Source organism: Schistocerca serialis, chromosome 9 (assembly GCF_023864345.2).
Source record: "Schistocerca serialis cubense isolate TAMUIC-IGC-003099 chromosome 9, iqSchSeri2.2, whole genome shotgun sequence".
Taxonomy (NCBI): domain Eukaryota; kingdom Metazoa; phylum Arthropoda; class Insecta; order Orthoptera; family Acrididae; genus Schistocerca; species Schistocerca serialis.
In genome coordinates, this window is record NC_064646.1 from 424289108 (window position 1) to 424433286 (window position 144179).

Genomic DNA, 144179 nt, shown 5'->3' on the forward strand with positions numbered 1-144179 from the left:
GGCACTGTTAAGCGGGGCGCTCCCCAAGGGTCGGTGCTGGGGCCACTGCTGTTTCTTATTTGTATAAATGATATGCCTTCTAGTATTACAGGTGATTCAAAAATACTTCTGTTTGCTGATGACACCAGCTTGGTAGTGAAGGATCTTGTGTGTAATATTAAACATTATCAAATAATGTAGTTCATGAAATAAGTTCGTGGCTTGTGGAAAATAATTTGGTGCTAAATCACAGTAAGACTAAGTTTTTATAGTTTCTAACTCACAATTCAACAAGAACTGATCTTTTAATCAGACAGAATGGGCATATTATTAGCGAGACGCAGCAGTTCAAGTTCCCAGACGTTCGGATAGATGGTAAGCTGTTGTGGAAAGCCCATGTTCAGGATCTTGTTCAGAAATTAAATCCTGCTTTATTTACCATTAGAACAGTGACTTAGCGCAAAGTAACTAGTCTACTTCGCATATTTTCATACTCTTATGTCATATCGTATTATTTTTTGGGGTAATTCTTCTGATTCAAAAAGGGTATTTTTGGCTCAAAAACGGGCTGTTCGAGCAATATGTGGTGTAAGTTCGAGAACCTCTTGTCGACCCCTATTCAATAGTCTGGGAATTCTGGCATTGCCCAGACAGTATATATTTTCTTTAATGTCGTTTGTTGTAAGCAATATTAGCTTATTCCCAAGAGTAGGCAGCTTTCACTCAGTTAAAACTAGGCAGATATCAAATCTGCATGTGGAATGCACTTCCTTGACTCTTGTGCAGAAAGGAGTGCACTATTCTGCTGCATCCATTTTCAATAAGCTACCACAAGAACTCAAAAATCTTAGTAGTAGCCCAAACGCTTTTAAGTCTAAATTGAAGAGTTTCCTCATGGCTCATTCCTTCTATTCTGTCGATGAGCTCCTGGAAGAGCTGAAAAATTAAGCAAATTCCAGTGTTACATTGTTGGTTTTCTTTATTTAAACTTACGAATTATCGCCTTAATACGCTTCTTGTATTTCATTTTATCTGTTTCTATTATCGTGTTATAATTTCATGTATTTACTCGTTCCATGACCATGGAGACTTCTCCTTAATTTGGTCCCACGGAACAATAAATAAATAAAAATAAAAAAATAAATTTATTTACTGGCTATCAGTCTCACAACTAAGTCCTAAGTCAAATAGGGGAAATGAGTTCACTGTGACCAATTTCGAGGAACAAGCACATAAATTACCGGCAGTAGATTGGGTGAAATGCTAAGCATAGTGTGCGTATCTGTGTGCCATAAAATCGAAAAAACTTATTTACTGGCTCGCCTACGTTGGAAAAATCAGTCTCACACTTACGACGCGCGGATTGCAATCGTGCACTTGCCGTCTTCTTTGCATTACATTCCAATGACACTGATGTAACAATCGTCATAGTACTTCTAATAATAATATGTCAGGCCTCCATTTTCCCGGGCCTAGGGATAGCGTCTTAGATTATTAATTAAAAAGTTTTCGGTCCCAGATTCAAAACATGCCTTTGATTAACAGTCTGCATTTGCGGCCAAAGACTTTCGGCATTGAAGTCAACGTCGTTCTGCTCACGGCCTTGTCAAAGAGGACGGAGAAGCGGACAGAGGTTTAGGGCACTCTCTTCTCCTTGGGGTGGGTAACTACCCCTACAGGCTGAGATAGTAGCAATCATCAACGGCATGAGAATGCAGAAGGCAACTGAAATCACTGCATTAAAAAAAAATACATAACGTTTATCCATTGTACAATTGGCCTGTAATTAAAAACGTGTCATGGTGGTCTCTCGACTGGCAAAAGATTCCGCAATTGTACCCCACGCGGATCACAGGAGTGGACTGCCAATGGGGAGGTAACCATGAGAAAGAGATTGAATAATCAACGAAAGGATATCGTTCTACGAGTCGTGGGGTGGTGGAGGGGGGGGGGGTGGAATGTCAGAAGCTTGAACGTCGTACGGAAGCTATAAAATATGAAAACGGAAATGCAAAGGCTCACTGTGGATGTAGCAGGGGTCAGTGAAGTGAAATGGAAAGAAGACAAGGATCTGTCGTCTGATGAGTGTAGGGTAATAGCAACAGCAGCAGGAACTGGGATAACGAGAGAAGGATTCGTTATGAATAAGAAGGTAGGGCAGAGAGTGTGTTACCGTGAAGAGTTCAGATTTTCCTTATCAGAATCGACAGCAACCCAACACCGACAAAGATAGTTCTGGTATATATACCGACGTCGCAAGCTGAAGATGAAGAGACAGAGAAAGTATATGAGGACATTAAAAGAGAAAACAGTACGTAACGGGAACAGAAAATCTAATAGTCATGGGGGGAGGGGGGACTGAAATGCAGTTGTAGGAGATTATGGGCTTGAGACAAGGAACGAGAGAGGAGAAAGTTCAGTTGAGTACTGTAATAGATTTTAGCTCGTAACAGCGAATACTCTGTTCAGGAGTCACAAGAGGAGGAGGTGTACTTGGAAAAGGCCAGGTGTTACAGGAAGATTTCAGTTAGATTCTAAAATCAGCTACTCAATTTTAAGGCGTACCTAGGTGAAGATGTAGACTCGGATCACCATACAGTAGTGGTGAAGAGTAGGCTGAAGTTTAAGAGATTAGACAGGAAGAATCAATATGCAAAGAAGTGGTATACGGAAGTACTAAGGGACAACGAGACACGGTTAAAGTTCTATAAATCTATAGATACAGCAAGAGGGAGTAGCTCAGTGTGCAGTAAAATTGAATAGGGGTGGACACCGCTAAAAAGGTCAATCACGGAAGTTGGAAAGGAAAACATAGGTACGAAGAAGCCAACTGCGGAGAAGCCATCGGTAACAGAAGAAATACTTCAGTTGATCGATGAAAGAAGGAAGTACAAAAATGTTCAGAGAAATTCTGGAATACAGAACTATATGTTGCTGAGGAATAAAATGAATAGGTGCACGAAAAATGTGAAGAAATCGAAAAAGAAATGATTGTCGGAAGGAGTGACTTAGCACAAGGGAACCTTCGGTGAAATTAAAACGCAAGGGTGAGAACATTAAGCGTGTACCGGTAATTCCAGTGTTAAATGCAGTACATTGAAGCTCTCTATGAGGCGGAAGATTTGTCTGATGTGGTAGAAGAAACAGAAGGCAATTTAGAAGAGATAGGGGATCCAATAATAGAATTTGCTGCCTCTGAATAGCGGAGTCCCGGGTTCTGTTGCAGACTGGGTCTGGGATTTTCTCCGCCAGGGGACTGGCGGAGCAAGATATTGTTCAAGAACTGTCCTTTCGATTGTGTTCCACAAATGTTCTATGGGTTTCGTGTCGGGCTAACTGGTGCCAAATCATTCGCTCCAGTTGTCGACAATCTTCTTCAAAACAACTACAAACAATTGTCGTCTGGTGACATGGTGCACTGTCTTCCATGAACATTCCATTGTTGAGAACAAGAAGTACATGAATGGTTTCCACGTAAGCGGACATAACAGACAACCCAGTCCATTCCATGTAAATGCAGCGCAAAACATTATGGATTCACCACTAGCTTGTACATGCTTTGTTGACAACTTGGATCCAAGGCTTCGTGGGGCCTCCGTCACACTCAAAACGTGCCACCAGCTATTACCAACTGAAATCTGGACTCAACTATCAAGGCGTCCAATCGCGTCCAGTTTCTAGGGTCACAAACACAGGATGGGCACTGGCGTCTGCCGTCTGCCAAATTTCGCAGCACTGTCCTAGCGGATACGTTCGTCGTGCGTCCCAAACTGATTTCCGCGGTCATTTCACTCAGTGTGCCTTGTCTGTTACCACTGACATATCTACGCAAACGCCGTTGGTCTCGGTCTTAAAGTGAAGGCCGTCGGCCACTGTGTTGTCCGCAGTGAGAGGTAATGCCTCACATGTGGTACATTGTTGGCACTGTAGATCTCGGAATATTGAATTCCCAAACGATTTTCGTAATGGAATGGTCCGCACCTCTAGCTCCAACTACCATTCCGCGTTTGAAGTCTGTTGCTTCCCGTCTGGCGGCCAGAATCTTGTCGGAAACTTTATCACACGTATCGGCTGAGTATAAATGACAACTGCCCAATTACAAATTGTGTACATGGTACTACAATCCTCTGTATAAATGTATATCGCTGTTCCAAGACTTCTGTCATAAAATTTGCCCTCTAGAAGGAGCACCTGGTCTTAACAAGACCTTAATCCCAGAGCCGGCGTGGGCAAGCGCATGACCTACACAACTGAGTCCCTCACGTTGTAAGGCCCAGAAGTTGGTCGTACACCACTGCTGTAATGCCCTCGTATATAATTGTACGCACGAAATAATTTAGGGAGGTAAGCAAATTACTAATATATGAACAATTATGGAATTAAAGAATCCCACATGATTTTCAGCAAGCACAGGAATCGCCTGCAGGGTAAAGCGACCATTAAGAATTAAAATATACAGACGGAAATAGTCGCAACACCAATTTAGGAGTTGTACGGTGTAACATCACAAAAGGCGTCGTTACATGATTAAAAAAGTGAGTGATGTAACTAATTAATCTCAGCCCCAACAACCGCATGCCTGTTGAAGCAGTATGGATCTACACTTTTCTTTTTTTTCAATCTTATGTGCACGTCCTGCGTCATGATTTCCATTTTTCACCCTTCCTGAAACTGTGTGGTCAAGTGTGAATGATTTGAATGCAGTAGCAGACGAACCAGAGAAGTGGTGGGTTTCTTAATCTTCTACAAACCTAAACGGTGTCGTTGGAAGGCAGAGAGCAGGAACAGGAGGGCTTGGCCAAAGACGAGTAAAGCAAAACGTTTTCCAAGCAGAGGTTGGTCATGGGCCTCCCCCACCACCACGGGCGGTTCGGAGAGAGTTGCGCACGACGGTTACATGGGGAGTTGTTCTGAAGACAGGTAAGCGACCAGACGTTCTCTCAGGACATCTGTGTAGAACAAGGGACGAAAGGAACAGTTTGTTAATCTCAACAATTTCTTCTCCTAGCCATTTTTTGAATTACCATTTAGAATCTGGTTACAATTTTTGGTTCAGTTAATCAGTGTCATAATAGTGTGATGTCCGTTAGGGGGGACCACGCGGTCTATAGATTCAAAGCGCAGCCCAAGCCTTAAAAGTTATTGTCTGCATTATTATTTTATTTGTGCGGGAAATTTTAAATTATCAATAAAACTGTACCGAACGTATATTCGGCAAGATTAATCAATCTTTTTCCAAGCGCTTCACGCAAAGATATACAGCCACCAAAATCCTGCTCGATGCCAACCACGAGGTGCATACAATTCTTCCCACTAGTAAATGCTGTCGACATTTTGTTTGCCGTGTGAATTACTGCATTTGAATGTCTGTGTTACAAACTTAAGCGGTGACCACGTGCTCCCAGATCTTCCCACCCCACAGGACTCTACACATCAAGGCCAACGTGGCTTGTTGTTCTCGTATGACAAAGCCATAGGATTGTATAAAAATGTACCAGGTGTGTTTTGTCCAACTAGTAAATACAAAAAAGATTACTGTTAACATGCGAAGTATTAGTCAAAAGAAATATTTTATCATTTGAAGCTATTTCCGTGTGCGTTAATTTATTTTCAATACATCTGAAAATAGTGTCACATTTGTAGCACTGATGATTATGCTTCTAAAAATCCAAAGGGCTTGGCTCAAGTTTAGCTAACAGCACGTAGCATCCTCTGACTGCCCCATAGAATACCATAGCGTTATCCGTTGCAACCTTAATAAATTCAATCAGTGAAGGAATTGTTCCTAAAATTTAGATGGACCTAAATCTATTCAGAGAAGGTTACGTCGCCAAAGAAAAATAAGAGCGAATGTGGACAGGATATGCCATCATAGCAGGCTGCAACAAAAGAAATAATAATAATAATCAAAAGAAGCTCCTGCTAGTGAAAGTGAGTAATGCTCCGTAGACTGCCACTCAGTGAATAGTAAGAAAACCCGTGGTGAGTTACAACGAGATAAATGAAGGTTCGTAGGCGTGTTTCTACATCTGAGAGATGACGTCTGTTCATATTTCACGATAGTAGCATAAGAGCGGCACTAGTAGTGCTACTATGCGGAAGAAAATCAGGTTTGCTTTGAATACGTGCTGAAACCGTCATGAGCATTAGCTACCTTCGAGACTGGACGCAGTGAGCTGATGTCAGTCAAAATAACGAAGAAGACGCCATTATCAGCAGCTCAGTGAGTTTGAACAAGGTCATGCAATGGCGCTACGAGAAGCTGGATGACCCTTCCGTGACACTGCAGAAAGACTTGGCAATGTAGCCATTGTACAGGATTGCTAGCTGAGGTGGCCACGAGAAAGCATAGTCACAAGAAGATCGCGTCGCTGACGGCCACGTGGCACCACCGAGCGAGAGGCCTGTAGTGTGGTTCCCCTGACACCAAACCACCCCCATTTGCTACTTCTGTTGTATGAAGGGAGAGCTCATTGGAGGGCGGATTGTAAGTCTGTTTTGTTTTCTGATGAAAGCTGGTTCTGCCTCGGTGCCACTGATACCCGTGTGTTATTTAGAATGAGACCATGTGAACGCTTGCAACCATCCTGTCTGCGGCCTACTTCAGGAGGAGCACTCTCGTGGCTATCCCATGTGCCCTGACTGTAAAGCTGGTCGTGCTTTCATGAACAGTGGGCCAGGGGATGCTTTCCAGCAGGACAACTATGATCCATATATCGCTGTTGTAACACAACATGCTCTGCAGTGTGCCGACATGATGCCTTACCTTGCTCGATCATCAGGTCTCCAACCGAGGATGTATGAGACGTTAGCGACGGACACCTCCAGTGACATCGACACCCAGCGGTAACTGTCCAAGTATTTACCGACTCGGTGCAACATGCGTGAAACTCTGCTCCACAAACTGACAACAGACACCCGTACGACATCATGCGTATCGAGATTTTCACTCGACAGCGGAGTGTGCGCTGATATGAAACTTCCTGGCAAATTAAAACTGTGTGCCGGACCGAGACTCGAAATCTGGATCTTTGCCTTTCGTGGGCAAGTCCTCTACCATCTGAACTTCCCAAGCACGACTCACGTCCCATCCTCACAGCTTTCCTTCTGCCAGTATCTCGTCTCCTACCTTCTGCAAGGTTCGCAGGAGAACTTCTGTAAAGTTTGGAAGGTAGGAGACGACGTACTGGCAGAAGTAAAGCTGTGAGGACGGGGCGTGAGTCGTGCTTGGGTAGCTCAGTTGGTAGACCACTTGCCCGTGAAAAGCAAAGGTTCCGAGTTCGAGTCTTGGTCCGGCACACATTTTTAATCTGCCAGGAAGTTTCATATCACCGCGAAAGGCAAAGGCCCCGAGTTCGAGTCTCGGTCCGTCACACAGTTTTAATCTGCCAGGGAGATTCATCATGCGTATATGTTCGCATGCTTGTATTCTACATTCTGCCGGTTATACCGGGTACACAGGCCTGCGGCATAAAAATTGTTTCAAATTTATTAAGTGACTTTTATACTGTTTTCAATGATCATTTCGGGAAAAAAGTGAAAAAATTCCATCCCTTACAGTTATTTCACAAACTGCTTGTCTAGTTTTACCTTTTTCATATTTCAGCACTCTAGTCAGTTTGAATTTTGGTTTTTAGGATCTCCATAAATTGTTTTTACACTACATAGACGTAAAATAAAGAGCAATTAGGAGAAACCAGCAGTATTTTCCTGTCAGTGCCTGTCTGCCGCGCTGCCCCTTCCCCCACCATCACCAAGCAGTGAGCTACTGCTATTGTCCTTCAGTTCACAGTACCTCGTCACCCTGTGCTGTTCACGTATTGTTGTTACTGGCGCTTTAAAGTAGTGACTGTTTTCTTGCGTTCTGAAGTTGTTTTATGGACAATTGACAATGGCTATCAGAGGATGTATAAACTTGTCAGATTGCTTCTGCTACATCAGTGGTAACTATACCGTTAAAAATCAACAAAGAAACATTTTCAATTTCGTTGAAAATATACGCCACTCGCCATTAAAATTGCTACATCAAGAAGAAATGCAGATGATAAACGGGTATTCATTGGATAAATATATTGTACTAGAACTGACATGTGATTACATTTTCACGCAATTTGGGTGCATAGATCCTGAGAAATCAGTACCCAGAACAACCACCTCTGGCCGTAATAACGGCCTATACATTGAGTCAAACAGAGCTTGGATGGTGTGTGCAGCTACAGCTGCCCTTGCAGCTTCAACACGATACCACAGTTCATCAAGAGTAGCGACTGGCGTATTGTGACGAGCCAGTTGCTCAGCCACCATTGAACAGACGTTTTCAGTTGGTGAGAGATCTGGAGAATGTGTTGGCCAGGGCAGCAGTCGAACATTTTCTGTATCCAGAAAGGCCCATACAGGACCTGCAACATGCGGTCGTGCATTATCCTGCTGAAATGTAGGCTTTCGCAGGGATCTAATGAAGCATAGAGCCACGAGTCGTAACACATCTGAAATGTAACGTCCACTGTTCAAAGTGCCGTCAATGCGAACAAGAGGTGACCGAGACGTGTAACCAATGGCACCCCATACCATCACTCTTGGTGATACGCCAGCATGGCGATGACGGATACTCGCTTCTAATGTGCGCTCACTGCGATGTCGCCAAACACGGATGCGACCATCATGATGCTGTAAACAGAACGTGGATTCATCCGAAAAAATGACGTTTTCCCATACGTGCACCCAGGTTCGTCGTTGAGTACACCATCGCAGGCGCTCCTGTCTGTGATGCAGCGTCAATGGCAATTGCAGCCATGGACTCCGAACTGATAGTCCATGCTGCTGCAAACGTTGTCGAACTGTTCGTGCAGATGGGTTGTTGTCTTGCAAAGGTCCCCATCTGTTGGCTCAGGGATCGAGACGTGGCGGCACGATCCGTTACAGCCATGCGGATAAGATGCCTGTCATCTCGACTGCTAGTGATACGAGGCCGTTGGGATCCAGCACGGCTTTCCGTATTATCCTCCTGAACCCATCGATTCCATATTCTGCTAACAGTCATTGGATCTCGACCAACGCGAGCAGCAATGTCGCGATACGATAAATCGCAATCGCGATAGGCTACAATCCGACCTTTATCAAAGTCGGAAACGTGATGGTACGCGTTTCTCCTCCTTACACGAGGCATCACAACAACGTCTCATCTGGTAACGCCGGTCAACTGCTGTTTGTGTATGAGAAATTGGTTGGAAACTTTCCTCATGTCAGCAAGTTGTAGGTGTCGCCACCGGCGCCAACCTTGTGTGAATGCTCTGAAAAGCTAATCATCTGCATTTCACAGAATCTTCTTCCTGTCGGTTAAATTTCGCGTCTGTACCACGTCATCTCCGTGGTGTAGCAATTTTAATGGCCAGTAGTGTATTTCGCCTAGACTGGTATAAATTTAGGCAATCAATATAAGCCTTGGGCCTCACACAAAGTTTATTCAGTGTGTGTCAAAGAACTGAGGCACTGGTTTCAACGTAAAAAGCAGTCCTTACGTTTTGGAATACGAATGGTTTGGAGGGAGTCCAAAAATCATAGTGATGACTGCTATTTTTGTTATTGCAACGTACGAGGTTTCAATTTGAAAAACAAAAAGGATATTTCTTACCCTAACATTCGATCAGCCATTCGCCCTGTTCCTCATGGACCTGAAGTTCCTGTAATCTCTCCTCCAGATTCTCTGGATGATGCAGATGATCACAAGCCATTGGCTCAGCCAGGCCATAGTGAAGAAGACAGACATTGTTACGATCCTGTCACAACCGATGCCATTCCATTCTCACAATCTGAACTGAACTATTTAGTTAGAGACCTAGACCTTTCTAAGGAATCGGCATAGGTTTTAGGAACTAGATTGAAAGTTAAACGTATGTTGGATCCTGGTACATCCTCTTCTTGGTATCGATCGAGGGAAAGGAGTTTGTATCTTTCTTCTCTCAAGAAGGTGACTTGGTGTTTTGCAGTGATGTTCCTGGATTCATGGCACGTTTCAAAATAGAATATGCTCCTGATGAGTGAGATTTTTATTGATTCTTCAAAAAGAAGCCTTAAAGCAGTACGCTTCTATACCAGTTGGACACTCGGTTCACGAAAACCTTGAACTGGTTTTAAGCAAACTCTGCTATTCAGACCACAAATACACACTATGTCGTGATTTAAAAGTGATTAAAATGCTGCTTGGTCAAAAAAGTTGCTATACAAAGTTCTCTTGCTTTCTCCGTGAATGGGACAGTAGAAATAGAAAGCAACACTACATAAAAAAAAAGCTTGGCCCTTGAGAAAAACCTTACAGGTAGGGGTTAAAAATGTTGAGGCTAATGAAACAATTTGTTAAGGCATTGCCTAAAAAGGGGAGTGTTTCAGATATGTTTGTGGACAGTTTCCTGGTTTATCCGAGGCAATGCTAAAGGAAGGGATCTTTGTCGGACCAGACATTAGAAAACTAATGACAGATCCCAACTTTGTGGCCAGAATGGAAACAAAAGAGAAGGCAGCATGGACATCTTTTAAATGAGTTGTTACCGGTTTCCTTGGAAACAAAAGAGATCCAAAATACAAGACAATCGTGACAGACATGCTCGACAATTTTAAGAAGCTGGGCTGTAACATGAGCATTAAAGTTCATTTTCTCCACTCACATGTCGACTACTTCCCAGCAGACCTTGGTGATGTAAGTTAAGAGCAGGGAGAAAGATTCCACCAAAACATCAAATAAATGGAACGAAGATATCAAGGAAGATGGAACGCCCACATTATAGTGGATTACTGCTGGATGATAAAAAGAAATGATCCTCAACGTGTCCACAGCCGGTAAAGCAGTGAAATAAGCTTCCACAGAAAGCGAAAGCGTTATTATAAGTATTTATGAGCTTAAAGGGAAATGGAATTGTACTGGAAATGTAGTTTAGAACATGATTTATAAATAAAATAAAATTGACCTGTGATCTTGCAGCGTCAATCACTTATATATGTTACCGAAACAAATGTATTCCCGAAATTTCATAACTCTGCATTGCCTGGAGTTCAACATTACACGGAAGTAAAACATGAGCTATGGGAAAACGTCTAAGAAAGAGCATAAAAGTGTTTGATTGTGATGTGACAGGATAATGCTGAAAACTAGGTGAATTGATATGATGAGACTCTCACAACTGGCGATGAAAGGGACATGTGGAAAATAGGGAACGGGATAGGGTGCAACGTAACGCCACCCTTGTGTCACTGCTGCTCTTGGCGATGGATTTAATGATAATTAAAACCATGTATCTCTTAGGGACGTTCAGTAAGTAATGCAGGACACTTTCTTTCTGAAAGTAGGTTCGCTTTGTTCAGAAATCTAATACACGTTATTGTTCCCCACTCTTTCGGCTATAAAACACTATTTTTCAACATAATCTCCTTTCAGTGTGACGGCCTTACGCTAACTTATTGGCAGGGCTGTATACCCACATGGTACCACTCTACTGGTGGACATCGGAGATTCCATCAGTAACCTCCTTATCATCTACGTACTGCTTGCTACTCGTGAAGTGCATCGTTTGCTGGACCATACAGATGGAAGTCAGGAGGTTCGAGATCCGGGCTGTAGGAGAGATGAAAAAAAACAGTCCAACGAAGTTTTGTGTGCTCGTCTCATGTGCGCAGATTTTGGGAGCCTTGCGTTGTCATGGAGAAGGGGAAGTTCGTTTGTATTTTGTGGCGACAAACAAATTTCTTCTGTTTCCTGAGCGTAGCAAAGCACACTTCCGAGTTGATCGTTTCACCGGGAGGGAGGACATCAAACAGAATAACCCCTTCGGAGACCCAGAAGACCGTCACCATGACTTTATCAGCTGAGGGTGCTGTTTTTGACTCTTTCCTCGAAGAAAAGGAGGTGTGGCACCACTCAATGAATAGCCGGTTCGTTTCCAGTTCGAAGTGAAGAACCCATGTTTCATCGTCTGTGACGATGTTCGACAAACAGCTGACACAATCAGCTTCTAAACGCGCAGACATTTCCCCACAGATGATCCTTCGTTGCTCCTTATAGTTTTCTGTTAGGCGGCGGGAAACCGAGCAGGATACATCTTTGAATACTTCGACAGGTGAACGAGCAAATCAACAGTACAAACAGACGCGTTCAGTTGAGCAGCTGGGTGTTTGAGTACGATCCGTCCATGACCTCGTCTGAGAGTCTCAACATGTGCCAACACTGCAAGGGCACAGCTGTGTGCGGCCGACCGGCACTTGGTAAATCGGAGAGATTTGAGCCATCTTGTTGCGATGATAACAGGCGTCTCGTCCAGCGACTCACCGTGCTTTTGCTGACTGCCAGGTCTCTGCAAGCGCCTCTGGTTTCCGCGAAAAGAAAGCTCTCTGCCTGGAACACGTAAGAGCCATTCTGAAGGCTACGTATACCCCTGCCACCTGCGGGAACTTGATCAAACTACAGGGACTGAAGTGGGAATATTCAAAGACGTCCTATAACAAATTCCGTATCTTTTCATCCGTAATCGCCCGAAAGAAGTGTTGCATTACGTACTGAACGCCCTTCGTATAATACATATAGGCTGCAGAACAAATTTTCTATTGTCAGGCTTGATGAACACTGCCCACTGCCAGACTGAGTCTCTGTGAATACATTGCGGTCACTTTGTAGGTAATGAGGAATAGAGACCGCAAATGAGGCACTCCATTTACATAAGCGGCTTTGACGAAGGCCAGAATATTATTTTAATGGACACGGAATATGAAATTGTGCGTCAAGCCTTTTCGGATGAATCACAATTCTTTTTACACCAGGTGTGGGGTGTGACCGGATACGCCGTCATCCAGACTTACTAAGTTATACGGGACATTCACTTGAGCTATCAATGCACCTGTGATAACAGCAAAGACGTCGTGACTACTGAGGCCTACGTTCCCAGCGGATTATGGAAGGATGGGAAAGGAAGTCGGCCATCGCAGAATTTGCCAGAAGTGATTTAGTAAATCACGGAAAACGTAAATAAGGATGGCCACACCAGTGTGCTAACCACTGCACCACCTCGCTCGGTGATTACGTTACTGCTTGCTTCGTGCTTAATACGTTCCCCAATGGCATTTCCCAGCGGACTATATCCGTGTCACAAGGCAAGAATAGTTCTAAAGTGGTTTGAGGAGCATGATAGCGAATTCATGTTGATGTTTTGGCCACCCTAAGCCCGATGGAACACAACCCGGGCCCTATCGGGCCCCTGCTTCGCGCCCACAAATCACCACCTGAGAAATGTTTAATCTGTGTAGACATCTGGAACCACATTCCGCAGGAAACGTAACAAATTCTTGCAATTTATGTTTCCAGTTAACATTTTTGCTACTATCGAATTGCAGACGCCGAATCACACTCTCGTCTTCTTTAACGCTTTCTTTCTTTTTAACGCTTTCTTTCTTTTAATATTTTTTAATGTCATAGTTCTGCCACTTTGGCTATCATATTTTCTTTATATTCTGTCTACTTCAGTACTAGCCATTTGCAAGCCTCAGGAATACATACCATATGCTAAATAAAAAATCGTTAAAATATGTAACAAACGTTGCAAGATACCAGACTCCAATCAAATGATGTGCTGCAGCGATTGAGGCACTGGACTCGCATTCGGTGGAAGGATGGTTCAGATCTGCGTCCGGTAAGCCTGAATTATACTGGGGTTGGAACTTAAATAGTGGCAACTATTTATTCACAAACGACGCAAAAGATTTACATGTTTGCACCTGTTACTGACCTTCAAAATAGTCACCAGCGTCGTGTAGAACCAGTTGCCAGCGATGTGGAAGGCATAGTTAGCAGAGTCTGTTCTGTTTATGGTGCGAATGGAGTGAAGTTATGGTGATTCTCGTGTACGACTGCGATGGTGTTATCCTAACGCATTACGTTCCTACACGGCATATCGTCAGTGCACAGTATTACTGTCCGTATTTGGAGCATCACCTGCGACGAGCTTTGCGAAAGAAGTGGTGACATTTTCTTCGCAACCCGCCCATCAATTTGCACGACAATCCGCGGGCGCATACAGCGCAAGCTGTGGCTACTCTGTTCGGTCAATGGGAATGGGAAGTACTGTACCATCCACCATACTCCCCGGACTTAAGTCCTTGTGACTTTGATTGGATTCCGAAGATGAGGGAACCACTTCGTGGCATTCGCTTCAGAACTGTTCCAGACATTCGACAGGCAGTAGACCGCTCCATTCGCACCATCAACAGAACAGGCTCTGCTCATGGTATACTACGCCTTCCACATTGCTGGCAACGTGTTCTACACAAAGCTGGTGACTACACTGAAGGACAGTAACTGGGGCAAACATGTAACTCTGTTGTAACGGTTGTGAATAAATAGTTGCCACTATTTAAGTTCCGACTTTCGCATTTGTTACATGAAATGTATTCGCTGTTGCGAATATGGACAGACATTAGCTGTTTAATGGAATGACGACAGTGAAAATCTGTGCCCGACTGGGCCTCGAACCAAAATTTCCCGTTTATCGCTAGCGGTCGCCTTACAATTAGGCTGTTCCAGTGCGACTCACGACCGAGCTCTAGCTTCCATATGCCGTCAACCATGTATTTACAACCTGCCCTCGAACATCCGTTATGTATATTCCCGTACAAGTGGGACATTTTACTTGAAAATACAAGTGAACATTGCATCGTAATCTGGAATAGTAAAGACACTGCACTAACGTATGTTTGTTTACGTTTACCCTTCAATGACTTAAGATGAATACCGGTATGATACCTTTTAAATGTCTGCAGAGATCTCGTCACCAAAAGGGTGTTTGACATTTGTTTTACCGTCGTTTCTGTTTGCGTAAGTTGCACAGCACAGTCGTGGAATGGTTTCGTCAAATTCGCCCGGATGCAGTCAGCTAGCTGCGCGGCGGCGTTGGGAGTGTTGCATAGCAACGCAGGGACAGGATACCTGTTTTGCATGTCGGTTTCGTTCATGTGACAGCCGACGTAGAGTCAAGGTGATTAGATCTTGTTGGATGTTCATGTGAAAGCCGACCCAGAGTCAAGATGATTGGATCCTGGTGGACAAGGAAATCGTCATTCGCTCTGCAAGGACAGGTAAAGTGGTGACGTTAAGGTATTAATTATGAGGCTATGTCCCAATTCCTGGGTTGAATGAAAACTTCCCCACAAGTATAACGGCTTGCCAAAACTTTTCTAATTCGACCAGTAACATTGTATGGGGGAAGACATTTCCCGTTAGTTGCTGCTGATCATTAGCTGCAAAAGTCTTCCTCCTTGGCTGTAGTACTTCTTCTTCTTCGAGTAGCCTTTTTTCTTAAAAGCCGACTGTGAAGATTTTGGCATAAATTTCATGTCCACTATAAAAATAGAAGAATTCCTTAGATGTATAGAAGACATACATCTTTCATTGACAACAGACAATGCGTATAAAATTCCGTGGAGTCGTAGCTGAGCCTATATTTCAACACTGGTTTCGACCAACAGTTAAGGCCGTAGTTACGCAAAGTGCTGAAAAATGTTGAGACTGAAATAAATAACCGCCATAATAATTAAAATAAAAATGAAGAGGGAGTCTAATTATAGAAAATATGGATGCCACCGACTTTGCAAAAAGAAGAATTCTAAGAATCGATTACTTGTAACCAAGAAAGATGTCACTTATCACCCAGAAACCTAAGCATTTGGTATCATTTCACGGTTGTAGCGCTTCCTACACAGGTCATAATGACCTTATAAAGTAAGGCTCCCGTAAGTTTCCCACTCAGTTGTTCCTGTTTCATTTCTGAAGATGTTCCGTTAACGATGACGAAACGTTGGTGGGTAGTTTTGTTTTGATCAGGCTCTCAATTAGGTAGTCTTAACTCAACAAAAAACAATAGTTAATATCTGGACCATGAGACAGTCAAAACTGCTTAAAAATAATGATTTAACGTTCTACGTTGAAACTAAACGCATTATTTGATCCAACTTTGCTGCAACAAGAGGCTTACTGTGTCCATTTGTACGGAAAATTTAGATCATCCACTCTTCAGATCATTCCTTATTTGTGTCTTCATGAAACTCGAAGATTTCTTTGACGGGAAACGTTTTGGAAGCGACGCCGGGGAGGAGAGTGTAGCGAACAACTGACTTAGTGGCATGGCAGCTGCAGAATATGACTCAGGAGTTCTAAAGATGTTGGGCATAAATAAAAAATGCTTCAGTAACGGAGGTGATTACAAAAAGAAATATCGTCAGTTTGAAGTACATGAGATGTAATTTTTGTTAATAAAACGATTTCTACACTTTGTTAAAGCCAAAAGGGCCTGTTGTACGACACTTGAGGGGTTTTGTAAGAGAAGTAATTTCTTAACTTCATTGCATTATTGGCTCCGTGTATACTATTTTGCTTGTACGGATTGGGCTTAATGTCACTACCCATCTTAACCCATTGTGGACATGTAATCTTGTTTGTCTGTGATAGTTATAGATACGAATACTAGAGTCCACTCACGTCTTTCTAGATAATTATTAATATAAACACGAGAGAGCACTCCTATTAAATCAGAGATCTCTGAAATCGTTCATTGTTGATTCTAACCTGATACGGAGATGTTTTCAACGGAGAAAGAGTTTTTGCTTTAGGTTGGTTGGTTGGTTGGTTGGGGAAAAAGACCAGACAGCGTGGTCATCGGTCTCATCGAATTAGGGGAGGATTGGGAAGGAAGTCGGCCGTGCCCTTTCAGAGGAACCATCCCGGCATTTGCCTGGAGCGATTTAAGGAAATCACGGAAAACCTAAATCAGGATGGCCGGACGCGGGATTGAACCGTCGTCCTCCCGAATGCGAGTCCAGTGTCTAACCACTGCGCCACCTCGCTCGGTTTTTGCTTTAGAAACGTGGTACAAACGTGACTATAATTTAATAATAAATGAGTGGAATCATAATTTCAACGCTTTCCACCTACAAGGAAAGACATCTACAATTTGCGGAAATACAACGGGAAAAGTTGATCTGCTGCGAGTAACCACAGGTCGAGCAGGCTATCAGTAAGTGATGAAACTAAGCTCAGTTTTACAAGCTGTTATCCAGAATCCTAAAAAATTCGGAATTGAATGTTATAATTAATAATCTTGAAGTGTCGATAAAGTGTTCAGTTCTTTCAGCATTTCTGTTGTTTTGTATTCAATGGTTACGATGTGCAGTGACTTTTGGCCCACTCTGTATATTCAGTGATGAAATACTCTTGAAGTAGTGAGACTGGTTTGCCTTTGTAGACAGCGGGAACAGATATTCATAAGACCACAGAAGGTATATTTTCGGAGGTTTAATTTTAAGATGGCTGCTGATTGGTCAATATTTGCGGAATTGCTGGACATTGCAGTATCTTGGGCAGCGTGGAGGGTAAAAATCGTAGAGGGAGACCAAGAGATGAATACACTAAGCAGATTCAGAAGGATGTAGGTTGCAGTAGGTACTGGGAGACGAAGAAGCTTGCACAGGATAGAGTAACATGGAGAGCTGCATCAAACCAGTCTCAGGACTGAAGACCACAACAACAACAACATATAGAACTAATACCCTAAAGCTATGACACCTTCACGGCAATTGTAAAGAGATGTTCGAGAATGTCTACTCCTCGCGGCTGTCGAACATTTTATATCCCCGGGCTTACTTCAGACCAAGCCACCCTACAAGCGGAATACAGCTACTTATTTTAAGGAAACCATTTCAGTGAAGCAACTGTGTAAACAGGGACAAGCTTATTTCCTCTATAAGGAAAACAAAAAGGGATAAGTGGATAAAAGCTTTAGAAAACTTGGATCTCAAAGGAGACAGCCATAAAGTTTGGAGGCTTCTGAGACGCTTAAACAATGATCTGACTAAGATCATTACACATCATATCACTGCCAGTCAAATAGCACATCAGTTACTGATGAACGGGAAGCCAACACATAAATCACAAAAACCGAAATTGCAAAGAGAAGAGCAAGAGGAGAGTAATGGCCTTACATCATCATTCAGCATGGAAGAACTACAGAAGGCTATCAAACAAAGAAAAAATGGCAAATCAGCTGGCTTGGATGATATACGAACCTAGCAAATCAAACACTTCACCTTAAATACAAAGAAATGGATTCCTCAAGTTTTCGATAACTGTGTAAGCAGAAACTAAATTCCAAAGATGTGGTAGGAGAGTCGAGTGTTTGCTTTGCTGACTCCTGGCAAGGAAGGAAATGATCCAAAGAATTTTAGACCATTTGCACTACTTTGTCATTATTACAAATGGCTGGAAAGACTAATTTTGTATCGCCTGTCACCTGCAATTGACTCCTCATTTATACCTCAGCAATCTGGATTTAGTCCAGGTAAAAGCTGTACTGGACAATTGATAAATTTCACACAGCTTATAGAAAATCGATTTGAAGCTCGTAAGGTGACAGGAGTCGCATTTGTCGACTTATCTGCGGCGTAAGATACGATCAGTCACCAGCTTCTACTAGTCAAAGTCTACAATCTGATCAAAGATTTAGGTCTCACCAGACTCATCACCTCCCTTCTGCAGAACAGCAGGTTCTTCGTCGACTTTAAAGGACAGCCTAGTCTATGGAGACTACAGAAGAATGGCCTCCCGCAAGGAAGTGTTTTGGTTCCAATTCTGTTTAATATGTACACGAATGACCAACCTATAGTCCCAAACTCCTGGAGCTTCTTATATGCTGACAACCTCGCTCTAGCCACACAGAGCAGAGATTTTGAATCAGTGGGTAAGAACCTCACGAATGCCCTTGAAGATCTACAACACAAACCAACTTAAACCAAACCCTTTAAAGACCCAAGTGTGTGCTTTTCATTTGAGAACCAAGGAAGCCACTCGCAAGTCGAAAATGGTATGGTCGGGGGTTGAACTGGAACACTATGAGACTCCAAAATACCTAGGAGTGACACTTGAGAGATCTCTCATTTTCAAAAAGCACTGCGTGAAATGCAAGTCGGAAGTCTCCACCAGGAACAATGTCCTACGGAAACTGGCCGGATCACAGTGGGGTAGTCAACCTGAAACAATCCGAACATCTACAATGACACTATTCTATTCTACGGCAGAGTACACCTGTTCTGTTCGGTGTAATTAAACTCATGAACAGTGGATGTAGCTCTCAACGAAACCTGCAGAATTATAACAGGTTGCCTGAAACCCACTCTAGTCGAATGGCCTTACCACCTGGCAGGAATAGCACCACCACCTGTTTGAAGAGGAGAGCTGCGAACAAGGATAGAAAGGCAGTGGAACAGCAAATTACTCATCCTCTTTATGGGCATGAACCGCATCCGCAACGACTGAAGTCAAGGAAGTGTTTCCTTAGGACATCAAAGGAAATTAGAACCACTGCTGAAAAAACTAGGATGCAACTATGGAGGTCTAAGACCTACCTTCCCCATGGTTGTAAAAGAGTTGTAGAAGCCTTACCTACAGGTCATGACAGGGAATGGACAACTTGGAAGTCCCTGAATAGACTGAGGTCCGGCGTTGGAAGACAAAAAGTTAGCCTGGCAAAATGGGAATACACTGATTCAAGCAATATTCGGTGTGACTGTGGAGAACAGACAGTCCGGCACATGCTTCGGTGTCGATTGTGTCCAGCCTCCTGCACAGAAGATGACCTTCAACAAGCAAGAGAAAATGCACTGGAAGTGGCCAAGTTTTGGTCAAAAGTAATTTAATCATAACTGTGTAAAATGTATGTACATGTACCTGTATGTTTGTGGCACGAGAATAATAATAATGCGATAATTCACGGGTATTTTATTAACCACACCTTACATCTACGAAAATATAGGGGATAGGTCATAAAGGTTTTTCTTTCAAGCCCATCTGGAAATTAGATTGTTAGGTTATATACAGTCTCTTGAAGATATTCACATAGTGACTGGGATGAAAAAGATCGAAAGCATGTTATAGCATTATTGGTTGAGAAATCACTATGGATAACTTAGTCGTGTAGTTTTATAACTTATTCTGTTTGCGTGCAAGGGAGTTTTTCCGTTTTTAAGTTTGAGATTTGTGATTTAAGTGTATCTGTTCAGGGAAGGTGACTTTTAATAAGTGCGAATAAAGGGAATGTTCTTTTTCTGTTTGTGATGGGAGCAGTGCGAGGACAAAACTCGGTGCTCGAACAGAACATACTCCTGTCCAGTAGTACCCAGGGAGCTGTCGAGTTCAACATCTCCATTTCATGGATCACCATCAACATGTCATACCGCCTCATTGCTTGAGACATTGCGCAGAGGTTCGGATATTGGCAAAATGTCTGGTGGTCATATCCCATCTGCACTTACCAGTAAATTTTAGCTGTGAACATTTCCTCATTAGTAGTATTCGAAACGGCTACCTCCAAATTGAATACCATCGCACAGAAGTTAGCGATGTTGGCTACGAATGCTGGGAGAGACCGGCATTTGTCATTCCAACGCAGTCTGAAACGCGACACTCACTCCACCTCCCATAAAATTTTTGTGGTTTTCGCTTATCAAGCTCGGCAGAGTATCTTTTCTCTGCCGGAATTTGCTACTATTTTTCGTTCTCATATTTTCCGAGCCAGGCAGGAATATATGCGTCTTTATTCTCGCCTTAATTACAATTCACAGCCAGTACAATATGTACCTTCTACAATGTGTCCAAAACATGAATGATCGCCACATTCACGCGGCTGCGCGTCTCTAGGCGTGGACGCGCGTGACTGAGCGTTTCGTATCAGGGCGTTGCGACGCCGTCTGCAGAATTTCAGCCGTTTAACGGGATGGAAAATTTCACGCCGAGGGAAACGAGCGTTTCCTCTTCTGTCTGCTGATTGGAGGAAACGCTTGCTCTTTCAAAAAAAGCAGCAGTTTGGTGATTAGTAATTATACCCACACCAGATTTTAGTGCTCTCAGTATGCAGGTGCGAGAAAGTTTAAATTTTAAAGAGAAATCACCGGGTGGACGAGAGCAGCCGCGGCAAGCAGTCGCTGCCTCCAAATCAAGTAAGAAATAATTTTTTTGGTGGAAACTGGGTCGATTTCGAATCAGTATTCTCCGTAACTAAGCAGCTCCATCGTTAGGAGCAGTGCGGAATCCTTACGGGTGACGATCTTAAATTCGTTTTTACAAATTCAGATGGAACCGAATTCGGCGCTTAGTTACGAAACAATTCACGCAACGTTTTTCCAGTTAACTGCCATGGTTTTTTGGCTCTGAGTCAAGAGCAGGCTTTGATGGTTCAATTAGTAATCCAAAGACCTGAACTTTGCATTCGAATCTTTGTGTGTGATTAACTGAGCGCCTGTTTTGTACTCTCTTTTCCCACTCGTTCTTTTCTGATAAACGATCGGTACTGTAGTATTGTTTACACGTATGGGACAGTAGTTTCAGTATTTTTATGTACGACTCATGTAAATGTGCTCTCAGTAGTACGCTCCATTTGCGAAATAAATATTAATAATGCAGCTAACTACTTCGTTGTACTCATTCTCGAAGTGCACTCCAGCACATGTCCCCATAACATGTAATGTTTAGCCCACTGTACCCTGTGAGAGAAAATTACTTAGTAATGTAGCAAAGTGTGATTCGTCACAGGCGTTCTGGAGTTCAATAATCAGAATTCCGTGGCGCAGTTTTCTCTTCGTGGTAGAGAGTAGGGCTGGTAATCGATTAAAATTTCATGCAACGTCCGGCGGCTTTGCACTTAGTGCTGAATAAAAAGTGTTTATTGCAGTATTTGTTCATAGTTAGTACTCAGCTACCCACACCCCATATTATAAGGCGAAGTCAACAACCACTTTCATCAAAAGTGTTGACCACTTTTAAGTTGTAGCATCGTATCTATATTTGTCGCCAGCGTACAAATAGCCACAAAAATAAGCCCAAAGGTGTTCATTTTCGGTAAAATAGGTAAGACTTCCCCGTTGATTGGTGGGATATCTTAAATAATGAACATATAGAGGAAATGTGACTCAAGTGATCTGTCGATCAAACTCTTAAGACAAAAATGGATGTAGTAGAATAATTAAAGGTGGTAGAGGTAATACATTGTAGATAAAAGCTTTCTTTAAAAAAGAAAAGAAAAACATAGGTTATCCCCCGACAAACCATGAATATTGCTGATGGCTTGGGTTTTGTTGGTCAGAGAGGCAGGTAGCCGTAGCTACTATCTCTTGAGAGGCTACACTAACGTATTCCTTAAGACGAGCAGGTCTTTTCAGAAGTTGCAGAGACAACAGTCTGGAAAATTGACTATTCCAGCCTTTTAACGTTAATCAAATGTTTCAAACGGCTCTGAGCACTATGCGACTTAACTTCTGAGGTCATCATCCCCCTAGAACTTAGAACTAATTAAACCTAACTAACCTAAGGACATTACACACATCCATGCCCGAAGCAGGATTCGAACCTGCGACCGTAGCGGTCACGCGGTTCCAGACTGAAGCGCCTAGAACCGCACGGCCACACCGGACGGCCTAACGTTAATCAAAATGGACATGCTTTGTTGGTATTGCGAACAGCTGAAATCAAGAGGAAACTGCAGCTGCTATATTTCCCGAGGGCATGCAGCTATACTTTATAATGATGATAACATTCTGTTGGGTACAGTATTCCGTAGGTGAAATATTCCCCCGTTCGGATCTCTTGCACAGAGACTACTCAAGTGAATGCTATCATCAGGAAAAACAAATCTGATGTTGTTTGGTTGCGACTTCTAGGCAGAACATGACAGCTTTATGAACATAAAATCAAATACGAGTAATTCAGTCGCAAATCTAATAATCAGAATGAAGGTGAGCTACTATTAACTTCATGATGAATGCAAGATCGCAGCCGAGGTAGACACAACGCCATCTCCCAGTACACTCGCATAAGTTTAAATGCTTACTAACTCCTCAAAAAATGAAAATTGGGAATGTGTAATTAAATAAAAAAATCAAATTGTTAAGAGAGAGACGAGGATTTAATTATGATGGGAGGCTGCAAATTGATAGCAGGAAAAATAATCGAAGAACATGGACAGGAGGAGAAGAATAAAAGGGCAAGCCAACTGGTAAAAATTTGCGAATGTTACAATTTAATCGTTGGCAGCACATGATTTAAGAAACGTGGAAAGAGGATACATACGTAGAACAGACCTGGAGACACTGGAATCTTTAAGGTATATTATAAAATGGAAATACAGATTCAGAAACCATATTTTAAACTGAAAAACAATTACAGGAGCAAATATAGACGAGCACTATATTTTATTGGTTGTGAAAAGGGGATGAAAACGAAGAAATTACAAAAAAGAAATTTAAGGAGTTGGGACACAGGTAAATTGAAAGAACCAGTGGGTGTTGAGAGTTTCAAAGGAAGCCTTAGTGAAAGATTGATGAAACAGGGGAAAGGAAAATTAAAAAAATGTTTAAATGTGTGTGAAATCTTATGGGACTTAACTGCTAAGGTCATCAGTCAATAACCTTACATACTACTTAACGTAAATTATCTTTAGGACAAACACACACCCATACCATAGGGAGGACTCGAACCTCCGCCGGAACCAGCCGCATATTCCATGACTGCAGCACCCTACAGCGCTCGGCTAATCCCGCACTGCGAAAGGAACAGAATAAAGACGAATGGGAACTTTGAGAGATGACACAGTGAAGAAAACAGAACATGAAACATTCTACATATGAGACACAATAGAAAACATTGGATAACACGTATGAAACTGAATTTGATAGCTGGAAGGGGAAAATGTAAAAATGTAACAGATAAATTAAGCAAACGGGAATGAAGAAGTCTAAAAGTGAACCTCGCAGGAAGTTCAAAATGGTGAAGCAGAAATGGTTACCAGACAAATGCGAAGCCGTAGAACTATGCATTCCCATGGGAAACAAATATGTTACCAACGGGAAAATCAGGAAAACCTTTGGAGAAAAGAAGCCTAGGTTCATCAATTTTAGGAACTCAGATAGCAATCCAATACAAAACAGATTGATAAAAATAAATATGAAGTCAGATAGCAAGAGGCGCGAGAGGGGAGTGGTGGAAAGTTGTGAGGCTATGTTACCAAGATGGTGGCCGTTTTGGAAATCATCAACTTGAATGCAACTCATGATATTCAAATATTAAAACAATATTCAAATATTAAAACAGATAGAGCATACACGGAATAAACAATGGCTCTTTTCTCACAAGAAGAGTAATTCTCGAGTTACGGCTGATGTTTGCTCTGTACAGGTGGCTTGAAAGTTGATGGCGTTAACACAAGCCGACGCATTGAGACCTTCTCGATAACTGGAGAGAACATCAGCCATATCATCGCAGAAAATTTCAACCAATGTAATCTATGCAGGCCATTCGTTACCCACAATACGGAACTACTCGCGAAATTTTATGCAAATGCTCTGTCACAGGTAATTTGAAACCTAGACCTCCAAAACGCCTACAGATTAAGCAACATCAGCCGCTGGTGTGGCATCGTTCAGTAATGCAGTGCTCGTCGTGTGTCGCAAGGCTCTATGATCAGCCTTATACCAGTGATGACAATTTAGGCAACATATGAACGACACACTCAAAAATGCAAAAGTTACTGACAAAATCGTCCTGGACTGAAGAAAAGTGCAATGAAAAATTATTGAGAGAAGGGGACAACAATGGGAATTTGAATTGAGGAGGGAGGCGTGCTAGGATAGTCCGTGCAGTTGTGCAAAGCCACTGAGCCAGGGTGCATCTGCTTGGTGAGCAACTGTACAGGTTTCAAATCCCGGCTCTGGTGAAAATTTTCATTCGTCGCTTCTGTCTGCATGTATACTAAAAGAAGCTACAGAGCAAAGGGCATTGTTGGATATGACACAGAGAAGCCAAACTACGGCACTGGACATATCTCGAAAGAAAAAATGCAGAGGATAAAAAACAGAAGCATTCCCAGAATGTCCCTATTATGAAGCGTTACCCGTGGAATTAACTGCAGCAACTACGACATGGTGAATACGATGAGGGACAGAGAAGAAGGGCGCTGCCTTTAGTGTCTGATGTCGGAAGCGGCGAGCCACGCACCTTTGGCGGAGCCCGGCAGCTGAGACGGACGGACGGAAGGCAGGCAGGCAGGCGGCCGCGGTGCCCGTTCTCCGCACACTGCTGCTCCCTCGCTGAGCCGCCGCTACGGAACGACAAGAGAAGACCCACAGGTGGCGGCGGTACAGTTGCGTAGGCGAATTTACTCAGCAGCGCCCGCTCACTTCTCCTTCGGCCGCAACCGTTCGATGTATTGCTGTCTGTTGCGGCGTGTATTGAACACGTTCGAACATGTTCGAGTATAATGACTTTTCTGGAGACTAGAAATCTACTCTGTAGGAATCAGCATGGGTTTCGAAAAAGACGATCGTGTAAGACCCAGCTCGCGCTATTCGTCCACGAGAAATGGCTCTGAGCACTATGGGACTTAACTTCTAAGGTCATCAGTCCCCTAGAACTTAGAACTACATAAACCTAACTAACCTAAGGACACCACACACATCCATGCCCAAGGCAGGATTCGAACCAGCGGCCGTAGCGGTCGCACGGTTCCAGACTGTAGCGCATAGAACCGCTCGGCCATCCCGGCCGGCCGTCCACGAAAATCAGAGGGCCATAGACACGGGTTCCCAGGTAGATTCCGTGTTTCTTGAGTGCCGCAAGGCGTTCGATACAGCTCCCCACAGTCGCTTAATGAACAAAGTAAGAGCATATGGACTATCAGGCCAATTGTGTGATTGGATGGAACCCATATAACAGAACGCAGCATGTCATTCTCAATGGAGAGAAGTCTTCCGAAGTAAGAGTGATTTCAGGAGTGCTGCAGGGGAGGGTCGTAGCACCGTTGCTATTTGCAATATACATAAATGACCTTGTGGATGACATCAGAAGTTCACTGAAGCTTTTTGCGGATGATGCTGTGGTACATCGAGAGGTTGTAACAATGGAAAATTATACTGAAATGCAGGAGGATCTGCAACGAATTGACGCATGGTACAGGGAATGGCAATTGTATCTCAATGTAGTCAAGTGTAATGTGCTGCGAATACATAGAAAAATCCTTTATCATTTAGCTACAATATACCACGTCAGGAACTGGAAGCAGTTAATTCCATTATTTGGGAGTAGGCATTAGGAGTGATTTAAAATGGAATGACCATATAAGGTTGATCGTCGGTAAAGCAGATGCCAGAATCCTAAGGAAATGCAATCCGAAAACAAAGTAGGTTACAGTACACTTGTTCGCCCACTGCTTGAATGTTGCTCACCAGCGTAGGATCCGTACCAGATAGGGTTGATAGAAGAGATAGAGAAAATCCAACGGAGAGCACAGCGCTTCGTTACAGGATCATTTAGTAATCGCGAAAGCGTTACGGAGATGATAGATAAACTCCAGTGGAAGACTCTGCAGGAGAGACGCTCAGTAGCTCGGTACGGGCTTTTGTTGAAGTTTCCAGAACATGCCTTCACCGAGGAGTCAAGCAGTATATTGCTCCCTCCTACGTATATCTCGCGAAGAGACCATGAGGGTAAAATCAGATAGATTAGAGCCCACACAGAGGCATATCGACAAACTTTCTTTCCACGATCAATACGAGACTGGAATAGATGGGAGAACCGACAGAGGTACTCAAAGTACCCTCCGCCACTCACAGTCAGGTGGCTTGCGGAGTACGGATGTAGATGTAGGTGTGTGTCGTCGACACTCGGCGTCTTTGCGCAACGGAATCAAGCATCTCATCAGTGATGTGGTACAACGGGTTCTTTACAAAAGTCGTCATTGATTCCGCAAACAGAAATCTTCCGAAATTTAGTTCGCTTTACTCATCAGCGAGATCCACAGCGCCTCGTGTAACGTTATGCGTATTTAGTAGATCTAATCGTCCACCCAGTATTGGTACGAGGTAATATGAGTTCGTTCTAAGGGTCAACGGTAATGGGCCCACGTCTTAGGGTGCGCCGCGGCAGTTCCAGCTTCCAGCTACATGACCTTTACAGTCGAATCCAGATACAAAGACTGCTTAGCACCGTCACCAGAAACGGATAAATCCCATCGCTGGGAATTCAGACTACGCGTTGGTCGCTTAAGAGGACCAGCTGTGCTAGCAGCAACGGCGGGCTTTGAGATTAGACGATAAGTCACATCAAATATTAATGCAAATCCGAAAATATTTGCGATATCATAAAAGTGAGACACATTCAATGACACAACAATATTTCCATATGTTTAAAACTATAGAAGTCAATATTTCATAGCGAATAAACTCTGAACTATCAACTTTTAATCGCTTCATGCGATTTCAGCATACGATATATCAGTTGATAGCATTGCACTATATCCATCATCCCTGAAAACTACTTATATGTAATTTAGTTATTGATTCACAACGTCTTTTTGTCCGTTTCCTTATGCAAATATTTGTCAGAACTTCGTATTCTCCACATTTACACAGAAAATGAACACAGCGTGAATACCACACATTCTGTCATACTTGTGTAATTATTGAATGAGCAGTTTGCTACTTTTCCAGTAACTTCATCTAAATATTGATTGTAAGTGTTATTAAATAAATGTGTTAATTTAGAAATTGCCGATCGCATATTTTAGCGGACATCACAATTGAACAGAAAATCAAACGACGCTTATGTTGAGAAGGCATAAATAATTGCTTAAACAACATTAACGAAAATCAGTTGACATTTATCGTGAGCACATTTGCGGATGAATTCTGGCTTGTTTATTTATGAACTATTACTTACATTTATCGTAATTGATCTGGGAGTGACACAATATTTATAACATTTTCTTCTTTAAATATTGTTATAGTATATTAGTTTAGTCCCGGAAGTGGTCAACTTGAATCAAATCATGGAAAACGGTAGGATCTTATGGGACCAGACTGCTGAGGTCATAGGTCCCTAAGCTTACGCACTATTTAATGTAACTTAAACTAACTTGACAACACACACACCCATGCTCGAGAGAGGACTCGAACCTCCGACGGGGGTAGCCACTCGGAGCGTGACAAGGCCCCTAGACTGCGCGGCTACCCCGAGCGGTATCAAATCATGTCTGTAGAGCTTAAGGAAGATATATTTTTGTTGATCTTCAGCCAATAGGAAAGCAGGTAGTAGCGGAACACTACGGAAATCAAATGGAGACTCGGACTTCTCGAGTTAAGGGAACGATTCCGAGCACTTCATGTCGAGTAACCTTTGTGATGCGATCGTGGAGATCTTTTGGAGGTGAACGTGCGCTATCATACTTCTGAAGGTACTTGGTGTTTCGAGAGGTCTCAATTTTCTCCCAGTGTAGAACTTCTTCCACTCGTATCATGGAATCGAAGATAGAAAGAGTATGAGTTACAGTTCATTGTATCGCCTGAGTTGTGAATCATCATGTTGAACTCTGAGCTGTTTTGAGTTGATGATTATTTCTTGTACTGTGATTACGAAATGAACTTCGTTTTTATGCATCTTTTATAACTGTTTCATTGTGAATTTTGCTGTCATTCTCGTAAAGCTCCCAACGTAACTTAACTGCACTAGATAATGGTATTTCTGTCTGTATTATACTTGATTGTCGTAGGACCACTCCTCGTTTACCTGGGATGTCCTTTCATCAATAACCATTATTCAGTATAATTCTTTGTCGTTTACATCAATTACAAATTTCAGTAAGTCATTCATTTATTTTTTATATTTCTCTCTATTGTATTACCTCGCAATTCTAGCGAGTACATAGAGTGTTTGACTCCACGATCACAGCGACACGTTTTAATTGCAGTGAATCAGCTGTGGGGCGTGAAAGCAGACTTGCGCACCTCGATCCTATGACTGTATCAGCTATTCTTTTCAAACAGAGCCATGCATAGCCTCAGTATCTAAATTACAAGTAACCGCAGATAAAGACGCAGATAGTTTACTAGTGAAAACGCTGTTTAGCAGACCAGCTGCACAGCAGTAACCGTTAGATACCGTCACACACATACAACGACGCTGAGGTAGATGAGTGGGACAAGTAAAAGTGGCCCGGGAATAGAGCTCCAGGGTACAAAGAAGCACAGTAGAGGAAACTAAATATAATACTAACCTTACTATAGCAGATGTTTTCTGGTGAACTACAGCCACATTTTTTGATGTGCGGGCACATTTCGGAATATTTGTTTGGCTTGTTCAAAACAGATTGACACCATTTTCTGTTTAACCGTTGCATGGCACTCTTCACTGGCAACTTGACACCGTTTAACGTCTCAGCAAAAAATTGACAACATCGTTTCTACGACTTCGTTGTCACGTAACTCTCCATAACGAACACCCGCTGCTCCGATGTGAGTCCCATCGTTCCCTTTGCACTGCTCTACTCACGCTGACAGCCCGCACTATGCTCCGAACCGGTGTGGATCACATGGCGGTCGTACACGTGGTGTGCAGGTCACGGCTATGTGCATACTGTCACGTCCAGTCATATCCATTTGTTATGTGCCCTATCCTGTACATCTACATCTACATGATTGCTCCGCAATTCGCAAACTAAATGCTTGGCAGAGGTTTGATCGAACCACATTCAATTTCTCTACCGATCCACTCTCGAACAGCACGCGGAAAAATCTTACTTCTTCCCGTGAGACGTCTGTTTCTCTTATTTTATTATGATAATCATCTTTCCCTATCTACGAGGCCATCAACAAAGTATGTTCGCACTCGGAGGAGACAGTTGGGGATGAAAATTTCATGACAAGATCCTGCTTCAATGAAAAAAATACTTTGTCTTCAAATTTGCTACCCCAATTCGTGTATCATATCCAAGGCACTCTTTCCATATTTCGCGATAATACAAAATGAGCTGCCCGTCTTTGAACTTTTTCAATGTCCTCCGCAAATACTATCTGGTAAGGATCCTACAAAGCCCAGAAATGCTGTAGCAAAGGACGATCAAGCGTAGTGTAGGCAGTGTCTTCATTTCCTATGTGTTCTGCCAGTAAATCACAATCCTTAGCTCTCATCCGCACAACATTATCTTTGTGGTCGTTCCAGTTTATATTATTCGTAATTCTAATGAAATGGTTCAAATGGCTCTGAGCACTATGGGACATAACATCTGAGGTCATAAGTCCCCTAGAACTTAGAACTACTTAAACCTACCTAACCTAAAGACATCACACACATCCATGCGCGAGGCAGGATTCAAACCTGCGACCGTAGCAGCTGCGCGGTTCCAGACTGAAGCGCCTAGAACCGCTCGGCCACACTGGCCTGCCGTAATTCTAACTCCTATGTATTTGGTTGAATTCACAACCTTTACATTTGTATGATTCATCGTGTAAGTGAAATTTAGCGAATTCTTTTTGGTACTCATCTTGATGGCTTTTCGTTATTTATAGCCAGTTGCCACTATTCGCATCATACAGATATCTTGCATAAATCATTTTACAATTGGTTAGGATCATTCGATGATACGACCATCTATAAACTATCTTTTCAGGCTGTTCAGATTGTCTCCAAAATCGTTTACGTAGATCAGGAACAGCAAAGAGCGTGTAACACTTCCTTGACGAACTCCAAATACTACTTCTGCCTTACTCGATGACTGTGTCAACTGCTATAAACTGTGACCTTTCTCACAGAAAACCACGAATCGAGTCGCACAAATGAGACGATGCTCCATAAGCACACGATTTTATTAGAAGTCAATTGTCAGGAACGGTGTCCAAAGCCTTCTGGGAATCCAAAAATGTGGAATCAATTTGAGGTCCTCTGTCGATGACACTCAATACTACGTGAGAATAAAGAGCTACATCTGTTTCGCAACAACGATATTTTCAGAATCCGTGTTAGCTGTTTGTCAATATATTGTTTTATTCGAGGAAATTAATACTGTTCGAAGACAGTGTATGTTCAAAAATCTTACTCCAAATTTATGTTACTGATATGGGTCTGTAATATAGCGTAATACTCCGATTATCTTTCTTGAGTATTAATGTGACTCGTGTCTCTTTCCGGTCTCTAGGCACGGCTCTTTCAACGAACGAGCTTTTGGATTGATTGGTCAGTGAGGGGCTATTGTATCAGCAGATTCTGAAAGGAATCTAACTGGTATACTATCTGCACCGGAGGCTTTCGCTTCATAAGGAGATGTAAGCTGCTTCGCTACACCTAGGATACGTACTTCGCAGTTGCTCTTTCTTCGAGCTCTGGAATAGCTACTACGTCTTCTTTTGTAAAGGAATTTCGGAAAGCCGTGTTTAGTAACTCTGCTTTAGTGGTACTATCATCAATAACACCACCATTTTTAGTGGACAATGAAGGTATTGACGGCGTCGTGCCGCTGGTGTACTTTACATACGATCTGAATCTCTGCGTTTTCTGCCAGGATTAGAGACTGAGTTGCGTTCTGGAAACTATCGAAAGCATGTCGAACTTGTGTAAAACTTCGACAGCCTTGGGGACTTCGCTTTCTTTATATTTAGCATGCTTTTCGCGCTGCGTCCATAACACTGTTCTGATCTGTTTTGTGTATTACGAGGGTTCAATACCGTCTACCATCAGTTTATTAGGTCTAATTCTCGCAAATTCTGTCGTTACTATTTCCTTTAATTCAGACCACGTTTGGACTATTCTACATAGATTAGGAGTGGAGACTGTCACTTTGGAAGATGTCAGATGTATTTTTACCATTTGTGAAGAAAATATATCTAATTTTTCGTGGGTTTGGATTTACGCTATTCAATCTTGCTACAAAGCCCTTGTGCTCATTCATCCTGTATCCGACATGGTGGTCCCTATTTGCTACAGATTACTTGTTGCTGAGATGGCAAGTATATTTTCACTAACATAAATACTTCGTTTTATGCCTACCACCGACTTTCAAGATGTATTTTCGCTATCATATCGAGGTCAGATCGTTGTTCCTCGACTACAGGAAGTGATTCGGTACAGCCCAGCACTGTCCATTGCAGATAACATACGAGCTTACCGAGTCGGACTAGATTTGAACTGGACTCACGACTTATTTGCGTATAGAATTATAAACCGGAGAAAATCGACAGTTTTGAAAGTAGTTTCAGGTGTACCCGAAGGAACTGAGAAAGGCCCATTGATGTTTACGAGTACTCGCCAGTATCAAAAGAGACGGAGAGTATTGTCAATAGAGAAGCACCAACAGTGGAACGGGTCGGTGAGGACCCCTTAGTGACTTCGAACGTATACAAGTCAATACGAGGGCGTGCTGCAAAGTAACGTCTCCGACAGGAAGGAGCGACACACAGCAGTCAGTCACAATCCCATTAGTTTTTACTACTCTTGCATTTCTATATTTCGGCTACAAATAGCCATATTCAGTGTGACTTAGTAGGCTTCCCCGGGGAAGTAAGTCTTGAAAGTCTCTTCGGACTTGCTGCCAGATCCTAAATTCAACTCGATTCGATATTTCGGCCATCCAACTGGTTACCATCATCAGGAGAATGCTGCTTCTGCTGATGAGTCCACCTGAGAACACCAAAAACCGTAGTGATGAATGTATGGTGTGGGATTCTGGAGAACAGAATTACGGGCCCCTATTCCATCGAAGGAAATCTTACTTGTAGGAAGTACACCACACTCCAACAAGAAACATTAGGTGTGTTTAGGAACAAGGAACAGAATGTGATATCAACACGAAGGGTGTGCGGCACATTTTTCGCTGGTAGCTAGAAATGAGATGCAGAGGCAATTCCCAAATCGTTGGATTGGACACGGACGAGATGTGTCTTGGCCGGCTCGATCGCCAGGCTTGACGCCTCCGGATTTCTTCTTGTGGGAATTCGTAAAAGACATTTCTTATAAAGACGTTCCAACTACACCTGAAGATATGCGAGAGGGAATTGTCAGAGCATGTGCTCGGATATGTGCCGATGATAAGAAAAAGTTGACCTTAATATCTGTGAAGCGACCCCACCTAGCAAGAAAAAACCATATTATGCCCCTCGTTGTCTCATGGAACTTTTGACCCACAAACTTTCCAGTTCCTATCATACTTTCGGAGTTATTCTTGGTGGCAATAAAAATAGTGATTCACCCTGTAGAATGCTAATAAACTCTTGTTTTACATTAAAAACAATAAGAGTTTTCACATAAAAATACGGAGACCACTTTTCAGCACGCCCTATAGATGCCACATGCCAAACAAATCCGTCATGGACGTTTCGACCCCTCTAAGGCTATTCACTCGATTGGTGGCGACATGATTATGAAGTAGTAACGCAAAGGAACAGCCACAATTAAACCAAGATCAAGTAGTTATCACTTACTTATGGACAGGGACCGTCGAGCATTGTGTAGGTTGTTGTAAAGAACCGTGCGAAATCAGCGGAATGAACCACTCTTGAGTTCCAATCCAGCTAGCACAGTACTGTCAGTAGAAAGTTAAACAGAGGAGGTACAGTGGCTGAGCAGCTCTTCATAAGCCACACATAGCGACGCTTCGCATGGTGTACAATGCTACGACATTGGGCGGTGGATGGCTGACAAACACTTATTTGGAATGACGAAGCACGCTATACATTGAGGTAGTCCGATGGAGGGGTTTGGATTTCATGAGAGCTGCCATCATGTGTAGTGCCAACTGTAAAGTACAGAGTAAATGGAGTCACTGTATATGGGTGTTTTTCGTGGTTATTAAGAAAACGCTAGATTCGTAAGTATATACATTTTACACCATTGTGTACAGTAGTGAACAATTTGGAGACACAACAATGCACTGCATCATAAGGCATCATCTGTGAAGCAATAGCTTGTGGACAAAAACATTCCTGAAATGGACTGAATTGCTCACTGTCCCTATCCGAGCCCACAGGAACACTGTGGATATGAGTTAGAGCGTCGCCGTCGCCCGAGACTCCACCATCCGACATTACTATCCCCTCTGGTTTCAGTTCTTGAGGGAGAATGGGTTGTTATCCTTCCACACCGATTCATAAACCTTTCTGAAATTGATCGAAGAGTTCATGGGTGACTGCCGGTTCATAGTGCCCTACGGTCACAATATTTCGGCGATCAGACATGTCGCCATGATCAGGTGCGCTGACGAACTGAGCTCCAGAGGGCAGGCTACCACATTATATACCCTCCCCCCACGGACCCGTTCCCTCTGGAAGCCCAGATCATGGAGGGAATGGGCCCGTGGGCGTATATAAGGTGGTCGCCCGACCTTGGAATGCCAATGGCATCCACCATCAAAAGCGTGCGCTAGACACTTTCCTAGATGACAATGGGGTGGATGTTGCACTTTGTACGTGAGACACATCTCAAACGTCATCATAAATTTCATGTAAGGAATTACTGTAGCTATAGACTAGATAGTCTAGACCATCCTGGGGGTGGGACACTAGTATTAGTTAAGACTAGGCTAGACATAGACAAGAAAGTAAAAATATAAACAAGTGGGATAGAGCTAGAACTAAATAAAACCCCGGTCATTCTGGTGGCAGCCTACCATCCTCTTCCTAGTTTTCCTATTAGGCTTAGGGAGAAGGTTCATCATCGGTGGAGACTTGAAATCCAAACACAGGGCATGGGTCTGTTGACTCACCACAGCCAGTGGCAGAAATATCCACAATCTCACCGAGGAGCTAAATGACATCAGGGTAGTAGCCTCCGAAGAGCCTTCACACTACTACAACAAAGAAGTCTTCAGACCAGACATCCTGGCCGTCTTCACTGTAAAGAACTATCCAAATACACTATGAACTGACAGTATACTCATCAACTCTTCCATGACTTTCAAAAAGGTTTCTGAATCTCTGTTGAAGAATAGTACTGCAGTACATAATGAACTCGACTCAGGCCACAACCCTGTGACCCTAGAACTAGTCGGTGCCAGTCACGAGGACCCAAGAAGGACCTACCACACGTACAGTGCAAACTGGGGAATGTACGCTGATCTGGTAGGACTACACACAGAAGAAGTCCCAGCCCTGAGGAAATTCACAAATATCTTAAATATATGCTACGAAAATTCCACCACGACAACGCGCCACCTGAACAGGAAGCAATACCTTCCTGATGAAATTCAAGAACTTCTACATTGTAAAAGGCGCTTTCGTAGACGGTGGCAGGCTTACAGGGATCCCACTGAGTGCTGTGTGATGTCCTTAGGTTAGTTAGGTTTAAGTAGTTCCAAGTTCTATGGGACTGATGACCATAGATGTTAAGTCCCATAGTGCTCAGAGCCATTTGAACCATTTGATCCCACTGACAGGAGGATTGCCAGCGGTCTAGTCCAGGAACTCAGGGTTCACCTAGCTGAGCACAGAAGTGCCTGCTGGGAACAAACTCTCCACGCAACCCAGAACGACCCAAAGAAGTTCTGGAGGATCATTACGGCCTGAAGGAATCCTGCCGGGTCCATAAAGCCACTGTTGGGGGAAAATGGCCTAGTGTACGATCCCACAGGCAAGGCTGAGGCCATTGCAAACTCCCTTGAACTACAGTTCAGAGATAAAAACATCAACGACAACGACCTGGCGATCAAGAAATAATCGTGGAAAGGACCATGCCAAAGTTACTGAGACGAGCCACCCAGACCCTGTTCCAGCCTGTCTCTCCCCAAACAGTCAACTCAGCCATCAAATGGCTCGGCACATCGAAATCACCTGGCCCTGACAGAGTCAGGCCACTGCAACTCACAAACCCACCTCCCACAGCTATACAATAGCTCACTTCCATCTATAATTCCTGCCTCGAGCAAAACCACTTCCCCACCCAATGGAAAACTGCAAAGGTTATCACCATTCCGAAACCCCACAAAAATCCCTTATTCGCCGAAAACCATAGACACATATCACTCCTAAGCTTCCTAGGTAAAATCTTGGAACACTTAATCCTCACCTCACTGCATACTGTCCTCAACGACAAATAGATTATCATCCCAGATCAGTTCGGCTTTCGTGCTGGGCATGGCACCACAATACAAGCCACCTGAGTGGTTGAGCAGGTCTGTAAGGCCAGGGCAGAAGTTCAGAGCACGGGTGCAATCTTTTTGGACATCGAGAAGACTTTTGACCAGGTCTGGCACGACAGCATACTATTCAAGCTCCACAGTATGAATGTCCCCTCTACTTCATTAGATGATAGGTTCTTTCTTAGTAAATATGAATTTATATGTTAGGCTGGACGAAAGCAACAGTAGTATTAAGCAAATAGAGGCAGGGGTCCCACAAGGCTCAGTATTGGGGCCCATACTCTATAGTATCTACACTAATGATATACCAAAGCGAGACAACACTCATCTTGCCCTCTTAGCAGATAACACTGCTCTCTACGCTAGCAACCCTAATCCTAATTACATTATCATCCTACTCCAGCTGCACCTTGAGGAAATCAGTCAATGGTGCAACATTTATGAGATATAAATTCAATAAATGTAATGCCTGACCTATTTAGGTAACCTACTTAAGACTGAAATACAATCACAATCTACTATGGAAACAACACATTACAGACATATGTAATTGGGGTTCAGCTCCAATATAGAAGTTGTATCCTCTGCTCAAGGGCAATGGCCTAACCACGAAAGCAAAACTACTAATGTGGAAGATGATAGCACTTGTGGTTTTACTTTACAGCTGTGAAATCTGGGGCATGGCCGCAGGCATTCACCTCCACAAACTGCAAGTCCTACAAAACAAAGCTCTAAGAATCATCACTCACACACCTTGTTTCGTCCCCAGCACACACTTACACAACGACACAAACATGCCAAAAATCACCACCATCATTCAGAACAGTACACAATCATTTTATGAGAAACCAAAAATCTCAAAAATCTCACCATTCCACCTCATCTCATCACTAAGTACCGATCCCCTCCATGTAAACTACAGACACCCGATGAACACAACCACTAGCCATTTCAAAGCATAAAACGCTGCTCCATCTATCATAGTAAACGCAGCACGATTACACACTCACAAACACACGTACAACCCTTCACTTCGCACCCCGAACCTTACACAAAAGGAATTAGGATAACTCCACGGGACGTTCAGTAGCTACGGGCTCAAACCCAGTCATGCAAACACGCACGGGAGCTCAGTTCGTAAGCGCACCTGACCATGGTGACATGTCTGATCGCCGAAATATTGAGACCGTTAGACACTATGAACCGGCAGTACAGCCATGCAGTCTTCGATCAACAAATACTCCGGCAGAAACCGAAGAATCAGACTTTTTGAAAGTGTCCTCAAGTCTCATATAGACGAAGAGTGTACACACTGCTTATTAAATAGCACTAACTGATGTCCGAATACTTTCGGTAAGATAGTGTACACGATCAAGAGGATGAGGTCGGTAGTTCCTCGAGGCTTGTTCGCAGACGATGCAGGTACCTGGAGAAAGGTAGCGATGTCACAAGATTGTACCAAGTTACAGGAACCTGCAGCGTATCAATGATCGATGCAGCGTCTGGCAATTGACAGTGGACGTAAATAAGTTTATAGTAAACTAAACTTGAATAAACCGCATATGGCTGTAAATTGACGATGTATTCACGACTGGTTTCGGTTCGTTCAAGCTGTATCTTCAGGTGGTTCTACTTATAAAGGAAAGCATCCTTGTAATCAGTACATTAGAAAAATTAATTAAGGATAGCCAATAAATATAAACGCACTTGAAAAGTACTTATAGTAACGTCGCGTATATCAGCAGACGGAGACACCCGCAGCGTTCGTAGTCCCAGAATCCAACCTTATAAAAAGGTAAGTAGTAAACAAACAGTAACCGGGAGAATAATGAAGGAGATCAGACACAATAACAAACTAGTGTGAACCGAGAATGAACTAGAGATGATAGGAGACCCCCCATTTGTAACGAAAACCCCTGAACGTGGTTGTCGCAAGGATAAAGCAATGGAGCGGTCAGCTATATATACTAAACTGGCGTACAACAGGAGGCGTTAAAAATGTCGCATATTTCGTATAAGCAGAACAAGAAATATATTATTGTTCGATCACACTATTAGAGACAAATTACTAGAAATAGTAAGTACCGTAAACCATACGAGTGACGTAAAGTGAAATGACATAGTAATAAAAATTGTAGGAAATGCTTAGATCAACATGTAGTTTATTTTAACAATACTATGGAAACATATTTCATCAAACAATGAAAGAACTCTCAAATAATATCTTCGACCGTTTCTTAAGTATTGGTCATCACTGTTAGACTCTTACTAGGTTGATCTGGCAAAAGAGATAGAGATTGAGAAAATGCAACGAACAGCGGTGCCTTTCGTCATGGGATCGTCTAGTCGAGAAAAAGTATAACTGCTAGAGACATAAGGTTTCGAGAGGCTGGCGGTTCTCCGACTGATCAAGAGGAATTTGTGGCGCTATCCGCCAGCTTCAGCCAGTGACTTTACGGTATGGCTGCTGTGACGTCACTTCTTGGTTTGTAAATTCAATTAAATTTGTCAGTAGCATTGTTCGTTACAGCTTAGCGTTATTTTGTCTCATATTTTCGCTAGCTCTGAAACACATCAATTTTTGATATCTGCAATGTATGATAATACTCTCTTTTGTGTTTCGTCAGTAATTTTAAAGTTTTGCTAGTTGTCACTCCTGCTCCTGGAGGATAATTTGTGTGGAGCAGCTTGTAAGGTAACGGTACTTGAGCTACACTGTCCTGCCACCTATCAAAAGCCGAATCACCTCCTTTTGCAGCGCGGAATGCTGCGGGACATGCAGAAAGTGAGTCAGTGAAGTTCTAGAAGGAGCCGACAGTGATACGGAGCCATGCCGACTCCCAGTGCGCTACTTGTTTCGATTGATCATCCAAGGCGCGAATAACCAGATGATGGTGCCACACAGATTCTCGACTGGGTTGGAATTCGGCGAGTTTTGTGACGAGAGGAATACAATAAAATCACCCTCGTGCTCTTCCAGCTACGCACGTATGCTGCGACCTATGTGATACATTGCGTTCACTGTCCTTCTAGTAAATGCCATCGTGCCGAGGAAAGACAAGGGAGGGGGGGGGGGGGGAGGGGAACTTAGTCCCGAGATAGATGCGTGGTTGTATTGATCTGATGTGCGTTCCAAAAAAAAATGGCTCAAATGGCTCTGAGCACTATGGGACTCAACTGTTGTGGTCATCAGTCCCCTAGAACTTAGAACTACTTAAACCTAACTAACCTAAGGACATCACACACATCCATGCCCGAGGCAGGATTCGAACCTGCGACCGTAGCAGTTGCACGGTTCCGGACTGCGCGCCTAGAACCGCGAGACCACCGCGGCCGGCTGTGCGTTCCAGAATGTCGAGGTAACACAGAGAATGCCTCGAAAAAATTCCCCAGACCCTAGCTCTCCTCCTTTTGCCTGGAGCCTCCCCAAGAGTGTTTCACGCTGTTCCTTTGATACTTTTGTGTCCGATGGAGCGTAAAACGTGATTCATCTAAAAAGACCTCCTGTCGCAACTCACTGGACGTCCAGTTTCGGTATTTACGTGCAAATTTTAGCCTTCGGCGCCCATGAACAGTTATCAGAACGGATGCCTTCTGCGAAGGCCCAGAAGTAGCAATGTTTGCTAAATGATCTATGAAGAGACACTCTTGGTATCCTCTTGATTCATCAGGGAGGTCAGTTGCCCAACAGTAGCACGTCTATTCACCAACATACATATCCGCACGCGTTGTTCACCCCTGCTCATCTATGGCCCGTGGTGCACCACAGTTGTCTCAGAAACGGTTTTGGATAGTGACGCTTTGTCATGCTTTAATCACGGCGGCGCACTTCGAAAATCCTGCCACCTTTAGCCCGAAAGCCAATCATCATACCCTTCTGGACGTCACATAAATCTCTCCGTTTCTGGTCTACGACAACGGTTGCACCGGTTTCCGCGTCCTCCGTCACCCCCCCCCCCCCCTTTCCCCCTCCACCCACTTACACACGCTTTATGTACCCTCCATTGCTACTGCTGCTACGTACGCTTTTTGAGTGGTTAGTGTACTTTGACTTGGAACACTAGCGGTGGGCACATTAAATTACACAGGACGGTGTATATAGCTAGTCTATTTTCCCTAAAAAGTTGTGATACCCCTACCGCAACTTTTTAGTCCATTTTCTGTGTCGTCGTCTCCAATCCAACTGATGATTTTCTTCTCTTTATTGCTCCTATGGTTGATGCAGGAACATTTCAACCTCAGCTGGCGATTCGGTTTATTTAAAATTTGTCTCAAGCCCGTCTGCAGCTCCACAAAGGCTTGAAGTTACATATTGAAACATGGTTTTACGTGCCTCGTCGCATTAAAACACTGGCCGATCACAAGAATAAAGCAGTAGAACAGTTGAGGCCAACGAGTCATTATGGTATGGTTGCACCTTTGCGATAGATGGTAAACAACTTCTGGCAGTACATCTGTATCCCTATCACAAAGTCTGTTTCGGGTTTGTTGTTGCATTTATTTATTCAGGTATTAGTGCAGTGTTTCTAACGATATCCAGTTCGTAATTACAAGCTGAATTCGCAATACAGTTGAGCGAAGGAACTGGTGATTAGATGTCTGGAAAAGCGACTACAACTCATCTGATAAGGGTCGACATTGCAACAAAGTTTTCCCAAACATTTGAGGAAGTCTGAAGCTACTTCATGCTTCACCCACTAAAGGCGTGGTTTACTCGGAAACTAAGCGTTCAGGATCAAAAGGGGAATGGAAGGGCTATGGGAATATGGAATGGTTATTTCTCTAGTGTTGTGTCCCAGTGTTAGAGAGTGTGCTATAATACCAACTATAATTAAAGGTTAAAGACCTGGAGTTGGATGTAGTTGTGAATAGCGAAGTACATGTCACCTCCTAGAAACTGAATACAACTATAGGTGGCAGGAATTCCACACAGTTCGCTTCAAGAACGTAACACTCACAGTATAAATGTCAGTGAGAGTGGAATTGTGTGCAACGCGACTGACAGGAGAAATGGTAAAGCGCTAGCTACTGCAACACCGAAAGACTCAACGGTTAGCAGTAAAATGTCGCCTTTGGCTGCGTCACCAAAATAAGACTGAACATCTAGGAGATGCGTAGTCCGCTGCCACAGACAGCGTAAGGGATGTTGCTTAATGTTTACATAAATGCTAGACGGTGGTTTAAAATTTAGTGTTTTTAAGGAATTGTGCTGAATTTACTTGCTGAGATAATGCTGTACGTGTAATGTAGAAAGTGCGACATTTAAAGTCATAATTTGCTACAGAAGCACGCTCTAATTGTAGTGATTGGACAACTGGCAGATTTTAATAAGCGACTCGCCAGTCGATTGTTCTTTCATTCAGCCATGTCGGCTACACTGCTGTTTGGAAAACGTGAAACATTCAGAAGCAATGGTCTGAAACACGCCACGACTAAAGTACTTATATAACAGCGGAACCATAATAAGTGATTTAAATGGCAGACAGATGGCTTGTGGGTAGCCCCAGCGGCGCCCTCTTTTGTGTGACTGAACAGGTCAGCGTCACGCAACGCCCAGTCGATGCGGAGACGTAATAACGAAGTGGAAAAGTGAACCAAGTGCCACTTTGTCTGGACGACATCACAGGGTGGGACTATCGGCATGTTCGGAGAGTTCGAACGGGGCCAAATAGTTGGTCTCCGGGATGCGGGTCCGTCGTTCCGTGCCATACCGGCTCGTGCTGCGCACGGTGCTTCAACCGTGAGGCGTATGTGGAAGCAATAGAGAGAAAAGGGCCGTACACAGCGCCGGCTGGACGCCACAGAGCGAGATGAAGGCTATTTTTCCCGCTCCTCCGTAAGGAAAGAACAGCTTCATCCACGGTGTTCGCGCGCTGTTGGAGCACTGCAACGGGTGTGACCATGTCTGTGTCGACGGTTCGACGCCATTTTCTGCAGGCGGAATTAGTGGCACGCATTGCATTGCGTCGCCTTCCATCGACCAGAACCCACCAACGCCTTTGGGCGCCATTGCCTATAACACTCAATCTCGTCTCTTTCATTTCGAGAGCAATCTGAACAACTACGCTACACCAGGTTTTACAGCCTGAGGCACTGCCCGTCCTGCGAGCCGTTCTACATGCCATATTTCTGCAGGATAAAGCCCCGCAGCAAGTGGAGAGGAATGTGCAAGCTTTCTTTGAAGAATGACAGGCACCTCTGCTTCCCGGGCCTGGGTGGACGCCCAAACAGACCGAGTGGCAGAGTATTTCCCAGCAGCATATTCAGTTCTTTGATTCCATCCACGATGCCTAACGGTTCTCATTGCAGCATGCTAAGGCCCTACTCCATACTGAATTTGCACAGTCACAGAGCATATACGGATCTGCAATGCCAATCATTTGTGTAGTGTCGTGTTCCTAATAGCTGGAATAAATTTCACTGTCATCATATCTCTCGGTCTTGGTGTTCCGCTTTTTCCAAATAGTAGTTTATATTAATGTTTTCCTGTATTCTCCGAAATTGAGTGGTTTCACTTAATGTGAAACAACCGACTAGCACAAGTCTATGACAGTTGCGGCAGTTGCATCAATGACTGACTCAGTCTTCAGATTTGAGTGATTTTATTCACATGTTTTTTCATCCCTTTCAGCTATGCACGAACCATGACTAGAGTTGTCGCGTTGTTTAGAACCAAATAAACTAACTTTTTTCAAGGAGGGGTGATCGTATATCTGAAACTGAAGTATTTAAAAATTTAATTATTTACTTAAATATAAATTTTTCGTACTTTTGGCATTAAATACGAGTTTTTGTTTGGAATTTTTGGCTGGTTTTAAAAGGTTAATAATTGTTTCTAGATTATAAATTTGTGTCTAAATAAAGAAACACTTGCTTTCTTATTTAAATTTATTGAACCCCTGTCTCTCTCTTCACGCTGGTTTGTACCCATTCTGGTTCTGTTTACGTAAATGCTGAGGTGACGTGAACAGAAAGCATGTAAGATTCAATTCTATTTAACTGTTTTGCGGCTTGTCACTTGCTATCTAAGCGTATACTGTCACTACCAGAAGTAATTGTTTGCGAGAAATATTTATCATCATTCGTTGACTTTCTTTTAATTTCTTTAATTAATATTGCTTCGTAATATGAATAATCCTTGTAGATATTGTAGATTGCATTGATTTTATGTTGAGGACCACTTTCCATCCACTCATTTGATTTCTTCTATTCCCACACCACTGTCCTTTCCACCATTCTAATCAATAATCATAGTTCACTATTAAGAAAACGCTTGTCATAAACATGAATGAAAAAAATGAACTAAAAGCAACTTATCGGCATTCCATAAAAATCAGATACCAAAACGGCATTAACAATGACAACAGGCGATAACAGATTACAGACAAGATAATGATCGTACATTTGCCAGACGATCAAATGTTTCCGCGCAGAACTGAATGCGCCAGACTGCGTCGAGTGTTTTCGTTCAGTTTCTCCCACAGACTGGTTTCACTCAAAAGCATGAATGAATAATTCAACCGGTAAGTAAACTAAAACTGAATGAGTGTATTCTTTTCCAACAGGTAACTGGCTCAGTTATTTCCATTTGGTTGTTCTCATTATGTTGTTCTGGAAGAAAACAGTGGCAGCAGACATGGTTTGTGCTAACAACAGGTGTACTCTCTGCTACTAGCAGCGGGAGTAGGCTCCTGCCGTCGCGTGGGCGGACCTGAAGTCTTTTTCGGTATACGTATGCAACCAAATAAGTGGTGTCAAGGAACTGTAGGCTAGCTTTATCTTACTTACTTTTATATTCATAGGGTAGTTCTTTTTTTGGTATCAGGTTTGATTTTTAGTTCTTGGTTGGTTGTTTTCGTCATTTCCTAGTACTTCAACAATATTTCAAGTGTTTAAAAGTGTCGTGAGCTGTAAATTGGTTCAAATAATGAAACAGCTTACTTGATGTAAACTTTACAAACACGTCTTATAGAACACTGTATAAAATATTGCCCTTTTTAAACATCGAAGCAAAGGATGTGATAAATGCAGAAACAAGTAAATAATGAAAAATCCGTACTGATTTCAGTATATCACATCTTTGTGTACACCACTGGTCTTGCAATATGCTGTTTCTACGACCTGAACAGCATCAAGTTTGTTTATACAATAATTACGGTACCATCAGAGTGAAGTGCGCTTTCGTGAGTCCACTGGGTACGGGAAGCTCAATAACTGATGCTAACGCTTCCATTACCTATGGGAATTACGATTTCTCATCGAGTCTTGCAAACTTAAAAACAGGTGATAAGAATTTGACGGACTGAAGGGAAGAAGCGTCTATTTTTTTTTTTAAATTGACGTGTTGCCAACTGGAAATGTGCGACCTTTGTAATGCCTGTATAATAATTTGTTACGTCGACGATTACTCAAATATTTTTAAAAAAATATTCACATTATCGGTTTCGGCAAATATTCGCCATCTTCGGGTGTGTTTGATTCACAAACTGATTCATACACATAAAGAAATGAAGTAACGTGATTTGAACATCATGATCATTTAATGTCTGTAAGGATATGCAGATTATTTGCAGAACAGCAACTTGTGTTGACCAGTTCGATATAGACACAGCCAAAGTTACATTAATCACTTTTATATTTAACTGGTGACTACTTTTGTGTTACATGAACCCATTATCAAACCATCCAGAGAGAGAAAGCAATATTTTACGAAATAGCATATAGACATGTCAAGACGTTACGTATACCAGCCACAAAGTCGAGTTTAAACATGAACAGAGACAGAATAAACATGTATGTTAATTCCGTCACTGTTCAAGTTTAAAATTGACGTGTATGTTTGTTCTGTCACTATTCATGGTTAACCTTGACTTTGCCCGACGTATATCTAAGATCTTGACACGGTTTCTGTAATCGTTCGGAAAATACTGTTTTTTCTCTCTGGATGATTTGAAAATTGGCTGAGATAATCCGAAAGCAGTCATCAATTACGTAAGAAGCGAATGTTGCAATTAAGGCTCTGTCTATTCCGAAATTTGAATGAATGTAAATCATATCATTGCATCGCAAAAAACAGTGTTTCTCACGTGACTATATGATGTACATTCATTCAACTGTTAAATGTCTATGATGTTCAAAGTGCTTAACTATATTTATTTATCTGTATGAAGCTTTTTGTTGTTTAACCCTAGCAATACCAAGCAGGATGGAGGATTCTTTACGCCCATCTTTCGAAAATATTATTATGTAATCAGTTACTTTATATTTTGAAAAAAAAATATTTTTTAAATGATTTCTTCTACCATATTCCATAAATGTTTTAAATATTTCAGTTAAACTTAACCCAAAATTTAAACTCCCTGTAGAGGATACCACTTTCCCCAGTGAATGTCGCATTGAATATTTCCAAGGTCTAACCCTTACTTACACATCAATATCTCCTTAAAAATTATGTTGAGAGCAAAATTCAAAAACAATGTACGAAATTTGCATTTCTGAAATTATTTTTGTTCTTTTCATAAAGTCGTTAGTATACATTATTAAGTGTCTTGTTACTGCTAAGAGTGTGTTAAAAGCTATTTTCAGGTTCTGAATATTACTTAAACATCAGTATCTTTTTCAAAGATTATGTTGTTAATGTAGCTGAAGAAGAACTAAGTAATTTGGTATTTTAAATAATTTCTTTAAGATGCGTATAAAGCAACTCCACTCCCCCCCCCGTTGGTAATGCGCGTTATAGAAAAATAGAATATGCTTTACGTACACCTGAAGAAGGCAGATATTTGCCGAAACTATATATATATATATATATATATATATATATATATATATATATATATATATATATATTGAGCGATCGTTGTAATAAATTATTATAAGAAGAGCGTGGCTGCCTGCTTGTACCCTCACAGACTGACACTTCAGTATGACAGACGTAAATGAAATTGAGCAATGTCTGTGTGGATTCACGGCCTCTGTACGACATCGGCGGTACTGATTTTCAGCGAGCAGCAAAGCCTTATCAGAATGGCTCGCGCTAACGCACGGATTGCTATAACGGAGACAGAGAAAGTAAACGAGACAGCGTTTATCACAGGCGGAACCCTCTGCTCGCGGCTCGTTACCAGTGAAAGCGTTACGTAATCAGGCGGGGGCGGCTGCTTCCGCCCCCATAGGACTAGCACACTGGGGGCGGCGCCGTACAAAAGCCGAAGCCAACCCGCCGCCTCCAGCAGTCGCAGCCATGCACTCCAGAGCACTAACTTCGCTGTCTCTACTGGCGGTACGTACCCGGCGCCACAGCCGTATCGCGACTCAACCCTGCCGTCCACCGCACAGCACACAACACTAATTTCCGAATTCTACATCACTATGTTTTCAACCTGCACACAGCCCCGCACAATACCTTATCAGTTTTCATTTTAAGCTACTATACTTCCTCTTTTCCTTAATTATCCCTTTGACCTGGGAGACCAGTCATTTCTGTTCCTGGGTTTCGTGCACCATTATCCTGCTCTCAGGCCCAACATCTCCATATCCCTGTTGACATCATAATTCCATCTTGTCCGTGGCCTTCGTCGGCCCTTTCTTCTGTCCACAGATATTCATAATGCTGCTCGTGTTAGTCTGTCCTCGTCCACTGTAATTAGGTGCCCTGCCTACATCAGTCTCCTTTCCTTCATACTTCAGCCAATATGAGCTTCTGAGTACGGGTCTGTAGTTCTTGGTTGTTTAATACCCTCTCTGATGACTGTGTGTCACCTTTGACACGAATATTTTCTTTAATATCTTTCTCTGAAGGGTTTGTGGTTCTTCTTCATCTCTTTTTCTTAGTGTAAATGTTTCAGACGCATATAAAGGATGTTTCCATAAGAGCGTACAAAATTGTAACAATCATAGAAAATGCTGCACTGTACTATTTAAGGTGCGAAACCTGGGGTCGGAGAAGCCAGCTTAAGGAGATATGAGAGTACACTTATCTACAGCTTTCTCTAGCGTTACAGTTTTCCAGCTTATTTACAACTAACATGTGTACAAGTTTACGTGTACTGTGCTGTTTATTTCGGTGTACATTATTTACATCGTTCGAGGAAACAAGAAGGATGAGCCTGATTATTAGGAAGTCATGATGAACCTTTTGTTACTCTACTTGTCCATAAGGTAGCTCTGTTGTATCATATTTACATTGTCCCACGACAAATGTGCTATGAGTCAACGACTGACCCATTCACTACTCAATGTTATTCAGAGACGTGCGGTAAAATAAGGTGGAGAAGTACTGGTATAATTTCGCAGAACTCACTGACATGCACCTTCTGTGTGGAGAAGTACGTTGCAATGCTCTTGCTCTCGCTGCTGAAAGGCTGTCCAGGAAACTTTTCCTAACAGGAATCATCCGTCACATTTCCACGTGCATGTTCGCATCCATCTCAGTGCTGTGACCTTTGTTCCCTTCATTATTTCCTATGGGGATTTCTAAAATCACTTGTTTATTAGACGTCAGTGGATGCGGAGAAGAACTAATTACCGGATATGTAACTGCTTTTGATGTGCTTTGAAACACTCCAGGGATATTTGTCAGTGTGCGTCAGGAACTTGTTCGCCGAAGTCATGCTTGCATTGAGGTTAATGGCCGTCATTTTCAGCACATTTTGTAAGGTAGAGTACAAATGGTACGTACATTGTGTCGTTGATGGTATTTGCGATTGACTGTAAATAATGTAAATAAAAAAGTACAAAGTAATATGATTTTATTCCTATAATATCACTAAGCTGGCTTCTCCGGCACCAGGTTCCCTACCTCAAATTGTTCAGTGGAGTATCTTCCATGCCTTCTTCACTTTTTACACGGCCTTACGGAAAGAGCCTGCATAGCTACCAGAAGAATAACACTCGAGTATAGTCTCATTTTACAGTTGTCGAAACGGCTCTATTGCACAACGCGTCCCGAAACCGAAATATGCATTTTCCTATATCTTAAACTCAGTTTCCATTCCATTCCGCTCGCTAAAAAGTCTTCTCGCATTTTTTGCGAATTTGTACAACATATTATCCCAGAAAGATGCTCTTTTAAAAGTGATTTCATCTACGGACAGTGGGGCATCATAGATGGGTACCTTTCTCACGACCACGATCTTATTTTCTCCTCGTTAATTTGTAACACTGATTTCCTTGCAATATTTCTGAAAGAACTTATCATGAGCTGGGAATCGTCTTTGCCATCACCTATCAGAACAACGTCGTCCTCATATATGAGCCGATTTATTGTGTCCCTGCCCAGTCGTATTCGAGATGGGTTCAATTTCTTGTATTCTACAATTTTCTTTTCTAAAATCACGTTTAAAAAAGTATTGTACATGATGTATCTCTTTCTGTAAGACAAGCTCTGACTTCAAAAACTCTCTGACATTCCTGTACTGATCTTTACTCTGCAATATATTTCCTCTAAACACATCTGTATCAAAAGTACTTCAGTGGAAACTGAAGCTCTTTCTAGACATTTCGAAATCAACGAAAACCATGTCAGTATCAATGTTATGTTTCCAATCCTTCTCGGTTACTGAAGTAAAAAGCAGATTAATAGTTGATCGGTTTCTTCTGAAACCACAGCCATAGTCCACTATAATTCTGATATTACACTGGGCAGGAACACAATAAATCGGCTCACATTTGCGGACGACGTTGTTCTGATAGGTGATGGCAAAGAGGATTTCCAGCTCATGATAAGTTCTTTCAGAAAAGGAAAGCAATGTTACAAATTAACGTGGAGAAAATGAGCGCACGGTCGTGAGAAAGGTGCCCAGCTATGATCCCCCATTGTCGGCAGATGAATTCACTTTTAAAAGAGTATCCTTCTGGGATAATATGTTGTAAAAATTCGCAAAAATATTAGAAGACGTTTAGTGAGCAGAATAGAATGGAAACTGAGATTAAGACATCAGAAAACGCACATTTCCGTTTACGGGAGCAGTTTCGAGAACTGTAAAATGAGACTATAATTCTTCTGGTAGCTCTACAGGCTGTTTCTTTAAGAGCGTGAAAAAAGTTAAGAAGACATAGAAGATACTCCACTGAACAATTTGAGGTAGGGAACCTGGTGCCGGAGAAACCAGCTTAGTGATATTATAGGAATAAAGTCATATTACTTTGTACTTTTTTATTTACGTTAGTCAAAGTCAACTGCAAATACCATCAACGATACAATGTACGTACCATTTGTACTCTACCTTACAAAACGTTCTGAATCTGGCGGCCATTAATCTCAGTGCAAGCATGACTTCGGCGAACACGTTCCTGACGCGCACTGACAAATATCCCTACTCTGTTTCAAACCACATCACTGGCAGCTACAAGTCTGGTAATTAGTTCTTCTCCGCATCCACTGACGTCTCATAAACAAGAGACTTCAGATATCCCCATGTGAAATAATGAAGGGGACTAAGGTCACAGCACTGACATGGTTGCGGACATCCCTACTAAAATAAACATTCATCATGACGGAGGATTCCTGTTACTAAATAGTTCCCTGTACAGCCTTTCAGCAGCGAGAGCATTGCAACGAACTTCCTCACACACAAGGTGCATGTAAGGGAGTTCTGCGAAAGTATATCAGTACAGTTCGATCTTATTGTACTATACGTCTCTCAGTAGCACTACGTAGTGAATGGGTCTGTCGTTGCTGAAGCGCCTAGAACCGCTCGGCCAGCGCGGCCGGCTACAACGGAGCCAATTTATAGACAAGTACAGTAAACAAAAGCTTCATCATGACTTCCTAATAATCATGCTCATCCTCCTTGTTACCTTGCAGGAAATAAGGAATGTACACGGAAATAAACAGCTCGATACACGTAAACTTGTACTCATGTTAGCTGTAAATATTGCAAGAATTTCCTTTAGGGAAGTACACTACTGGCCATTAAAAATGCTACACCACGAAGATGACGTGCTACAGACTCGAAATTTAACCGACAGGAAGAAGATGCTGTGATTTGCAAATGATTAGCTTTTCAGAGCATTCAGACAAGTTTGGCGCCGGTGGCGACACCTAAAACGTGCTGACATGAGGAAAGTTTACAACCGATTTCTTATACACAAACAGCAGTTGACCGGCGTTGCCTAGTGAAACGTTGTTTTGATGCCTCGTGTAAGGAGGAGAAATCACGTTTCCGACTTTGATAGAGGTTGGATTGTAGCCTATCGCGATTGCGGTTTATCTTATCGCGACATTCCTCCTCGCGTTGATCGAGATCCAATGAATGTTAGCAGAATATGGAATCGGTGGGTTCGGGAGGGTAATACGGAACGCCGTGCTGGATCCCAGCGGCCTCGTATCACTAGCAGTCGAGATGGCAGGCATCTTATCCGCGTGGCTGTAACGGATCGTGCAGCCACGTCTCGATCCCTGAGTCAACAGATGGGGACGTTTGCAAGACAACAACCATCTGCACGAACAGTTCGACGACGTTTGCAGCAGCATGGACTGTCAGCTCAGAGGCCATGGCTGCAGTTACCCTTGACGGTGCATCACAGACCGGAGCGCCTAGGATGGTGTACTCAACGACGAACCTGGGTGCACGAATGGCAAAACGTCATTTTTTCGGATGAATCCACGTTCTGTTTACAGCATCATGATGGTCGCATCCGTGTTTGACGACATCTCGGTGGACGCACATTGGAAGCGTGTATTCGTCATCGACATAATGGCGTATCACCCGGCGTGATGGTATGGGGTGCCATTGATTACATGTCTCGGTCACCTCTTGTTCGCATTGACGGCACTTTGAACAGTGGACGTTACGTTTCAGATGTGTTACGACCAGTGGCTCTACCCTTCATTCGATCCCTGCGAAACCCTACATTTCAGTACGATACTGCACGACCGCATGTTGCAGGTCCTGCACTGGCCTTTCTAGATACAGAAAATGATCGACTGCTGCCCTGGTCAGCACGTTCCCCAGATCTCACACCAATTGAAAACGTCTGGTCAACGGGGGCCGAACAACTGGCTCGTCACAATACGCCAGTCACTACTCTTGATGAACTGTAGTATCGTGTTGAAGCTGCATGGGCAGCTGTAACTGTACACGCCATCCAAGCCCTGTTTGACTCAATGCCCAGGGGTATGAAGGCCGTTATTACGGGTAGAGGTGGTTGTTCTCGGTACTGACTTCTCAGGATCTATGCACCCAAATTGCGTGAAATTGTAATCATATGTCAGTTCTAGTATAATATATTTGTTCAATGAATATCTGTTTATCATCTGCATTTCTTCTTGGTGTAGCAATTTTAATGGCCAGTAGTGTATTCCACAATATTCCAGAGCCAAGAACAGAGATGTAAACTTTTTTGGAAGTTTTACTAACGTTTGGAAGTATCACTACTGCCAGCGCTACAAGAAGGTGATATGACCAAGATCTTGTAGTTTCTCGACAGTCACTAAAGTGACTTTGCTTAGGACGCTATTAGCGGTTGCACTGGTTGCAAGTGAGAATCCACAGCTCGTCTCTCTTCACGTGATACGATGTGCAGCCACTTTGGATAGCTTTCACGCAGTACCTGGTGAGTGGACTCACGCCCTGAGGTAGAGGCATCAAAGACCGTCCTGTCCCCACGTCGCCGCTGCGCCAATAAAATGTAAATCGCCTCTCTGGCTCCTTACTTGCACTGTGCCCCTCCCGACATCCATCCACTGCGCCACTGAACGCTGTGAACCTGCGTGTACATTGCACACGCACACAGATGCCAGAATTCCTTTCTATAGCCTTTCTGATCAAGTGCCTAAACATTACCGTTCGTCACAAAAAAGTAGGCATTACAATATATAGTTAATTTTTACTTATGGACCGTCTGACAGCAACTGAATAAAACACAATTGTAGTGCGATACGCGTTTCGCCTTTATTTTCTGCAAGGCATCATCAGTGGCCTGCAATATGTACATATGTTAGCTATGTAATTTACATTTTTGTCACTGTGCGTATAGGTTGTAAACAGTTCTGATGGTTGGTATTTCCTATTAAGTAGTAATGTTTTGAACTGTACTTACAGGCTGCGTGGACAATTTCAAACATATTGCGCTCCTGTTGCATTTTTGGTGTTGTTGTTCTTCTTATGAATGCCAATTTGCGGTTGTGAAACCAAACCATTGCATTGAAACCAGCGTTCAGTTCATAGTGCTGTGGTATGTGGAAAAAAACCGAAAATTGGCATTCATAAGAAGAAGAACAACACCAAAAATGCAACAGGAGCGTAATATGTAAGAAATTGTCCACGCAACCTTTAGGTTCAGTACAAAATATTACTACTTAATAGGAAATACCAACCACCAGAACTGTTTATAACCTATGGGCACAGTGACAAAAAATGTAAATTAAATAGCTAACATATGCATATATTCCAGGCCACTGATGATGCCTTGCAGAAAATAAAGGAGAAACGCGTATGGCACTAAAATTGTGTTTTATTCCGTTGCTGTCAGACGGTCCATAAGTAAAAATTATCAATATACCGTAATATTACGCTCAGCTGAGGAATACAGGACCAAAAATGTTGTAGGCATTACAATGTCAAATCACCCAAGAATTCCACTTTTTGAGGCAGTACTCGATCTCCTGTGGCAATATTTTCATGGCGGCCGTTAAAGTTGCAACACCTCTAAGACGGCGTGCGACAAATGTCTAATTGGTATGAAAACTACATTCTTAGATATGCAAAAGATTTTCATTTCAGCACACCAGCGTAAAATAAGTATGGTTAACGGCACCTTCATACAACAAAAGTGAAATGCTAATAATTCATGGAGCAGAGAGCAGGAGGAACAGGTCAGATAGAATAGTGTCTCACCAATTATGTTTTATTCCCAGAGCTGTTAACAAAGGAAACTTTGTATTATTTACAAATAAAATTTTCTAGTAAATTTAACAGAGGTTAAAAAAAGAGAGGCACAACCACATTACTTTAGACTTTCTAAAATTGACAGATAGAATAAAAACGTTAATCATTTAAAAGAATTATAGCCTGTTTCTCTGTCGTAAGCCCGCTGACTCAACACGCCAATCGAGGTCGGCTTGTGGAAGGTGACCTTGTAGCTTACAATTACACAAGCAACCCGCGCTAATCGCCCACTTTGCTGGAACGCAAAGAGAGCAGAGACATTACATAAAAACGTGCCATGAAAATGATGTGCCGGCCGGGGTGGCCGAGTGGTTCTAGGCGCTACAGTCTGGAACCGCGGGACCGCTACGGTCGCAGGTTCGAATCCTGCCTCATGCATTGATGTGTGTGATGTCCTTAGGTTAGTTAGGTTTAAGTAGTTCTAAGTTCTAGAGGACTGATGACCTCAGATATTAAGTCCCATAGTGCTCAGAGCCATTTGAACCATTTTGAAAATGATGCAAATGAAATTAGTGCTGAAAGTAATTACAGGCTAAGCAATGTTCTGCACGAAACTGGAAATGGGAATCATAATACACTAATACATTCCAAGCCCAAAAAGATAAAATAACGAGGGCTACTAATCAATTTTACAAATTGGAAGTTGTTATGTGCATTTACAAACAAACAAATTATTACAATTTCAGAAGAACTGGATTATCGATTAAAGCAAAAAAGCTTCACAAATTAAGCAAGTCAAAGGCGGGTTAAGTCCAAGCCCCTTTTGCAAGCAGTTCTGTGCATTTAGGGCGTTAGATCGTCGAAACCTCGAGATGGTTGGAGGGCCCTGCCCATAGCACTCCACACATTCTAACTGTGAGAGATCAGATGACCTTACTGGCGAAGGTAGGGTTTGGCAAGTACGAAGAAAGTCAATAGAAACTATCGCAGGCGGGAACTATCTTGCCGAAATGTAGGGCCAGGATGGCTTACCAAGAAGGGCAACAAAACGGGGCGTACAATATCTTCCACGTACCATTGTGCTGTAAGGCTGCCGCGGATGACAACCCAAGGGGTGCTGCTATGGAAGGAAATGGCAGCCCAGAGCATCACTCCGGGTTGTCGGGCCTTTTGACGAGCGACAGTCACGTTGGTGTCCCTCTGTTGTCGGATGTGTCTCCAAGCAGTCTTCGCCGGTCATCGTGGCTCATCTCGGAATGAGACTCTTTACTGAAGACTACTTCAGTGTATGAGAGTACAGGCCTAATGATGTTCCCGACAGCGCAGCAAACGGCCTTCTTCTTAGTACCGTAGCCAATGGTAGTCGGCGCAAGGGGAGCCACGAACTCAGCTGCCTTTTCATGAGTCGCCTATTAATGGCCCTTCTTGTCTCAAACGCCAGTTGCTTGTCGGATCGATGATACCGATGAATCCGAGGCTGTGAGTGCGACTCTGCTTGATCCTCTCGTCCTGACGGCTCTCTATATGGACGGGTTCGTTTTTGACGCTGTGACCGGCCATGGTTCACCCATTCCGCCAACGTCGCTGGATACTGGCATTGCTCCTGTTCATATCTCGAGCTACTCGCCGCTACTCCAAGCGGCCTCTTTGAGCCCGGCTACACGTCCTCTCCTAAATGGTGACATTTGCGTATACACTGTTCACGCGCCAGTCTGCGACTGGAATCACTCAACAGAGGAAAGTCCACTGGACCTGACGGGATGCCAATTCGATTCTACACAGAGTACGCGAAAGAACTTGCCACCCTTCTAACAGCCGTGTACCGCAAGTCTCTAGAGGAACGGAAGGTTTCAAATGATTGGAAAAGAGCACAGGTAGTCCCAGTCTTCAAGAAGGGCCGTCGAGCAGATGCGCAAAACTATAGACCTATATCTCTGACGTCGATCTGCTGTAGAATTTTAGAACATGTTTTTTGCTCGCGTATCATGTCGTTTTTGGAAACCCAGAATCTACTCCGTAGGAATCAACATGGATTCCGGAAATAGCGATCGTGTGAGACCCAACGCGCTTTATTTGTTCATGAGACCCAGAAAATATTAGATACGGGCTCCCAGGTAGATGCTATTTTCCTTGACTTCCCGAAGGCGTTCGATACAGTTCCGCACTGTCGCCTGATAATCAGAGTAAGAGCCTACGGAATATCAGACCAGCTGTGTGGCTGGATTGAAGAGTTTTTAGCAAACAGAACACAGCCTGTTGTTCTCAATGGAGAGACGTCTACAGATGTTAAAGTAACCTCTGGCGTGCCACAGGGGAGTGTTATAGGACCCCTGATTTTCACAATATATATAAATGACCTAGTAGATAGTGTCGGAAGTTCCATGCGGCTTTTCGCGGATGATGCTGTAGTATACAGAGAAGTTGTAGCGTTAGAAAATTGTAGCGAAATGCAGGAAGATCTGCAGCGGATAGGCATTTGGTGCAGGGAGTGGCAACTTACCCTTAACATAGACAAATGTAATGTATTGCAAATACATAGAAAGAAGGATCCTTTATTGTATGATTATATGATAGCGGAACGAACGCTGGTAGCAGTTACTTCTGTAAAATATCTGGGAGTATGCGTGCGGAACGATTTGAAGTGGAATGATCATATAAAATTAACTGTTGGGAAGGCGGGTACCAGGTTGAGATTCATTGGGAGAGTGCTTAGAAAATGTAGTCCATCAACAAAGGAGGTGGCTTACAAAACACTCGTTGGACCTACACTTGAGTATTGCTCATCAGTGTGGGATCCGTACCAGAACGCTCTTCATCGCGGTGTACCTTGCTCGCTAGGTTTAGAGAGGGTGCGTTTCTGGATGAGGTATCGAATATATTGCTTCCCCCTACTTATACCTCCCGAGGAGATCACGAATGTAAAATTAGAGAGATTCGAGCGCGTACGGAGGCTTTCAGACAGTCGTTCTTCCCGCGAACCGTACGCGACTGGAACAGAAAAGGGAGGTAATGACAGTGGCACGTAAAGTGCCCTCCGCCACACACCGTTGGGTGGCTTGCGAAGTATAAATCTAGATGTAGATATTACACGGAATGAAATTCCGCAAAAATTTGATGCGCTCGTATCGACTTGCCCGTTGTTTACTATCCTTGGTAGCTGCGTTTTAGAGCCACACATTCATCCGTCGGACGCTGAAGTTTATAATTTTGCGTTTTCTGCCGATACCTGTATAAACCTCAATTTGTGACCAATTTTCATAGCTTCTTCGTGGTGAGTCGGGTGTATTACTGTTTCTGGAGACAAAGAGAATTTCAAGTGATATCAGAGCAAAAAATTGATGTCTGTCCTTAAAATTAAGTAAACAAGTACAAGTCATCCTCAACACATGAACAGTTATATATAACACACTTTGATGTCTTCTAACACTCTCCAAAGCGTAGCCAGATACATTAAAATAGAATGCACGCTCAACGATTCGAAACTATTCATTTTTCAAAAAATTAAGACACATCAGATTCAAAATAATCCAGTTGCGTAGATAAACTTCGAGTAAGTCGTCTGTGAAATATGTCCCAGGAACTTGCAGCGAAGAGTTTCCCGACCTGCAGCAGGCTTCTGTTCATTGCGACGCACCCCACACAGGGACGATTCCACGCTGAATTCCACACTGCGTCACTGTACCCCACACTCCATACCACATGGTGTAAAGCAGCCGGGAAGCCGGCGGAACTCGGACGGTGCAATCGAACGTCAACGTTGAGTCTGCCAATTTTCTGACGTCATAAAGTGGGAAAAGCATTATGGGGGTCTTTTGTAACGCGCAAAACAATATCAGGCTATCACATATTCTGAATGTGAGTTTCAGCGAAGATCAGTGACACGGGAGAATACCACCATCGTCATACGACGGCATATTTCTTCAATAGAATAGTGAGGCCACGTATTTACTTTCAATCGAAGCTCATATTTCTAAGCAGAAACAACTTGAGGTTCTTCCAAAAACTCGTCAATTATTGTACCATGTGTTGTGTAAAATAACGGGAAACGGCATTGAGCCGTGTATCGACTCGTGGTACACCTTGTGTTTACATTCCATTGATTTTCCTCTGTTGACTGGCAGAGACCGCCGACAGTTTAAGAGGTCGTGATGTGTAATAGGCAGACATCTATTCCGACCGTCATACGGGAATTCCAACCTGCATCACGATCCACTGCAAGTACTATGGCAGTTATGCGGGAGGTGAGAAAACTTGGATTTCATGGTCAAGCAGCTGGTCATAAGCCACACATCATGTCGGTAAATGCCAAACGACGCCTCACTTGGTGTAACGAGCGTAGATAATTGGACGATTGAACAGCGTAAAAACGTTGTGTGGAGTGACAAATCATAGTACACAATGTGGCGACCCGATGACAGGTTGTGGGTATGGTGAATGCTCGGTGGACGTCATCTACCAGCGTGTGTAGCCAACAGTAAAATTCGGAGGCGGTGGTATTACGCTGTGGTCTTGTTTTTCATAGAGGGGCTTGCACCCCTTGTTGTTTTGCGTGACACTATCACAGCACAGGCCTACATTGGTATTTTAGGCACCTTCGTGCTTCCCAATGTTGAAAAGCAATTCAGAGACGGCGATTGTATCTTTCAACACGATCGAGCACCTGTTCATTATGCACGGCCTGTGGTGGAGTGGTTATACGACAATAACATCCCTGTAGTGGACTGCCCTGCACAGGGTCCTGCCCTGAATCCCATAGAACACCTTTGGGAAGGTTTGGAACACCGACTTCGTGCCAGACCTCACCGACCGACATCGATGCCTCTCCTCAGTGCAGAACTACGTGAAGAATGGGCTGCCATTCCCCATTCCCCAAAAGCCATCCAGCCCCTGAATGAACGTATTCCTGCGAGAGTGGAAGCTGTCAAGGCTAAGGGTGGGACAATACTATATTGATTTCCAGCATTACCGATGGAGGGCGCTACGAACTTGCAAGTCAGTTTCAGCCAGGTGTTCAAATGGCTCCAAGCTCTATGGGACTTAACATCTGAGGTCATGAGTCCCCTAGACTTAGAACTACTTAAACATAAGTAACCTAAGGACATCACACACATTTATGCCGGAGGCAGGATTCGAACCTGCGCGGTTCCGGACTGAAGCGCCTAGAACCGCTCGGCCACGACGGCCAGCTAGACAGGTGTCCGGATACTTTTGAGTACACAGTGTATCTACCCTAATAGACTGAGATTAAAGAAACATTGGGTAATTAGGACTCTTACTCGATACTGTGTTTCTTATCTTTGTCTTTCTTTGTCGTCTGACGTACGCAAGTAATCTTTAAGATTTATAGCCGTCGATGTAAGACATGGACTTTATTTTAAGATACTGTATATTTTTTTGTGACATTGGAAAGCTACTTCAGGAGGACTTCGGCATACGATATGTGTGATTTCGTCAAATTATAACAAGGAATCGTGCTGTGTAACACTGTCTCGCCCTCTGGAAAAAGCCGGCCGAAGTGGCCGTGCGGTTAAAGGCGCTGCAGTCTGGAACCGCAAGACCGCTACGGTCGCAGGTTCGAATCCTGCATCGGGCATGGATGTATGTGATGTCCTTAGGTTAGTTAGGTTTAACTAGTTCTAAGTTCTAGGGGACTAGTAACCTCAGAAGTTGAGTCCCATAGTGCTCAGAGCCATTTGAGCCATTTGAACCCTCTGGAAAAGAGGTCCTACAAATGTCTGCGTACTACACCAAATGTAAGCAAGCATGTCGCTCATGTATGGTTCGTTGTGAATGTCGTATCAAGTGCTCAAATTGGTGACTGTGAGCAGTGATACAAGCTATAACACCGGACTGACTATACTACTTGCTGAATTTCATACGAATATTTTACTCTGCACACGTGTGTTATATGGCGTTTCGTAACTTCGGGAGCCTTCGTTATTTTCTTTTTGGCCTCTTTTCCTGCACAGACATACACCGTCTGATCAAAAATATCCGGACACTATGTTATGCGAAATTCAGCGCTGTACATCAAAAGATACCGTCCTTCCAGTAGAAAGGAGACGAAGATATTGTGTTGTCAGCAGAGAAGCAGTAGCAGAATGGGGCAGTCAGGAGCGTTCAGTGATTTTGAACGTGGACATATTGTTGCATTGAATGTCATCTGAGTAAAAAGTCCATCAGGGACATTACGAGACTTCTAAAACTGCCGAAGTCAATTTTTGATGATTTGACTCTGAAGCGAAAACGTGAAGGAACGACCACATCTAAATTAACATCAGACAGACCTCATCTACCTATGGACAGAGATCGTCGAGCACTACGAGGATGGTTGTAAAAAATCGTGTGAAATCACCAGAAGGACTCACTCGTGAGTTGCAAAATGCTACCAGCAAATCCAGCAAGCACAATAAATGTGTGCAGGGGGTTAAAAAAATCGGGTACGGTCGCCGGCCAGTCCTCATAAGCCACACATAGTGGGGCTTGAAATGGTGCAAACAGCGACGATGTTTTAGAGTGATGAATAACGCGGCAATCTGATGGAAGAGAGTCCGTTTGGTGAATGCTTGAAAAACATACACTGCAACCACGTGTAGTGTCAACATCGAAATGCAGGTTTGGAGTTGTTACAAAGAGTGAGTGTTTTTCATATTTAGGTTACGGTCCTCTCACTGCACTGAAGAAAACTTCAGTTGCAGGAGGATACAAACACATTGTAACAAATTTTGTACTGCGTGCAGTAGAGATGCAGTTAGGAGACAATTACTGTCTGTATCAGCTTCATGTAGCACCTTGTGATGAAACAACATCTGTAAAGCAATGGCTTGTGGACATTGACATACCTGAACAATCTGGGCAGTGCCATTCCTGGTCTGCCGAGGGTCCCAGCTTGAAACCAAGAAACGTCTTTGGGATGAGTGAAAACAGCCACTTCACTCGAGACCCCAGCGTACAACAGCTCGGCGTTCTCTGGTTTTGGCTATCGAGAAACGGTGGGCTGTCATTCTCCACAGAACTTCAGAAACCTCATTGACAGTGTCCCCAGCAGAGTTCGAGCTGGTTTGAGGTTTGCACATACGCATATTAATGTCCAGTAATAGGTGTCACGATACATTTGATCATAGTGTGAATCCAAATGAGTTTGGGAAACGTGGAGCCCATTCTGTGGTTTCTGAACTTCCAATCTTTAAATGTTCTGTCTGGGCAGGATACCTGTCATGTTGATACCATATTAATTGCCTCGTCCCAAGTGCAATATCTTTACATGAATGCGGCGGAATGTCTGTTAATAACAGCAGATATTTCTTGTTATTTAGGGTCTCGCTAACAAAACAGGAACCAATGCCGCGATTCCTGTTAAGCCTACACCACGAGTTATGAGACCACGGTCGCTTTTTATCCACTTATGTCAGTTAGCGTGAGTTTTTATATGAACAGTGGTGCAGATTGAGAAGATTCAAGTTCCGTTGCTTTGTAAACGATTGTTCATTCGTAAGACATAATCTTTCGGAGGATCGCCACATTCTTTAGTTTTCGTAAACAGCATTCCAGGGACTGTAACCGAGTTGAAAGTCATTGCCATAAAGCTATTGATGGGGCGAAATTTCAAAAGGAAGAAATGTGTTGGAATGTAGAATCTGCAGAACACACCTTTGGCTGGTCCCATTCGCGGTTTCAGTGTCTCTCTTATTGACAGGTACATTATGTATTACTGCTGCTTATGTATAATTTGCATGTATTACAACAGCTGCTGTTCTTTTTCACTGGCGTATTCTATTCCTCACACTGCCAATTTATTAATATTTTTAGTAATATTTGTGAAGACTGGCCGTGTGGACCTGGGGTGGTGAGTACACCTTTCCTGTATAACTAACCGTCCGGCGATTTTCACAACTAAAGAAAGCGCTATTCAGTTTTTCGGACGTCGCATACATTATAGAGCTCTGAACAGTTTCACGAGGAAGTTGTCTGATCGCTACCTTAGCAGAGCGCAAACTTACAGGTTTCCAGTGCATAGGTAAACACACGAACCACCATACCTTCCTTAGTAGTTTCGTTACGTTTGGTACAGTTTGCGGCGTTGTTAACCCGTTAGTATCCGATCATGTTTCACATATGCTGTGACTGTGAAAAAGTCTTATAAAGCTATTTCGAATGCAGTAATATATCCGAGCGTATCCAAATACTACACTTGCATCTGCAATCCCCGATTCGACTTCAGAATGTGGCAGAAGATACACCGAACGAGAAACAGTTCCCCCTTATCCCTGTTGAACATGGGAAGAACGGACGTTGGTATCTCTCTGTAAATCTAGAATATCCTCTTTCTCTCTCCTTGTTCATCGACCACACAAGGTGAGGTAGTTAAGCATGCCAACCAAAATATATAAAGAACAAGAAAAAATATTCAGGTGTAGTCTGAGTTAAGTCAAAGCGGACGAAGTGACGAATTTTATGATGTTCTGACATACAAAAGTAATTTTTAACATGTATTATCGCACCAACTAATTTCATACAAATATATATATAATTTCGTAACTTATATATATATATATAAAGTTACGAAATTAGTTGGTGCCATACACGTTAGAAATTAATTACTTTTGTATGTCACAAAATCATAAAATTCGTCACTTCGACCGCTTTGACTTAACTCAGACTACAACTGAATATATTTTCTTGTTCTGTATATATTTTGGTTGGCATGCTTAACTACCTCACCTTGTGTGGTCGATGAACAAGGAGAGAGAAAGAGGATATTCTAGATTTACAGAGAGATACCAACATCCGTTCTTCCCATGTACAACAGGGATAAGGGGGAACTGTTTCTCGTTCGGTGTATCTTCTGCCACATTCTGAAGTTGAATCGGGGAGTGCAGATGCAAATGTAGAATTTAAATACGCTCGGTTCGTGGAATGAAAGGCATCTCCGCTCCGACACGCCAGTTAGGCAACTCTGCGAAGCACCCGCATACCCGAGACCTCTCTGAAACTACTGCCCGCATCAACTGCCTGTGTCACCACGTGCCAATTATCGCAATAAGCACACGCTGTGTTGCTTAACAGATACTCCGCAGCAACTCGTCATAAGCAAGCTGATGCCATCCAGCTGCTGGAGTATAACTGCACTAATTCCTCCATCACTGGTACGGCGTTGAATACCAGCGTCGACGGGCCAGTGCATAATCGACTTGTTACTTTCACACAGTAAAAAGTCGTCTCGAAATAACGAAACTTTTGCACATTCCTTCTTTTCTGCAGCAATAGTACCTGGTGACTGTAACATTTAAAATACTCTCTTGAGGGTTACTATTCATCTGCACAAACAAAATGCGATTCCCCTCTTGTAGAAAAAGAAAGCGAAGGTGGTGGCGACCAAAGAATCACTGGGTCTCAGTATCTTTCCAAAGAGATGGCGCCAGGATTACTATAGTATGCTTTTAATTACACTGTTTTTCGACAAAGACTGCACAGTTACTGTTCACAGCGTTTATTTATATCTCTCTATTGGCATTAGAATGTTGTCGGACGAAGACTGTAGAATTACTAATGACAGAATTTACTTATATCTTTCTGTTAAGGAGTCACAAGTGTAGAGCCATTTTGGTCTTGCAGCAGTTTAGCAGATGCAAACGCCTAAAATCTATCTCATACGATATTCAAACGATCAAGTCATGATCAGAAATAAAAGTATGTTACATGTCGTACAAAGTAACAACGTCATGAGCACACATAATAAATAATATTTTTGTTCCACAGAAACAGTAAACGACATAAATCAAAAGAAACATGGCACAGCAATTCTTTTCATTTGTTCATTCTCGCTGAACCAATAGGACATCTGTTAACGTAATTACAACGACGCCAAAAGGATAATCACCTTGTTTGCCAACATCAGTGGTGTGACAGTAGTTTTAATTAGGTCACTGTCACAAGTTATAACATATGTCGCTGTCACTTCTGTTGTGACCACATTGGTTAATTCACATATACGTTGCAATCAGTATTTCTTGCTGGAGGACACGAAGTCGACATTTTCCCTGATGGTATCATACCGGTTCATATTAATAAATAATTTTGGAATTCTTTATTTATTCCATACGTTCACAAAAGGAAACAGATTGTATTAAAATACTCAGCGACACATCATTCCACCTCCATTAATTTTCACATGGTAGTTAGCCGCCTATGAAGTGCATGGACTGGATTCTTATCCCAGCTTCCTGCTTAACAGTATTAACTTCATCGAGACCCTTTGAAACTCGTACAGGAAATCGTTGTTCAGTACCCATGAGAATTGAGCGAGCGATGCGGCACTATGGTTAATGCAGCGAACTGGTGTTCCAGAGTAGTGGGGTTCTCATTGACGTCTGTACGTTTCAACTGTTTCCCTAAACGACTTAAAAAGACTTCTGGGATGGTCGCTTTCCGTTAACTGGCATCAGAGACGCTCTCTTACAGGCGACGGTATTATACTGATGACGAACAACACAATGTCAACAAATAAACAATTTGCGTGTTGACAATTTCACAGAATATTATATGTTTTTTTAATATTAAATAATAATTTACTTGGATCTTCGTGGCAGATTAAAACTGTGGGTGCCGGACTGAGATTCGAAATCGGGAGCTCTACCTTTCACAGGCAAGTGTTCTACCGACTTAGTTACCCAAGCACGACCGAGCACCCCTCCTCACAACTGTAATTCCTCCAGTACCTCGTCTCCTGCCTTCCAAACTTCACTGACGCTCTCTTGCGAAACTTGCAAGACTAGCACTGCTGGAAGAAAGGATATTACGGAGACATCGCTCAGTCATGAGGCTGTGGCTACGCCATGTCTCCTTAATTCCTTAATATGTTCCCAGAATGAAATTTTCACTCTGCAGCGGAGGGTGCGCTGATACGAAGCCTCCTAACAGATTAAAACTGTCTCCTGGAGGCAACGCTTGGGTAGCTGACTCGGATCCCATTTCGAGTTTCAGTCCGGCACGCACTGTTTTCATCTGCCAGGACATTCCTAGAAAATGCTTAAAAAAGAAAAAAAATGTGATCAGGATATCTGTTCCTGTTTAAAAAAATGTCGGTAGAGCACTTGCCCACGAAATGCAAAGGTCCCGAGTTCGAGTCTCGGTCAGGTAGACACTTTCATATCAGCACACACTCAGCTGCAGAGTGAAAATTTCATTTTGGACGAATTTATTTGTTGACTACAAGTCTGCATAAGAGTCTGTATACATTGCAATTGTTCTCTGATAGTACGTTTACTAAATTCGCCTGCGAACACATCAGCTGTAACAGAAAATTCGTAGAATCACGCAAATAGATGCAGCCAAAGAAAGGTGTGTTCTTTATCACACGACGCACCAGAGTCGTAAACAGTGCGATAGACATACTCCTGGAATCGTAATTGATGTTCAGATGTGTAATAGCCGTTATGATTCTCCCATCGGCAGTTGTCATGCGAGTGATGCACCGGTAGTACACGGTACAACTATGCGTAAGGTCTTCCTCCACTCATTTATGAATCCTGCCACTCTTTTTTCCAGACTTCACTGGCTAAAGCCATACAAAATCGGTAGCAATATCTATTTTCGCCTTTGCGAGTGATCTTCTTACTCAAAACGTCTGTTCGTTTCCCTTAATGCTATTGTCACCTCCTACTTGCTGCTATAGAGTGATTCGTGCACGCTGTGCGCAACCAAGTGATTATCACCTGGTGTCTAAAAAGTTCAGAACAGGAAGCACTCATCTAGAATCAGAAGGTTATCGGTTCTTCTACTTGATAGTGAGAATACTGGAGAGGACGTCTGTTAGCACTGATGTTAGAAGCATAAATTTCCCTTTGCTTTTGATAACTGAATCCCAGCACATCCTTCGCTGTGTAGTAATACAACAATATACATTATATGGGTGTACGAGTCTATATTTGGTTATTCTGATTATACCTCGGCCGAATTCATTACCCTTTCTCGTTCAGTGTCAGATTGTGTTAAAAAACACGCGTTTACTAGAATTTAGCTGAAATCAGTTCCTCATCAGATCCCAGCACACAAGACATTCATATGTAATTATCCCGATAAGCATATAATGAGCTCACGTATCACTGCTGAGCTCGCATTCACGTTCGAATGTTGACTTGACTAGAGCAAACTTCTCTCATCGTCTTTTAAAACTCATGCACTTCTGCAATAAATAATAAAAACACTGAAAGAAACAAACCGGTAGCACAGTCTCTCCATTCTGTAGCTTCACGATTTTCTGGCGTCTTTGCACAGTGTCGATTACCCAGCCCAAGAACTGCTCCGTCAACGAGCGGATAAAATCTTCACATGAGCACAAACATTGTTCATGATATCTAATGTCCCGAACGACGTGAAAAAAGCGCAGGAGACGCCTGTGTATAAGAAGGGTAGAAGGACGGATCCTCAAAATTACAGGCCAATATCCTTAACATCGGTTTGCTGCAGGATTCTCGAACATATTCTCAGTTCGAATATAATGAATTTCCTTGAGACAGAGAAGTTGCTGTCCATGCATCAGCACGGCTTTAGAAGGCATCGCTCCTGCGAAACGCAACTCGCCCTTTTTTCACATGATATCTTGCGAACGATGGTTGATGGGTATCAGGTGGATGCCATATTCCCTGACTTCCGGAAAGCGCTTGACTCGGTGCCCCACTGCAGACTCCTAAGGTACGACCATATGGGATTGGTTCCCAAATATGTGAGTGGCTCGAAGACTTCTTAAGTAATAGAACCCAGTACGTTGTCCATGATGGTGAGTGTTCATCGGAGGTCAGGGTATCATTTGGAGTGCCACAGGGAAGTGTGGTAGGTCCGCTGTAGTTTTCTATCTACATAAATTATCTTTTGGATAGGGTGGATAGCAAAGTGCGGCTGTTTGCTGATGATGCTGTGGTGTACGGGAAGGTGTCGTCATTGAGTGACTGTAGGAGGATACAAGATGACTTGGACAAGATTTGTGATTGGTGTAAAGAATGGCAGCTAACTCTAAATATAGATAAATGTAAATTAATGCAGATGAATAGGAAAAAGAATCCCGTAATGTTTTAATACTCCATTAGTAGTGTAGCGCTTGACACAGTCACGTCGATTAAATATTTGGGCGTAACACTGCAGAGCGATATGAAGTGGGACAAGCATGTAATGGCGGTTGTGGGGAAGGCGGATAGTCGTCTTCGGTTCATTTGTAGAATTTTAGGAAGATGTGGTTCATCGGTAAAGGAGACCGCTTATAAAACACTAACATGACCTATTCTTGAGTACTGCTCGAGCGTTTGGGATCCCTATCAGGTCGGATTGAGGGACGACATAGAAGCAATTCAGAGGCGGGCTGCTAGATTTGTTACTGGTAGGTTTGATCATGACGCGAGTGTTACGGAAATGCTTCAGGAACTCTTCTGGGAGTCTGGAGAAGAGATTACCAGCATTTGAGGCTGGCTGCAGTACAGTTTTACTGCCGCCAACTTATATTTCGTGGAAAGACTACAAAGATAAGATGAGAGAGATTAGGGCTCGTACAGAGGCATATAGGCAGTCGTTTTTCCCTCGTTCTGTTTGGGAATGGAACAGGGAGAGAAGATGCTAGTTGTGGTACGTATTACCCTCCACCACGCGCCGTATGGTGGATTGTGGAGTATGTATGTAGATGTAATGTTGAGGCTCAGACACAGCATCGTCTTGTATCGCAGGTGGCAGCGCTCGTGGGGAGCAGGGGCTCAACAACAGCGGATGCTGCAGCAGCGACGGCTGTGGCGTCAACAACCCCGACATCGACGGCGGCGCCGGCACGCGGCCTGACGATAAGTAGGTGGCGCCGCTCCCCAGGGAACGCGGCGAACCGATCGCCGACGGACGGGAAGGTACGTCATCATCTCTCTCAGCTTGGATATCTCGTAATTCCCCTCTGAAAAAGCCTTTGATTCTTTTAAAGATAATACACGTGTATCGTTAGAACATCACACTGCTGCAAATTACAACACCAGGAAGCATAGGTTCCGTGCATGACAGTACTCTAGCGACCTTCTTAAACGAGCTGTAAAATACTATATATTACTTTCTTCAAAACTGTATAGACATACGCACTATACTCGTAAGGGTCCACGTTTATGTCAGCCCGCAATAGCTCCCACCCGTCGTGGCGGAACTTCATTTTCACCCCTCCGCTTACAGCAACGAACCGACTTCTCCAAGTCAGACGACCAGCCGAAGAAGCGAGTAACAACTCTATAAAAAGAGATGAAAAGTTTTCACATATATATGCATTCCGTCATGGCAAAAAGATAAACTGATACTTCAGCTGTAGAGAGAGTGTTGTGAAAAGTTTGTTTACAGCACGCTGGAGTATTCTCACTTCTGCAAGAACATTACAAGTCTTTGGAATAGGTTCTAGAACATAGCTGGCCTGGTTGTCATGAATATCGGGAAAAATGACTACAGTTCCGTCCATGTCGAGGTTATTAGCAACTGTCTAGTCAACTGGAGAAGGATGGGGCAGGGAAAGTCTGCGGTTCCTTTGAAGAAACATCCCCAGCTTTCGCCTGTGGTGATGTATTGCTAACAAGGAGGAAAAATCTGTGTGCCCGGATGGATGTATAATTCTCGTCTTTAATATGTGTCCATTGTCTCAACTTAATCGTCACTATTGCTTACCGAGCCGTTCTGTTAATCTGAAAGTAAAAATCTTACCTGTTCAAACACTTTCTTGTCAGTGATCTCATCTGTTGTCCGGAAGTAATGCGACTGATCTCTGGAAGCATCAACTGAAATTGCTTACGAAAATTAATTATCAGACACTGAACTTAAACAAATATCGAGATCAGCGACTGTTGTGAAGATATAGAAACGTATACCATGCATTTAATAATGGTACGCAAACACTGTCCAATTGAGGAATTACTTGACGCAAGTAGCGGCTGTGGTCACGAAAACTGACAAACTGCAGAGACAGAGGTGTGCTGACCCTCCGCATTCGTATCCAGTGACACCTATCGGATGTCACGGTGGTCGGTCGGTACCGTTGAGCCTCCTTAGACTTGTTTGGTCGTAGTTTTTGACGCAAACACTGCGCATGCCACCAAATCCAGAGAGCATAATGTCGAATCCCGTATGTTGAAATAAGGGTATTCTTTCTTCATTTCGCACTACTGACGATCATAGCGACCTTGTAATGATAAACATTAGATTTATTAATTTCTGTGGACATAAGCTAATCTAATCGTATCATTACTTAGAAGTGCGCCGTCATACATCAAAATCATACACAAAATAAGGCAGAGGCAAAAGGGGAGATGTAACACGACCGCGGCCGGTTTCCTTGTTGTTTCTGTGACTTTGTATATTATTTTGCAATTCATAGGCACGTGACAGAATCATCATGAGGCAGAACTTTTGACTGTGCGAATAAACGGTATTCGATTGACATACACCATCCGAAGATGCCATCATAATCGTCATCAGGAGCGGTCACTCGATATCCACTGCTACAATGAATTCATCTCCAGTATTTTACGTGTGTTTTCCATCGTTACTAATTTCAGCAATATTCATTCACATTAGTCGTGCACAGTAGATTTCGAAAAATATACAGCACCATTCATAATGCACTTAACAATAAGAGCAGAAAGAGAACGAGAGTAAAATTTGATAAATCTGTAGCTCTTTCAATACTTCTTCATGGAGTGAATATCGTGTTGCAGGAATGATATTCCCAAGAAGAACAGAAGGCTGCTCAATAACAGTCCACATACAAAACATAACAGTGCAACAAGAACAAAAAGTATAGCCAGTTGAAAGCATAGTAACTAAATATCGAAACACCTCTTAAGAACACATTGGACAGTGAACGACTTCCCAAACCAGCATTAGTTTCTAAGCCGGCAAGAACAGCAGATCTTGAAAGGCTTAAGAAGAGATGGACAGACCATTTTTGATGAGAGAACAGCCTCTTGCCTAACGCAGGAAATGTAGGAGACCATGGAGAAGAAGTTAGTCTTACATATTTCAAATGTCATTTTCGTTAAACCTTCGTATCGATGTAATTTTGTTATTTGGGATAAAGCATAGTAGATTAGGAAATATATATAGCACCATTCATAATGCACTTAACAATAAGACCATGTATTCGCCTGCCTGCTAGTCGTCTTTACCTCCACTTATATTACGCGCGCGCACACACACACACACACACACACACACACACACACACATACACACGTATAGGTGATCAAAAAGTTTGTGTTTGAGGTAATTGCTGCAGCGTATGTGCAATATAGCGCTACTTCGATGCGGGTGTATAAGTACCGACATGTAGCAAGGGATCAGCGTGGCATTTGTGTCTTGCTTGCGGTAAATGCGGAAACGTTAATTATAGCGACATTATTACCAAACGCATTTAAGCAGGGACAGCTTGCTGTTATACTTTCTTGGCTGCCGAAGGATAGCATCGGAGAATTAAATCTGGTATACTTCGGTGCCTGTGTTGTTCAGAAATACGATGCAAAATGCCTTCGCAGGTGCGTGCATGTCCTAAGGAACATTACATTATATTTTTGTAGAACACATGCACGACAGTATCGTATTCATTCACCAACACCAGGCAAGCTACTTTCAATTAAAATGTCTCCCCTGTTCATAAAACAAGCACCAATGCAGGTTCTAGAGAGATGGTTGACGGCGTATTGAACTTTCGGTATGGCCATGAGGTGAGTTCGTGTAGTCTATTAGTAAGGCGACCGTTCACGATTAGCTGGACAACCGAGTTCGATACCCGGTCCGGTACAAATTATCATTGTCGTCATTCCATTATACAGCTGATGCTTGCCGATTTTCGCAGATGCGTATACATTCAGTGTAATTAAGTATGCGTATGGGACATAAAGTCTCAAAAACCACCGATGGAGGGTCAAGATCTGCGCTGGTGGAGTTTTGACACAAGTCACCCGTCGATCTGGAAGAAGCAACGTCAGCTGAAATTGGAGACAATGGAACACACGACCCCGTCTCTGCTTCTGCGATTGTGAAGCCTTCGGTCCCCTGAACATGTCTTGCAGGATCAAAGATTCCCGTAGGAGGAGAATGTGCAGCAGGCAGTCACGAACATGTCCTAAAGAAAAAATACCGATTTTGATCCAACAGCTACTATGAATCAAGACACAAAGGAATTATAGACACTGGGTGCCTGTGAGCATTTATTAAAGTCAGGGGGGAAAGATGAAAATTTGTGCCGGACTGGGATTGCAACCCACGTCTCCTGCTTATTAGGTAGAGGCTCTAAACAGGTCACGGGAACAGATCCAAATTCTCAACTTATCAACACACTGCTAATGCAGTCCCTTGCTCATTATCCTCAATTTTTGTTGGGTCATCAGTCTTCTGACTGGTTTGATGCGGGCCACCACGGATTCCTCTCCTGTGCCAACCTCTTCATCTCAGAGTACCACTTGCAACCTACGTCCTGAATTATTTGCTGCATGTATTCCAATCTCTGTCCTTTTTGCACTTTACAGCTGCCTCACGGGATGGCTGTGCGGTCTTAGGCGTCTTGTCACGGTTCGCGTGGCTCCCCCTGTCCAAACGTTGGGTCCTCCCTCGGGCACGAGTGTGTGTGTTGTCCTTAGCGTAAGTTAATTTAAGTTAGATTAATTGGTGCGTAAGCCTAGGGACTGATGACCTCAGCAATTTGGTCCCATACTCCTTACCACAAATTTCCAAAATTTCCCTCTACAGCTCCCTCTAGTACCATTGAAGTCATTTCCTCATGTCTTAGTAGATGTCCTATAACCTGTTCTTTCTGCTTCTCAGTGTTTCCCACATGTTCCTTTCCTCTCCGATTCTGTACACAACCTACTCATTTCTTACCTTATCAGTCAGTCCACCCACATTTCAATATTCGAATGTAGCACCATATCACTAATTTTTCAATTCTTTTCTGTTCCGGTTTTCCCACAGTCCATGTTTCACTACCATACTATTGTACTCCAGACGTACATTCTCAGAAATTTCTTCCTCAAATTAAGGCCGATATTTGATATTAGCAGACCTCTTGGCCAGGAATGCCTTTTCTGCCATTGCTGCTCTGCTTTTGATGTCTTCCGTGTTCCGTCCGTCATTAGTTATTTTGCTGTCTTAATTTCATCTACTTCGTGACCATCAATCATCGCTGTTCTCATTTCTGCTACTTCTCATTACTTTCGTCTTCCTTCGATTTACTCTCAAACCATATTCTGTACTCAATAGTGTTTATTCCATTCAGTAGATCATGTAATTCTTACTCACTTCCACTCAGGATAACAATGCCATCAGCGAAACGTAATACTGATACCCTTTCACCTTGAATTTTAATTCCACTCTTGAATCTTTCTTTTATTTCCATCATTGCTTTTTCGATGTACAGATTAAACAATAGGGGCGAAAGACTTCATCCCTGTCTGACTGCCTTTTTAATCCGAGCAATTCATTCTCAGTTGTCTACTCTTATTATTCCCTCTTTGCTCTTATACATATTGTATATTACCTGTCTCTCCTTGTAGCTTTTCCCTATTCTTCTCAGAATTTCGGAGATATTACAATGTCGAACGCTTTTTCCTGGGCGAGAACTTCTATCAACGGGTCTTGATTTTTCTTTAGTCTGCCTTCCATTATCAACCGCAACGTCAGAATTGCCACTCTCGTGCCTTTACCTCTTCTAAAGCCAAACTGATCGTCATCTAGCATATCGTCTATTTTCTTTTCCATTCTTCTGTATATCATTCTTGTCATCAGCTCGGATGCATGAGCTGTTAAGCTGATTTCGTGATAGGTCTCGTACTTGTCAGTTCTTGCAGTCTTCGGAATTGTGTGGATGATATTTTTCAGAAAGTCAGGTGGTATGTGACCTGACTCATACATTCTACACACCAAAGTGAATAGTCGGTTTGTTGCCACTTCCCCTAAAGATTTTAGAAATTGTGATGGAATGTTATCAATCCCTCCTGCCTTATTTGATCTTAAGTCCTCCAAAGCTCTCTTAATTTCTGGTTCTAATATACACTCCTGGAAATGGAAAAAAGAACACATTGACACCGCTGTGTCAGACCCACCATACTTGCTCCGGACACTGCGAGAGGGCTGTACAAGCAATGATCACACGCACGGCACAGCGGACACACCAGGAACCGCGGTGTTGGCCGTCGAATGGCGCTAGCTGCGCAGCATTTGTGCACCGCCGCCGTCAGTGTCAGCCAGTTTGCCGTGGCATACGGAGCTCCATCGCAGTCCTTAACACTGGTAGCATGCCGCGACAGCGTGGACGTGAACCGTATGTGCAGTTGACGGACTTTGAGCGAGGGCGTATAGTGGGCATGCGGGAGGCCAGGTGGACGTACCGCCGAATTGCTCAACACGTGGGGCGTGAGGTCTCCACAGTACATCGATGTTGTCGCCAGTGGTCGGCGGAAGGTGCACGTGCCCGTCGACCTGGGACCGGACCGCAGCGACGCACGGATGCACGCCAAGACCGTAGGATCCTACGCAGTGCCGTAGGGGACCGCACCGCCACTTCCCAGCAAATTAGGGACACTGTTGCTCCTGGGGTATCGGCGAGGACCATTCGCAACCGTCTCCATGAAGCTGGGCTACGGTCCCGCACACCGTTAGGCCGTCTTCCGCTCACGCCCCAACATCGTGCAGCCCGCCTCCAGTGGTGTCGCGACAGGCGTGAATGGAGGGACGAATGGAGACGTGTCGTCTTCAGCGATGAGAGTCGCTTCTGCCTTGGTGCCAATGATGGTCGTATGCGTGTTTGGCGCCGTGCAGGTGAGCGCCACAATCAGGACTGCATACGACGGAGGCACACAGGGCCAACACCCGGCATCATGGTGTGGGGAGCGATCTCCTACACTGGCCGTACACCACTGGTGATCGTCGAGGGGACACTGAGTAGTGCACGGTACATCCAAACCGTCATCGAACCCATCGTTCTACCATTCCTAGACCGGCAAGGGAACTTGCTGTTCCAACAGGACAATGCACGTCCGCATGTATCCCGTGCCACCCAACGTGCTCTAGAAGGTGTAAGTCAACTACCCTGGCCAGCAAGATCTCCGGATCTGTCCCCCATTGAGCATGTTTGGGACTGGATGAAGCGTCGTCTCACGCGGTCTGCACGTCCAGCACGAACGCTGGTCCAACTGAGGCGCCAGGTGGAAATGGCATGGCAAGCCGTTCCACAGGACTACATCCAGCATCCCTACGATCGTCTCATTGGGAGAATAGCAGCCTGCATTGCTGTGAAAGGTGGATATACACTGTACTAGTGCCGACATTGTGCATGCTCTGTTGCCTGTGTCTATGTGCCTGTGGTTCTGTCAGTGTGATCATGTGATGTATCCGACCCCAGGAATGTGTCAATAAAGTTTCCCCTTCCTGGGACAATGAATTCACGGTGTTCTTATTTCAATTTCCAGGAGTGTAGTATTGGCTTTCTTTTCTAAATCGACCTGTTTCTTCTTCCATCACATCAAACAAATCTTCCAGCTCATAGAGGCTTTCAATGTATTCTTCCCACCTATCTTCTCTCTTGTCTGCATTTAACAGTGGTATTCCCTTGGCCCTCTTAATGCCATCACCCTTGCTTTTAATGTCACCGAAGGTTGTTTTAACTTTCCTGTACGCTGAGTCTCTCCTTCCGACAATCATTTCTTTTCCGATGTCTTCTCATTTTTCCTGCAGCCATTCCGTCTCAGTTTCTTGGATTTGCCTAAGGGATCTTATTGGTGAAAAGGTCTCCATCCATTACATCAGCGTTTTCGTTGACGCTGTGCGTCTCCAACGCAGAAGCGTCAAGAGAAAGGGTGAAATGTGAATAAGAGCGTTTGTAAAGACCTATCCATCGTGTGGTGGTGTAGGACAGGATTTTGGGGAAATTTGGTGGCAATGTGAAGTCATTAACCAACCTAACGACTCATAAAGACTTCTGAACTCTGGCCTTTGTTTCCGCACGTCACGACACCTTGGTCTTTCAAGCGTCGCCGAGCTCTAGGGTGACGTTGTAGGCCACTACACTTTTGCACCATTATAAAGAAAGGCTGTAGTCACATTGAAGCCAAATTTCAAACTTACACACGCAGTGGATCATAATTAGGAGCTTTCCTTTAATCGTGTTGCGCTTTGCTGTGTCTGTTCCAACCTATGTAAAACTCTTGAGGTGACACAATCTCTCTGGAACCGTGCTCCCTTGCATTAGAAGATGTATTCAAATCACTAGACTTGAATAAGAAAGGAATAAAAATCAGTGACTCATAACTTATCCAACTGCTCTTTGCTGGGAATGTTGTGTTCATAAGTGAAGATTTCTAAGGAAGATAGAGTATTTTCCAAAGCCCAAAACTTTACTCTGAAAAGATGGGTTTGGAAATGAAGATCAATAGGACATAAATAATAAACCCAGACTACCAACCAACGGCATTTGGAAACCAAACTAAACAAGCTAGACTACAAGCTAGGGAAAAACAATTAGAGTGCAGAAATTCATCACAGAAAAGGAGTGATGTGGGTAGCTTTCCAAAAAGATTTATACCGAGCAACAATGATGTCCTAAGTGATCGGAAGGCTGAAGTCTATAATACGTGCATACTACCAGTCAAAACCTACGACTTCGATGATTCTAAGTGCTCGTAAACTAAAGCGCTCACAATGAGATTTGGAGCTGTACATGATAGGAGTCAGTCTCAGGATTTGATCAGAGGACAGAAGAAAAATAACAAGGTAAAAAACGTTCTTGAGAGAACTGAAAGCCTGAAGAGGCGGTGAGTCGGACAGTAGCTCGAAAAGATCTAAGCAGGTTGATCTCTAGAATTGTTCTGGAGATCATATGTTCACAAGAGAGGCATTGAAAAACTCCGAGGGATTGGCTTGATGGCGTGACGCTGGGCGCTAGAACACAGTGGTATGAGGTAGCTAAAAGTCGAAGACAATGGAAAAATATGGAAGTGGCCTATATCCAGTAGAGGACTGAAATATGTTGAAGAAGAGGAAGAAGAAGAAGAAGAAGAAGTAGTACGAATCAGGTGAGATGAGTGAAGGACCGTACTCTCTCACGTGACTCACGCAAACGAGTAAGTAGGGAATTGTCCGCATTTTGGCTCAGCTCCCCTCGCTACAGGCAGACCGCCAGCTGCAGCAGAGAGCCGCTCGCCGCTAACGACTCTCGGCGGGCGCCATGCGCCGCCAGAGTGGAGGTCCCTGCATTATTGAGCAGAACAGCGAAACGCGCGCAGCGTGCGCTGGTCCCGGCTTTTCAGTAAAAGCCGACCCGACGGCTGTGGTTCACTGGTCCACCCTGGCACGTGAAACTTTAAACAAGATGGCTGGACTTCTGCCGTTTCTTCCAAAAAATAACACACGAAAGAATCAACAAGGCATTATGAAAAAGTGATAAAGTTGTTTGTCTGCAGTCGGTCTTCTGTGTTGTTACACCAGGTCACTTCAGTGCTTATTTAACTCAACGCTTCGAACTCGCCTTTGGGATTTATAAGTTCGTCCACAAATTATTCACCAACTCTACAACAAATTTCTTCCACAAATACTGGGTCATTTTTTTCTTTCTTTTTGTGAAGGAATGATTTGATGCGGTCCGCCACGAATTCCTCTCTTGTGCCGTCCTCTTCACCTCAGAGTAGCACTTACGCTCTAAGTCGCCAATCATCGGCTGGCTCCATTCTAAATTCTGTCTTTTCACACAGCTTCGCCCTCAATGGCTCCCTCTAGTGTCATGGAAGTTATTCCCTGACCTCTTAACATACATACTATTACCTAAGCCCCTCTTCTCGTCAGTGTTTTCCATATGTTACTTTCTTCACCGATTCTGCAGAAAACTACCTCATTCCTTTTCAGTCCATCCTTCTCAGTCAACCTAGTTTTCAACATTTTTCTGTAGCACCACATCTCAAACCCTTCCTTTCTTTTCTTTCCGGGGTCTCCCGTAGTCCGTGATTCACTATCATAAAACGCTGTCCTGCAAACCTAAGTTCCCAGAACTTTCTTCCTCAGGTACTGAGACGTCCCCTTAGAAAAATTTATGAATGACTGTGCTGATAAACCTCTTACATTATTTCATTTTCAAACAGCTGAGCAGAACTGAACGTATTCAGACATTTCTCTCTTTACTTATTCTGATCAACACTAAACTGACACACAATATTTTTAACGCAACGCAATCTGACTTTCAACAATCCCTACAAAAGAATGCCCCTGACTGACAATAATCTATACCTTTCATGAATCACTTACCTCACAAAAATCTTCGTTACTCGAACTACTGCCATACAGCGAGCGCCAATACTGCCAGCTAAATAAAGGATTCTAACTACTGAAAGCTCTAACTACTGATAGGCATAGTTAGCAAATGAGAGATTTTGATAGAGAACAAACAATGTATTTACCTTAATAGTGTTCAAAAGTCATAATATATCAGTTCATGACATCCAGCCTCACAAATTTACTGTCTCTGATGGACACACATCCAGATCATCCGTTCTCAAAATTATGCCATTTCTCTCCCCACATCCACCGCTGCTGGCGGCTCACCTCCAACTGCGCAACGCTACGCGCTGTTCACATCCAACTGCCCAACTCTACAATAGCAAATATTGCAACAATGCCGACAAGCCTCAGACGGCAGACAGCACAGTCAGTGATTTCCATATAGAGCGCTACGTGGCGTTACCAACACAAAAACCTAAACAGCCCACTTACAGTACTAGCAGACTTTTCTTACCCAGAGGTGTCTTCCTTGCCTTTGGTAATCTGATCTTTGTAGCCTCGATGTGTTATTTTGCTTCAGTGTTAGAAGAATTACTTATCGTCGTCTATATCGTAGTAACCAGTTTTTATGTTGCTTTTATCGCTAATCTCATTTCCATGTCTCTTCCTTTTATCCATATTGGGTACTCTGCAAAGTACGTAGAAGAATTTGTGTGCAGTTTGGACAGTAGGGGAGATGAACTGTCGGAAATAAAAATGTGAATGCGACTAGCCCATCACGACAGAATACCTCAGCCGGTAAATCATTTTCCCGTAAAAGGTAAAACTTCTGGTTTGGAATCGCTTTTGGACACATAGTTTTAATCTGCAAAGAGGTATAGTTAAAATAATGATATTTAACGTGTCGCCTTATTGCAGACGTGCTTAAAGAGCTATTTCATTCGTACATAGCCATGCGGAGTGGCCGTGCGGCTGGAGGCACTATGTCACGGACTGCTCGTCCCCACCCGCCGCAGGTTCGACTCCTCCCTCGGGCATGGGTGTTTGTGTTGTTCTTAGAGTAAGTTAGTTTGAGTAGTGTGTAAATCTAGGGCCCGATGAGATCAACAGTTTGGTCCCTTAGGTACATATGAACATTCGTGCATAAAGCCATATTATTGCCGTCGTTAGTTCACAAATTCTCTCTCTCTCTCTCTCTTTCTCTCTCCCTCTCTCTCTCTCTCCCTCTCTCTCTCTCTCTCTCTCTCTCCTTCTCTCTCTCTCTCTCTCTCCCTCTCTCTCTCTCTCTCCCTCTCTCTCTCTCTCTCTCACACACACACACACACACACACACACAAACTATTTATAATGAACTGCCAAAACTTCTGCTTTTTTTTTTAGTTATTTCCGTATGTCTGAAAATCTGAGTCATCATATGTCCACATATGATCAATATTTTATGCTCGGCAGAATGGTAGGGATTTTAGTGCACAATCCTTTCCAGATCTCGGACCTAAGGTTTCACGTTAACTTGTTTATTTTCATCGTATACGGCACAATACCACATGTGTTTATTAATATGCTGTAGCAACATTTTATCCCCGCCTACAGCGTTCTCAAAATAGTTTTTCAGTACGTAGTACGTACTCTTTGAAGGCACTTTTCAACTGATATCTTAACTATTTTGATTTTAGGTGACTTTTTAATAGAATGAAATTGAAATTTTTGACTCTGCAATCTCTTTGGTCAGTCTATTGGAAAAATTTATTCCTTGCTTTAAATGTCAACGTATGTGTTTCTTTATCTGGCTTCTGTTTCATGGTTGTGATTGGGTAATAATTATTGATGTTAGTCCCAATGTGCGTAACCAAGTTGTAGACGTACTGATATGCTGTGGTTACAGTCCTCAGCTGTTTAAGCAAATCTTTACAGTAAAGCTGATGACAATTTTTTGTATTATTCTTATGGCTCTTTTTCTGTAGCCTGAAATCTTTTCCGATAGTGGCTCCACAAAAATATTGTTCTGTTGCTAAGGATTCGGTGCATATAGGTATAGCATGTAATTACACGGCACGGTCTGTTATAAATTGATAACAGGTTGTTAATGACATAGATGCTGAAGACTTCCTTGATAATATCTTCGTCTGTTCGTTCCCATCCAAGTTGGTTTGTTTATAACATAACATACGAAATTATCAGGTATGTTTAACGTCACATAATTATTTTCCCTCCTCATGCAAAAATTAACGTCTTTTTTGTCTTCGTATTCAGTTTTGGTTTCTCGCAACATATCCGGCAGGACTCGTCTTTTCTTACTAATTTTAACACTTAACGTTAGTGGTAATAGAAATAATTGATGAATTATGGGAAGTAATACTTTTCGAAAGACATGAACACAAGCAGAAGTAATTATGGAACTAAAAACTAGGCAATTAAGTTTTAGTTTTGAATTTCGTCAATGGCGGTCTAGAACCTGATCATTTTATAAATTAAAAGTCACTGACGTGGCTCATCCCGAAATGAAAGAGAATTGTGGTAAAAACTAGCAGTGATAATGTGTGTCAACAAGTAGAGCTGACTTAACACTTTTATACCGACGCTGTAAATTGTGTTTCTCGACATGGGGCTGCGCGCGCATTCATACAACGCGTCATGTGGCGGAACTATTTTTCCCCTTAATCGACATGTGGCGGTAGTTGCATTCAAGTGCGCTAACCTACTGTTTTAACATGTAGACCTATTATTTTGAAAGTGGCTCAAGTCCGTTCTTTTAGAAGAACGAGAGTTCCCATATAATAATTTTACACTAAATTAACCACAAATTATCTCGTATCCCATTTTTTAAGAAAGCTCTCTTGTTGAAGTGTCACACAAAATCGTATTCATAGCTGTTTGTCGCGCCTGACTGATAGGTAATACATCATACGCTATTGTGTTGCTGGTAGCATAACTAGTTCAGTCGAGCCTGAGCCCCCAGCAGTAGACGCCGGCACCAGCACCAGCTTGAATCACACTTCGGTTTTACACAGAGTACTCTGCGGCGTTTCCACCTTACTTTGCCTGCATTTATCACTCATCCCTCGCCCAGCGGGAAGTCCCAATCGATTGCATATAAGGAAGGTAAAAAACTGACCCGCGTAGTCATAGACCAATATCCAACACATTGGTTTGCTGCAGACTTTTTGAAAAATTCCTAGTTCGAATATAATAAATCTCCTTAATAGACAAAAGCTTCTGCCAACAAATCAGCAAGAATTTAGAAAGCTTCACTCGTGCGAAACTCAGCTTGCCCTTTTCTCATGGGGTACCCTAATAAATACGGATAGAGGGGAACAGGCAGATTCCATATTCATAATTTCAGAAAAGCGTTTGACATGGTACCCCCCCCCCCCCCCCCCTGCAGATTGTCGACGAAGGTGCGAGCATACGGAATAGGTTCACAAACATGTGGGTGGCTTGAAGATCTTTTAAATAACAGCACCCTTCTCTCGGCGACGGGTGTTCATCAGAAGCAAGGGGAACTTCATGTGTGCTGCAGGGAAGGGTGATAGGACCACTCTTATTCGCTCTATATAAAAAAGGCGTGTGACGACGACCTTCTAAACGGCTCGCCCGGCGCAAGTCTTTCGATTTGACGCCACTTCGGCGACTTGTGCGTGGATGGGGATGAAATGATGATGATTAGGACAATGCAACACCCAGTACCTGAGCGGAGAAAATCTCCGACCCAGCCTAGAATCGAACCCTGGCCCTTAGGTTTGACAGTCTGCCACGCTGACCACTCAGCTACCGGGAGCGGACCGCTCTATATATAAATGACCTGACGCACAACGTCAGCAGAAAGTTGTGGCTACTTGCTGAGAGGGCTATGGTGCACGGTAAAGTATCACGTGACAGTCAGGATACAAAAGATGACACGATAATTTCTAGTTGGTGTGATGAATCACAACTTGTTATAAACGTAGAAAAATGTAAGTTACTTGAGTAAGACAAATAGTCTTGTAACGTTCGACTGTAGCATTAGTAGGTTGCAGGCTGACACAGTCACTTCGATTAAATATCTGGGAATAACTTTGCAGAGAGATAAAAAATGGAATGAACAAGTGATGTTGTAAGTAGGGAAGGTGAGCGCTCGACTTCGTTTTATTGAGACAATTATCGGAAAGCGTAACCATCTATCAAGGAGACATCGTATGGAACGCAAGTGAGATCAGTTCTTGATTTCGAGTGTCTAGGTTCATCAGATGGAATTAAGAGAAGACATCGAAGCAATTCAGCGGCTGGCTGCTAGATTTGTTACCGGTTAGTTCGATTAGTGTCACGAAGATGCTTCGTGAAATCATATGGGTATCCCTGGAGCGAAGACGACGCTCTATCCGCAACGCACTACTGCGCTAATTTAGAAAATCGATATTTGAGGCCGACTGTAGAACGATTCTACTGCCATGAGTGCATATTTCGCGTGGAGACCATGAGGATAGCATACGAGAAACAGAGACTTTTCGACAAACTATCTCCCTCACTCTATTTACCAGTGGAATACGAGAGGAAATGAATAGTAGTCGTAAAAATACCTTCCGCCATGCACCGTGCGGAGGTCTGTGGAGTGTGTACGAAGATGTAGACGAAGATGTGGAACATTTTAATGGTTCAAATGGCCCTAAGCACTATAGGACATAGCATCTGAGGTCACCAGTCCCCTAGACTTAGAACTACTTAAACCTAACTAATCTAAGGACATCACACACATTCGTGCGCGAGGCAGGATTCGAACCTGTGACCGTAGCAGCAGCGCGGTTCCGGACTGAAGCACCTAGAACCGCTCGGCTAGTGCGGCCGCTCGATGTAATTCTTTCCTGTAGCATACATTCGGGCTGCAGGTACACTTAAATTCACTCCACATACTAACACACCTACAGCTTTTTATTAATTTTTTTGTCATCAGTCTTTTGACTGGTTTGATGCGGCCCACCACGAATTCCTCTCCTGTGCTAACCTGTGCTACAACATAGCACTGAGAAATCTACAGCAGCCATCCGAACTGCTATTCGTGGCTGACAATTCAGCAAACGGCGCGCAAAAGATACGTTCCGTTTGCTTACCAGCCACCTCTCTCCAGATATCAGGTCATTTCGACCACCTCTAACGTTTTGATTCGTGGTAATATTATGAAATGACAGTTCGAATGGCCATGAGGTAACCTGTTTTCATCGGCTATGGACAATTTCTTTCTGGAGATTTTTGAATTGTGCCATAAACGGCTTTGTTCTGCCTTCGTCCTGTTTTTATCGTTATGCCTGGTGATCAAAAAGTCAGTATAAATTTGAAAACTTAATAAACCATGGAATAATGTAGATAGAGAGGTAAAAACTGACACACATGCTTGGAATGACATGGGGTTTTATTAGAACAAAAAAAAGCAAAGTTTGCAAAATGTCCGACAGAAAGCGCTGGACAGCAAAACGTCAGTGACCGCATGACAATCGTGTACAAAAGGAGCTGTAATGAGAGAGAGAATCGGATGCGCCAGGAGTCACAGCATGTTGACGTTACCTGAAAAGGCGCTTTTGGTGAAGCCGTATTATCAGAATGGGGAATGTGCTAGTTCTGCGTTATGATCCAATCGCCATAGGAAGGGGATTCGAACGGGTAAAGGTCCGTTGACAAATGCAGCTGTGGCGAGAATAATTTCGAAGTTCGAAGCCACGGGTTGTTTAGACGAATAGACCCCGTAGTGGCCGACCGAGCACAAGGAATAATGCTGCTGAGACAGTTCAGGAAGAAATGTAGCGGGATCGTCTATGCACGGGGAAGTCAGCGCTCGTGCAGTCGCACGTCGCACCGGCATGCCATACACTACAATTTGGTTGGCACTGAGGTGTACCCTCCGATGCTATCCGTACAAAATCCATCGGCATCATGAATTGTTACCTGTCGATTTAGTGAAGCGGAGGGCATTTGCGGTGTAGGCGTTTCAAAAGATGGCGGAAGATGACGATTGGTTGAGTAACGTGTTGTGGACCGACGAAGCTCATTTCACGCTCCAAGGGTCTGTCAAAGCCCACAACTGTAGAGTTTGGGCTGCCGAAAATCCTACAACTGTCGTGAAAACTCCATTGCGCGACGAGAAAGTCACGATATGGGTTGGATTTACCACATATACCGTTATCAGGCCTTTTTTCTTCGAGGAAATGCGTGATTCTGGTTCTGTAACTGCTACCGTGACGGGTGAGAGGTACGTCGATATGTTACAGAATCGCATCATCCCCAGCCTGGCTGATAAACATCTGCTTGAACGTACGATGTTTATGCAGGATGGCGCTCCACCCCATATTGCTAGACGCGTGAAAGATCTCTTGCGCGCGTCGTTAGGTGATGATCGTGTGCTCAGCCGCCACTTTCGCCATGCTTGGCCTCCCAGGTCCCCAGACCTCAGTTCGTGCGGTTATTGGCTTTAGGGTTACCTGAAGTCGCAAGTGTATCGTGATCGACCGACATCTCTAGGGATGCTGAAAGACAACATCCGACGCCAATGCCTCACCATAACTCCGGACATGCTTTACAGTTCTGTTCACAACATTATTCCTCGACTACTGCTATTGTTGAGGAATGATGGTGGACATATTGAGCATTTCCTGTAAAGAACATCATCTTTGCTTTGTCTTACGTTGCTATGCTAATTATTGCTATTCTGATCAGAGGAAGCGCCATCTGTCGAACATTTCTTGAACTTTTGTATTTTTTTTATTCTAATAAAACCCTATGTCTGTCCAAGCATGTGTATCAATTTGTACCTCTCTATCTACATTATTCCGTGATTTATTCAGTTTTCAAATTTATACTGACTTTTTGGTCACCCGATACTAATATTTCCTTTTTGATTCATCCTCACGACACAATAAATATTGAAGCAATGTATTGACGATGTGGACAGTATACATCGCAATATAAAATTTACTGCGGAAATGGAGAAAGAAGGATAGGTTCAAGTTGAGTGGAAAGTTGGCGGTCGGTATCGCTACTGCGTGTGTCGTAAACCGCCTCACCCAGATCTGTATCTCAACCAATAGTGTTTCTATCATCCCATTCTTATGCACAGAGCAAATAGCATACAAGAAGAACGAACTCGGTACCGAAATAAGCCATGCAGTCTATTTGTTCATACAAAGTAGCTGTTGGGCATCTGAAGTTACGTCCGCTTCCTCTTGATAATGTAAACTTAAACCATTCCAACACAACACGGTCAGCGTAAATCATCTTTCCGTTCCGTGGACCAATGTCAATAAATGTGGACTAATCAGAAATGGACAGCGGATGAAATACGCATTTTACCTGCTTAAGAAAATGATCGCGAAAGGCCAAGGTACCGAGTTCGAGTCTCGGTCCGACACACAGTTTTAATCTGCCAGGAATTTTCAAATCAGTGCACGCTCTGCTGCAGAGTGAGAACGTCATTCCCAAAGAGATGTTTTTTCGTGTGAGGAACGGTCAGTCATACCCCCAGTCCCTGTGTATACAGTAGTCGATGTGAATGTGGAAACTGCTACCTGGGACAGTCTAATAGTTTCCTAGAGCCATACCGAAGATCAGCAGCACATTAAGTACAGGAATGAACAGGAATCTAGGAGAAAAATTACTGTTCCTGAACACAGTCTCATCATTAAGCACAAGGCTTTGTTTGATCAGAAACAAATTATGGCTCACAGTCAGAGTACAGGGACGCAAGCAGAGAGGCTACAGAAATTAAATCTTCCGATAAAAACAGTGAAGCACCCAGAAGACATGGTCGGATGTACACACCATAGGCGGGTATCTAAAAAATGCAGTTCTTCGTGACATGAAGAACAACCAGTAGAGTGTATTAGTGTTTTTCAAGTTTAGTGCTGTTACCATGCCAGGTAGGTAATATAAAGAGCATGAATAGCGTCAGATGTTGAATGATCGCTCTGAAGAACATGGAAGAACAAGTGGATGCCACGTATTCGTGTCACACGCAGTTGTCAGCACCTTCCAGAGCCCGTAAGGGCCCTCATTGTGGGCGGGTATACTAGTCGTCGAGCATGTGTGACAACCACGAGGGAGGAGCGTTATATGGTGCGCCCAGCACATCGCAATCCAAGAACAAGTAATGGACTCACAGCAACATTCTGCGTTGTCCCACATCATTGCTCAGAGACTAACAACAGTCGGACAAGGGAATTACCATCCCAGTTGTAGACTGTCATTAACACCTCAGCACTGGCGGTTGTGTTTGGAGTTGTGCCATAACCGGGAATCAAAGGCTGCTGACGAATGGCGTCGCATTGTGTTCAGTCATGAACAATGGTTCTGCATTACAGCGGATGAATATCGTTGGCGAGATGGTGGCGAAGTGCGGAGAGGTATCATTCTGCACTGTTTTGGAGAGGCACAGCGTTGTTACTTCTGGTGTCACGGTGTAGGCATTGATCGGTTATGACATCAGGTCACTGTTGGTAGTGACTGAGGGAACTCTGACGGCGCAACGACATGTCACGGACATGCTGCGTCCTCATATGCTACCTCGTCCACTCATGCACGCATCGCACGTGTCTCTATCAACTGCACGTTTGATTTTGAGATACTAGCATGAACAGTAAGATCATCAGTTCTGTCCCCGACATGATATGTGTGGGACCACCTCTGATTTCAGCTCTCTCCCAATTCCAGAATCCAGAATACCCAGGACGAGTTACAAGAGCCGTGAGTCAGCTTGCCCGAGAAGAGGATACGACGGCTTTTGACATCCTTCTCAGTTTCATCAGTGGATTCATCTAGGCCACAGGGGGGTGCAACGTCATACTGATAAGTGGACTCATAGTGCCATGTTCGTTGCAAATTTGACTCATTTTACTTTTTTGTAAGGCGGTGTATTGTGTGTGTAGCAAATTTATTAGAGATAGAAAGTGGGTACTGGAAGACTGCATACTTATATGCCCCAAATTACGTATTGTAATGGAAACAAACATGCTGTCGGCGATGTTGCATCGTTGTCCCCAACTTAATAATCTGGATTCTGGCTACAACTCTCGGTTATACACTTTTAAATAGATTCCTATACGGCTGCGTTTGCGCAACCATGTACGTTCCAGGCATTTGTAGGTTTTCTTCTGTCGTGCACACATACCTGACAACAATACTTCACTCTTTGACCCCGGTTTTATGCTAATGGATGCAGTGATGGTAGTCCCTCACAATAAAACTAGTGCAATGTGTGCTATTCACGGTGTAGCTTATTCTAAAAGCACGATACACAAAACACAACAAAGTCTCGTTAGAATATAGGGCGGAATCAAAGTCGAAGCAATGTTCATAACAATAGCAGAGGTAACCACGTGTTGACTGTCTGACATAGAATGGACGTCTGGGCTCAGCACACCGGAGTGAAGAGAGCTCGGTAGCGAGAGATGTGACCCACGTCTCTGAGAGACGTCCAGTGGGAATCTTGTGAAAGTTTCCACTCATACCATACGCTGGGGCAACCATCATTCAATAAACATTAAGCGATACTGAGTGAAAAACTGAAACCGGTATCGCCAGTAAATAAAAAATTTGCGGACACCGACTGATACAAATTTATAGGCAAATTTGCGTCACCAGTCTCGTGATCCGCCCGACAGTACTACCAGCCACGCTGTATCCATCGCTTCAGGAGCGTTGGCGCCACTACCTGTCGATATAGCACAACTTGTATTGCTAAAAGCACTCGGTATATGAAACGTCCCACACACCTGACGTCCAAGAAGAACTTTGCTGAGATGTCATGTTTTGAAATGACCATTCTTCCAACACTATGTAACTTCATAAGGAGATTGTTCCAAAGTATGTAGAATGTCTGAGTAGCTTCTCCACAGACAGTAGGAATTATTACTTCTTTTTTGTATATTTCACTTTGATCATAAGTCTCCCCAATGTCGAATTGCGGCCAACCAAGATTTCCCTCCCTGTTCCTCTTTAGCTGAGGGTAGTACCTACACCCAATTGCCATCTACTGCTTTGAAACGCCGTCTCCTGGTCAATGTTTCTATATACTCCGTTTCTCGCCATCTGCAGACAACCTCCTCATTTCACATATTTGTGTCTATTGCCTTTTCCCGTTTCGTCCAAGGGCTCAGCGTAGTTGCATGATTTTTGTTCAAATGGTTCAAATGGCTCTGAGCACTATGGGACTTAACAGCTGAGGTCATCAGTCCCCTAGAACTCAGAACTACTTAAACCTAACTAACCCAAGGACATCACGCACATCCATTCCCGAGGCAGGATTCGAACCTGCGACCGTAGCGGTCGCGCGGTTCCAGACTGAAGCGCCTAGAACCGCTCGGCCACTCCGGCCGGCATGATTTTTGGCACAGTGAATGATGATAGCCGGATGCCCTCCCTGACGCCATGCCACTCCTCCCACCCGCCTCGCTCCCCCCCCCCCCCCCCCCCCGGGATTTGTGTGCCCATCTGTCTGCGTCTAGAGTAAATCTGTGCTCAAGTGTGAGGAAGTTTTCGAGATGTTTGCGTAGCTTTTATCTGGGGCGGTATTCGCCTAGCTGGAAGTTTGCGTAGCTTTTATCTGGGGCAGCATTCGCCTAGCTCGATGTGGGAAAACGACTAAAAGCAAAACTCAAGTAGGTCGGCTCACAAGCCATCATCGTTAACTCGCGAGGCGTATTCGATCCGGAGCAGACCCGTCTCCTGAATCTTGGAAGCGGCGCGTTATTGCACTCGGCTGTCCGGGCGGGTGCCTCATTAGATATCGGCCCACTTGTTTTTCAGCGTCCTTCTCAACATGTTACAGACACTTCGATTTTCTTCCTATCGTGTTTTTGTGCAGTCCATGATTCACTTCAGTGCAGTGCTGTAGTCAGAACGTACATTCCCAGAAATATCTTCTTCAAATTGTTATGATACAAGTAGACTTCTTCTGGCTAGGAATGCCCTCTTTGTCAGTGCTTCTCCTTATGTCCTCATGAAACTGACAATGTCTATGGAGCATGTGATCTAATTATCGCAAGTGTATTTAATGAAATTGTCTTGATTATTGTGACACGTTACTCTGTAGAAAGCTATTGACGACTGCTTAGCCGTTGAAGCCGGTCAAGTTTGTTACGAATTTTTTTCAACCAACATAATTTCAATTATTTGCTTCGTCTCATCTCATATTTTCAAATAAAACAGTTTCTGCATCAGTCACTTGTCTATTTGGCCGCTACGCGTTTCTAAGGTTCATACAATTATCTACATCTACATCTACATCTACATGATTACTCTACTGTTCACATTTAAGCGCTTGGTAGAGGGTTCATGGAACCACAATCATACAATGTCCCTACCATTCCACTCCCGAACAGCGCGCGGGAAAAACGAACACCTAAACCTTTCTGTTAGAGCTCTGATTTCTCTTATTTTATTTTTATGTTCATTCCTACCTTTGTAGGTTGGGCTCAACAAAATATTTTCGCATTCGGAAGAGAAGGTTGGTTAAATAGATCTCGCCGCGACGAAAAACGTCTTTGCTTTAATTACTTCCATCCCAACTCGCGTATCATATCTGCCACACTCTCTCCCCTATTACGTGATAATACAAAACGAGCTGCCCTCTTTGCACCCTCTAGATGTCCTCCGTCAATCCCACCTGGTAAGGATCCCACACCGCGCAGCAATATTCTAACAGAGGAAGAACGAGTGTAGTGTAAGCTGTCTCTTTAGTGAACTTGTTGCATCATCTAAGAGTCCTGCCAATGAAACGCAACCTTTGGCTCGCCTTCCCCACAATATTATCAATGAGGTCTTGCCAACTAAAGATGTTCGTAATTTTAACACCTTAGTACTTAGTTGAATTGACATCCATGAGAATTGCACTATTTATCGAGTAATCGAATTCGAACGGATTTCTTCTGGAACTCATGTGGATCACCTCACACTTTTCGTTATTTAGCGTCAACTGGCACCTGCCACACCATACAGCAATCTCTTCTAAGTCGCTTTACAACTGATACTGGTCTTCGGATGACCTTACTAGACGGTAAATTACAAGAGAACTGCTCAGATTGTCACCCAGGTCATTTATATGGATCAGGAACAACAGAGGTCCCAGGACGCTTCCCTGGGGAACACCTGATATCACTTTAGTTTTACTCGATGATTTGCCGTCCATTACTTCGAACTGCGACCCTCCTGACAGGAAATCACGAATCCAGTCGCACAACTGAGACGATACCCCAGAGGCCGCAGCTTGATTAGAAGTCGCTTGTGAGGAACGGTGTCAAAAGCTTTCCGGAAATCTAGAAATACGGAATCAACTTGAGATCCCCTGTTGATAGCGGCCATTACTTCATGCGAATAAAGGGCTACCTGCGTTCCACAAGAACGATGTTTTCTGAAACCATGCTGATTACGTATCAATAGATCGTTCCCTTAGAGTTGATTCATAATGTTTGAATACAGTATATGCTCCAAAACCCTACTGCAAACCGACGTCAATGATACAGGTCTGTAGTTCGATGGATTACTCCTACTACCCTTCTTAAACACTGGTGCGACCTGCGCAATTTTTCAATCTGCAGGTACAGATCTATCGGTGAGCGAGCGGTTGTATATGATTGCTAAGTAGGGAGCTATTGTATCAGCGTAATCTGAAAGGAACCTAATCGGTATGCAATCTGGACCTGAAGACTTGCCCGTATCAAGCGATTTGAGTTGCTTCGCAACCCCTAATGTATCTACTTCTAAGAAACTCATGCTAGCAGCTGTTCGTGTTTCAAATTCTGGAATATTCCATTCGTCTTCCCTGGTGAAGGAATTTCGGAAAACTGCGTTCAATAACTCCGCTTTAGCGGCACAGTCGTCGGTAACAGTATCATCGGCACTGCGCAGCGAAGGTATTGACTGCGTCTTGCCGCTTGTGTACTTTACAGACGACCAGAATTTCTTCGGATTTTCTACCAAATTTCGAGACAATGTTTCGTTGTGGAACCTATTAAAGGCATCTCGCTTTGAAGTCCGTGCCAAATTTGGCGCGTCTGTAAATTTTAGCCAATCTTCGGGATTTCGCGTTCTTCTGAACTTCGCATGCTTTTTCCATTGCCTCTGCAACAGCGTTCAGACCTGTTTTGTGTACCATGGGGGATCAGTTCCATCTCTTACAAATTTATGAGGTATGAATCTCTCAATTGCTGTTGCTACTATATCTTTGAATTTGAGCCACATCTCGTCTACATTTGCATAGTCAGTTCGGAAGGAATGGAGATTGTCTCTTAGGAAGACTTCTAGTGACACTTTATCCGCTTTTTTAAATAAAATTATTTTGCGTTTGTTTCTGGTGGATTTGGAAGAAACGGTATTGAGCTTAGCTATAACGACCTTGTGATCACTAATCCCTGTATTAGTCATGATGCTCACTATTAGCTCTGGATTGTTTGTAGCTAAGAGGTCAAGTGTGTTTTCGCAACCATTTACAATTCGCGTGGGTTCGTGGACTAACTGCTCGAAATAATTTTCGGAGAAAGCATTTACGACAATCTCGGAAGATGTTCCTCATCTTCAGGTGGAGAGTCTTTTATTTACATGGCTGATGTTGGTGGAGAGTATAGACGTCTTTTCGCAGTCGGAGACCAATGGCAGCACCTACCGGGTAAATAAACAACTCTCCGCATGGAGACAAAACGCGTAGAGGTAAAATAAAGAAGTGACTGACACAGAAACTGCATTTATCAGAAGTCGCAGTCCTCATAAAGCTGTTCCTTGACGAAATATTCATCCAGTATTTTGCTTCCAAGGTTGTGAATTTCATTAACCTCGCTGCTGCTAACTCCCCTATGTGAAAGTTCGGTTTATTTCTGTTCTCATTTCCGCTGTTCCTCATTACTTCCGTCTTTCTACAGAGGACAGCTAACCCTCTGGCCGAATACTATTGAGCCATTCTGACCCAGTGGTCACTGCAACTGCAGAAACCCCAGCGCCCCTCCGGTCACACCCAGATTCTCAACATAATTTATAAACTATTCATGCAGAGCCCCTTGCCCGCTGTCCCCATTACTCGCGATATTTCGCCGATTCCCGTAAGAGGTAGAGCCAGCTGAGTATCTGCACTGAAGAAACCACTCACTTTCTCGCTTTAATTTATATGTAGTGTCTGTTCTTTCGGACATGCCAGTGGCTGTAATTCCTTTGTGTCTTAATTCATAATGTCTGCTGGATCAAAAATGGTGTCTGTTCGTTTAAGAGGTGGCAGTACTCATCGAAACAAGAAAAATAAGAACAATAAAGGAGTCCAGAAGCTCAAGTTTTCCGAGATAAACACGTGTTTGTAGGACGGATTGCACTACGCTAGGTTTCGGATATTAGCACGGTCGTTGCATTGAGACTCCGGCAAATGTGTCGGCAGGGTATTATGTCTTACTCACAGTACACTGCCTACCATTAGGTGGTCTGCAGTCAGTTGTGTGATTCGTGTTGTAGGCTGCGTTAGATTTCGTCATGTTTGAGTGCTATACTGTGCAGTACTGTCAACCGTGGGTACGTATCATAGTGTTTTACTTTCTTCCAAACCCAGATTTCACTTGTGTTTTTATTGTCATTGTGCTGTTTGTAAGTTCAAACGGGGTAGTACATATACATTTTCTCTGTTCCACCACTTGTTAGCAAATTGACGTAGCCCGCGAGGTCGTGGCCTTTACGCTGAAAAATATCCACAGGGCAGAGCTGCATCTAATAAGCTGTTCGGAAGACTTTCCCACCGTCCGAGGGACACAGGTACCATTGCACCTCGAAAGACTGACACTGGATGGCTTCGAACAGTCTGCACGCCTGACATGGAGGAGCATGTGCTACGTTCGGTGGAAGAAAACTCTGTGGACCAGCGTGCGACGATTAACAGCAGCAAAAGTCGTGTCTCACTGTCTTATCTGAGGGGGAGGGACGGGGGAGGTACTTCTTGAACAATTGCTATACCTTTATCATCCAGAGCCTTCTGGCCCTCCGGCCACAGGATCATCATGGCAGGAGGCAGTTCTGTCAAGGGCTGTTGCAGAAGTAGGCCGCAGATTCATTATTCACATTCAAGATTATATTTATCGGTGAGTCAGGGTTCACAAGAGTTGGTATCGTGAATTTCCATAACCTCCATGTATGAGCAGATATAAATCCCCAAGCAATTGAGAAAATATGAGAACAACACCGATTCTCTATCAACGTATTGGCAGGCATCATCAGCGGCAGATTAATAGCGTCATACCTGCTACCATAAAGGGTTAACTGGGGCGCGTTATCTGGACTTTCTCATTAATGTATTTCCTACCTTGCTGGAGGCTGTGTCATTGCAACAACGATTACAAATGTCGTTCATGCATGATGGCGCACCAGGACACTTTCGTTACTATGTGCGCGAACATCTGACACGGGAGCAGACGGGGTGGACTGTCATGAATGGACGTCATGTTGAACACCTCCTGTAAACAAGTGTTTGTAGCGAAAAGTATGCATTTCCAGACCCATCTTTATTGGCCTTATCTCAGAACGTATACATTTCCGAACCCTTGTCTATTGGTTTCTTTTTTTTTTGTTTTTCTTGTTTCGATGAGTACTACCATCTCTAATATATGATGGATTGTCCTCAGTTCGAAGATGAATTGTTTATTCGATGTAAGGGTAACGTATCATAGAAGAAGGATTTCATCACTGCTTACGTCATTTGATCTTTCGCTTTTATCTACCCCTCTTGAATCTTCTCCGTATTGTGTCTTACTCGTCTTTCCCTATAGAATATTTTCCTGGTATTTCAAGAATCCTCATTTGTAGCTTGGACAATGGCAAATAAATAAATACAAACGTATGTGTCAGCAGGTGGAGCCTCGGTTGGTGCAGACGGCCCCACTGCCAGAGGCGAGTCTCGGAGTGTCCGGAATTTCAGACACACTGACGGGCACCAAGCTGGCCTTGGCCCAGAAGCTGCTGGAACACCCCCTCATCGCCAAGATCATTCGGCCCATCGTCGACTACGTCAGCGGCACCAACAGTGGCGTCGACGGAACAGGTGCGTGACGTTCAAACTGGGAAGAAGATGATGCTGTCTGAGCATTCTCTGGTGATGGCCTATATGTTTTTCTATTCTGTCTGAAGAAGTTCTTGGTTTAGATGTATTTAGAAATAGAAGTAAAACAACTAAGGAAAAGCTTGATAAAAGACGTTCAGGTTACCAGATGACAAATTAATTCTGTCTGCCATGTCAAAAGGACTTAAAAGATCAATTAAATGGCACGGATTGCTTTTGAAACCTGGTGATCAGATGAACATCAATGAAAGTAAAACACAGAGTAGTCGAAGTATTTCAGATGATGCTTGAGTACTTGAATATGACCTAAAAGTTATTGAAGAATGCTAAAACCATCTTAAATTTCCACAATAGGCTGTCAAGAGTTTTTTATACAGACGATGTTTATTGCTTCATGTAATTAAAAATTTCTGACGGTCTATAGTGGACGAAATGGTTTTAGCATTCAGAAATTACGTCGAGATTGTAAACTCACACATGTAAAAATAAATAGTAATTGAAAAGCTCCGCAATTTGGGCAGAAAAATAATTGACGGTAGCAAGAGGAGTTAAATATAGAAAAGCAACACAAAGAAAAGCTTTTATTTCTAAAAGAGAAAAATTTACCTCTTCTTCTCATGCTTCTTCTGCGCTTCAAGGTTTAGGAATCATGCCTGTTCCGACTTGAACCGTCTGCCAGGCACTTTATCGCGAATAGCAGTATAATCTTGTTGATGTAGAATTAATTCCATCTTCTTCACGGTTTCTTACGTCGCCTGTTGCTGAAAATTAATAACGTTTACAACGATTGGAATGCTGTCTTCATCCATTCAACTGAGATATTTTCAGAATTCGTTCCTGTATTTCGCATTCTGCTCATTTAAATTACAAATTACAGATACTGCCCGGTTATCATCTTCATGTAGTCGTTCCTTGAGCAATATTTTGTAGTTACAGAAAATCTCATTTCTGCTGATACTGTATTGTTATTGTCTCTCTTTCTCTCAATCCTCGTTTCACAGCCGTAAAGTCGCAAAGGCATTGACGCCATTGTTACCGTTAACACAGTAATATCATTTAACGTTAAATGTCATCATAGAATGTTGGCAACTTGGTTATAATTGAATTAAGAGCTGTTTACAGTAGGATTGCGTATATCACACGCTGCTATCATGAGTCACTGATGGTATTAAGAACAAAGTCAAATTCTTGTGATAAAACCGGGTGACATTTATTCTAAAAGGGCATCGAAATATCATAAAATACTGACATATATGCACATAAAATAGATGCTCATGGTAGGGTAATTTTCACCTGTGAGAAATTAATAGCGTGGAATCCCAGTTACTGGAATCAAGAGGAGCTACTATGCTCAACAAACGGTATGATTGCCTTATTTCTACATGTATTTAACATATTCCTTTATAAGTGGTTATGCTCTTATACAACTATAAGTCAGAAAGGCGCCGTCAGAAACATATCTCTCCTGTGCCGATCTCATCAGGGTAGCACTAGCAATCTCTGTGTTCAGTTATTTGGTGAATGTATTCCAATCTCCGACGTCCTCTACAGTTGTTACCCACTCCCCCTCCCTCTGGTACCATGAAAGTTATTCCCTGATGCCTTAATAGGCGTCCTATCCTGTCTCTTCTTCTTGCCAGCGATTCCCACCTGCTCGATTCAGCTGAGATCCTCCTCATGGATTACGTTATCAGTCTACCTAATTTTCAACATTCTTCTGCAGCAACCCATCTCTTCTGTTGCGCTTTTCCCACAGTCCGTGATTCAGTACCATAAAATGTTGTTCTCCCAATGTAAGTTATGAAATATTTCCTTCTCAGTTTAAGGCTATGTTTGATAATAAGGCACGTGTACCAAACAGTACAATGGTGATAAATGATTACATAATTATGTTGTGCAATGATGTTAAATGAATTATTTTTTATATTTACACGAACCGTATACCTGAAAGTGGTAACAGATACATAAATTTTGGGTGATTCAGCTGCCCCTATCGGTGTTGTTTAATGCAACACGCAATGTCATATTTGGCCTTCAAAAACCACGCTCGATATTTTCATATTCTCTCGCTCGCTGAACGAAAATTATTAGTTCTACAGAAAAATGAACAGGGAATTTTTTTAGGAAATTTAATGTAGTTAAATTTGTACCGAGATGCATTTTCGATACAGGCCATAGTTTTAGAGTTATTCAATAAATATTTTCAAAAGTGACCTTCAGACTCACCCACACCCCGACACTCTGCCCCCACTGGTCAGCATTTCTAGTGTTTTGTTCATAATGCTTTCTCCTGCAACTTACAAACATTTGTGATTGCATAAATTATTTCCTACAATCGACATTTTTGGTCTTCGTCGAATAGCATTTTTAAGCCACTGGCTTAGTCGAGTCCTTAAGAATTGTAGAATTGACGTTTGCGCAAATTTTACATAACAGTTTTGTGAATTTCAACAGCATAAAATAAACAATTACATCACTGTATTCGTCAAGGTTCCCCATTACGAAACTACTAAAGCTTGCATCGAAGTGTGAACGTAATTGGTTTAGCGTAAACATTACAAAACTCGTTTTTCTTTCATTATCTTCTCAGGCTCACTTAAATCAATAATATCAATGAAGTAGCCTACTATGCTGGTAGCGCAATAGCCCAATTAATAGCGACCATAAAATGTCTAATATTGTTCATGTGGTTGGAAATTTTTGAGCGGTGTAGTACAGAGTGCCACGAACAACATACTAGATACCTTGATTGGTGAGGATGAATGTAGGGCTGGAGGGGCGTTTCTAGCTCGCTTTTACAACTTTTTCTTGAACAGCCTCCAACGAAAAGTATTCAAATACAAAATTGAACTACATTGAATTTCTTACAATAAGGTACTATTTATTTTTTTATGTAGGACTAAGAGTTCGCGTCTAGCTAGCGAAAGAATGTCAAAACTTCGCACATGGTTTTTGAAAGCCAGATGTAACACTACGGTTTGCATAAAACGTCATCTGTAGTGGCAGCTGAATCCCCCTATGTATGTATAAGAAAGGGGATTACGCCGTAATTGTCGACCGTCTGGCGGCCTATACTGTCACAAGTAATTCACTAAAATAGTCCCGAAAACTATACTTCTTTTCGAAATCAAAATGTCTTCTTTGAAAGCCCATGGTAATAGTGGAAGATATGTAACTAGTAATAACTATGATTTGGCAGGTCTTATCTGGTTTTCAATTATTCCTACGACAGCAGGAATTTTTATTTTTGTAGGTGCGTAATGATTTGGGAGATCATATCGTAGTTTGCAAGGAATCCAGTGGCAACAGTGGGAGGAGAAGCAGCTGGAACGAGGAAGGAAAGGAATTGATACCCGCAGATTCAGTAAAACGGAAAAAACACTATCCCCATGCGAGATCTTGAAATATCTCATAAAAACGAAGATGAAGTAAGAGTCTTCCTGGCCACCACAATCGCCGGAGGTGAAATCGATAACTCTGATGAGCGTGGATATTATAACTATTTCGACTTCTCTCAAGAAAATATGTTTCCTTGCGAGGAGCTGAACAAAATTTCGTTGACTACAAAACAAAATATGAATTACGTTTCCTAATTAGAACACTACGATCTCTTCTGCCACCTTGTTTTGAATTCTTTCCTCGAATCTCAACCTCAGGAATTTCTTCTATGTACTGCGATGGTGAATCAAATACTTTCTGTTTGCCGGCCGGTCCTTCCGCGCCAGCTCTGTAAATATTAATCCCCGCCAATCCCGTTCGTGTCCACACAACAGGAGTTCTGTACACAGAGCACCAGATTGGTTTGGAATGCACGCAGCGACCACATTCCTCCGTGAAACAGTAATCCCTACCTCGTGGCTAGCAGGGCCCATTTTCTCTCTACAGTTCTGATTTCAATGTATGATAGTTCCAGCCTACAATAATACACTATTTAAACTGTGTCAACACATATACAAGACACTTCTTCGCTGAATACAACTTATCGCCTTTTTGCTATTTCGTTTTATGATCAGGTTGACTGTACGGTTCTCAGTTATACGTTTAATACTTCGTGCTCGTATCTGATAGTTGTTACACTTTCAAAAAATGCACTCTGTGTGATCGTATTCCTCTCCAGAGTTTCTGCTTCTCTCCAGCGCTTCTGCTATTTATGTCATGTGTGGCAGAGATTCAACTGGGAAAATAAGAACGAGAGCATTTTCTGCCAAAGACAGAGTGGAATTTCTCACGGTTTTCTTTGCGAATGTTGGCATGGATGTCTTTAAAACATGAGAGTTATCGACAAAAATGTCAGTATTTCAGTTAAGTAAATTTACCGCTAGTTTCAACACACAATTTTGGGTGATGGGCGCTTTTTATTCATTAGTTTGCTTCACCCATCTACTGAGAGGTTTGTTAGGGAGACAGAAACGAACGGTCAGCAGGTAATAGTTTCAATAAAACAAACACAGAAATAATTCTGATAAAATCTTGGTGAACTGCATGGTTTCTGAATCAACTACAAGAATTTTTGTTAAATTACTATACAAATTTTATTGAGATGATACACCGGATGTTTTACACTATCGCATTCTACTGACAATCATGATAGAAAGCAGAAGACATCATTCTGATCTCAATTTGTTTGTGCTGTCCATTTTATCGCCATGTTGTGAAAGGCGCAGAATGTAACAAAACTCATTTCACTTCTTTCTATTCCATTCGTCGATGGTGTGTGAAAGGAATCAGAAGTAAACCAGAATTTAGGTAATTTTATTTCCATGACTTTTACGCAAAATGTATGTTGGAACGAATTACACTTTCGTTGATTTTTATTTGATACTCTTAGAATTCTGAGGCTTTTCCCGAGACACAATCTTTCATGCAGCTTCTTCCACTGAAGTTATTGGGGTTTTCTGTAATCGTCTTTACTAAATAAACTTATGACGAATCGCAGTACTCCTACAACATTCTCTACTTCTTGATATATTTGTGGCCGAATCCTGCAGTCAATATAATATTTTGGTGGTCCACTTGGCTTCCACCGTCGCATTTCTATGTCGAAAGGTGACTGTATGTTAACAATTTTTCATCTTTCTAAAGCTTGCCTAGCAGCAAATGAGTGGCAGCATTTATATGAACACATTGGTGTTCTTGCGACTTTGGCACTTCGATGTGTTCATCTAGTCAGATCTTTGATTCCTTTAACATCGATCTTTTCAAAGCAAGAATGTATCTGAATGGGCCAAGGTAATGTTTCCGTTGTCATAAGTGCGTGCTCGGTTTCGCTTTGTCTACGCGAGTGGCGGCCTGATGTGATATCGGAATAGCTTCCACCGCACCTGCCTCTGCGTCTTGAAGAAAGAACTTGTCAGCTTCGTCTGGTCACTTGTAGTCACCTGTAGCCGGCTCCACCACATGGTGAGAACATGGAACAGTTCTGTATCGTTATGCGAGTAGTTGAAAAGCCTTCATCCTCTCATTGGGCAGATGACAGTATAAATGCCGTGATTACTTCCCATATTAGCTTGCAGCCGCTCATTCGCAGTTCATGCCATTTTCGGAGAACGTATGGGCTATGCAGGAAAGCTGTTCCTACATTTATGTATATCGCTCTTTCTACTTTATTATTAGGAAGAATATATGAGGATAATAAGTTGTCGGCTTACCTGCCGCATCATATCCTGATAAAATTCCGAGCTTTCGATTATTACCCCGAAAGTCAAGGGGTAAGACTGACAATCGTGAAACGGGCGAGACTCCCATTGTTATGCCAGATTGCGGCATCTAATTGGCTGGGTTGAGTCATAGTGACATCACTGTATGGCGCGCATTGAGGTGGCGCCCTTTATGATCATAGATTATGTCTGCGTTGCCTGGCCAGCGTCACTTAAAGCGCCAGCACTCGCGCTCAGTCGCAAACTACGAAAAGAGTACCTTTGTACTCTTTATTTGTCAAGTGCGTGCTTCCATCCTGTTTCAAGCCGATAAATTTGAGCGCCTTAACCGTGAACACGGAACTGCTGGGACAAGAGGTGTTCATCAACTTCTCAGACAAGGAAGTCGAAGATGCCGCCATTTGGATGCTAAGAAAAGGACTAAACTACGTTCCAGCTCCACAAACGCTATCAGCGTCAGTGATTATCAGTGCAGCAGCACAAACAGTTCATTATCTTCCTCAGACGACTTAAGGGCTGCTACCATCCGGATTTTAGCGGTAGACAAGCTAGCTTAGTCCGATGTTACCAGCGTGCAGAAACAATGGCTGAAATCTTTGGAGAACAATGAAGTGTTTATCGTCATGCCAGTCGACAAGGGGAATTCTACGGCCGTCTTTAACGCTATAGATTATCTTTAAGAAATGAGTCTGGTATTGAAAGACTGTACATAACAAATTCTCAAGTGGATCCCACCTCTACAGGAGACAGGAGAAATACCAAAGAACTATAACCTCTCTGACGAACTTTTAAAGAACTGAAGGCTAAGAACGTCTAGGTCAGCCAGGTTGAATGGTCCGCCTAAAGTACACAAAGATGGTATCACTAAGACCAGTTGTTACTGGTATCGGCTCTCCTACATACAGACTGGCAAATTATTTTATTATTGTTGCATATAGTTGGCCATTGTGGACATTATATTAATAACTCTGGATTGCTTTTTGAATCATATAGATAGACCCCAGTGACATCAAGGTCAGCCTCGATGTGGACTCCACTTTTACGAAGGTACCAGTGGAAGATACATTTAAACTATTGGTCTCTCATTTCTCCCCTGAAATTTTAAAATCATTTTGGTGCTCATTGTGGATCACTTATGTTTTGTATAGCGGAAGCTATTATAAAATTAGTGATGAAACAGCCATAGGTCCACCAACGTGACCAGCCAGAGCTAAATTTTTCGTGGAGGATTTCGAAGAACAAGCGGTGAACACTGATCCCTTACTTCCACCTTGCTTCTTCACATATACTGACGATACATTTTTAATCTGGCCGCACGGTAGTGAGACACTGCATCAGTTCGTCGACCACATGAATGATGCATATCCAACAAACGATTTACAGCGTAGGTGCCTTTCTTATGAGTGTTGGTCAAATGCAGATGGACAACTCGACCAGTATTCGTATAGAAAATCGATGCACACGGACATGTATATCAGCCCAGTTCAGAACAGAGCTATGCTGAAGCCTCTAAAACAAGATTATTTTGGATTATTTTGGACAAGAACCATCTCGGCTCCATGTCAACCATCTGACGACGTTGTTCAGAAGGTACAGGTATTTTGATTTACGGTGAAAGCTGACAAGAAAAGGAGCGACACCATTCAACCATTGTAGGAGGACCGACATTATTTCTGCGGTGCATCAGCTAGTAAGATAGGTAGAGCCCTAAAAAGGCAAAGAATAAGACCAGTCTTCCGACCACCCAGAAAAAGATAAGCTCAGCCTGCGGGTACCAGGGATTTGTAATAGGCCCTATTCTCAGCGAGTGTAGCAAATGTTGAGGTGCGTTTAGCATCAGCGCCACCTTAAATATTGGAATATCCAAAACTCAGCGGCAGACAAGAGCAGCCTATTCAATAAACGCAAGATTTTGTTTGAAAATACGAGAATTCTTCCTCACGCATAGAACTGTTTGTACCCTGTAATCAAGGAAGCAGTTGAAATCAAATGGTTCAAATGGCTCTGAACACTATGGGACTTAACTTCTGAGGTCATCAGTCCCCTAGAACTTAGAACTACTTAAACCTAACTAACCTAAGGACATCACACACATCCATGCTCGAGGCAGGATTCGAACCTGCGACCGTAGCGGTCCCGCGGTTCCAGACTGTAGCGCTTAGAACCGCTCGGTCACCGCGGCCGGCTTACTGAAATCAATGTGACATCAACTTTAACAGAGACACCAGCTACACATCTACCAATGCACAGAGGATCACTTTTCGTACTTTATCTCTCGACGAGAGAGATAGCGCTCCGAGTGAGGCGAGAGAGAACCGCAAATGTAATCTATGGACATGATGTCATAACCCAATGCAGCCAATCAGATGCTGTCTTCTAGGCATCAAACTAGGAATCTCGCCAGTCGTAGTCATCAACAGCTCTGAATTGTAGCAGGGGATCCGAGAGCTTTTCATCCAAGGGCTCCGTCGCGAAAGACCGGTACACCTGCCTAAAATCGTGTAGGACCCCTGCGAGTACACAGCACGACGTAGAAAGGACTCGACTAATGTCTGAAGTCTTGCAGGAGGGAACTGACACAATGAATCCTGCAGGGCTGTCTAAAAATCCCGAAGAGTACGAGGGGGTGAAGAACAGCACGTTGCAAGCCATCCCAGGTATGCCCAATTATGTTCATTTCTGGGAAGTTTGGTGGCCATAGGCAGTGTTTAAACTCAGAAGAGCGTTCCTGGAGCCACTCTGTAGCAATTCTGGACGTGTAGCGTGTCGCATTGTCCTGCTGGAAATGCCCAAGTCCGTCGGAATGCACAACGGACATGAATGGATGCAGGTGATCGGACAGGGTGCTTACGTATCTAGAAGTATGAGGGGTCCCATATCACTCCAACCGCACATGCCCCACACCGTTACAGAGCCTCCACCAGCTTGAACAATGCCCTGCTGACACGTACGGTCCATGGAATCATGAGATTGTCTCCATACCGTAAATGTCCCTCCGATCGGGAGGTCCACTGGTGCCAAGCAACACAATAACTCAAGGTTCGGTGTGGGTGGACTGCTGTGACTTGTTGTTGGGTCGTGAACATCGGAAGGAAGCCTCTCCGTCGTTGCTATGTCTCCAGTTCCATACAGAATACCCAATATACATAGATTCTTATTTATGCTTCAGTGGTTCACGGGCGTCCGGTCGGATAACGTTGTGAAATCTGCACAATACTTCAAAGAGCTACTGGTCGTTATCTTCAGGTGCTTACTGACGTGTAGCTGACTTGGCTCGCCAATATAAGCGCTGGCTCGCTACAAAAGCGCAGGCGCCCACGGGTGGAGATGTAACGTCATCGTAGCTGAATCATAGTGGACGTCATCCAGAGCCTCATCCCAAGAAACGGCCACCCATGCGAAACGCCGGAAAAGCGCGGCCGCAGATTGCGGCACTTCGCGGGCGCAGGTAGTGTATTGGAACCCAGGTTAAGTATGTGGACAGGTGATTCTCCATCTGTTTTGACTGCGGCCGACGATGGCTTAGTACCGTCAATAATGGCTTCCATGCCTTGTTAAGCTGAAATCCTGTCTCTATTAAGCATGTTTTTACTTATTTGTAGTTTGACTGCTTCTTTAACGATAGACATCCAGTAGGCAGACTAAAGGCCTTCCACCTCTCTGTTGTGCATGCCGTGTCCCGTGTGAATACAATGCTCAGCAACAGCAGACTTTTCTGTCTGACCAAATCCGATGCGACTTCTATGTTCAACCCATCTATCAATAACAGTGCGACACGTCTGGGCAATGTATGCTTTCTTACGCTGGCACCGGATTTTTTGTACACCTGGTCTCCTTAAAACTAGGCTGTCTTTAACAGAACCCAGAATCATTTGCATTCGCACTGGCAGGCGGAAGACACATCTTATTTAATGTTTCTTGGTCTGCCTATCTTAAAACAGGCTACCAACATAGTTTCATATCGTGCAGCTTGAAATGCCTTTCGAATATGCTTACCGACAAAGAGCTCTGCTGATATGATTCCTGGATCTGAGATAACTGTAGCCTGGTGAACGAGGATCCGCAATAGACCACTGCGTTGGGATGGGCCATGGCAGCTCGCAACTCGTTGGTTTACAGAACACACTGTGACCCTTCTTTTATGCGAACCAAGACATCTAGAAATGTCTTCTTTTTTATCCGCTTCCATGGTGAAGCAAATGCTCAGATGTGTTCCAGAAACGAAGGAAGCGTTGCTGTCCCACGTGACCATACTCGAAAGGTGCCGTCTTCAGTTCTCTGGTAACATTAAGGTGCCAAAACCTCCCACTACAGTGCGTTATCATTGAAGCCGTCTACAGAAAGGTTAGCTAGTACGGGAGACAAAGAGCTGCCCACAGCAACACCGTCGGTTTATCCATGAACCAATGTAGTAGTTATTTCGTCGGGAATCTCGAACATTACATGATTATTCATGGTCAGCTTGTACATGTTCCTTGGTATTTTCGAGTCATAATTAACGTGATATTACCAAGGAGTAACTCTTAGGTATAGTGGGTCTATTCCCAGTCAAATGATTTCATTGAGATTACAACAGCTGTCCTTGACGTATCACGACTTTTAACTGAGTGTCCACATCAACGCACACATTGCACAATTAAAGAGCCGTCAGATACAGGACTAGTAAATCTTACTCACAAATTAAGAAAAGAAAACGAAATCGAGCAAACGCACGTTTCTAGCGGAATCACCAACAAGATTGTTCTGGACAGACTGCTGAATCATGTTCTCAAGTAGATTTCAGGCTGCATTAGTAAACCCGAGAAGAACACCACGCGCCCTGCATTGCACACGGCAGACCTAACATCTCAGAGATGTTCGGGCTCACATGCGGTTCCTCTTCGTCGAAATGTCTTGGCTCAAACTCGTCTAGGGGTTGAACCGCACGTGTCGCATTACACACCCTAAATTAGACACTTGTGACACTTTGTTAAATTGTCTGTCTCATGGCAGTCTTGCGAAATACAAAGTCAACTTAACATATAATAACAGTAATAATAATATCGGCAACTAAATTAACGACCCATAAATAATGTAGGCCACAAACTTGCGATTTGGTTAGAATAATGTTTATTCAGAAAACAAACTAATAGCGAAAGTGGTCGTATTTAGAGTTACTGTTGCACTTGGGTGCATATCCTTTCCACACAGTTCGATCATTCACAGTCTCATCGCGAAATAAAAGTTATCTACGAGTTTACACCAGGCGCGTGGCTGCTCACCGTTCCCGCAACTAAAGCGTTCTGATTTTAGCACTCAGGTCTTTGTTAAAAAAACTTGGGAATTTCACTTCAAAATCCTAAACTATTGTACATATGGTCGATATTCAAGTTATATTGGGATCACCATGAATATTTATGGAGGGTGGCAGATTAGTGTTGCTTGATTCCCTGCATTACTAGAGAATTAAATAGTTCTCGTAACCGTTTCCCTTTATGGCCGATTTTAGGTCCGCCATATTTAACACAAAAAGAAATGGTTCAAATGGCTCTGAGCACTATGGGACTTAACATCTATGGTCATCAGTCCCCTAGAACTTAGAACTACTTAAATCTAACTAACCTAAGGACAGCACACAACACCCAGACATCACGAGGCAGAGAAAATCCCTGACCCCGCCGGGAATCGAACCCGGGAACCCGGGCGCGGGAAGCGAGAACGCTACCGCACGACCACGAGCTGCGGGATATTTAACACTGCTACGTTTCCTTGGCCACACACGGCTTCTACTGGGCTTCTCTATGACATAGGTTCTCGTCTGTCTCACTCGCACACTACAGCACTTAGGGCTCAATAGACAATAGATGGCTGTGAGTTTCCCCATCTCGTGGTGAACCTGTACCCTTTGTGACAGGCGGTCCTGGATGACAGGGTTCGCTGACTCTTTCGGCCATATATTTAAATGAGAGCTAATGCTCGTTAACTCACATGTTGTTGCAGGAGGCGAGCTGCTCAACCCCAGCTACTTCGGAAGCAGCTTCAGCTTCCCATTCGCGTTCCGCACCAACTTCTTCAATTCTGAAAACGGCACTGCTGAGGCGGCTGACACCAAGGACGCGCACCCAGGCACCGACGACAGGTAATTCATCTATTTATTAATTCGTTGCTGTTTACAAATGACTTGCCACCCGTGAGTTGAGGCAGGTAGAATATATTTCTGTTTACAAATTGCACATCTGTACAGGTTAATATAAGCATTTAACCAGCAGTACTACTGAACTTTACTGTGTTCAGTGTCAGTTACATTTCTTAACACAGTGAGATTAACATATTGCAAAGCTTCAATAAATAGTCACTATACAAGGAATCCACATCAGAAACGATTAACAGAGAAACTCAAAGAAAGCAGTGAGTAATGTAGACAAGAGATGGAAAAAATCAAGGAAAATGTTGAATGAGCGGCTCAAGAACCATTAGGTACAGGAGTTAAAACCATGATAGGAAAGCAAACAGAACACCACGGTTTCGTAAAGAGGTTAAAACAGGGATGTCCATTCCTTGCATGCAGCCCAAAGTCAGTGCGTCGCAAGAATTCCGTTCCCGTAAATATTTTTAATCTGTAACTGGAAACCCCCGCCTAACGAGGCTGTTCTCTTGTTCGGTATTTTCCTTTGTTTCTCAGCAGTGTTTTTTAAGTATATTATGGGTGGCCCAAAAAGAAATAAGCGGCTTCTTCTACTGTGGCCCAGGTAAGCTAAAAGGTTGGGCACCCTTGGATTGAAGAAATACACTATGTGATCAAAGGTATCAGGACACCCCCATAAACATATGTTTTTCATATTAGGTGCATTGTGCTCCACCTTCTGCCAGGAACTCCATATCAGCGACCTCAGTAATCATTAGAGATCGTGAGAAAGCAGAATGGGGCGCACCGCAGAGCTCACGGACTTCGAACGTGGTCAAGTGATTGAGTGTCACTTGTGTGACACGTCTGTACGCGAGATTTCCACACTCTTAAACATCCCTAGGTCCACTGTTTCTGATGCAATAGTGAAGTGGAAACATGAAGGGACGCGTACAGCAGAAAAGCGTACAGGCCGACCTCGTCTGTTGACTGACAGAGACCGCCGACAGTTGAAGAGGGTCGTAATGTGTAGTAGGCAGACATCCATCCAGACCATCACACAGGACTTCCAAACGGCATCAGGACCCACTGCAAGTACTATCACAGTTAGGCGGGACGTGAGAAAACTTGGATTTCATGGTCGAGCGGCAGCTCATAAGCCACACATCACGCCGGTAAATGCCAAACGACGCCTCGATTGGTGTTAGGAGCATAAACATTGGACGATTGAACAGTAGCAAAACGTTGTATGCAGTGACGAATCACAGTACACAATGTGGCTATCTGATGGCAGGGTACGGGTATGGCGAATGCCCGGTGAACGTCATCTGCCAGCGTGTGTAGTGTCAACAATAAAATTCGGAGGCGGTAGTGCTATGATGTGGTCGTGTTTTTCATGGAGGGAACTTGATCCCCTTGTTGTTTTGCTTGGCACTATCACAGTGCAGGCCTACATTGATGTTTTAAGCATCTACTTGCTTCCTACTGTTGAAGAGCATTTCGGGGATGGCTTTCATGTTTCAATACGATCGATCAGCTGTTGATAATGTACGACCTGTGGCGGAGTGGTTACACGACAATAACATCCCTGTAATGGACTGTCCTGCACAGAGTCCTAACCTGAATCCTATTCGACACCTCTGGGATGTTTCGGATCTCCGTCTTCGTGCCAAGTCTCGCCGACCAACATCGATACATCTCTTCAGTGCACCAGTCCGAGAGGACTGGCCTGCCATTCCCCAAGAAGCCTTCCAACACCTGATTGAACGTATGCCTGGGAGAGTGGATGCTGTCATCAAGGCTAAGGGTGGGCCGACACCATGTTGAATTCCAGCATTACCGATGGGGGGGGGGGGGGGGGTGCCACGAACTTGTAAGCTATTTTCAGCCAGGTGTCCGGATACTTTTGATCACATAGTGTATGTAAAAAAGTAAAAAAAGAAATATGTGGCTTTTTTAAATGCAAAACAATTAATACAAGAGTCTTATGAGAATTACCAAAGAAGTCATGAGACAAAATTACTAGTTAGTTGTTTTAAGGAGGAACACTGGAAAATCTTTTCTAAAAATGTAGAACATGACTTCAATGGGGTTCGGTAACAAATTTGGAGAGCGATACGACAACAGAAAAAAATTTAATGAAATTTAAAAAATGACCTGCATAAATTAAGAATCACGTGTGAAATATTTAACACAGAAGATTAAATATTAAACATACGAGAAAACGGAAAATAAAGAGATCCGCATAAAAGACGGTGTAACTGTTCCACATCCGGAGATGAAACAACCTGTAAGTCTCATAAAACATAGGAAGACAGGGTTCCCAATGCAATACTGAACCATTAATCAGATTAGTTGACAATGTTGTACTGATAATAAAATCCCAGATAAATTCAGAAGTAGTACTATTCATGTACAGGGAAGAAGAGGAGAAATATCAGACCATCAAAATAACTCCTAATAAAAGTATCCGGAAATAAAGTATATACCTCCGACTACTGGATTATAGAAGATTTTTGATAGGAAATATACGTCGTAAACCTCCTCTACAGTCGACGCATTCATCCCAGCTCATAAAAACAATTAAAAAACGTATATTCCAACAAACACCTCCAGGCGAAAAATGATTCCAGGTCGAATAGCTGTATATCAGTTAATAGTGCTAGTAACGAGGTCACTCTTCGAGCCGGCTACTTTTTAGGCAATCTTGGACGAGTTGATGAAGAAGGTATTTGCTGGAAGTCATTATAGAAAGGTGGACAAAGGAAGAAAATCATGGTTTATGCTGCAAACAATTTAGATAATTTGCAGAAACGTTTACATATATTTAAAGCGGCAGACAAAAATCTAAACATGATCATATCCACTCAAAAAATCTAATGTATGACTATACATGTGGAACCCATTAGAAACTGGAAGTAAATGAAAAAATTATTCAACAGGTGTTAACACTTGAATAGCTTGGTTATGAATTGTCCGTCAGTATAAAAGTCTAAAATGAGTTTAAAAACAAGAAGCAGTTCAAAAAAAGTGGCAGGCTGTTTAAATGATACAGTTTGGAAAAATAAAAATACATGTCTAGTAAAAGATGCTAAATGCTAAACAATTGTGAAAAAAACAATGACACAAAGTTTACAGAAGACCTGGAACATCAAAATTAGAAGACTTTTCAAAACCATGGAAATGAAAATTCTGCGGAGTACTGCACTGAATACAGGGAGCTAGAGAGAGATGTGAAAGCGTTAAAAAAGACTCTATTAATTAGAGACTCTGCTAATCAACATGAATGGAACGGAAACAGACAGGGTGGATAAACATGAGGTTGTCAGAATCGTAAGAAATAAATCACCAGCTGATAAAAGAAATACGGCACATCCAACGAAAAGGTGGAGTGATGGCCTCAAAGTAGACTGAAGCGTAATGAAGCAAAACAGACTTTAGCGTAAGAAGTAGCTTCTTTGAGGCCGAGAGAGGTAAGTAACCCTTTAGACGACATCCTAGATACAGCGTAAGATATAAAAGCAGTAATGACAGCAATAACACTAAACAGTATTGAGAATGATAAAACACAAAGGGAAACGGTTGTAGCTACTGTCCAGAGTCTAATATTTATTTATGAAATTTACATTCTGTAAACATAACACCACTGAGTAAAGCTTTATACAGAAAAAAGTTACTATTACACTTGACATAAAAAAGCAATCCTCTCCAGCACAAGATTTGAAAACCTCCTATTCTCTCATTGTGTAAACTGCTTATTGTCCACGTTTTACTTTTGCACAAGTTACACTTCAGACGCTTACGTTCAGAAAAGTACATCTAACAGTTTTATTCGGCGTTAAGAAATTTCTTTTTTTCAGAAATTATTTTCTTGCTGTAGATATTTTTTATTGTATGTCATTATTTCAGTCATCATTAGTTATTTTGCTTCCAAAATAACGAAACTCATCGACTACTTTTAGTGCCTCATTTCCCAATCTTTTTCCATCAGAAATAACTACTTCGGTACACTTGTTTTACTTTGATTGATGTCCATGGTATCTCTTTTAAAGACATTGTCCATTCCGCTGAACTGATCTTCCAAGTCGTGCTTCTGAGAGAATTACAGCGTGTTCAGCAAACCTCAACATTTTTTTTATTTTTTTTTTCTTGATGCAATGATTTACCAACAGCCGTATGATTTCTAGACACTCTGTGTCGCCTGGCCACCAAGAGCTGTTGCAGGACGATTGATTCACGGATCCAGTTACATGGCGCCTTCCGTGTATAGCGATTTTACGACTATGACGAATGGGACCTGAAGATGGCATCAATGTAATGCCAAAACGTAGCAGCACATAGAAATTCAAAAAATAAAATAAACTTCTACAAATCAAACGGCTTTCTGTGAATTATTGCATCAAGAAGTTTATGCCAGCCGTCGTCCCGCGATCCATAATGGATCAACGAAGATTCAACATTTTTATATCTATTCCCTGACTTTTCATTCACATTCCAAGTTTCCCCATGGTTTCCTTATTGCTTCCTCAATTTAACGCACTGGAACACATTGAAGTCCCCTGTCCACAGTATCATCAAAAAGTTGTCATGGATCAGTATTCAACACCCTGCGCCACACCCCAGCCCATCCTGCACAGGACACAATTACAGCTACACATGCCTCCCCTGCATTCTTCAAGCACGGCATCCAGTGACTTCATGTTTCCTCGGATGAAGAAAGCATTGCGGGGCAGGCATTTCCAGAATGAAGATGAGGGGTTCTTGAGATAGAACGTTTTCTTATCAGTTTCATGGTCACAGCTTGATTTCTCTAACATGTTCATTGAAACTTTGTGAGCATCCTGCTTATGTTACCAGTCACCTAACGTTATAACCACACCCAGCTCTAACACAATTTCATAATGTATGAACTCAGTGACTGAGAATATGTAATTACTGCGAACAGTACGTAAGGTCTCTCACTTCACCTGAGGCCTTCGCAAATTAATTGCTCCTGGCTGTAGCTTACCAAACAGATTTATGGAAGAAGCGTTCAATAAGTAATGCAACAATTTTCTTTTCTGAAAGCAGCTTCGTTTTATTCAGGATCGCAGTACACCACATTATCCCTCAGCCTTTTGGTAGCAAAACCTTATTTTCAACATTATCTCCGTTCAATGCGACGGCATTACGCCCCGAACTGGGACGGGAGCCAACGTCTTGCTGAATCAATAAACTCCCCGCCGTCTACGTACTAGTTCGTGTGAAGTCCATCCTTCACTAAGGCAATGAGATGGAAATTTTCACTTAATGAGCTGCAGTACTTTTAAAACCACACGGCCGCCCCGTTGATAGGTATGTGATACTCGATTCTTTCCCCTACAGCTATTCTCTCCAGACTGCATGTGATATGTGTACCAAATTTCGTTGAAATCGGTCCAGTAGTTTAAGAGGAGGTGTGGAACATACCGATACACCCACATACTTAAATACATATACACTCCTGGAAATGGAAAAAAGAACACATTGACACCGGTGTGTCAGACCCACCATACTTGCTCCAGACACTGCGAGAGGGCTGTACAAGCAATGATCACACGCACGGCACAGCGGACACACCAGGAACCGCGGTGTTGGCCGTCGAATGGCGCTAGCTGCGCAGCATTTGTGCACCGCCGCCGTCAGTGTCATCCAGTTTGCCGTGGCATACGGAGCTCCATCGCAGTCTTTAACACTGGTAGCATGCCGCGACAGCGTGGACGTGAACCGTATGTGCAGTTGACGGACTTTGAGCGAGGGCGTATAGTGGGCATGCGGGAGGCCGGGTGGACGTACCGCCGAATTGCTCAACACGTGGGGCGTGAGGTCTCCACAGTACATCGATGTTGTCGCCAGTGGTCGGCGGAAGGTGCACGTGCCCGTCGACCTGGGACCGGACCGCAGCGACGCACGGATGCACGCCAAGACCGTAGGATCCTACGCAGTGCCGTAGGGGACCGCACCGCCACTTCCCAGCAAATTAGGGACACTGTTGCTCCTGGGGTATCGGCGAGGACCATTCGCAACCGTCTCCATGAAGCTGGGCTACGGTCCCGCACACCGTTAGGCCGTCTTCCGCTCACGCCCCAACATCGCGCAGCCCGCCTCCAGTGGTGTCGCGACAGGCGTGAATGGAGGGACGAATGGAGACGTGTCGTCTTCAGCGATGAGAGTTGCTTCTGCCTTGGTGCCAATGATGGTCGTATGCGTGTTTGGCGCCGTGCAGGTGAGCGCCACAATCAGGACTGCATACGACCGAGGCACACAGGGCCAACACCCGGCATCATGGTGTGGGGACCGATCTCCTACACTGGCCGTACACCACTGGTGATCGTCGAGGGGACACTGAATAGTGCACGGTACATCCAAACCGTCATCGAACCCATCGTTCTACCATTCCTAGACCGGCAAAGGAACTTGCTGTTCCAACAGGACAATGCACGTCCGCATGTATCCCGTGCCACCCAACGTGCTCTAGAAGGTGTAAGTCAACTACCCTGGCCAGCAAGATCTCCGGATCTGTCCCCCATTGAGCATGTTTGGGACTGGATGAAGCGTCGTCTCACGCGGTCTCCACGTCCAGCACGAACGCTGGTCCAACTGAGGCGCCAGGTGGAAATGGCATGGCAAGCCGTTCCACAGGACTACATCCAGCATCTCTACGATCGTCTGCATGAGAGAATAGCATCCTGCATTGCTGCGAAAGGTAGATATACACTGTACTAGTGCCGACATTGTGCATGCTCTGTTGCCTGTGTCTATGTGCCTGTAGTTCTGTCAGTGTGATCATGTGATGTATCTGACCCCAGGAATGTGTCAATAAAGTTTCCCCTGCTTGGGACAATGAATTCACGGTGTTCTTTTTTCAATTTCCAGGAGTGTATATGTATATCCATTTTTATTATATGTGTGGATTTTAATTTGAAACTTGTATACAATTGTGGTTTTTTCGCCTCTGTTGCAGCAAGGAAGGCACCTCTGGTGACTCGGTGCAGGTGAGGGACGCGAAGGGAGTGCGCCCTGGCGGCGACGTGCAGCACTACCGCCTGGCCGTGGCGAAGCGTGGGCGACCCGGCGCCCCCATGCCGGCGCAGTAAAGCAACAAACGCAGCCCAGCCCATCCTAGCCTAGCCTCACACAGCATCGAGTGGCGACCTCCCCTACAGTCTTCCTGTAACAAGAGTTCGTGGACTGCGAATCGAATAACTGGTCTCTCTGTAGCAGCAAGGGGCACTTTGGCAAAAGACTGAGCCTTTCCTAGCACCTCGTTCAAGTACTGCGAGAGTAGCAAGATTTGATTCGCAACTGACGCACTGGAATAACATGATATTAACTGGCGACGTTACTTAAAATAGCAGCTGGTTCAAACGAGACGGTCTCAACATCACGTTCTGCTGTGTAGTACTGAATCACAAAATTAGTAAGGCTAGGAAGAGCCACTCATCCCGTAAGAAATCTGGATTGAGCATTAAGGAACTGGAAGTGTAGTAGGTGGAGTTATCAAGAGCTAAAATAAAATTCATAAGAGATGTTTTCATGAACGCTTATATTATTAATGTTAAGTACTGTTTCTTTTATATCAAATTTTGATTGATTCAGAAAATATTTACAAGTGTGGAAAAAAAACAATATTTAGAGGACAGCTCAATCTGCTTTGACTTTACATTTTTACTTTACATTCTTCGTAATTATGTTATATTATTTAAAAGTTGCTATTTCATTGTCAGTAGGCGGTGACCAAACCACTGTGCGTCCTTCATAGAACAATATCTGTGAAAAAATCCGTTTCAGTTCACATTCTTCTTTCGGTGAAACATAGATCTTGTCCTTTCCGATCTACTGTACAACGTAAGTAACACACCTCTAATAGAAAGTATCACTTTGTCCTTGAACCTGTCTTAGAAAAGATATTAATTCCTCATACAATCAACGCAGTCTGTCAATAAATGCAAAGAGAGATAAAAAACAAAAAAATACAAAATATAGTAACCTAAATAAGGGTTTCATGAACAAGACAATATCATATGGAAAAGGAGAAAGCAAATGCACTCGATCAGAAGGTCTCGTGACACAACTACAACGTCAAAATTTTATTGTATAGAGTCCTTGGTGTGACGTGACGAGTCTTTGACGTCCACCACCATTAGTTTTCGTTCCGTAGAGTGACGGAGTTTATATTGGAATATCAAATATTTAGTTAAATGTTCTAGTGTCTCGGTAAGCTGACTTTAACATATTCAAAGTGGATGTAACAACAGGAAGAACGCTGTAATTTAAATGCATTAATATATGGAGAACAGCTGAAAAGTCTATTTGTAGTTGTGTAGTCGAAAATAGTTCTAATGCCGTATCTCTTGCTTTGTTGTCATCCTACATTTCACTGTGAAAGTAAGCGGTGACAATAAAGTATGAAGATAGAGGCAACAAGGAAAATTAAGTCAGGAGTGTCTTTGAAATCAAGAGAGTGAAATCACACTGACAAAAGAAGGAACTTATATGAAGAATGAGAAAAATTACACCCTTTAATTTCGTTTCCAAATACCAACAACAGGCCTACCGCTGACTTGCAGTCGCCAAGATTGCTTATCGAAGGAGGTGTATGATAGTACAGGACAAATCTATTTCGGTAAGAGGGCTTCAATAAAGTGCACCATAGGATGGCCCAGTGATGCAACTTGCTACTGAAGCCGGTACTAGGTAGCGACTATAGACTGAAGAAAATAATTTTCTGACTGTGTTCGTCGCGGTTCAGACAGGTAGTACGTCAGTAATCTGTTTTCGAAATATCTTTATGTCAGACTAGCTTTCAGACTATTGAAAGTCAATGTTCTGCAACGCCGCAATCCAGGAAGAAAAACTGAAGATTTTTTTCACTACCAGTTGCGTAGATTATCTGTGGAGGTTATATACAGCTAACAGACACATTCAACCAGTGAAAAACAAGATCTGACACCTTTGAGATTCAATAATTAGTGAGGGTTTAATTAAAAAATACAGATAATACCATGTGATTCCTTTTGCTACTTATAATTTATCATCTGGTGACTAAGGTAAACCCTGCTAAATTTTGTTAAGAAGAAAGTTATCTCACGAAACTGGACTAACTGCATCACTAATGCAAAATTGCGCTTTATTAAAACGCTTCCCCGACCACTCAAAATAACGGCCTCTACCTAGGAGGCCTGTACCGGAAAACAGTCCGTCAGAATAAACAGATACGCATTCAACAAGAATATTCCAGACCTGCACAAACGTTATAATCTCTACACTTAAATCGCAAGAAGGAAAAATATTTCATTCGGACAGTGTAGTACTAAGCGAATAAAGTAAAAACTGCCGCAAACGAGTCAAAGTTCGGTGAGAGACGGGCTTCATATTTCAGTCTCGTGATGGCAAGCTACATCCATAAACAACGATCGAAGTTGATAACTAGCTACGCCTACAAACACCGATCAGAGATGATGATAAACTATGACCATAAACAAGAATCAGAGTTGATGGCCTACCACGTACATAAATAACGGTTAGATTTTCAAGACAGCGTAGGGTGAATTCTGTCGACATGCTCTTCCTCTATCACGAAAATTCCACCATTATTTTACCACCACGGCGGATACCGTATCGATCATAAAGCAGCGCCGTAGTTATCATACATAATTTGTCATTAACCTGTATTCTTGATACTTCGTGTGTTATTCACGCGTTTTCACTGTCATAACATCTGTTACCTTTGTCTGCGTGGTTTTTAGCTTTCCGTACCATAAATTACCATAATTTTAATTTGTACTGTAAAATTCCTTGTGGTTTTTAATAAAAGGAGTGTAACAATATTTCACAAACAACCTACCTTAGTGAATGTCTTCACTTGGCTTTGCCTGATTCCCGACCTTCTTGCACGAATTTTCGTCCTACCATTTTTGGATTGCTCACGTTTGAGGAACTAAATTTTGAGCGTGCGTTTAATTAAGATATGATTACTTAATAGTCTTGTGTGTATAAATTTAAGAAGTTTCCTGTATTAGCTGCTGCATCACAGTGCATATGACACAAATTGTAAAAACGAATTGTTGGCCAGAGGAAATGCTCTTAATTGAAATAGCAGAAAACAATACTTTGATTCTTATTTATTAAAATACTCTTCTGTACAGTATTTTTACAAAATTTTCCTCCAAAACTAGCTTAGAATAGATGTTTCGGCACTCTGTGTATGATGGCAATATATTAGACTTTTTTTTACAGATAATCAACCTTACCCCTCACATGCGGGTCAGCAGTAAGTGACAGCAAGCGATAGCAGTAACGTTGAGCACAGAGCGACAAAGGGCACAAAAAATAGAAATTAAAATGAATATCTTCAGCAAAACAGATAAGGGGGTTACCATATTTCCCAGATGCATTATAATAATTGTTTCGAGTAGTGAACACGCAGAGAAATTGTGGTTCATGATAAAAAGAATACTCGACGAAGCATTAGAAAATCGCGTTCCCCGTAGAACATTTCAAGACACTAGAGATCCCACTTGGTACACAGATAAGATCAAGTTTTTTTTTTTCTTTTGTGTAGGTATAGCACCTCCCGGACAGTATACAAAGCATAAAAGAGCAAAGATATGTAAATAGGCAAACGATAATTGAAACTCTTTGGTTAATCATAAGGGCAGTGTGCGAAAAGTTGCAGCATGATTGTATTATCAGTGAATCTTCTTCAAAAATTCAAAAAAATTTGACTCTATAAATTTGTCAGTGGTATGAAAATTAGTGTGCAGAAAGAAGTAAACGAAATTAGAATTGACATAAAAAATAGAAAACAAAATGCTATAATGCTGAATTTTAACTTCAACGTTCCCTCACAAAGGAAATGCAAAAGAATGATGTCATCGCTCAATTAGTCAATACTAGTGATGTTGAAAAGCAGCTAGAATCTCTAAACCTCAATAAGGTTCCAAAGCCCTATGGAGTCCCTGTCAAGTATTTTCTTCACTTGTGGGTGAAACAGGTCCAGAGTCGATTACAGTTTGCCGCAGATAGTGTGAGCTGAGATATATGTTCGAGATTGAAAAACTAATTTTTCAGTCTATAAAAAAGTTAGGAGACCTGATCCATTGGAAAAACAGTTAGCAAACCTTTTTTTTTGTTTTACTTTCTTTAAATACGCTGATCGGACCATGTCATCCTCCACAACTGAATTAAGCTATGACGGTAAAGTGGGGTGTGCATTAGTGTGCAAAAATAACATAATCATGAAAAATAGAACATATTACCTTACCAGAATGTCGCTAAGATTACTGATTAAGCTATAGGTTAATCACAAGTCATTTGGTGTACAACGGTGCTCGAAACATAATGTTAGAAAAGTTCTAATAGCTAAGATACACACTTATAAGAAAGCAATACAACTGCTAAATCTGTTCCACATGAAAAGAAACCGTTAATAGGCGAAATGATTCCCCCCAACAGCCACACATTCTGCAAGGCGACGTGGCACGCTCTCTGATAAATGGTTATGGAGGTCACTTGGCAGTTGATCCCATTCCTTAGCAAGAGCGGTGCGGAGGTCTGCAAGTATCCTTGATGGAGGCTGGCGAGACGCGGTCCACCTTCCTAATGCCCCCCGCACATGTTTTTATAGGACCCAGAACCTCATTGGCCAGTCTATGCGACGGATCTTTTCACCTTCAAGAAATTAATCCACCAGAGTAGCTCGATGCAGACGGGCGTTGTCACCCATAAAGAGGAAGTCTAGACCAACTGCACCTGTGGAAAGAACTTGTGCCACGTACGAAGATGTGCAGCTCTCTACTGCCATTCAAATGTCTCCCCACACCATGACGCCTTCACCAACAAACCAGTCTCTTTCTACCATGTTCCTGGGATGACATCGGCTACCAGGTTCTCTCCAGATTAATGGGCGACGAGAATCGTTTTGCAAATTGAAGCAGGATTAATGTGAAAAGATCACATTCATCCATGTATTCATGACCCAATTTTGCTGTTGCCGACACCACAAGGGCCCGTCACTATAGTGGAGTGAGCAGAATGTACACGGACGTCTGAGAAACAGCCGTGCTGTTCTGAGCATCCGATACTCAGTTTGTCGGCAAACAGCAAGTTCTGACGCAGCTGAGAGCTTTGCAGCCAGTTTTGTTATAGGTATACTTCGATTTCATTGGCAGTTACGGACAGATACCGGTCTTGCTGGAGGGTTACTACTCTTGATCGACCTTGTGCTTGCCTACGACGAACGTCTCCTGTGTCGCCGAAGCCTCGAAAGGACACTTTGTGGCATATCCGAAGATAGTGAGATTTTGGTTGTGTCTGGCCTGCTTCCAGGCGGCCGAGTAGTCTACCCTGCAAAGCAGCGTCCAGTAGGCACTTTGGTGGCATTAGGCTGACAACTTGAAAAGGAGACTACACTCTGCTCGCTATGAACGGACAAACGAGACAGAGACATAAGCAATCTTATGCCCTGTTTGTGTTTACTTTTTGTTTACACTGATATTCACAGCACAGAGTACTCGTTTTCTATACAGAACGAACAAGATGGGTTCGTAGGTAAACATTTACGGTGATGTTGGGCGATTGCTAATCAGTTCTCTTTTAATTATCGTCTTATCTTGATTATCCTTAACTTTTAGACAGAAATGCATGTGCCAGAAAGGTATGAAACCATTACAAGACGAGTGGACGTGGAGACGTGACACAATGGCAGAAAAATGCTCTTAATGCTTTATTATGTTTAGGCGCTTCCACGACCACACCGTGATTTAAGTTGCCAGAGTTGTTCGTTTATTAAAACTCACTATCCAAGGTGTCTACAAGGAATGGTGTACCACTCGCTGCTATGTAAGATGGCGTAAGAGTAGTGATCATCATACAGATCCTAAATGACAGTAGCTGGGGACGAGTGCCAAGTTTTGTCAGGAACTAGTCGGTTTCAAGTTCGAAATGAATAAATGTTTTAAATGATTGCAGGTCAATCTCAACAACTTTTCGATCTGGATACAGTGGACCTTCAGATACCTCACGAAACACCACTGCTCTATCAGCACGTAAAACTGCAAATCTTCAATGGGCCAGAGAACGCAGAAATTGGACAACAGATGACTGGAGGCGTGTAGAGAACTCTCACCAATCAGCATTTTTCCCCATTTACAAATGATGCAAGGAGTTCGAGTGCACCGTCGTTCCAATGAGGCATTTCTGCCACAGTTTGCGCAACTATGGCTCAGATCGAACTTTGTTCCAGGGGCTTTAGGGGTATTTTTTGTACGATTGCTTGGGTACACTCTTCCAGATTACCTTGAACATGAAACACGATGCCCATTTTAACATTCACGGTGATATATGTTGCCGTTTCTACTACTTTTTCAAGATGAATTGCTCTGGACACTGCCGTTACCCAAGACAACAATCGTCTTGTTCTCAGGACTGCACACATACGCTCGTGGTTTGACGATCAACTCAATACTGGCCTGCTATATTTTAACATTCACGTAGATAAATTTTGCCCTTCCTTCTACATCTTCATGATAAATTTCTGTGCCGTTTAAAAAGAGAACAACCACGTTGTCCGTGGTTTGATGGTCTACCAGGCACTCTACTCGACCTTGATTGGCCCTTGAATTCAACAAGTTTTAATCTCGTTTAAAGTTCTATATCTGGGCCTGCTTTGAACAGCAGGTGGTACGTACCAATCGGCATTTCAGGAATACGGGAAGGCTATATGTAACACCGTATGAGCGTGATGTCTCCTGGTAATGACTAGCTTTTTTTCAATGAACTTACGTCACTATGTGGTGCCTGACCGGATTTGAAACTATATCAATGATTTCGAGACATATAGGACGAAGCCCACTATTCTGAGCGGAGAATCGTCTAGTGTCACAACAGAGAGTTGTGTTGGAGCTGTAAGCGTAACGTTCATCTTAGCAGTCTGGCTGCGTGTGTATATTTCGATTCGGTACTCTGCCAGTCCGACTCAAATCCTCTGGAGGGGGACTAAGCATTTTCATATGTTCACTAATTGGCGTTTTGTCCTTGAACAGCCCCCCTTCATGCGTTCTATACGCTCGAGAAAAAAAGGGGAAAAAAGAGTCAATTCAAAACTCGCTCCATTTGGAGTCTGGGAAGGTTTGACGCAGTAAAGCCATCTCAAACCTCTGGGTAGGCTAAGTTGGGACAAAAAGGGTAACCTGATTGCATCTTCGACCCACTGTTTTCGAATGCGTTGTGGAGAGTCTTTCGTACCTGCGACCGCCACCCAAAGCTTGGGGCGCAACATTAGAACACAGAAGACCACGTGAGCTTTCAGTTTCTGGCGGCTGGAAAGTTAAAGACTTGAGGTTTCCTCCGGTAAGCGCTCTCTTCAGTTTTCGTACAAAGCACCGTGGCCATTAAGTAGTTTTTCCAGTTTCAAGCTCGAAATTTCTACACTTTGGTGGGGGTCATGTAGAACGAAAACAAAATTATTCTGTGTGTTATAATTAGCATCACAATACGCAACTGGCGTGTTAAGTTTCGCATTTTCGAAAAATTTTCTTCCTGTACGCTACTTTTCTGTCTGAACCGCTTTCTCCATATTTTATTTTCTATGTTCGGCATCTAGACTAAATTTACGTATGAAGCATGCGTCAGCACAAACGGTATCAGTTCCCGCCCTCAGTTTTTGTTCTCCAGAATCTGGTGCATGCTAAAGTTCAGTAACTCAGTGCCAATCTACATCTAGATGTTTGAGAAAATGTATGTTTCCTTGTTTTTGAACACAGGCATAATTATAGTTTCCGCATCTCGACCAGCACTGTGTAAGGCTAAATAAATCTTGTAAGAACGTTTAAATTCACCTTAAGGGAAAACTTTTATCGTAAGTGTTTGTGTATTGAAAATTAATTCAGAACATGTAGGCTCGTAGCATGGCAACTGTAGTATTTCTTTGAGATAATGAAACATTTCAGATTAAATGAATATAGTTTAAATACTAAATAACCCAAATCACTTCTTTCCTCATCCTATTGTCTCTGCAACCAATTTCAAAGCCCTGATTGTGGTGACAAAAATGTAGTACAGATGATAACGGCTGATTATCTGTATGTAGAAGGCTGAAAGAAACCTGCATGTTGATGACGGCATTTTCACCGAGCCTTACATACTTCCAACTATTCGTAAATATTAACACCCGCGTTACCAGTTGCGTAGTTAAATAATTTATTACTGATGATTTCACATTTTTTATCGGCCCAAGCCTTTCGTCTCTGGACTAAAATGTCTGCAGGGTCTGTGTGGTAAGTTAATTTGGCCTGGGTACATGCAACGTGAACGACCTTGGACTGTCCTGGGAACGAATATAGTGAAAATCAGAGCTTTAAGCGTGCAGCTTAATCTCAAGGCAGGTACAGAAACCTTTCAATAGAAGTCCTTATGGCGGCGTAATAGGAGCGTTGATGTTTATGTTATACGTTAATGACTCAGTGAATAGTAGAAGTTGTAATTCCAGACTCTCCATGTAGCTGGCTGGAGTGGCCGAGAGGTTCTAGGCGCTTCAGTTTGGAACCGCGCGACCACTACGGTCGCAGGTTTGAATCCTGCCTCGGGCGTGGATGTGTGTGATGTCCTTAGGTTAGTTAGGCTTAAGTACTTCTAAGTTCAAGGGGACTGACGACCTCAGATGTTAAGTTCCGTAGTGCTCAGAAACATTTTTTTGGACTTTTCACGTATTGTATCATTATCCATGAAGAAATTATATATGATATTATTGCAGTAATACACAGTTACATGTCGGTAAAATATGATCCTCGAACAAAGATTGGCAACCTGTTGTTTACTGACATAGTCGCGTTGGAGATAATCGATCTATTAATGTTAAACTTTATCGAATACATAAAATTCTTTATTAGTAAAGATCGCATAAAGTATTTATAATCATTGATAAACTAGTTTCGGCTAAAATAGCTAGCCATCACCACATCTGAAATTTTACAGAAAATTACACGGTGAGGGATTGTAGGATGGCATAAGTTGTCTTTATGACAAAGTCATACGCATGTCAACCCATATCAAATCAAACAAACATTGATGTTCTTGTCACCTGGCCGGTAGAAGACACACTGTCATTAATAAGTGACATAACTGTTCATAACAGTATTCAAAGCCCAACCCTTTTGTACATGTACAACACGATGAACATTTATATAAGCATCACCAAAAAAGACATACAATCAAAATGTGTCATTATACCATTGCGAAGGCTGAAAACACATATTTCTTACTCAAATATATTAGATCATGGTAAGCATTGTGCAACAGCATTGTATCAGCTTGTATCCAGAGATGAAGAACGCTTATTACCAAGTACCGAACAAATTTAACTCTCTCACTTAGCAGAAGTGAACACCAGAGTAATATGAAGGCAAAACACCGACTGATGCTACGTGCTGGGACTTACAGCACAACTATTTGCTATATATCAATTGAAGCAGAAGAATAATTGTTCGATATTTTAGGTAACGTGGTTAGAGAAAAACTAGCATTCTATTGCAAATTACGACTGACCGAAACTAATACATTCGCAAATGATCATTTATTTAAAAATTATGGCCAGTTGTGGCCTTTATGCTGGCCATCTGCAGATCTACCGCAACAAACGACCCTGGCGTCACACAACTGTTGTGTGCGCCGCCGACTTCAGCGACACGCAGCAGTAGATCTCAAGACGGCCTGCATAAGGGCAGAAACCGCTCATCAATATTCAGTAACTGATTATTTGCTTTCTTGACTGTTTCATTAAATGGAAACTCTACCGTATATTTTATGATTATACAGAATGTAATAAAAAATGTATTTAAACAAGAAAACATATCGCAGATAACAGCAAACAGCGTCACTGTAATATACCTTCATTTTTCAAAGTGACAAAATGCCACTAAATGACATATAATTTTTGTGCATTGTAATTCAGAATAACAGAACGATAATTAGTAATACGAAAGTGATAACTAATTTTTGTGGGCATGACTGATAAAGCATTATTTATAAGAATCCAATAAACTTTGGAGTTTATGAATGAAAAGTTTGGACTCTGGAACAAATTAAGATTGAAATACTACACTTAAAAACTGGTATGATTCACCAAAATTTTAGAGCGTGTTGAAAGTGAACAATATATATCAGGAAATAAGTGACATATGTGTTGTTGTGTTGGCAGAAGAGCCAACACCGTGTTACTAGTGGAGGCCGAAATGCACGCGTTGTAGCTCACGCAGGCTGGCGTGAGGAGGGAAGAACTATACTGACGTGAGGTCTGGAACATGACAAGGAATTAGAATTCAGAAAGCGGACGCAATTAGTTGGATATTTAACTTTAATCCATTAATGATGAACGTCGCTGTTGACGGTACATGAGTCAAAATATTATCTGTTCAGATTATAGTAACTGAATATGGCGCCTTGCTAGATCGTAGCAAATGACGTAGCTGAAGGCTATAACTGTAGTCTCTGCAAATAAGAGCGTATGTAGACAGTGAACCATCGCTAGCAAAGTCGGCTGTACAACTGGGGCGAGTGCTAGGGAGTCTCTCTCTAGTCTAGACCTGCCGTGTGGCGGCGCTCGGTCTGCAATTACTGATAGTGGCGACACGCGGGTCCGACGTAAGCTAACGGACCGCGGCCGATTTGAAGGCTACCACCTAGCAAGTGTGGTGTATGGCGGTGACACCACATGTGTCATGCTCGAAAAAATCAATATTAAAGACGTAGACGTTTAGGTCGTTGCCGGAAGTAGCTTCAGTGGGGCATCGAGAAAATATACCGCTATATTATTGTAAAGAAATAAACAATCAGTTATTGGATAGCATATGATATATTAGCATATTATTGTGTGTTCTAAATACACTCCAGTTCAAAATTACTAAAGACAAACATTAACTATCTTTATTTCAGACCAGGCACCTAGTGGGAAATGAAAAATCGATAACGAGTGACGCGCTGAAAGCAAATGGTGTAAAGCGTATGCCACAATCAAGGACAACGTGTTTAATTTATTCACTGAGCTACAAAAAGATAAAGACTGAAGCCGTTAATGTCAAGATATGCGATGTTGTTACTCTTCACTAAATGTAAATGCGTGTTACCCTTCAACTACTGGAGTAATTGTGGCTTCGTACAGTATCGGCACCACACCAGGCATTGTGCGTCTAGAGGTTGGCAGTAACACTTGTGACTGCCCCGCCAATCGGCAGCCAGCTCATGGACACACCCTCTGCTGCACTCGCGAGAAGCGCCGCCACTGAGCCGACTTAAGAAGACGCCGCACCGAAGCCATCCAGAGTAATCGAGGAGTTCATTTGAAGCCTTCGCAGCGCGACTTAGTTTGCCTCTTCGTTACTGTGACTGTTTATGACGAACGTGAGTGTGTAATCGATTAGTGTGGATCGCTATTTGGACTTACTGAAGAAAGTTAAGTAAACGACGTTACATACATATTACGTGTGCTTCCACATATTTTCCTCTCCGTCTTAGCACACGCCTATTCCTTGGCATCCACCCCTGAACCGACTCAACAATAATGAGTCACAAATACTCACGCGATACAAATATTTTGGAGCAGCAACCTATGGAGGTAAGAAGTGGAACGTACTTGAAGGCGCAGCTGAGTGTAAAGTAAGGTAAGTCAGGGTGATATGGAGAATCGGGTGAAATGGTGAATTGCTTTAATTCTTTACTGGTTAAACAGTATGTCCGCATGTCTGCATACCAACAGCTTCTGATCACCTGTGCAGTGTGCACGTGTTGAAAACCAGCTGCATTTTAAAAAGCGTAAGTACTTTGTACAAAACTGTTTTCGATGCTAAACAATTTTTATATGCTGCATGCGTCTAGTCTTTTGAACTTCTTGCCGTGCTATTCACCGTTTCACTCGTAGCAAATGGGAGAAATGGTGAACTCGGGCAGGGGTGATACGGTGAAGGATTTTTCTCATGTGTAAAATGTAAAGCTTTTATTTAGGTACATACCAACCAGGGTTTTTGACAAGTCATGAAATGTTAGCGTTTCCAATCCCATGCGAGAGTTATATTCTGTTTTATCCGACGAACAATACAATCGTTAATTTAAAAATTAGTTTTTATATATATTTTTGCGAGTACAGTTTGGTTTGTCAGTGATTAAAAAAGAAAATGTTCTAACTACCGCCATTGTTCCAAGCAAGGATGCCTACATTTTACAAAAGACAAAAAGGATCCAGCCGTGCTGATTGGACAGAGGAGCAACTTAACGATGCCGTAAAAGCGGTGCAAAATGGAATGAACCTGAATAAAGCCTCAAAGGAGTTTCACGTTCCATGGCCAACGCTGAAGAGAACATTAGCAAACGGGTACTTTACGGAAAAACCTTTGGGTGGGCCGCCTGTACTAACACAAGAATATGAGGAAAAGTTGGTAAAACATATCATAAAATTACAAAACTTGGGATTTGCACCGACAAGGACAGAAGTACGTACCATGGCACATAAACTAACTGAGAAATATAACCAACATCACAAATTTAACCGAGAAAAGGAAATTTCTGGAATGGACTGGCTACATTTATTCTTAAAAAGAAATCAGGAACTCTCAATCCGCAAATCGAAAGGAGTTTCACAAGCACGGTCGAGTTAAGAGTAGAGCAAATGTTAAAAAGAGGACCAAAGGAGAAACCGTAACCAAAGGAAAAACAGTAACCAAAGGAAAAAAACGTAACCAAAGAGACTACCAAAGGAATTATCAAAAATAAGCAGCCTAAGAAACGAAAAGCGTCTACCACTGACACCGAATCCAACTCGTCGCTGGATATCCAATTGCAAGACGATGATGACGACGCGGATGATGAAGAGTGTTGTTGTGTTGGGTGCGGTGAACTGTATAGTTACACTAAAAAGGATGTGGATTGGATCAAATGTATTAGTTTCCAACGTTGGCTGCATGAAGACTGCTCAAAATATGAATCTATGTGTGACGTATGTGGCAAAAAGCAGGGGCAATAAGTCCACCATTTCACCCAAAGGGCATTCGCCATTTCACCCATATACATGGGTGAAATTGATAAAAATAAGTATTGTTTTTTTAACTTTTTTAGTGCCTTGGAGAGGCTGTGGTACTGTCAATGTGTTACTTACGTATTTTGTGAAAGGAGAGTGTTTTTATTTTGTTTAAATAAACAATTTCTTGTCTTCTACGAGGCCCAAATTTTTTGTTCACTATATCACCCTGATTTACCCTAAATGGCAGGCTACGATTCAATGGTAAGGCACAGGAAAGGCGTCTAGGCACAAAATAGATTGCGGATACTACTCGACTCTACGGGACTGATCAGGTCGCCATAACGAGGTTCCCTGTTTACATGTAAGGGTCGTTTCAATGGTCACAAGCTTGTTTCACTCACAGATTGAACATTGAAAAACAAGCTATCAAACATGAAAGACACCGTGCGTTTCTTGAGAACATGTCCAGAAATTTCGAGAATCTCTTTCAGCGCGACGTTCTTCGTCTATATGCATCGCAAGCTACTGTACGGTATGCGGCGGACAGCAGCGTATACCGCTCCTAGTTATTTCCTTTCATGTTCCACTCACAAACAGAGCGGATGGAAAACGGCTGTCTACGTGGTGGTCAGGAACAATCTGGAAAGCTTGTGAGGGTATTGTCGGGTAGGTTGCGAAGTGAAATAATTGTTAATAAAGAAATGTGATACACTGCGTACTTTGCGAGCTAATTAGCATTGAAGTTTGTAAAAGCAAGTCATTGCACTCGCAAATTCAAGCGTTGTTCTCATAGCGTAGTTGTTCTCGTAGCGTGGCTGTTCTCGTAGGTTTGACCCTTAATACCGTCCCAAGTTTAATTTTTGTATCACTCTCTTGTTCGGTTTTAGGAAAGCAAACGAAGAACACGTTTAGCGACACCGTCTCGGGCGGGCCGTTTGAATTTGCTCGCGCAGTGGCTTGCTCGCCCAACTTAAGTGCTAACTAACTCGTAAATGCCGCAATGTATCTTACTTTTTTTCTTAACAGTTATTTCTCAGCACAGCTTACCCTGCAACAACCTTACAAGTTCTTCAGACTTTTTCTGACCACCTTGTATGTGCCTCTGTACGAGCCATAATTTCTCTTATCTTCGTTCTCCTTAGTCAAAATGTACGTTGGTGGCAGAAGAATAAATCTGCAGTCAGCTTCAAATGTCAGTCCGCTAAATTTTGTCAGTATGTTCCTCGAAAGAAACGTCGCCATCCCTCGAGGGATTGTCATTTGGGTCCCCGAAGCATGTCCATTATACTTGAATGTAGTTAGCACTATCGGTAACATACCTAGCAGCCCGCCCTTGAATTGCTTCATGTCTTCCGTCAATTCGATCTGCTATGGGTCTCAAACACTCGAGCAATACTCAAGAATGGGTCACACCAGTGTACTACATGCGGTCTGCTTTACAGATGAACCACAAATAAACTGAAGTTGACCATTCGTCTTTTCTACAGAAATACGTAAATTCCCGCTCTGTTTCGCATCGCTTTGCAACGTTACGCCTAGATATGTAATCGATGTGACTGTGTCAAGCAGCACACTACTGATGATATATTCTATCAGTACTCGTTTGTTTTTCCTACTCATCTACATCAACTTAATTTTTTCTACATTTAGTGCTAGCTGCCATTTAACATACCACCTATAAATTTCGTCTATGTCATCTTGTACTCTCGTACAATCACTTCTTCCTACAGATCATCAGCAAACTACCGCAGATTTCTGCCTACCCTGTATGCTAGATCATTTACGCGTATAGAGAAGAATAGCGGTACTATTACACTTTCCTGGGGCAGACCTGACGATTCCCTTGTTTCCGCTGAACACTCGCCGTAGACCAGCAGTGCCCACAATTGTTTAGGGCGATGATAATAAGGATCAGGTTCCAGCATGGGTACTTCTAACTCCTCTTGCTCGACGTTTCGATGCATCTGCTGAGATCTTCTACAGGATCTCACTGCATCGCTATGGCGTAGCTTCTTCACTGAGTTCGTGCGAAGGATAAGAGGACGTTAAAAACCTCTTTTCTTCCTGTTTCGCCATGGTGCTTGTTTTGTTTTGTGAGTTGGTGAAATTGTACAGGTAATTGTTATCAGCAGAAAATTTCATTGTTAATGGGGTGTCCTGTTTAGTAAGTCTGCAGACTCTCGTGGATGTTGTCACTGATCATGAAATCTTCTGAGTCGTTTGGGCGTGTTAAACTACCATTCACACTTCTATACTGCCCGACGTTTCAATTCATCTGCTGTAATCATCTTCAGAATCCCACTGCAGTCCCTGGTTGGCTGAACACTGACAAAAAGCTGATCAGTATGTTACAGATCTTAAAGCCACACCCAGTGAGTGCCTAGATATCGACCACCGGCTATTAACTGCTGACTTAAAAGGTGTTCAAGTGTTAAAATTTTAAATAAAATAGAATGCTAAAGATTAAGAGCTGGTTGTTGAAGAACATGGAAAAGAATAAAAAGTATGAAGCACGAATAGCATCCAAATTATCCAGAACTATCAGATATCGCTGTTCAATCCAGTTTCATTTTTGTGCTGCCACTGCATGGTTACTTTATTGACGGTACTTGGCATGATTTCTTGCAAGAAAATATTTACGATTTCCTTGCTGGGAATGTGTGCTCCTGGTGTGGTCTTTAGTTCTTAGTTGCCGGCAGAAGGTGGACAGCGAGTCCAAGACACCAATTAGTTGTAACTTTCGTGGAAGCTGGGCCGCGGTTCGCTCCGTGCTTTTGTTGACTGGATTCAGGACCTGTCCTCGCTGAGCCGAGTGTGCTGCTACAAGCATCCCCAGAGGATACCTGAGCGTTACATGTTTGCCTTTACGATATGGACATCAAAGAACTCGATGCTGCGGCGCCACCAGATCAACGTGAGAGACTCGACTGCTTTCGCTCCACTTTTTTGGTTTATCCATTTGAATGAGTAATCCCGCAACAGTGCTTGACGCGAAGACTTTAACAAATACGTGGCACATTATACCAGGCCCGTCCCTGTCAATCGGCGGTTTGTACGCCAAGACTGGGATGTTTCCGCGGCGTTCTCCTCTTTCATTTCTTTTTTTTTTTTTTTTTTAGCGAAATTAGCGACATTCTGGTTCGTCACATTAACAACAGCATTGAGCCGTCCACTCCATGTACCTTTTTTCTCTTTTCCTGAAGAAATATGTCACAATTACCATAGAGAAATGTACTTATGAATGTTGGACTTCATGAGGTTCCTTACTTTAACTTTAATTACATCGCTAAGTAGTTGTTCTGCCACGCAACGTCTTGCCTATCTGGTTACAACTTTTGGTGTCTCTTTTTCTGTAAACGTTGAATTCACTAGCTGCACAAATGAGAAAATCTTGTTACGGTTTCTTCATCAGTCTTCCATATAATTTGGCACCTTCGACCCTCAGAGCGTTAGTGTAATTTCTTGTTAATTCTATTGAGATTTTAGAAAACTTTGGTCTTGGTCAGCTTTATGTGAGTTGTGTGCATCATAAAGACCAAATAAAAATCTTTTACGTTGAGACGTGAGTTGGAGTTCAAGATGTGTTAATTGCGCTATGAGTTTTACACGGGTAGGCGACCGACAAATAACAAATATGACATGTTTCCAGAATGATATTTTCACTCTGCAGCGGAGTGTGCGCTGATATGAAACTTCCTGGCAGATTAAAACTGTGTGCCCGACCGAGACTCGAACTCGGGACCTTTGCCTTTCGCGGGCAACTGGTCTACCATCTGAGCTACCGAAGCACGACTCGCGCCCGGTCATCACAGCTTCACTTCTGACATGTTGTTTACTTAAGTTGTTCTCGGTATGAAGCTCTGTTTAAAATTAAACAGCGACCCCATCGAATTTCAAGCTCTTGATGATAAAATCTTCTGAGTTGTGCCACGTCATATTCCTCTTCTGCAGAATTCCATTGGTATTCCTGAATGGCTGAACACTGGCAAAAGACAGTACCTCTTTTACTTAAAGAGGAATGGTGTTACTGTGTAAAATAAAAAAAAGCGAAAAAGAAAAATCTTTCGACAGCTGTTGGTGAACTATCGTCAATGGGGAAATACTAAAAGCGGGTGACAGACCCTGAGGAAATACAATATATTATTGTTGTTGTGCCCTCTAGGTTGTCTCCCAGCATCTGTTTTTGTTCCTAGTTGTTAGAAAATGACCTTTCATAGTCTTGAGCTAACCACTCCAGCTGCATCTCGTTATTTTATGACTTTCCCTTTTCTGATACCACGTTTTCTGTATGACTCAATTGTTTCGTACAGAGAAATAATTTAGGTGCTCTCTTTTCAGGTCTCTGTTCCCGTAACAATGAGGATCGATGATGTTTTCACATCGTCGTCGTTCTTTACCAACTTGAGCATTCAGGCCGCCCACGATGATGGTGTTCTCCTCTGTTCACTAAGGAAAAGCTCTTTCTCCTCCATGGTGCATCTTGTTTGAGTGCATATACTTGCAAAAAGATGTGCTGTGTATTACCAGCCCTTAGTCTCACCTGGATGATCCTGTTACTCACGTAGTTGACGTCTGCCTCTATGTCTATATGTTATTGGAGGGCGAAGCCAACTCCATTTTTCGATTCACTGCTGTCCAGCATAGCACATATCCATTTCTCAGTGATTCGTTAATACCGCTTTTCCACTTTGTCTCCTGAGCTTATACATGTCCATAAGATCAACTAGTTCTTCACATTTGTTGGTGAGATTGAGTCTATTAAGTGTACCAATTTTTAATCGTTTCTTTTTGGGAGGGTTTTGTGCTTTCTGGTATCTTCGATGAGCACCAGTCATTTGTCCGTCATTGCTTCGAGCGGTACTAGAAGAACTGTCATGTGTTTAAATCATTCTTCCATCCGTAGCTTCGTTAAGGTTTGAAAGCAGTATATATTTTCTCATCTGCTTACTAGGACTCAGACACGTGAGGATTTTCTTTCAAGGTTTAATCCCTTAGCCTTGGACAAATGCTCTCCACAAGGCACTGATGTCTTCTAATTATCTCCAAGGAGCATGGGCTGTCTCATCCGCCATCTCCGCCATTATGAAGGTCCTTCTTCTATGCCGAAGGTGTCGCCCTAAGGTCTTCGGTGGTAAACCTAGACATAGGTTCCACGTTATACCAAGTGAAGCTGAGTCCCTGGTGAACTTAGCCGTCCTTTCACACCGGACTACTGATGTGAACGATGCCCACCCGCGCAGCGTGGATGCGTCGGGACAAAATTACTCAAGTAATTGATAGGGAAGTTGTCCTATCTCCCTTGAACAGGTTTAATATTTATGTATAATGGCTCAATCAATGGGGAGTAGCAGAAGAATGGGTGTCATTCAAAGAAACCCTTGTTAGATAAGCCACGGACATCTGCGAAAAAACGAGTGTCACAACAAAAGAGAAGGAAACACCTTGGTGGGATGATCGGTTAAAGACAGCAGTAAAAGGCAGGAACGTACTGAAAAGAAAACTAGACCCTTAAAAATCAAATGATAATCGAGATCAATTAGTAATTGAACATCTAGCTCACGAATACCACAGAAAGAAACTAGCTGTAAAAAGACTGATCCAGGAAGAAAAGGAAAAGTGCTGGGAAGAATTTAATACAAGGACATAGGAAGACTGTCAGGGAAGTAGGAAATTACTCACAAAGAACTGAAGAGTAAACGAAATGAGTATATAAATATCCTTGCCCTGAAAAAAAATGAGGGTAAATTAATGCGAACAGAGGAAGGAATCAGGGATGAAATGAGAAAGTACTTCAACATTCTGCTAAATGGCGATGGGTACAACACAACCATCAACGACTGTAGACTCATTAATGAAGTCCAAACCAATGGACACCCATTAACATGGCGTGAGGTAGAAGCAGCATTAAAGAGCATGAGGAATGGAAAGTCGACAGGCTATGATAGTCTCAGACGTGATAAAGACAGCTGGGATCTTAGGCTTAAATAGGCTATTTAGAGTGTTATCAGTGGTTTGGGAAAAAACAAGTTTCCAGAAGATTGGAGTAAGGGAGTCATCATCCCTCTATTCAAAAAGGCCGATCAACGAAGATGTGGATATTACAGAGGCATCACGCTGCTGACACATGCCCTGTAGCATTTAGAAAAGCTCATATAAATGATAATTAGAAAGATAATAGAACCTTCGCTTGAGGAAGAACGACATGGATCTAGGAAAGAACCGCTCGACCGCTATGTGGGCAGGTTCGAATCCTGCCTCGGGCATGGATGTGTGTGATGTCCTTAGGTTAGTTAGGTTTAAGTAGTTCTAAGTTCTAGGGGACTGATGACATCACGAGTTAAGTTCCATAGTGCTCAAAGCCATTTGAACCATTTTGAAAGACCGAGATACTATGTATCTTATATTTGCAGTGAGAACGCTAAGAGGAAAGCACTGGGAATATGCAAAAAACCTTGTGATTGTATTTGTGGACATGAAAAAGCGTATGACATAGTTTCTCGAAACAAGATGCGGGAATGTCTGGAAGACCTAATGGTGCCAAAGTACCTAACTGATAATGTAATTACTGTATCAAAAGTGTTACAGCTGTGTCCATATAGGTAACGGACGATCAAAATGGTTTGAAACAAAGAGAGGTGTTCAACAAGGATGTGCCCTATCACCATGCCTGTTTGTAATAGTAATGGAAAAGATCATAAAATCCACCAAGAAAATAGACAGTGATCCAAATGCTCTGGCTTTTTCTGATGATTTGATGGTATAGAAGAGATAGAAGCAGAAGCACAGAAGAAACTTAATGATTACAACAACACATTCAAATATTTTGGAGTAATCATAAGAAAAAAGAAAGACAACAGAAATGACCATCGACGGGCAAGGAACAACTTCAAATATATTTCTAGAAGGACTTAAAGCAGAATCTGTTTGACATTTTAGGTTTGTAGGAAACATGATCTTGAAAGACAAGTAAACTAATACCTCAGCAGAATTCAGGAAACTTAAATGAGATTCCTTACAACAATAAAACAAACAACTAGAAAGACAAAATCAGGAATGGATTAAAGAGAAAAGTAGCTGGTATTAAGGTTCTTGTTATCAGTGGCATAAAGAAACGCAGGTTTCAGTGATTTTTTTGTTTTTCGTCGTCAGTCTTCTCACTGGTTTGATGCGGCCCGCAACGAATTCGTCTACTGTGCTAACCTCTTCATCTCAGAGTAGCACTTGCAACCTACGTCCTCAATTATTTGCTTGACGCATTCCGATCTCTGTTTCCTCTACAGTTTTTGCCCTTTACAGTTCGCTCTAGTACCATGGAAGTCATTCGCTCATGTCCTAACAGATGTCCTATCATCCTGTGCCTGCGCCTTATCAGTGTTTCCTACATATTCTTTCCTTCTCCTATTCTGAGCAAAACCTCCTCATTCTTTTTCTTATCAGTCCACCTAATTTTCAACATTCGTCTGTAGCACCACAACTCAAATGTTTCGATTCATTTCTGTCACGATTTTCCCACATTTTCATATTTCACTACCGTACAATGTTGTACTCCAGACGTACATTTTCAGAAATTTCTTCCTCAAATTAAGGCCGATATTTGATGTTAGTAGACATCTTTTGGCCGGGAATAATACTCTTTCTGCCATTGCTAACTCCTTTTGATGTCCCTTGCTCCATCCATCATTGGTTATTTTACTGAGTAGGTAGCAGAATTCCATAACTTCATCTACTTCGTGACCATCAGTTCTGATTTTAAGTTTCTGTTCTCATCTCCACTACTTCTCATTACCTTCGTCTTTCTGTGATTTACTCTCAATCCATACTCTGTACTCATTATTCATTCCATTCGGCAGATCACGTAATTCTTCTTCACTCTCACTCAGGATATTAATGTCATCAGCGAATCGTATCATTGATATCCTTTCACCTTGAAATTTAATTTTACTACTGAACCTGTCTTTTATATTCATCATTGCTTCTTCGATGTACAGATTGAACAGTAGGGGTGAAAGGCTACGTCCTTGTCTTACATCCTTTTTAATACAAGCACGTCGTTCTTGGTCGTATACTCTTATTATTCCATCTTGGCTGTTGTACATATTGTACATGACCCGTATCTTCAAACAATATACCCTACATTTCTCAGAATTTCGAACATGTTGCACCATTTTGCACTGTAAAAAGCTTGTACTAGGTCGACAAGTCCTACGAATGTGTCATGATTTTTCTTTAGTCTTGCTTCCATTATCAACCGTAACGTCAGAATTGCCTCTCTCGTGCCTTTACCTTTCCTAAGGCCAAACTGATCGTAATCTAGCGCATCCCCAACTTCCTTTTCTATTCTTCTATATGTTATTCTTGTAAGCAACTTGGATGGATGAACTGTTAAGCCGATTTTGCGGTAATTCTCGCACTTGTCAGCTCTTGCCGTCTCCGTAATTGTGTGGATGATGCTTTTCCGAAATGCAGATGATATGTCGCCGGACTCTTACATTCTACACACCCACATGAATAGTCGTTTTGTTGCCACTTCCCTCAATGATTTTAGAAATTCTGATGGAATGTTATCTATCCCTTCTGCCTTATTTGAACTCCAAAGATATTTTAAATTCAGATTCTAATACTGGATACCCTATCTCTTCTAAATCGACTTCTGTTTCTTCTTTATCACATTAGACAAATCGTCCCCCTCATAGGGGCTTTCCATGTATTCTTTCCATGTATCCGCTCTCTCCTGTGCCTCTAACAGTTGAACTCTCGTTGCGCTCTTAATGTTACTACCCTTGCTTTTAGGGTCACCGAAGCTGGTTTTGACATCCCTCTATGCTGAGTCTGTCCGTCCGACAATCATTTCCTTTTTTATATCTTCACATTCTTTCCTGCTGCCATTTCGTCTTAGCTTCCCTCCACTTCCTATTTACCGGGTGATCAAAAAGTCAGTATAAATTTGAAAACTGAATAAAACACGGAATAATGTAGATAGGTACAAATTGACACACATGCTTGTAATGACATGGGGTTTTATTAGAACAAAAAAATACAAACGTTCAAAAAATGTCCGACAGATGGCGCTTCATCTGATCAGAATAGCAATAATTAGTATAACGAAGTAAGACAAAGCAAAGATGATGTTCTTTACCAGGAATGCTCAATATATCCACCATCATTCCTCAACAATAGCTGTAGACGAGAAATAATGTTGTGAACAGCACTGTAAAGCATGTCCGGAGTTATGGTGAGGCATTGGCGTCGGGTGTTGTCTTTCAGCATCCCTAGAGATGTCGGTCGATCACGATATACTTGCGACTTCAGGTAACCCCAAAGCCAATAATCGCACGGACAAAGGTCTGGGGACCTGGCAGGCCAAGCATGATAAAAGTGGCGGCTGAGCACACGATCATCACCAAACGACGCGCGCAAGAGATCTTTCGCGCATCTAGCAATACGTTGTTTCTGTTTTTTTTTTTTTTTTGTTCTAATAAAATCCCATATCATTCCAAGCATGTGTGTCAATTTTTACCTCTCTATCTACATTATTCCGTGGTTTATTAAGTTTTCAAATTTATACTGACTTTTTGATCACCCGGTATTTCATTCCTCAGCGACTAGTATTTCTCTATTCTAGAAATCCTGGACATTTTTGTACTTCCTCCATTCATCGATCAATGATGGTTTCTTCGCAGTTACCTTCTTTGAAGCTATGTTTTTCTTCCCAACTTCTGTGATGGCCCTTTTTAGAGATGTCCATTCCTCTTCTACTCCCTACTGAGCTATTCCTTATTGCTGTATCTATAGCCTTAGAACTTCAACCGTATGTCGTCATTCCTAATACTTCCGTATGCTATTCATTGCGTACTGGCTCTTCCTGACTAATGTCGTAAACTTCGTCCTACTCTTCATCATTACTATTTTTTGATCTGAGTTTATGTCTGCTGCTGGGTACGCCTTACAATCCAGTATCTGATTTCGGGATCTCTGTCTGACCATGATGTAATCTAACTGAGATCTTCCTCTATCACCAGGCCTTTTCCAAGTATACCGCTCTCTCTTGTGATTCTTGAACAGAGTATTCGCTATTACCAGCTGAAACATGATACAGAACTCGACTGGTCTTTCTACTCCTCATTCCCTGTGCCAAACCCATATTCTCCTTTAACCTTTTCTTCTACTCCTTCCCCTAGAACTGAATTCCAGTCTCCCATGACTATCAGATTTTCATATCCCTTTACATACTGTATTAACCTTTCAATAACCTCATACACTTTCTCCATCTCTTCATCTTCAGCTTGCGACGTCGGCATGTATACCTGAACTATCGATGTCGGTGTTAGTTTGCTGTCGATTCGGATAAGAACAACCCTATCACTGAACAGTTCACAGTAACACACTCTCTGCCCTGCCTTCATATTCATAACGAATCTTATTCCCCTTGTACCATTTTCTGCCGCTGTTGATATTACCCTGTACTCATCTGACCAGAAATTCTTGTCTTCATTCCACTTCACTGACCCCTACTATATTTAGATTCAGCTTCTGGATTTCCCTTTTCAGATTGTCTAGTTTCCCTACCACGTTCAAGCTTCGGGCATCCCATGCCGCGACTCGTAGAATGTTATTATTTCGTTTTTTCTCATGGTAACCTCCCCCTTGGCAGTTTTACTGGCACGTCGAACGAACAACGAAAGACGTGTCTAAAGGTATATCAACCCGAACCTCGTTGAAAAAATGATCTCTGGGAAGAACAAACAAAAGCTGGGTAGAGACTGTAAGATCAGATGTGTAGGAGAAAGGACGCAAATGGGAGGCTGTCTTGGAATAGAAAGTGTATGGACAGGTGATGGCGAGCGCTTGTACATCACACCCGAGGAACTAGAGTTGGAAAACTATGATGATGATGTTATCTGATAGTCTTGTTAGGAGGTGTATACCACCACAAATTAAGATGAATCTTAAACAAGAAATAGCGCGTCAAAACTAGACGTATACGTTAGCAACCATTGTTTACAATCGTTATTTAGACAAATCTGTACAAATTTAGTCTCGATATCGCTTTTATTTATTGCCACATGACCAGTTTCGGATCAGCTGCCCGCCTTTAGATCACTTGTTACAGTTATAGAGTAACTTGTGAAATACACAGGATGAATCATCTAAAAATTTGGACCGAAAATATTGCGGAAGTGGAAAATGCTATAGATGTACTGTTTTCAGAGAATGGATTGGTAGCCAGGGGCTCGTATCTTTAGCCAAAAAACAGATTGTAACAATACATAGAAAGCATATCTTTAACGAACTAAAAGTAGGATAAATCAGAATGTCGGTAGTGTTTGTAGCAGGATTTTAGAGCGAGTCGTTAACGAGAGATCGTATTTTGAAAAATTTACACACCGACACGTATTAGCGCCATACACCCTGCGTAGTTGTTGTCATGTTTGCTTAGAGTGTACTTTTGTGTTCCTTGAGTGCATTGGCAGTTGCTATTCAGTTAATGTGTAACATTCTAGGCAGTAGGTCTTGAGTGGACGACGGAATTATCAACGCAGAAAAAGCCGACATGCTCATGGTCTATGGAGAGTATAGGACGAATGCAGTTCGTTCTTGTACGGCGTATACGCCAAGACGTCCCAATAGACGTCAACCATCTTGGCAGTTACTTATCAACCTATTCAACTATTTACGTGATAGTGGTCGCGTAACACGTAGACAACGTAACAGAGGAGACGAGTGACGACAGAAGAGGGGACAATTGTCGTTGTCGCTGCTGCTTCAGTTGATCTGCATGTTAGCTCCCACGCAATCGCACGAGGAAGTGGCATGATTCACGGAAGTATTTTCCATCGTTATAGGTTCCATCCCTAACAAAATGGTTCAAATGGCTCTGAGCACTATGGGACTTAACATCAATGGTCATCAGTCCCCTAGAACTTAGAACTACTTAAACCTAACTAACCTAAGAACAGCACACAACACCCAGTCATCACGAAGCAGCCATCCCTAACGTCCCTCGATCAAGAGATGCATGGGAACTATGATAATCGTGTTAACTTCGGAACATGGGCATTAAAACAGGATACCCCAGATGTATCATGTATCTTATTTATTCATGGAATTACATTTCCCAAACATGGCCACGTAAGCAGCCGAAACATGCACTATTGGACCGTTGACAATCCCTGTTGGCTTCCTCAGGTGGAACGTCATTGTCCATGGAGAATAAAAGTGTGGTGTGGGATAGAGAACCCGCTTTTCACAAACAGAACACTGAACGCGTACAAATATCGTAGCCTCCTAAAAGACATTCTGTCACGGATGCTGGGAGACGTTCCTCTGCGGACTGGGAAGAACATGACGTTTGTCCAGCCCATAGTGCACGAAATACTACAACACGCGTCCACGAACTGTTCCCAAATCATTGGATGCAAAGAGATTTGGGGACTGAATTCCGACAATTTTAAAGAAATACTTTGTTTCAAGAGGGTCTACAGTCCACAAGTAATAAGTTTTCTAACGCGCACGCACATGCGCGCTCGTGCGTGTGTGTGTGTATGTGTGTGAGAAAGAGAGAGAGAGAGAAAGAGCGAGAGCGGGGGGGGACGGGGGGGGGGGGGGGGGGGGGGGGGGGCTTGTATTAAATCCACAGTACGGAATATTGTAATGCAATAAATAAGGATTGCCGGCTGTTGTGGCCGAGCGGTTCTAGGCACTTCAGTCCCAAACCGCGCTGCTGCTACGGTCGCAGGTTCGAATCCTGCCTCGGGCATGGATGTGTGTGATCTCCTTAGGTTAGTAAGGTTTAAGTAGTTCTATGTCTAGGGGACTGATGACCTCAGATGTTAAGTCACATAGTGCTCAGAGCCATTTGAATTTGAATAAAAAAGGATTGCACTTGTTTCATTTTGCATTTGGACTTCATGTGAGAGACAGTTGTGCGAAAATCTTATTAGGAACACAACCATGTCTTGTCTCCTACATATCGATGTGTGGAAGATAATATGCTGTTCGCGTTACAAGTTTTATGGTGCGTGCTTGATAATGCCCGAGGACGTTACCTAATTCCTAATTGATTCAGTGTTTTTTTCCAAAATAAAACAACAGCCACTGCCTCCAGAGTTGACCAGTCAGTGTTACTGATTGCCATGCAAGGGACCTAGGTTCTATTCCCGACAGTCTGAGGGATTTTTCTGTGGTGAGAGTACTGGAAAAGGGCGCACTAGTCTCGTGATACCAGCAGAGGAGCTACTTCACCGTGCAGTAGCGGATCTACAGGGTCTTTCCGTAAGAGCGGGCAAAATTTAACAGGCGTTAGAGGACAAACTTACGGCAGAGAGGTCAACCGTATGAGCGTCTAGGGAATTGATTCCAGTGGTGGTTTCCCGTTGCCTTCCACTGATGATGATGAAATTATAATGAGGACAAATCTCCGACCCAGCCGGGAATCGAACCCGGGCCTATTGGCGTGACAGACCACTCCGTTGACCACTCAGCTATCGAGACAGAGTACCAATTTGAGGTAGTGAACCTGGGGTCGGAGAAGCCAGCATAAGGAGATAATAGGAATAAAATCACATTACTGAGTGCTTTTTTTTTATTTACATTAGTTCCACTTAAGCGCAAGTACCGTCACTGACACAATAAACGTACAATTTGTACTGTATCTTACAAAGCGTGCTGAAACTAACAACCATCAACATCAATGCAAGCATGACATTGGCGAACAAGATTCTGACGCACCCTGACAAATATCCCCGGTGTGTTTTGGATCACATCATATTCAACTACAATTCTGGCAACTAATTGCATCTCTGTATCCACTGGGGTCCTATACACAAGTGACTTTAGATATCTCCGTAGGAAATAATCAACGGGATTCACGGCAGGTGACCTTGCAGGCCGTGGAACAGAACATCCGCTTCTAGTCCAGCGACCAGGAAATGCTTACTAGTAATCAGACTCGTCCTCCTTGTTTCCTCGCAGGAAATAAAGTACAAGTAAATAAACAGCACAGTACATGTAAACTTGTACACATGTTAGTTTTAAATAACAATCGTTCAGTGGGACGTTTTCCGTGTCCTGTTACATTTTTGCACGCTTTTACGGAAACACCCTGTATGTCACGTCAGCTGATGACGGCCGGCAGAGCTGTATAATGACTCTACGCCTCTCCATACCACATCCAATAACGCCACTGACAAAGGATGACACGGCGGTGGGTCGGTAAGTACGGGTTTTATCAGAGTCTGTGGACGGAATTCACTTTTAGGGCCCTTTTTTTTTTAATACGCAGGAAAATTACTACCTTTAAGACATTTATAGCAGCTGTGGACCCAATAAAAAAAGAATAAATGAAGCTGACTGTAAGAGTTTCCTTACAGATAAAAAATTAAAAATAGCTCTTTTCTTGTGGAAACTACCTATATTCCAAATCCATAGTCGCATCTACCTCGTAGATATCATGCAAGTAGATTTAGACAGTCGCGCTATTCTCCATCACTGAATGGAACGGAAAGGAGGCATAGCACACAGAAAAATAAAATATACCCCCCACCACGCATTTCACAGTAATTCGTACATTATAGATACAGACGGAGATTTAAGTGTTCATAATGTAGAGAAGAACTGAATGAAAAATTACGTTAACGTTCTAAGCTGTCGCAGAAAATATGTGTTTCAATTACCGATTTCAGATATCATCTGACCCCCTCTACCCACTTTTTGTTTCTCACAACCGCATGGGTTTTGCAGTCAGCTGTCACGTGAAACAAAGCCATCTTCAGATGGAATGAGAAATCTGCTGCAATTACCGCAGTCGTTGTTTCTATTCCCCAGAAACAATATGGTCCATTATGAAGTGGTGATTTACTGTGTGTACAACATTACGCTCTACTCCGACCTCAGTGTAATGCTTCTCGGAAGCCAGTGAATGTAGTCTTTGAAATACGTAAGCTGCTATGCTTCCATGCAGCGGTTCCATTAGATGCTTTTAACGGCTTCTGAGAAGCATCGCGAAACAGCTACAAAACAGCGCATTCTAACTGTGGACTTGAGAATTGCTCTGGTAAGAGTCCAAGTAGCGTTGCTGCCAGAAAACATTAGTTCAAGGGCGTAATATCACTCAGTCCCTGATACATCTGCCTCCCGCGGTCAGAAAGCCATCACATAAAAACTACGGCTTCCGTTTACTGTACAGCCGTGCCGTATATTTCCCTGCGGTGATGTATTCTCTGTGCCCCTGACCACATTAAAATGCATATTCGCGAATCGTATTGCTCGGTTTGGAAGATCCTGTTGACTTTTTATTCCGTGTCTGCGAATTAAATGTTGGTTTTTAAACTCCGCCTCATGAATAACACAATATATTTACTTTGGTATTCCCCCATACATGTTTCGACACCTACGTATCTTTCCTGTCGGTCTCGATTTGTTACTGTACGAGATCATACAAAGTTCATAGTTCTTTTTTTGTATTGTAGACCTAAAGACTACAACGGGTGCATTTTATTTAATGTGTTTCCATTGCTCACCTGAACTTTATTTATGAAAATGGCTTCTTGTTATGACTTTTTACCATTTTGACAGCATGTTATCGGCCAATAGTCATTAAGAAATTTCTTTATTTATGTAATACGTTTTTATGGTTATTTCTGCATGTCACTGAATTACGTGTCTTGTCCAGTTGTGTATATGGACGCAGAATTGAAAGCATTTTCATTGGCATTCTAGTGATACTCGTTGGGTTGGTCATCACCAGCTAATGAGAAAACCAAAAGTAAGAGCATCTTTGGCGGAAACATACAGTCAGTTTCATTTTCACATCCAGATAGCTAGACACCACTGTATACTCAGTATTACATATCGTGGAACTTGATGATGTTTTAACCAGTAATCCCACCTGTACAAGCAGAGACTACGAAACGTTATGTCTTGAAATGTGTGAAAGTGACGAAGACATGTGGAAGACACTGCAGTACGAGACCATATCAACGAAACAGTTTTCTAGTTACAAGTTACTGGAAACGAGATACTTTTCACAGCCGTACGGTAAAAGGCGCATTTGTGAATTAGTCATTCTGTACCCCCGTTCTCGAGTGCTAAGCATAATACAGTCTGGTATATCTTCAAGTGTAGATGATACACTAATAACGAGTCAGCATGGCAGAGTTAAATGAAAGTATGCTTTTTTTGAACTTTAGATAAAGGCATTCTGTTCTTTCCTTGTGATTGTGGTCTTGCGCGATGTTCAAGCTTTTCTTGGATGACTCGAGGACGCTGTTTGCATTTGTTTCCAATTATTGTGATTCTGTGGCTATGCAAGCTCACCTTGGCATAATATTTCGTTTGGAATCATTTCACGGCTTAATTCCACTGTTCAAAGAGAGACGTCTTTTTCCAAGTTCAGGGCCCTATCGAAATTTCAATTGTCCGCCCACGAGACTAGACTATATTACAGCACACATTACTTTCCATGTATTTTGGCATTTCGCCGAGTATTAGAGGATGTATCGCCGAGTATTAGAGGATGTATGGAGTTTCCTTTAGTTTCATTACTAATATTTCATGGGATTGTATTCCATTTGGTCGATCATTGGACGTGATTTTTTGCTGCAACTGTTTATAAGTTAATGGTTGATAGTAAGAACATATCGAAAGGTGCTTTAGATTTATTCCGCTCCCCCCCCCCCCCCCCCAATTAATCAGAAAACTCGCTCGAATTCTAAACTTTTTCCATGTGCTCTCATATTTTTACATGAGACAGATTATGCGATTCATCACGAACTTTCCGCCTTTAACAAAATTATTATTCAAAAAAGGAGCGGCCTCCAGCAGGCATTATGTGAATTATTTGCATGCTCATATCACACACAGTAAGGTTAAATGAGTGTTGGAGAAACTTCATGCTTTTCCAGACCGCATCTGAAGTGGTTGTTATGTTCCATGTTTTTATTCGGACCAGGCATTACGCGTACAGGGTAAGTTTTCCGTTCCTCACTGCAAGTGGCCTGTCACATTCAATAGATCATACCAGGAAGTCAGATAGTGTAATCATAATCCCTCATTCATTCAAATATTCGTTAAAACTCCCCTCCTCCCCCCCCCCCCCCCCCCCCCCATTTCTTCTCTAATATGCAAAGAGAGCGTTTCTTACTTCTGAGTATTTCGGTTATTCTTTGACCAAAACATTGTGTAAAAGGGGATTATTTGCTGATGTCACAACTTTTATATATTCAGTACTAAAAAAACTAGAAGGGTTTCACTATGATATTAATTATATTACATTAATTAATTTTTGCGAATTTTTCGCTATAATTCTTTGAGTTCATGGTTGCTGTAAGATAAGGATTTCTGGTCAGATGAGTATAGGCTAATATCAACAGCAGCACAAATTGGTATAACAGGAACAGGATTCGTTCTCAATATGAAGGTAGGACAGAGAGTGTGTTACTATGAACAGGTCAGTGACAGGGTTGTTCGTATCAGAATCGACAATAAACCAACACCGACAACGATACTTCAGGTATATATGCCGACGTCGCAAGCTGAAGATGAAGAGATAGCGAAAGTGTATCAAAATACTGAAAGGATAATACAGTATGTAAAGGGATAAGAAAATCTAATAGTCATGGGGGACCGGAATGCAGTTGTAGAGGAAGGAGTAAAAGAAAAAGTTACAGGAGAATAGTGGCTTGGGACAAGGAATGAGAGAGGAGAAACACTAACTGGGTTCTGTAACAAGTTTGAGCTAGTAATAGCGAATACCCTGTTCAGGAAGCAATACTTGCAAAAAGCCAGGTGATACGGGAATATTTCAGTTAGATTACATCATAGACAGAGATTCCGAAATCAGATACTGGATTGTAAGGCGTACCCAGTAGCAGATACAGACTCAGATCACAATATAGTAGTGATGAAGAGTAGGTTGAAGCTTAAGACATTAGTTAGGAAGAATCAATACGCAAGGAGTGACATACGGAAGAGCTAAGCAATGAAGAGATACAGTTGAAGTTCTCTATGGCTATAGATACAGCAATACGGTATAGATCAGTACAATTGAAGAGGAATGCACATCTCTAGAAAGGGTCATCACAGAAGTTGGGAAGGAAAACATAGGTAAAAAGAAGATAACTGCGAAGAAACCAATGGCAACAGAAGAAATACTTCAATCGATGAGGAATTACAAAAATGTTCCAGGAACTCAGGAATACACAAATTGAAGTCGCTGAGGAATGAAATAAATAGGAGTCGCAGGGGAGCTAAAACGAAATGGCTATATGGAAAATGTAAAAAAATCGAATAAGAAACGATAGTCGAAAGGACTGACTCAGCATATAGGAAAGTCAAAACAAAATTCGATGACAAAAGCAAGGGTGGTAACATTAAGAGTGTAATAGGAATTCTACTGTTAAATGCAGAGGAGAGAGCAGATAGGTCGAAAGAATACATTGAAAGCCGCCATGAGTGGGAAGAATTGTCTGATGTGAAAGAAGAAGAAACAGAAGTTGATTTACAAGAAACAGATGATCCAGTATTAGAACCAGAATTTAAAAAAGCTATGGACAATTTAAGATCAAATAAGGTAGAAGGGATGTACAACATTCTATCAGAATTTCTAAAATTATTGTGGAAGTGGCAACCAAACGACTATTCACGTTGGTGTGTAGAATGTATGAGACTGGCAACATGCCATCTGAGTTTCGGAGAAGCATCATCCACACAATTCCGAAGGCGGCGAGAGCTGACAAGAGCAAAAACTATAGCACAATCAGCTTAACAACTCATGCATACAAGTTGCCTACATGAATAATACACAGAAGAATGGTAAAGAAAATTGAGGATGCGCTAGGTGACGATCAGTTTGGCTTTAGGAAAAGTAAAGGCACGAGAGAGGCAATTCTGACGTTGCGGTTAGTAATGTTAGCAAGACTAAAGAAAAACCAAGACACGTTCATAGTATTTGTCGACCTGAAAAACCTTTCGACAATGTAAAATTGTGCAAGATGTTCGAAATTCTGAAAAATGTAGGGGTGTGCTATAGGGAGAGACGAGTGATAATATATACAACAGTGGGCGAGCAAGAACGAAGTGCTCATATTAAGAAGGTTGTAAGACAGGAACGTAGGCTTTCGCCCGTACTGTTCAATCTGTACATCGAGGAAGCAATGATGAAATTGAAAGAAAGGTTCAGGAGTGGAATTAAAGTTCAAGGTGAAAGGATATCAATGATACGATTCGCTGATGACATTGCTATCCTGAGTGAAAGTGAAGAAGAATTACATGATCTGCTGAATGGAACGAACAGTCTAATGAGTACAGAGTATGGACTGACAGTAACTCGAAAAAAGGCGAAGGGAATGAGAAGTAGTAGAAATGAGAACAGCGAGAAACTTAACATCATGATTGATGGTGACGAAGTAGATGAACAGTACGGGCGAAAGCCTACGTTCCTGTCTTACAACCTTCTTAATATGAGCACTTCGTTCTTGCTCGCCCACTGTTGTACATATTATCACTCGTCTCTCCTTATAGCACCGTGGTACAACAACAAAGTTAGGAAACTACTGCGAAAGCAAAGAGAGCTCCACTCCAAGTTTAAACGCAGCCAAAACCTCTCAGACAAACAGAAGCTAAACGATGTCAAAGTTAGCGTAAGGAGGGCTATGCGTGAAGCGTTCATTGAATTCGAAAGTGAAATTCTATGTACCGACTTGACAGAAAATCCTAGGAAGTTCTGGTCTTACGTTAAATCAGTAAGTGGCTCGAAACAGCATATCCAGACACTACGGGATGATGATGGCATTGAAACAGAGGATGACACGCGTAAAGCTGAAATACTAAACACCTTTTTCGAAAGCTGTTTCACAGAGGAAGACCGCACTGCAGTCCCTTCGCTAAATCTTCGCACAAACGAAAAAATGGCTGACATCGAAATAAGTGTCCAAGGAATAGAAAAGCAACTGGAATCACTCAATAGAGGAAAGTCCACTGGACCTGACGGGATACCAATCCGATTCTACAGAGAGTACGCGAAAGAACTTGCCCCCCTTCTAACAGCCGTGTACCGCAAGTCTCTAGAGGAACGGAGGGTTCCAAATGATTGGAAAAGAGCACAGATAGTCCCAGTCTTCAAGAAGGGTCGTAGAAAATTGTAGCGAAATGCAGGAAGATCTGCAGCGGATAGGCACTTGGTGCAGGGAGTGGCAACTGACCCTTAACATAGACAAATGTAATGTATTGCGAATACATAGAAAGAAGGATCCTTTATTGTATGATTATATGATAGCGGAACAAACACTGGTAGCAGTTACTTCTGTAAAATATCTGGGAGTATG

The 144179-nt window shown here is 42.7% G+C and overlaps 1 protein-coding gene across 1 annotated transcript; it reads left to right on the top strand.

Moving 5' to 3' along the window:
* Positions 1-15039: 15039 nt before the first annotated feature.
* LOC126419670 (uncharacterized) lies at positions 15040-111445 on the top strand. Its single transcript, XM_050086857.1, has 6 exons — positions 15040-15090; positions 46039-46224; positions 66487-66657; positions 91865-92054; positions 103709-103847; positions 110815-111445. The coding sequence occupies exons 1-6, from the start codon at positions 15040-15042 to the stop codon at positions 110945-110947; spliced, it is 870 nt and encodes a 289-aa protein (XP_049942814.1). The 3' UTR covers positions 110948-111445.
* Positions 111446-144179: the final 32734 nt, after the last annotated feature.

Bases quoted from the DNA above. Each gene is read 5' to 3' on its own strand.
- LOC126419670 (XM_050086857.1), top strand. From the start codon at position 15,040: ATGATTGGATCCTGGTGGACAAGGAAATCGTCATTCGCTCTGCAAGGA. The intron at 66,658-91,864 runs GTACGTCATCAT...ATGTGTCAGCAG, and splicing joins GATCGCCGACGGACGGGAAG to GTGGAGCCTCGGTTGGTGCA. The intron at 103,848-110,814 runs GTAATTCATCTA...CCTCTGTTGCAG, and splicing joins CACCCAGGCACCGACGACAG to CAAGGAAGGCACCTCTGGTG.